The sequence below is a fragment of the Thermobia domestica genome, chromosome 5 (assembly GCF_964235325.1).
Source record: "Thermobia domestica chromosome 5, izTheDome1.hap1.1, whole genome shotgun sequence".
NCBI classification, from domain to species: domain Eukaryota; kingdom Metazoa; phylum Arthropoda; class Insecta; order Zygentoma; family Lepismatidae; genus Thermobia; species Thermobia domestica.
Window position 1 is genome coordinate 312,217,109 of NC_137458.1, and position 144,179 is coordinate 312,361,287.

Genomic DNA, 144,179 nt, shown 5'->3' on the forward strand with positions numbered 1-144,179 from the left:
TTGCATAAGGACATTAAGGCTACACAGACTTACATCTATCCGTATGTCATCTAAAAAAAATTTATTTAAACCGAAAATCCATTTTTATAAAATGTTTTTTGGGAATACTGTTCAAATCGACTTTGCATTCATCCCGGGAAAACTATTGAAATAAGTTTTCGAACATACCTAGCACTGGATCATGTTGGATTTTTGTCATTCTACTTTCATTAAAATGTGTATCCTATGGGAGAGCGTTGAGGTTTAAAATTGTCAAAAGTAGAGTATCTGATGAACTCCCCATGTTAGGAAAACGAAGCTTGGAATATAAACTCATTAAAGATAAGCGGACATATACTGCAGCCTTTTAGAAAATTTTCCATAAATTTATTCTTCCCATGTGAAAAATGGGCATTTTAGCTAGTTCTGTATAATCTCTTGGTCATTTTTTAAACATTTAACGTAAAAGCAGCAATACTTTATGTATCTAAAGGTGCTAGACGAACTAATCAATGTACGAATATTAAATGAGGTTTTTTTTTTTTTTTTTTTTATGTAAGAAGTAAGAATATTTCTTGAGTCTTGAACGTTTGTTAAGGAATGTATGATGGGTGATCAGAAAGTAAAGTTACAAAGCCCTCATTGAAACGTGTATATATTATTTCATACAACTAATACAGCCAACAGATACTACATACATTTGGTTTATTTTCGACATAGTCTTCATATTGGTTCAGGCACTTGTCACATCGTGGAATGAGTTTGAAGATTCCCTCCTGGTAAAAATTAGGGATGGCCAGAACCGGTTCCTGGTGGAACCGGTTTTCGGGTCTGAACGGATTCGGTTCTAGAAGATCTGGTTCCAGAACTGGTTTTTCGGATCCAGGTCTGGAACCGGTTTTTCGGATCCAGGTCTAGAACCGGTTCTTCGGATCCAGGTCTGGAATCGGTTCTTCGGATCCAGGTCTGGAACCGGTTCTGAAAATCGGGTCTCCAAGAACCGGTTCCTCGCGGAACCGGTTCCGCTGGAACCGGAACTTTCTGGCCATCCCTAGTAGAAATCTTGTCCTTGCGTGTTCAGTCACGCTGTCACGAAGTATTTTACCTCTGGTGCTGCAAAATATCGTTCTTAATGTGACGAACGCTTTCGAACGACATTCCCAATTCTGCCATCAGATGTCGTACCGTGATCATTCTGTTGTCCTGAATCAGTTCCTTCACGCGAACTGTGTTAAAATCTGTTGATGCCATGTTGGGTCGGCCACTGTGCTCCTCGTAGGTTATGTTTCCTCTACTAGCTGCAAACTTTCGACACCATTCTGCGACATTCCGACGAGATATTACAGGCTCTCCGTAAACCACTACTAGCTGCCGGTATATTTCATCCACATGTTTATATGTTTCGTCCATAGACATCGAATAACTGAGCGGATTTCTTCGCGAGACCAGTTTTCCAAACGAGTCGCCATTTGTGTTTACCTACAACTATAGAGATGCCACATCCAAGCGCTGCTATCGGCTGAAAGAATTTCACTCTCTTTCGTCATCCGTAGAGCAATGTTGCCGCATTTCGGAACGTGAATTTTGCGGTAAGTACAGAACGTGTGAATTCTGTACGATAGTTTCTTGATATGTGTTCTTAAGCTTACAAATTGAGCTTTTCTAGTGCGTATAAAGGAACGATGATTACAATTCTACAAATCTACATAGAATAGTTTTGAAACGTAGCTCTTAGCATTACCCAGGAAACATCACGTGGAGGTGGCTACGCGTCTTTTCCCTCGCGGATGGTATTTACATATATACATAATATTTACAAAACAAAATATCACGGGAAGTTTTATTTAGGGGCAGGCCCCCTCTCTGACTGCCATCTGAAACCACAGGTTATTTACATACATAAATACAAACACAATACAATTACCGATTGATAATATGGCTAATATTAGATTAATGATTTGGTGACGGTGGGAAAGAGATAACGCCACTTATGCCTTCTTCTTCACTGTCCGAGTTATCTCTTTCCGAAGAAGACAAACTTCAGTCACTTCGATAACTAGCCTTTCAACTTCCTGCTCCATGAGACCATCTCTTTCCCAATATTCTAGTTCATTCTTTTGTACATGTTCGCAACATTTTTTCCACTCTTGCACAGTAACGAATGAAACTACATCCCGAGTTATGCCCTATATTTTCGAAGCAGACTTCTCCAAGTTCCGTTCTTCAACTCTTTTCTTTATTATCCCCCAAATGAGTTCAATGGGTGATAAATCACAATGATATAGCGGAAGCCTCAGAACCTCATGTCCATATTCTTTCAAAATATCGTCCACAACGTATTCTGGCCCTGAATAGTTTCTTTTCATCAAACACAACAACTCACTTTTCGTTAATTCATTATCGAATGGCACATTATTAGCACGCAGCCATTCTTGAATTTCGTGCTTTCGAGAAGCTGTTGTCGGTGGTTTGTTCAAAACTATGCTGTGGTACGAGGCATTGTCCATGCATACGACACTTTGGGGGGGGGGGGGACTTGGTATGAGTTGTTCCCTTAACCACAAGAAAATTATCTCCGTTCATCTCATTGTGATAATCGCCACTTTTGGTTGTAACTTTAAATATGAAAAACGCGCCTTGAACGAAGCCTGTTTCACCTCCTGCGTGCACAATTATCCACCTTTGGCCAACACTTTCACAGGTAAACACACCATCAACCCCCCTCCTCTTGCCAACATTTGGCTACTGCACAGTTCTGATGAACAAAAGTTTCATCCAAATAAAATACTGGTATGTTCGCTTTCCTGTATGCTCTAATTTTTTCTGAGATAGTGCGCCCTTTTTGCTTGCATGTCATTCCTTTCGATTAAAAAATGTCTACGGTTTTTGAATTTCACAAATCGAAACCCTATTTCGTGAAGAATTTTTCTAAGCGTTTCGCATTCTCCATTGAATTTATTTTCACGTTTTAGTACAGCAATTTTGTTACTGTAGGAAACATTTCGTCTCATTCATCTTTATTACAACTGAGTAAAACTGAAAAGTGACTCTTTTGTTAAATCTGGCAATAGCGTAGACGGCTGCAAGGTTCTCTCGCTCAGCAACAGCTCAACCCTTCTTGGCTCAACGCGTGGATGTGAGCTTTAGTTCGCATTTTTGCCACGGCTCAAGTCATATTGGCAGCATAATAGCGCTGTAGGTGGCAGGTGGCTGAAACTCTGCACAGTTGCCAACTCCATGTATTAAAATTATCGCAAATTCCTCATTCCTGTATAACAGACGAAACTCTAGAAATGTCGGTCATGTAATCGTAGTGTCTGATCCTTCCTCATATTAAAAGAAAAAAAAAAAAACACTAGGAAAAGGTTTAATAGATTTTGTGATGTATCTTATATTATCCTGCTTATAATGACACCTACTGTTATATATACATTTTTTTTCTTTCCGTAGGTGGTGCACATCAATAGGCTACCCCTCGTAATCAGTATGATAGGAACGAGTGATTGTAATACAGGTCATATGTTATCACTGCAAGAATATATTGAGCCCTTAATACATGATCTGAATGGAGCGGTTGCCGAGGCGTGATTGTGTACATGGAATTCGTGTAAAGTTTAAAGACTGCGTATTGATTACTTTTTTATATAGTTAAACATATATAAAGATTGGCAGAATGCATGATCAAATTATAAAATAATTACGGCATACAGCTCTTCTACGAAATTTTCTCTGTATCCGTAAATATTGTGGTATATTAATATTTTACCGTATATTGTTACAATAACATACTTTGTATATATATATTTGTACTCAGTATGTCATATATTATTTGTATATTTGTATGTAAGTATATGATTTGTGTGTGTAATAAGAATGTATATATTAAATGAATTATAATGAACTTATCGTGTATTAAATGTAAAAAAGTAATTGAGTTCTTCCTTTTGATTTTTGGTGTTCTGAGTCCTTTTACAACACCGAGATTATGAAGGACATGACGTATTATGAATTTGGAATCCACACCGCAGGCGGCGTTGAATCCGTTGCAGCTGGTGGGTACGCAGAGACCATAAGATCAACTTTCACATTGGAGGCAGTTCCCCACCACAGTCTCGCCTCCAAGAGAGTTGGATTACAGGCATGTGTCATCAGTGTTGGCCGTGACCTTCCAATATAAATTCAGAAAAGTCCCAGGACAAAGGGCGTAAAACATAGAAAATTGCACTTACCAAGTAATGACCCTGGTCCCTATCAAAGTTGTCAGTCCCCTTGGCTATCTATACACAATTGCCAACGTTTCTGGAGATCTTGGAAGCAAGCAGGGAAATCTTCAACTGTGGTGCTTGTAAGCTCATTTGCCACAGCCCGTTGGATGTCTGCGATATCTTGATGAAGCTTTCCTTTCAGTCGCTTTTTCACTCGCGGAAACAAGAAAAAATTACAAGGTGAGAGATCGGGCGAATATGGCGAATGTGGGATGGCAATAACAGAATGTTTGGCTAGATATTTGTTAACAGATAAAGCATTGCCATGCAGTAAGAACCAGTCCTGACAATGCCACAAATCAGGGCGGCGACGTCGAATTGCTTGTCGCAAACGTTCCAAGACTTCGATGTAAAGAGTTTGGTTCACTTGTTGACTTGGAGGAACATACTCATGGTGAACGAATTCTTTTCTATCAAAGAATGCAATCAACATTATCTTTGTTCTCGAAGGTTGTCGTTTGACTTTTTTCGAGGCTGGTGATCCATGACTTCGCCATTCAGCACTTTGACACTTCGTGTGAGGGTCATACTGATAGCGCCAACTTTCATCCCCCGCAATATTCTTTGACACAAATGTGGGATCACGTCTGGCTCTGTCCAATAGTTCAGCAGAAATTCTTTATCTTTCCTCTTTCTGTTCATTTGTTAGTGAGTGAAGGACGATTTTTGCGTTAAGTTTCCGTTTCCCTAAATCTTCGCGTAAAATCTTATGACACACATCACGATTCAGATTTAGTTCTGATATCATACGTACAGTTACAGTTACACGACAGTCTTCTTGCAATAACTGCCTTACACGCTCGTCTTGTACAGAACGAAACCCTTTGTACCACTCGAAAACACGACTTCTTGAAAGTGCCTAGCCTGCATATGCTTGCCTAATCATGTCCCACGTTTCACTAGGGGTTTTCCCCAGCTTAACGCAGAATTTAGTGTTCACTCTTTGCTCTCGATCAGCATCCATTGTGTCAACTTAACTAATTCGACAACAACCTGAACAGTGTGTTGTTAAGCACAGCCCTGCAACCGAATGAGTTTACGCGGAAACATGGCCAAGGTCATGTCAAGAATACATATCAGGTAACATAAAAACAGCATTTGCTCCTTTTTAGTATTGCCAACTCAGAAATGATAATAAAAAGAATGTCCTGGAACTTTTCTGTCAAAGGTAGCATTTATTTTGCTTCTAATTAAAATCCAAGTGTTGTATTGTGCAGTTAAAAGTATAAACTTTGCCAGTAGTCTCCATACATGGTCATTCTTATACTACCGTGTATGTACAACATTTAATTCACAATGCAGCTTTTTCCCTGGTCTATTGGCTAGCATTCATGTCTTGTTCGATTCACGGTGGGAGATTATCAAATGCTCTGTAAAGGTTCAGATCCCACTTTAAACTGTAGATTATCTTAAGTAACCTTGTTGCTGACAATGGGTACAAATAGAAAATCAAAAAAACTGTAACAAAATATGGACATTATAACTGGAGTTATTCGAAATCGCATGTATAAAAGTGACACTTACATGGTGGTATACATGGCGGTATTTCCGAGGATTCGTTGCGTGAAATGTTTCGTGCTGGCGAGTGTTCACCCTGTATAGCTTCGTTTATGCAGAGCCTCGGTAAAAGTACAGAAGCGATAGATTCTACGATCGTGGCGCCCATTTCATACAATCCCGTCTTCCAATCATTGATTTTGGAAATTGCATATCCAATTAGTGCTGCATCGAGTGAGCGTAGTATGGACAGTTTCGACCTCACAGATATTACTTTATGAAGGACAATAGTGAGTTAGTGTTTGCAGTGTGGGCATCACAAAAGAAAGAACGAACAGAATATACGTGTATGAAGAGTTGATTTGGATAAATCTTATGTAGTTTTTTCTTCAAAATTCGTTTTACTGCATAAATGACTGGATGTAGTCACGTACAGTTAAATCTTATCAAGGCAGGCGACAAAATAAGGATATGAACCAAGCAAGAGACTAAAATCTGTAAAAACCGACACAAAAACTGAGAATAAAAATGTGAAAGTTTAAAATTTATTACCTAGGTACATGAAATCAATCCTTCATATGTACTCACCAATCTGCGTGTAGACTTTTTAGCTAATTACAGTAATTCCAGCCAATTGACTGTGGCCGTCAGTAGGTCCTCCTTAGACCGTAGCTTGTGTCCAAAATATTCAAGTAACTTAGACAAACATTGGGATTATATAATTAATATTCAATACATTAACATTGATAGCGGGGAAAAAAAAGTCTTTGAATGTATTTTTGTCCTTATGTATATGTTTTGTCCTGACATATCTGATTTTTTTTTTTTTTTTTTTTTTTTTTTTTTTTTTTTTTTTTTTAATGGTAGAATTTTCCATAATTTCAGAACGTCGCAGTAGCCACGTAATACTTTCTCAGTGACCTGCCCGGTGTCTTAGAAAGTTCTCGACAAAGTAGAACAATAAACCGATTCCTGTGACACAATGAATAATAAAGAAAAAAAGTTTCCAGATTTTGGGGACAAACTGTAAAAATACTATATATAAACTGATGCCACCAAGGTTTGCTGCTTGTGTTGTCAGTAAACTACACAAAGACAAGAGAAGGCGGCAGCGAACCAGGTGTTGATACAAGGTAATAGTAACAGGATAATAAGGCGTAAATTTAGTCTAACGTTTTGAAGATATTCTATTCTTAGATTCATGACTAATCGATCTCTGCCAACACTTGTTTTATGCCATACAACCTACCTCGTTTTTCTCTCCTTTTTTGCTCAGCCTGTTCTTTCTCTCTCTCCTGCCCTCCTTTTTTGTTCAACCTGCTCTTTCGTGCTTTTCTTTTATTTAACCTGTTCTCTCCTGCCCTCCTTTTTGCTCAACTTGCTCTCTCCCTCCTGCTCTTTTTTTTTTGTTCAACCTGTTCTCTCGTGCCCTCCTTTTTTGTTCAACCTGTTCTCTCCTGCCCTCCTCTTTTCAACCTGTTCTCTCTGTCCTGCCCTCCTTTCTTGTTCAACTTGTTGACTCTCTCGTGGCTATCGTAAAAGCCCGCTCCTACGTGATGTGTTGGCGAGTTGAAAATTTGGGCTGCTAAATGCTGTATTTCTTTATCAAATAATTGTTCAACTTCCGCTTCTGATGCTCATTCTTTGACTCAAGAACAATTTAGTGGATGTACTCAAATCAGGGTGTCTATCGGTCACGAAAGTCATGAAAACGTCACGAAATCAGAAAACGGTCATGAAAGTCAAGAAAAAGTCACAAGATTTAGCTTTTGGGTCAGGAATTTTTTATCTGTACAAATATAAGTAAAGACTGGGAAAGTTTTGCTCTGTAAAACATCAAGATTCACCGCCAAAAATTTCTATGGTCGACTTTAGACACTACCAAATCGCAAGCAAAGCATGATTCTATCGCATGCATGAAAATTCTTCCTAATTCGCACCCAAATTCACTCTTGAGATTGTCCTTCTGCTGACATCATTGAGCTGTAGCGATGCAAATCGCATCGCATTGCCGAAACCATGTACGCATCTAACTGTTTATTCAACTGTGAGGGAGCACCAAGTTTTTATCGCTCCAGGGAACAGCCTTTGAAAGTAGAGATAACATAGATAGGTGCTAAAGAATATAGGTACTGTTATTAGTTTTTGAATGTTTCAAAATTTTATGGTTTGGTAAAGAAAAGGTCACGAAAAAGTCACGAAATTTCATTTCGGAATTTTAGTAGACACCCTGTCAAATGCATTGAAATCATATTGTAGAATTATACTATTACCTATTATCTCATGTTTAGCGGAAAATAATACAGGGCAAGTCAAAATGATGGACCTGATTTCAGAAATTCATTCTGTGGAATCTAATAAACATATGTTACTGTGAGACAGGTGCTAAGAAAGACAAAACCATCGAAGTTTTCTTCAAACATATCACAAATGTTGTATGTGAACACCTGACGTAACACGGTGCGCACATCAAGCCGATAGTCAGTCTTTTGCCAAATCTTTTGTAATTTGTTGCGGTCAATAGCATCAATGGCTGTGATGCGGGTACGCAGGTCATTCAATGTTGTTGGAACTGCTTTACAATGGCCTTCCCTAAAGGTGGGTCTATCCACGGAAATGCCGGTACACACTAGTCACAGACTTGTTTACATGATAATCAAGCACACAAAATGATCTCTGCTCTCCAGTAAACACAATTTTCCTTAACTCCTTGCTGCTGACTCTTAGCGGTAGAAAGTGGAAACACTGCGTTTAAACTAAACTTTGAAAGTTAACCTTAACGATTTCACAGAATAAATTTCTGAAACTGGGTCCATCATTTTGACTTGCCCTGTATAGTTATCATAAATTTCGTAATGACCCTCGAAGCGGTGAAACATGATGATGATCAAAATGAGCAGAATAAATAGGACATACATTCACGGAGGGCATGATCAGTTAATCGTAGGCTTCTGTCCTATCTCTTTAAGACGTCGAACTTGAGGTTCTTCTCTGAAGCTTCCATAATGAGGATGTAACAACAATGAATCGCTTTCATATTTTGCAGCTTGAGACAGTATAAAATCTTGAATACTACCTAGGAACTGTTTATTTATTTATTTATTTAGTTTAGCATGCTTTTAGCTGCCAAGGCCATGTGAGATGTACACCTCCAATTTAACGTGTAATTAAATCCAAGTCTTTACTATTATACATGGTAATAAAGAGACTGTATTCTGTTACATGACCACCGGAGTGACTATATTCTGTTACATGACCACCGGAGTGACTATATTCTGTTACATGACCACCGGAGTGACTATATTATGTTACATGACCACCGGAGTGACTATATTCTGTTACATGACCACCAGAGTGACTATATTCTGTTACATGACCACCAGAGTGACTATATTCTGTTACATGACCACCAGATGGACCATATTCTGATACATAACCACCGGAGTGACTATATTCTGTTACATGACCACCAGAGTGACTATATTCTGTTACATGACCACCGGAGTGACTATATTCTGTTACATGACCACCGGAGTGATTATATTCTGTTACATGACCACCAGAGTGACTATATTCTGTTACATGACCACCAGAGTGACTATATTCTGTTACATGACCACGGGAAGAATATACGAGAAGCACTCAAAAAGTTTCCGGAATTTTGTATCTCTCTATTACCACAATATTAGTACACATTTACTTAATCGCCTTCAAAGGAGGTACCTGCGGAACACACACTTTTTCAGAGATCCTGCGATTGATGGAAACACTGACGAAAGTGCTCATTTGGTATCTTCTGAAATTAAGGTGTCGCGATCGTTTTGATTTCTTCTTTGACGAGTACCTGTAAGGCCCATTTCTAGCTTTATGAAGAATAGTAGCGTCTTCTCTGGGTGTGCAAGTCGTGTGTAAACGCCCAACGAAAAATGAAGAAAAGAGTATTTTAATTTAAACAAACGGATCGTCAGAACTTGGGATTTTTTATTTTCAACGAGACAGAATCAACTGTTGAAGTGCAAAAGAACAGAGAAGTGCTGTGCGGTCTCCGTCTTGTTTTGAGGAGACAACTCTGTAAGTCAGTCGTTGACAACACTTTGGCTAAATTTTCACTGCTTTAGAAGACTCCTATTGCGCATGCGCTTCGTGTTTCTCACCTCGTGCTTGTGTGATTCAAGGCGTTGGTTAGGAAATCAACGTCTTGAGTTTTCTGCCTCTCTCAAGCGTTGCCAAGTCTGTAGATTTATTTGTGGATATACAGATATTTTATAGCAATACAGAAAACGTTTTCTGGGGGAGAGGAGGTATGATCTACACACTTTATTTTATTACTAAACATATCATTCAATTAAAAAGTTAATGGTGCAATCGACTTCTTCCTAAAATACATGTAAGGAGTACGGTGAAAAGGAACATCATTTTTTTCTCAATCCAAGTTGTGTTCGAAGTGTCAGTTGATGAAAAAAAAAAAAAAGAAGAAAAAAAAGCCTGGACGTTAAGCTACAGAACGGTTTTCCATTCTGCCTTTTTATTTCCCTAATTTTCATTTACTTTGTCGTTAGTGGGTCATCCTCAAGATTTGCGGTTTCGGGCCCCTATTACTGTTTCTAAAGCAGTAATCCAGAGGTTTCTACGCAAAGAAAGACGACTTGAGCTGAAATTCACGTAATTGTAAGTAAGTAGTTGCTTGTTTTTGATTTTCAGTTTCATATTTTGAGGGTATATTTACTTATATCATTATTATTGTAATTAAATGTATTCCTTACGTAATAAAACCCTCCTTGATTCCTCTTTATAATTTCCAGACTAAATTGTTATTTATAGGTTGCCGTAACTAGGACATTATGTGGTGACGATCATGGTTCCTTACTTTCGAAAATTGCGAGAACTTCCAGGTACAGACTATATTCAGGAAGGGTGGGCAAAGTATAGACACTATTAAATACTCATATCCTGAATGCGAATGCGACTAAAACAGTTATGCGTAAATTGAGGTAAATTTATCACAATATTTTCGATCAGTAAAAAAAAAAAAAAAAAAAAAAAAAAAAAAAAAGCGGGTGGGCCCATCTTTGCTCCTGGGGAGCGGGGGTTTTCCCCCTAGTATCGCCTATGGTTGTGATGGTTAATATATTTTTCCTTTTTTGCTAATGCCCTAACATCCACGTCACGAGACGCTACTGATGAAGAACCAAACATCCTCGGTGCTGAACTATTTTAAAGGTTTTCAGAGTCTCTGAAGCCGATTTCCCTCCCATTTGCACATGAACTTGATGTGTGTGTGTTGCTCGATCTGTAAAATTTCGCCAACTGATCACTACACTCACTCCTCTATTCAGTTACACTACTCGTACACTGCCTGTTAAGACGTGTCGAGACTTGTTAGATTTAGGACTGTACTCTACAATGTTTCTTTGTGATTGCATCACAAATGCCAAAACTGCAACAGTCCGAGAACTTTTTGATTGCCCCTCGCATAACGAAAAATTAGTGGATTTCATTTTGCTTGTAAAAATTGATGTAACATACATAATACACGTATTTTACATTAGATAAAATGCTTTATTTGAGTATACATTTTAAAAAAAAATACGTTCATGTTTCTATTAAATTGGTGTGAGGAGATCTTTTCCTTCAAGGGCGCATACAATATTTTTAGCAGTTAATACAGCCATTTCTGCTCTCGTCTTCCCAGTTGCAGTTCCGAGATGAGGGACAAGCACTAGAAAGAGAGATTGTTTTCATTAAAAGTATGGTACTTATTTTCATTTTGCAACATATTTGATTTAGTTTACTTTTAAAGAACTTTTTAAAAAAGGTCACCTATAAGCACTTCTTTTTAAAATGCTTAATCAGATAGGAAAGAAACATGCAAAAAATAATAAAGAACAAATAAGTGAAAGAGAAACAGTTATAAAGAAATTACACCATTTTTCCACACATAACCTTATCAACCACTAATAATAATTTGAACGCTCAACGAACGTCTTTTCTTTGAGAGTCTAGATCCGAAAATAAAATTGTGTATGTTCTGTTTTTCTACATCTTAAAAGGAATTCTGATCCTTTCTTCAAGATGCTGAAAAGCACCGTTATTTTCTGAAATTTTAATCACACATCCAGAGGAAGAAGAACTGTTTGGTGTTCGAAATTATTGGCGATTGAGAAAGTATCAACAAGTTTTGTAGCATTTGAGGAGTAAGAAATTTAATTTATAAATGTGTTTTGTATTCTGTTTCCACTTTAGGACATTGTTTGAAAAGAGAACTACACTCTACGAGATGTCATAAAAGGCATGATGGAAGAAAAACGAGGGAGGAGAGCAAAGACTACAGTAGATGGACGTTATTCAATCTAAACAAAAAATAAAATTCACCAAAGCAAACACTTCCACACGATAATATCGTTAATAATCTGTATTACTGTTTCAGCAATATAGCACTGCCTTCATCGGTTAATGTATTTGGTAAAGGCATTGTCGAAATGTAACAGATTATTAATTATAAGTGATCTCTGTGGTCAGATTTTACTGTTGTTTAAGTTATATATATTGTTCCAAATCTAGAATGAGCAGTATTTACGCTATTCAAGAGATATTTCCTGCGTAAAGACAGAAAAAAAAGGTTAGCTGATAAACCATAGTCACACGTACCGTTCAATGTTTGGAGAACGTACTCTACCATGATGGCAGAATATTTGTAATGATTATGAATTATTTCCATTTCCTACATATTACGTATGAATATTTGACAGATCAACGTTATAACATGACAAATTAGAAGCTTTTAAAAATGAAATCGTTGGACAGAGAGTCATCGAAAATCATTACAAGTCTTATATAATATTTAGTTTTGTTATGTTACGTGGACTTGGTGCGTTGTTATTGGACAAGCCAAGCATCTGAATGTAGCACTACTTTATGCTAAAATTTATTTTGACAGACATTAACGTCTTTTTGGTACAGATATGATCCCGTAATTTGGAACCAAACTCACGTAACAACATATATTGAGTTTGTTTCCACTAAAGTATTTTATTATCGAATAGATCTCATAACATATTTCGATCCCTCTGTTGTAAGAAATTTTAGTGTGTATTTTTTTCTTCCTCTCCTTTGAGTATGTGAGGATACTACAATTTCTGATTTGATACTTGTTTATACTTAAGTTCAGTTAAGATATAAGCTGCATATTGAGATTTTTAGCTGAAGAAAATGAGGTATCATAGACTTAGATGCAACTGTGTACTTTGAACCTTTAGTAACTTCTTTCCCCAAAATAGAATTCGATTTACTAGATTGTGTTTTGACAGAATTAAATAACAATTGTGGATCTCAGAATCAATCTCTGATATTCAGGGGTTCACTCCCAATAGTTTGGAGCTAAGTATGGCTACACACAATAACCCGGCACAGATAGAACAGGTTATGGTAGAAAGTGTCATTAAACCTGAGCTATTTTATAGGCGTATGAGCGGCGATATTTCTCGATTATCTTAGTCAATATAAAATACTAACTGAGATTAATTGTTGGACTTAAAATAACAAGAAATTAACGGTTCTTTGATTAAAAGTATTTGGTCAAAATAGCAAAAATATAAATGAACGTTTACTTCCGTACGTTCTTATTCATTATACTCTTATGCAGTGATCGAAGTGAGACGGTATGCGGTGGTATGCCATACTGCCTCTGGTTTTTCAGTAATGAAGGCATACCATCTCTGGTTTTTCTATGATCAAGACATACCGTTACTGGAGAGTAGATACTAAATATCTTTAATAAATCCATTTTCATACACAGTAACTGACGAATAACTTTGCACATAAAAAGATTTTATTTCTTATGTAGAAATAAGTTCCAAGTTGACAACACCGATATTTTGGTTACCTTTTTCCTACCTTTTGTTTTTAAAATGAGATGTCTTCAAAGCAGTTCATCTAGTTTATATTTTGATGTGCCATATTAAATTGTTTCTGTTGTATGTATGTGTGTCTTGTTAATTCATATAAATGTCGTGTTTTGGCATGAGCGGATTTAGGGGTTGTCTGCTGTCGGGGTAATTCTTCCAGAGGTTTGGAATACCCCTCAGTCGAGTAGGGTGTCCGGGAGCTTTCCCGCAGGAAATTGCTAATATATATATATATATAACGATATGTGAACATTTTCATGTATAATTCTCTGTAATACAACAAACATAAGGGGATTTTTTTCAGAAAGTTGTTGGCAAGGGATCCATGCCCCTCCCCCCCGTATCTAAAAGGAAGCCCTCCAGTGATTTCCAGTCATTATGTAAATAGAAATGTAATCTTTTAGGCAACATACCCTCACCGTATTTCAACTTCTAGATAGCCAGTATATAGAGTTAAAATCGTAATAAAACATACCGCCTCTGCTTTTTTCCCCACTTCGAACACTGCTCTTATGATATGTCCTGTAAACAAATGTTCGACCAAGCAAGAGATGAACACAGTTTCACTGTTTTTGATTTCTTTTTCTAATAGTAAAGAATGTTCCATAAAGCAAGCAACTTTTGAAATGCCCGCCACTGTTGCTCTAGTAAGTTGGCAGCACTGAACGTTACATGATTTTCATCTTTTGTCTTCGTGGTTGGCAGTCACGAAACGCCGAATAGCACATGATCGTCATAGCCAAACATTCACCAGTCTTTGCACAATATTCACCAGTCATCACATTTGTAATAAGTTTTCACTATGACAACACACTGTTCCGTCTTGAAGCTCTCTATTCCTACCCGTACAGAGAACATATGACGATGGCAGGCACTTCAAAAATTGCGTTCTTGAATGAACACCCTATACCACGTATTTCTACTCTTGATAATAAGTAGGTATCTCTATATACCACTTAAAACAATTGTGAATAAAGGTCGATTATTATATGTTCTTAAATAAAAGAATGACAGGATTCAAGATCCTTAATCACAAGTCTAACATTGTACTCTGAAACATGATTTTACGGAGACTACAATGAGTAGTCAAATTAATGTCGTTAAAATTTGTTATTTAACTTAATTAATTTGAATTGAATACGTACCACAGTTGTCTAGTTTGAGTAGTTCGTGGTCACCGGGCAGAGGTTCAGGAGTCATCACATCCAAACCTGCCGCAAAGATCTTACCAGTCTTAAGAGCTTCCACGAGGGCAGGTTGATCAACTACACCTAAACAGATAAATAATAATAATTATAATCTTTTAAGCTGCTTGTAGTATAACAATCAAGAGAGCAGTTCCTGCCTTTAGCGTTTTAAAATTTATAAATTGACTATAAAGCTATAGCATGTAAGTATGAAAAATTACTCCTGTGTACCGAAGGAAATTACCTTGAAAAATTATTATTCATGTTCATGTTCCACTTTCTTTTAAGCTAATGAGTATTATTTCCGAAAGTGTTGTCCGAATGCTCCATGTTTCTATCTTTTATGTTAATGAACAATATTACCCAAATTTTTATTGTTATGTTCCATGTTTCTGTCCTTTCAATTAATGGGTATTATTGTCCAAAATTCTATCTTTAACGTCCCATGTTTCTGGCACACTATTCGCCAAAATGTTACTTTTAATGTTCCATATCTCTATCTTAAATCAATGGACACTATTACCGAATTAAAACAACACACTGAATCGCTCATTTTTCTTTCTTCTCTTCGTTTTTTAGTTTAACATCCTTCGACTATCTTCTGGGGCTAAGGGAAACGCTGATGATGATACTGAACGAAATGATCAAATGAAGAAAGTGGGAGAAAACGGGATGACTTCGAGAAAACCCACGCACACAGTGTTCGTTTACCTCAAATTCCACTAGGCGCGAGCTAGAATCAAACTAGGTACCCCACGCACCGAAGTTAAGTGGTCCTACAACTTAGCCACTACTGCCCCTTTGACTCTTTATATATTCGCATTAAAGATGATCCAGATCTTAATACAGACAAAGAAAATTTAAACAAGTATTGGTATTCTACTGTTAATAGCTTTGTTAACAAAAGTAAAAATTAATTTTACCATTTGAAATATTACATTATATATTTATTATTAAATAAGCTACTTATAATGTTATAGTCCGTACCATATTATTTGGTTTCACAATTTATGCCCACAAGGAAGAAATTGACCCATAATGCAAAGAAGAAAATTACCAACTTTGTTAGTTCATTTTCCAACAAGGAATTTGATGGTGTCAGTGTATATTTAGAAGATTTGAAAGAGTATAAGGTAGATGTAGAAGTATTATATCTTTAGTATGAGCACTTTCTTTTACAAATCGATATTAGTTTTAGTTCTTTTCTAAACTAATCCGTATTGCACACTTTATTGATCACTACGGAATAAGCAATCGAAATAAAGCAAAAATTTTAAATTGGACTACCGAAAAATTAATGTATTTTCATTTTAATTTATAAAAAGTTTTCGTTGTGGACGATTATTAGTTTCTATTTAATGTTTTGTGTAATCGAACGCACTAAGTTTCTGTGTTAAGCCATCATTGCGGGGCAATTATTGAGCTATTTGAGTTACCACGTAGCAACAGGATTCCCATTTAAATTAAATAATTAAAGTCACAGTCTTTTTTTAAAAAAAAAATACGGGGGAAAATTTATAAAAAATAACCTTTACTGACCACATAATGACAATAAAAACCACACGATGCAGCTTCTGATGAGTTTTTTGTGTTAATTTCAATTTTTCTTTTAATTTGCAAGATTTTATAAGGAATTGCACGATTTTATTTATTATTATTATTATTATTATTATTATTATTATTATTATTATTATTATTATTATTATTATTATTATTATTAGCTTCAATTACCCGCTTCGCTGGGTTAAATTAAGAAAAAACTAGTAATATGTTTCGTTAGTCAGTCACTTTTTACTATTACTAAAGCGCTTCTTGATATTGGTCATTTTCGATGACTTATATATCCCCTCTCCTCCCCATGTTGCAGGCCACGGCATCGGAAGTGTCATTGTTCATCTCAGCGACCCCGAAAAGTACGAATTCGATACCGGTACTTATATTGGTAATTTTGATTATATATATATATATATATATATATATATATATATATATATATATATATATATATATATACACTTCTCCCCTCCCACAATTTTTGCGGGGCTCAATTTGAATTTAAATGTATCAGAAGTGTCACTGTTCATCTCAGCGACCTCAAAACTATAGATTCGACACTAATATCGGTCATTTTCGAGCATTTCTAAATGTGTTTCCCCTCCTCTAAGTTACATCATCAAAGTGATATGACCAAAATCATTTCATGTTCGAACTTCATCTAGGTTGAAAATTTGATCGAGATCGGTCCGGTGGTTCAAGAGTTATTAAGTTTTATTTATTTTTATATATCTCCCCCTCCTACCTCCAATCCCTAAGTGCTATCGTCAAAGTGAATAGATAAATACCATCCCAGGACCGAACCTCATCTATATTGAAAATTTGATCGAGATCGGTCAGATGGTTCAAGAGTGACGTCACATAGACAGTCGCTTTCATTTTTATTTATTTTTTCATGTATATCTCCCCCTCCCTCAACCCTTGGTTCCACCGTAAAAGTGAAATAACGAAAACATCCCAGGCCCGAACCTTGTCTATGTTGAAAGTTTGATCAAGATAGGTCTGGTGGCTCAAGAGTTATTAAGTTTCATTTATTTTTATAGATTTCTCCTATCCCATCCCTCTCCCCTACGTTTACAGTTAAAGTGATATGATAAAATCCACCGCAGGTCCGAACTTCATCCGTATTGAAAATTTGATTAAGATCGGTCCTGTGGTTAAAGCGTGATGAAGTCACAAAGACGGTGACTTTTATTTTTATTCTTTTTACACATATCTCCCTCCTTCCCCTTCCCTAGGTTCCACTGTAAAAGTGAAATGAAGAAAACATCCCAGGCCCGAACCGTATCTATGTTGAAAGTTTGATCGAGAACGGTGGGGTGGTTCAGGAGTTATTAAGTTTTATTTATTTTCATATGTTTCCCCCTCCTCCCATCCCCTCCCCTAAGATCTACTGTCAAAGTAAAATGATAAACAACTTCCCAGGTTTGAACTTCATATATGTTGAAAATTTAATTGAGATCGATCTGGTGGTTCAAAAGTAATTAATTCACTAACATAGTCACTTTTATTTTTATATTTATTGATTTTTGTATATATCCCCCTCCACCCCCTTCCCTACCTTTGCCGTCAAAGTGAAATAATAAAAATCATTCCAGTCCCGAACCTCATCTACATTGAAAATCTGATCAAGATCGGTCGGGTGGTTCAAAAGTTATTAAGTTTTATTTATTTTTTATGTCCCCACTTCCCCGTCCCCTAAGTTGTACCGTCAAAGTAAATAGCTAAAAACTCTTCCAGGCCAGAACCGCATCTACGTTGAAAATTTGATCGAGATCGGTCGGTCGGTTCAAGAGATTAAGAATCACATAGTCACTTTCAATTTTATAATATACATTATTATTATTATTATTATTATTATTATTATTATTATTATTATTATTATTATTATTATTGGGTACGAAATCCACGGTTGGGTGAGCACCCTGCGCAAACTATGCTCTTCAGAGCCAGAAATAATCGTGTTGCGAGCCAATGAATGAGGTGCCCAGGGCTCTTGAAGATAGAAGCCATGTCAGGAAAACATATATCTCTACAAGCTAAGAAAAGGAAGTTTCAGGAAAGTATATACGAGAATTAGTACATTAGGTAAGCTTTCTCTCGTTATAACATATACCGATAAAACGTATTTATTTACTTATGTGACTTCCCTCATGAACCGCCACTGATGCACACACATCACCTAGTTGCATGTGTGCCATCTGGCAGGCCATATTCTTTTCGCGAAATGTAGTGCAAATAAGTGTAGTGAGTTTAGTTTTCTTTTTAGAACTTACGTACCTCCTCGACCAACATTGACGAATACTGCATTGTTTTTCATTGCCGCAAACGCTTTCCTATTGAACATTTCTTTTGTTTCTGGCGTGAGAGGACAGGCAACAATAATAAAATCACTCTGTTGGACCAGCGTATCAAATGGAACAAATTCAGCACCAATTGCATCTCCTGTAACAAAAATAATTATAGTTAATATCTCACAAGTAAACCTTACGTTTGGGTGAATTGAGTTGCTGACTGAGACACATATGAGCAAGTAGTACTAAATGTGGACAGTATTTCAGTGAAGTTGTAGGTGCGAAGCTCCAGGGGTTTAGGAGATATAGCTACTAGAACATCATATGGAAGTACAAAATAGTCTTCATACAGTTGGAGGTAAAAGCCCTGTAAGACCTCTTGTAACGACAAAAGGTGAATAACAAATATATGGGTACATATTAGGACTAGGGGAAGTCATATAGTAAGGGTATACCTGACGTCGGCCATCTTGAAATCCGCCATTTTGAATTAAGGTTAAATTTTTAAAATAGGAATAGGGTCATGTGATACATGATTTAAGGCGCAAATTTAATCAGAAGAACAATGGTCACGTTAATTTTGATTTACGCGCAATTGGTAAAAACTTACAGGGGAATTAAATATTGTTGCAGCATATGTATTAGACCATTACCCCACCTTGTAAATTTGGTGTTATTGATAATAATTAAATAAAAAGCAGGTGGATACATATTAGGTCTATGGTAAGAGTTGCCTTGATGGCGGCCATGTTCATATCCGCCATTTTGAATCAGACAAAAGTTTTAAACAAAATGTATAACAGTGACACCTTATAATAGCAAATTTTACCATAAATCCACCGGTAACCATTTCTGCTTTATCATTAACCAGCACAAAATTAAATGGGAATAGGACAATGCAATATATGACTTCGGGCTAGAAGTTAATAAGAAATACAATGGTGGCGTAACAAATGCTGGTTAATGATAAAGCAAAAATGGTTATACCGTTGGATTTATGGTAAAATTTGCTATTAATAAGGTGTCACTGTTACGCGTTTTGTTTAAAACTTTTGTCTAATTCAAAATGACGGATTTGAACATGGCCACCATCAGGGCAACTCTTACCATAGGCCTAATATTTATCCACTTGCTTTTTATTTAATTATTATCATTAACACAAAATTTACAAAGTGGGGTAAAGGACTAATACATATGCTGCAACAATATTTAATTCCCCTGTAAGTTTTTACCAATTGCGCGTAAATCAAAATTAACGTGACCATTGCTCTTCTGATTAAATTTGCGCCTTAAATCATGTATCACATGACCCTATTCCTATTTTAAAAATTTAACCTTAATTCAAAATGGCGGATTTCAAGATGGCCGACGTCAGGTATACCCTTACTATATGACTTCCCCTAGTCCTAATATGTACCCATATATTTGTTATTCACCTTTTGTCGTTACAAGAGGTCTTACAGGGTTTTTACCTCCTACTGTATGAAGACTATTCTGTACTTCAATATGATGTTCTGGTAGCTGTATCTCCTAAACCCCTGGAGCTTCGCACCTACAACTTCACTGAAATACTGCCCACATTTAGTACTACTTGCTCATATGTGTCTCAGTCAGCAACTCGATTCACCCAAACGTAAGGTTTACTTGTCAGTTAATAGTTATGGTCAGGCTTGCCAACCATATGGTAATTTACCATGATATACAATAATTTAAGCCTTATGCTATATATAATAATGCCATTGCGATAATAAGTCAATACACGATAATGTACAACGCACAATTTTTGCAATTTTTGAATGTGCAAATAAATTGTAGATGTGCCTTCAATAATTACAAAGCACACACACTGAGGCTTTTAACAATTATTCCCGCTAAAATATCTCAATATCGATTTGAGAATTGGCAAATGGCAACGCTGCATCAATTCTTTAAATTCAGTTACTTTTAGAAGGGGCTGGAAATACTGTAGTTGTTCCGAGTAGTGTTAATAAAGATGAAAATAAATGGTGAAGACAGTGACGTAAATTTGAAGTTCGAAACTGCAGGTTACTAAATAAGTTTTATTATATATTATTGCTAGTAATATCATACTTCTTTCCACAATTATCATGTGCCTAACGAATATACGATTTTTTTGGTAATATACGATAATTTTGTCCTCTGAGGTTGGCAACTCTGATTGTGGTATTTGTTTATTTTCCACTATGACTATAACTACCAGTTTTTAGTTTGTGTGTGTTCCCTTGTTTACGTGTTAACCAGAAAATGTAAATCGCCATATTTATTATTATCCTCTTATTTATTATTACACGAGAAATTGCAATCGGAAGACATATAAATAGGAACCTCATTTTTTATTTTATTTTTTTGAAGATATTAGTTTTCTTTTGTCCTAAAAACCGGTGTTATTTTCTATATATATATATATATATATATATATACACACAGGGTGTCTCAAAATTCCTCAGACATTGGATAACTTATTATCAGAGCTACAACAAATTGTAAGAGGGGAAACAGTCCCCAAATATGACGTTTTCAATCTAAAATGAAGGAATTCTTTTAATCGGGCGAGCCGTTTGGACTGTACACTCTTTATGTGCCCAATGTTAAATGAAAATGCAGCGTTGCCATTTACCTGGACTCGCAACATAAGTGAATGAAGTTACTGTCTGTTATGCTAACGTGTTTATGGCCAGTCCCCATTTCAAACATGCCGCCATTCACCATACTCTTACAAAATTTGTCTACTTCCCGTCCCGTCCTTCCCTCCCACAGCCTCAGGTAAATGACAACGTTGCATTTTCATTTAACATTAAGTGCATAAAGAGTGTACAGCCCAAACGGCTTGTCCGATTTAAAAAAAAAAAATCCTTCACTTTAAATTGAAAACATCATATTTGAAGACGGTTTCTCCTCTTACAAGTTTTGTAACTCTGATATTAACAGAGTTATCCTATGTCAGGGACTTTTGAGACACTCTGTCTCTCTCTCTATATATATAGTGATAAATGGTAACAGATGTCTTACAACCCTTTTGGAAATTTTAGGATAAACAGTCTTGGACTGGAAACAAACTTCAGTACAAAAAACACAACATTTTGAACGTCGAATCATAAGTTGTTTTCCTTTGGCCGAAGGAAGTCTATATTCCAGAATGGCAGTTTTCATCCGATCATTTTTTTTTCAGGGCAAATTGGAAAATACAGAGGTAGCTGCGTGGCCAATGACTTCAAATTTTCAATCGTATATATATAAAGGCTGACAGTATTTAATATTACAATGATAAAATTTAAAATCGAAACACAAATATCTTTTACTCTCATATGTAAATTTGCTGTTGTATCTGAACCACTCTGCAATATTCTGAAAGTAATAAGATTCTTTTATTATGTCGAAACAAAAAGCTAGCAAGAAAGTAGTCTACAGCAGCGTTTCCCAATCTGTGGTCCGCAAGAGATTTAAAGAGGGACTGCGGGACATTTTATTTTCATTAAACCTTATCTCATGTTACCCACATCTGGGATATTTTTTGTGATGTGCCATACATTACATAGGTTTCAAGCAGTTGAGAAGAATAGAATACAAAAAATATAAGACAAGAAATGGGAAAATTACCAAGAAAGACTGAAAAAAACACGAACATATGTAAAACGCATCTCAATATCGCAAGTTAAGAACTTCTTAAGTTATTAATTCGCAAGCAGTGCCTGGTCCGATTTATTGATTCGTAATAATAAAAACTAGACTACCTGCATACCGAATGTCCTCCAAAATGAAATCCATTTTTGACGAAGCAGTGAAAATTTTGAATTTTAATAGGGCCTGTCTTCTTAACAGCCTATTATTTTCTGTTCTTTGTAATACAATGGAAAAGTGGTCAGAAACACTTATTACTCCACTCAAAAATTCGCTTTCTGTCTCGGGGGTAAGGTTCTGACGCGATCGTGTTGTCCTTCGTGACAAAGTAAAATTGTTTCTCATTAATTCTAATTTGAGTTATATCAATAGTAAACGATTTCACATGGCTCTCGTTTCTTGCATATTTGGTGGGCATTTTTAATATCTTAAATGTTCTTAGCTCGAGCCTTCAAGGTACCGTATCTATGACCGTGTTTTCTGTTTAAGATGAGGTACAGGCAACAATAAAGAAGTTAAATTTGTAATGCAACCGTTTGGAGAAATAAAAATACAATTCCTTAATTGATAATTAGTGATTTCATTAATTTCAGCAACAATCTCTTTCTGGTGATGTTGCTGAGAATATGATTGAGCATTTGAGGTCATTGATCTTTCAACTACTTCCGTATTTTCCGATTTGTAATGCAAGAAGAATAAAACGATCAGATGATAATTGCCTTTCTAGACTCTGGAAATATAGACTTCCATAGGTCGAAGAAAATCACGTTACCAAGCTGTCTTGTGATTCGACATTCAAAATCCTGTTTTGTTTGTTACCATTACTGGAATTTTAGTTCCAGTCTAAGGCTTTTTATCCTGTAATTTCCAAAAAGGCTGTAAAACATCTGCTGCCATTTACCACTACATATATGCGAGACAATGCTCATCTCGTATATGTGAAAAACAAATACAAGAACATAATTAACGTGGAGCCAGATGTACGTCTGAAATTATTATTTTCATCCAATTGTATTGTATTGTATTGTATTTATTTTGTTCATTTTTCATACATTTAGCACTATATTACAAATTAGCATTACATTTTTAGCAAATTACACACACTAGCTTAATAATTATACCTTACATTTAGCATGATATCATTATTAAAATTGAAGTTAGAAATCCTCGCATATATATAATGCTAAAACAAGTAAAGACACTGGTTTGCTGTACATGTGAAATTTTTATTCAGTTAGCAATTCATGTATTCCTCTACCGAGTAAAAGTAGTGTTGTAATGAATATTACTGGAGTTCTTTTTTTTTTTTAATTTAGCAACAGAGCCCTGAGTCTTTATATCTTTGGGAAGTTTATTGTAAAGTATGATACCGGTGTATTTACATATAATACAGTTCTGTGTTCCACAATAGAAAAAAAAAAATTGTTTGTTTCTTGTATCATGATTATGTTGTTCTACTCGCATAAGGACACCCTGTAGGTGTCTCTTTACAAATATCAGTAAATTTAAAAATATACAAACAGGGTACTGGAAGTATACGAAGTTTTTCTAAATATTGGTTTGCAGTGATCTTTTGGTTCAGCAGTTGCTATCATTTTTATTATTCGTTTCTATAGTATAAAAATTACTTTGGCTTTGTCTGTATTTCTCCATAATATAATGCAATATGTTAAATTCGACTGAAATAATTCAAAGTAAATTTGTTTTTAAAGTAGAGTTACTTAAACGTTTTTAAGTACTTTAGTTGCGATAAAGATATGGGAGTTGACATTTGAAAAACATCGCATTAGGTGAGTATTAAATTCATAATATTAGACATAACTGATAGAATTGCATTTCCCCGAATATCTCAATTTATAACATTATTGCATTGTCATAAATGACGCATTTAATGTTGTAAAAATGTAATTTATCACTTCGTTTTTATGATATGTAAAATATATTTTTTATTTTATTTTATGAGGGGTCGCAGGGAATTATCAGTTGTTACGAGGGGTCTGCAGCATCAGGAAAATTGAGAAACTCTGGTCTACAGCAGCTATCGCAAACGCTTTACCTTGAGATTTCCTGGAATGTCCACAATAGAGAATTTTCTTCACTTCAAACGGTATGAGTCTTTTAGCAATAGAAATTCCAATTCGTCCGAGCCCTACGATGCCAACTGTGGAGCCCTCTAACATTTGTCCAAGTTTCCACGCTGGTCGGTTGATTTCCCATTGGTTACTGAAATTGAAACATTTCTCCTTAAAACTCTGCAACTTATTCTACTACCATTCACAACTCTCTACCAACCATGATCTGTATATTTCACTTAAGAAATTTAGGGTAAAAAACAGTATTACTATGATGAAATGTGTTGAGAGGTTCCTTAAATTAAATCTGAGAGGTATTAAAATTTTTTCTAACACATTCTCGTGTTCAAAATATGTATACACGCTATTTGTGTTTTTTGATTTGTAATATTTTGGAGTATGAAATTTGCGTACTATAAATGTGAGAATTGTGCTTTCTAATTTTGAGATTTTTCATTCTGTATCATTTATAAAATAAATTAAAGCCTTTTTTACAATTTGTTTCTAAAATCAACATTCATTTAAATTAGTTTTCTTTTTACTTTCCTTTATTTATTTTTTATTTTTATTATATTATTTTTTTATGCAAGTGTTCATTATACATTTGCTAGTGTTGTGTTCCATAAGGCATATCAATAGTACAAAATTAACACCAGTGTTTTCATAAAACTATACCTAGTAATAACTACATAGGCCTATATTAGTAAGTTAATTAATATAAACCATAAAAGCGAATTTCACATGAAGTTTTCAGTAATTCGTGTTTTTCTTCAATCCTATAAAACTCATTTATCATCTAATTGCAGTCAACTTTTTTTTTTCCTCAAAAAGTAAAGAAACAAGATGTATGTCTCGTAACCTCAATGCCTCGGATCATGGAAACAGTAGTTTACGAAATATCTGGAATGAAGACTTTTGAAATGCTTTGCAATATTCCAGCAAGTACCGAGATAAGGTTTGGAATTTAATATTACCTACATAAAAATTGTAATCACAGGCACGTTGGCTCAGTGCTAGAACGCTCACCTCTGGTGTAAATGGTCCCTGGTTCGATCTTAGGACATTTGAGGTTGTTATACACCACATCTCGTCCGTGGAGTTTCTCAGGACTCTCCGGACTCAGGACTTCTTATTTCGATCTGATTCAAACAGATTCAAACTAGATAGCTTTCCTGGCTGCTCCTGTCTATCTGTCAACCCCCTCCACTGTAGTAGCTGTCTAGTCTTTGTTTACTCTTCTTCTGCAGTGCGTGTCTTGACTCAGTGTTGTACACATGCCTCTCTCTGTTTTATGAAGTCGAAATTCTTCCTTATTTTTGTGTTGTTTATAGTAACAACGATGGCTTGTAGAGGATGTGTTACTTTGCCAGATCGCCAGAACGAACATTTGTGGTAACAAAAAGGATCCTAACTACAAGTTTATTGTAGCCGGCATGTTGGAAAACTCCAAGCAGTTGAGGTGTAACATGAGCCTCAAAATCCACCTTCTACATTCACACCTTGACTAATTTCCAACAAATCTTGGTACTGTCAGCGAGGAGCAAGGGGAGAGATTTCATCAAGGTATTAAAGAATTTAAAAAAAGATATTAAGGAAGATGGAACACAAACATGATAGCCGATTTCTGTTGGACGTTGAAGAGGAACGATCCATAAGAGCTCACAATAGAAAAAGCACTAAAAGAAGTTTTGTTGGAAAGCGTAAACGTTTCCATAAGGACATATAACCGTGATAACTATGTTGAATGTCTATGTTTACTTAATTTTTAAAGTGTTCTAGTGCAGTAAAATTGTGTTACTTAAAATATTTGTTCAATGTAACATCAACGAAATTTGTTAAAACAAGTGATTTTTGTTAATTATTCCTAAAGTACTACCACATTTTGTGAGAAAACCTTACCTGTTAGAGAAAAACGGATTTTATTTTTGAAATCAGCGCTAAAAAAATACATTCAAGTAACCTTTTTTTTCAGACCTGTATAATCATTCCTTTTTTTAAATCATTTGTGTTCTTTAGTCTTTAGACCCATACATGGCACGTAAAAGTACAGTTTTCATTCAATTATGAAATGTGGAAATTGACTATGAGATAAGAATGCAACGATTTCTTCAATTTTCCAACTCTTCCCTTGCAGCTTCTTCCTTTTACCTATTGGCTGAAGAAGAAGTTGCTAGCACATGACAAATGCATTTCCCATTATAGTATGGCTTTAAAAAACACAAATTAGTAGGTTGAATAACTCAGGTGTCCACACAATGTAACCAAAAAAAAAAAAAAAATCCCTGACTTTCCATCACCAAAGTTCCAGATTTCCTTGACCATTGAATAGTTTAAAAATAAGAAAAAAAGAAAGAAACCCCATTCTCCATGTTCCCCTTTGCTGGCCTTGTTCTTTCTCCACTTCTGTTTCTTTCTTTTTACAGTTTTCTTTAATACAAAAGAATGAAAATTTAGAAACATATGCATTAGGCCGATATTGACTTGCTATATCACAAATTCAATAAATAAACAATGGACCTGAATCGATTTTTTCCTGTCTTTCCCTGACCAATCCACCATTTCCCTGTCTTTCCCTGACCAATCCATCATTTCCCTGACTTTCCCTGATACATTTTTTGCTTTCCTGACTTTCACTGACTTTCCAGAATGTGGACACCCTGATAAATGTCAGAATAAAACAACTTTAATTATATGTGAAACAACTAACATCTTCGAGAAAATTAAAATTACGAAAATCTGTAGTCTTTCACTTTATACCTAGGTGAAAAAAAAGTCTGAAAAAATACATACTGCGAAATAATTTTCCGTCCTTCAGCAAATCTACGTCCAGCACTGAGTACTAATCCAATGGCAATTTCTGCTACAGCCACTGCTACTGTGTCGGGGGTATTGCTTAGCTTTATTCCTCTCGCTTTTGCCTCAACTCTGTCAATATGGTCGAATCCTGAAGACATAGTGGCCAGAACTTTCAGATTTGGACCTAGAAAAAGAAAGAAAAAAATACTTATTTTAATTTTAAAAGATTAGTGTTTTCTTGGAACGACTTGACTTGAGACTCATAATTAAAATTTATAGCATATGGCAGGGGCGTACGCAGAATTTCATCAAGTTGCGTCAAACACTCAATCTCGTACGTTTTCAGACAAGTTTGGTTTTTGTATATATATATATATATATATATATATATATATATATATATATATATATATATATATATATATATATATATATATGTATATGTATATACTAAAATACCCATTAGTTGCACATGGAGAATATGTTTCATTTATTTTAGACATAAAGTGCAATAGAGCCTAACTTTGAATTTAAAGACTTGGAAGTGTTACTTTTCGTCTCAGCGACCCCGAAAATTATATAATCGACACTAATATCAGTCATTTTCGATCATATATATATATATATTATTCCTCCTCTTCAAAGTTGCGGGGCTGAATTTGGATCTAAACGGGATCGGAAGTGTCACTGTTTATCTCAGCGACACCGAAAAGTATAGATTCGACACTAATATTGGTCATTTTCGATCATATATATATATCTCCACCTCCTCCCAAGTTGCGGGGAAGAATTTGGATTTAAACAGCGTCAGAAGTGTCACTATTCATCTCAGCGACCCCAAAAACTATATATTCGACACCAATATCGGTCATTTTTGATCATTTTTTAATACATCCTCTCCTCCCCCACCCCTAAGTTGCACCGTCAAAGTGATATGACAAAAACCATCATAGGTCCGAATCTCATCTATGTTGAAAATATGATCGAGGTCGGTAGGGTGATTCAAGATTTATTAAGGTTTATTTATTTTTTCTATCTCCTCCTCCTCCCTCAACCCTAAGTTCTACCGTCAAAGTGAAATGATACAAACCATCTTATTGCGGGAGCTCATGTGGTTTGGATTCCACGTTAATCAGTAGGTCCCGTCTCATATAGCCTCGCTGCTTAAACTCAAAATCAACTCAACAAACCATCCTAGGCCCGAACCTTTATCAATGATGAAAATTTGACCGAGATCGGTTGGGTGATCCATGAGGTACGAAATCACAAACATAGTGACTTAGTGTTCTAGTCAGTCTAAAAAAATTCACTGAACAATCCATATTCTTCTTCTACATCAATGTTGTAGAAAATTCTAGACGTTTAAATACGGTGTTGTCTTGGAATAAATGTTGGCATAAAAAGTTGTTTCCAATTTGGAGATTTTTAACATTTTTAAGAAGTTTTCGCTTATTGTACAAAAGATATAAATTGCCTTCTGTATAATAAAATTCCTTTTAGATATGATGATAACCAAAAATGGTAACATTAAATTGTCAAATACATAATATGTAAGAATTACGTAATATGTTTCAACCTATCATACACATTTCTGTATATAAGAAACAATTTATGAATTATTAATATTTTTTATTATCTTGTTACTTTTAATTTTAATTTTTGATAACATCCCACCTTTAATCTAAATTCCATTTTATCAGTATTGAGACCCGGATTCTTGGCTTTGATGCAGTGTCCTACAAAAACATTTCTTTCTCTTTGAGATGCAAACACGGTCGATACAACGATGTCCTTGGTCTCCTTAGATTCCCCAATGTGCTCCTTAACTCGTATTTATGCTTCTTTTTGTCATTTCAATGTAAGATTCATCACACCTACAAAATACCTGACAAATGCCGCTTTGTGAAAGTTTATTAAAAATTAGCTCTTATATTAGCTCAGTCTCCTTTTAAAGTCAATAGGTTTTTTTCAAGTTATGTTTTTAAGTACTTTGACTATTCTCGAGTTCAAAGCCCCATTTTTGAGTTCCTCTACTCTTTTCACTGGACTTAACTATTGCACCTTTAAAACCGTAATGAACCTGCTTCTGTTATCTTTCCAATGATTTTATATCATAGACACTCATTATTTCAACTTTAGTAATATTTTCTAATCCTTCTACCTAGGTAATATATCTGATGGTCACGATGCTAATCTGTATACTGTCAAGAACGTATTGATACAAACCTGCTAAAGGTGGGCCGATGTTTTACGTAGGCCAGATAGATATTGCTGGATGTAGGTCTTTTTGTACATTTTTATTCGAAATGTATTCTGATTCTTATAAAACGTTAAATCCGAAAAGTTAATAGAATGATCTTTTTCCCTTTCTACCGTAAAGTTAATTGTTTGATGAGTTACCTCCAATATGTTCAATAATGTTTTTAGTTGTTTGTCTGTTCGATAGGCTATAACTAAAATACTTTACGTATCTTAATTCCTCATTTTCTAGAAATTTAATTTCGTAATGATCCATCACAATATTGGCTAATAAAAACGATAGAGGACTCTCCATATATAACCCTTCCTGTTACTAATGAATGTTGTATTCAAATCTGAAATTTTATTGTGTACGCACACTTCTAAGATGTCAGTAAGTTCATAAATTTCAAGATTATTAAATTTATTCAATCGCAACGATTTTTGAGTACACAAGATACCTTATTTCATAGAAATAGAATTGAACATGTTAAATTATATCAACAGAAGCTAGTTTTAATTGGTTGACGTTAGCTAATGCACAAATTTCAGTTTTTTCCTCAAGAATTAAATGTTTGAACTTAGAGGTATTCTCCTTAATGCATATGGAAAGTCACTTAGATAACTTATAAGCAGGATGAAACCGTCTTGATAGTATAGGTGTAATAGGAATTTCGTCTCTGTGTAATTCGGACATCCCACAAATAACAGACAAGGCTGGGAGATCAACTTTTAGGTTCTAAGAAGTAGTTTCTTCAACAAGGGACGACCTCGATTTTTTATTTTATTTTATTTTATTTATTTATTGATCGTTTTTCATGTAACGGCTCAACTGTAATATGGTTGTAGTCCTGATACTTTAATTTTTCCAAACATTTATCACTATATTCGTTTTCCTACATTAGAGTAAAGCAGGTGGGTAAGAATGGCCTTTATTCGACTAGGATAGTCACACAAAGTAAAAATGTTCATAAAAGCCAGTATATTGTATAAAGTTCAAGTATTAAACGTTACACTTCTGTAAGATGCATATGGAAAATCTTGAAGCAAGTCTTATAACGAATCCTGCAAATAAAGCAAGTCACATAAAGAAACTTGCAACAAAGCAAGTCATATAAAGTACCCTTCAAACAAAGCGTATCACATACAGAACTCAGCATACCTTATAACGATATCGTTATATGTACTTTTTAACCAACCCTCATATTTCCAATGCCAGTTCTTGGAAATATTGTTTAGCCAGTCGGAATGCACAGAAGAGCGAAACAGTGGAATTTTTCTACCCAAAAGGTGCCTCATTCCTCAAGACATTTCAGCACCTCTCGTCGGACCATATTTAGAAAAGTATTCGTTCGTTCCCTCACCCACACCCACGCAGAGTTGATTCCAAAGCAACAGCACTGGATCATGCGTCATAATGTGAATTTTTGTGAATAATTACTAATTTTTTACACTATTATGTACATCAATATAACTAATGTACTTTCAATCAAGTGGTAGTTAATCCATTATTTCTTATTATTGGAGCAGTGATATAAAAACCTAATGTTTTATGAGAACTATTTTTTATTCCACTAGTATATTCATACGCTCTGAGAGGAACCAAGAAAAGTGACGCGCAAAAGAGGCGCGGGGAATGCTCTCCAAGACTCCAAAACAAGAACACGCACTCATCTGATTGTGCGAATACAACAACTAAAAGTGAAAAGCGCGAGAATATTAACTCCAAAAAGTTCTTAAATTTTAAAAGTTAGTGCTAATACAATATGTTTTACTAAATTACACACAAAGTAAAGAATTTATAAAAGCAACGTTATATATCTAAGGAAGATGGAAGCGACATCCAAGAATTCCTTTTGGAGAAAATAATTCATCATGCAGCCACCAAAGAAGAATAGTGGTTCTCCCTTCAAGGAAAATATTGTTTTCGGTAAACTATCGAATTTATAATATTCGTGCGTGTTTCGTAGTGCCGTAGTCGTGCGCGTCCGAACCGATTTCTAAGGGCTATTATCTTTAAATTTCATTTGATCAATATATCTTGTGTTAGTGTTGTTCGGTATGTTCTTGTTTTCTTAAAAGTCAAAATATATACAAATATTAAAATATTTGGTGCATAAGCTATTTTTATTAATCATGAAATGATATATCATAGTGTTATGGTGTATGATATTTAGTGTGTTTCTTTTAGTATGTGAAAGAGAAGTATCATACCGTACTATGTGCATAATTTAGTTCATCATCAGGTTACAGGTAAAGTACATCGAAAGTAGCGCAGTACAAAGGTATGTTTTTATCTCTCTGCAACCATCCGGTGTTACCTATGTTAGTTGTTTCCACCTCAAGTGTTGTAGTTGTCGATGCATCCGTATTATGCGGGACTCGCCAGTGATGGTGGGCACACGATTCAGCCTTTGGCGATTAATGAACACACCCGAATCTAACGACCGTGAGTGTGGATCTTTCTCCATATTAACTGGTGTTCTATTTTACTATCATTTGACCATTTATTACTGGAAGATAGGAATAAACACAGAATAACGATATATGGTTACTCCCATCCAGCGAAAACTGAATCGAACCACGCTGCTGTTATAAATTGGCTTAACCCAAACAAATACCAACCAGAATCGAACCCAGTACTGTCATAACCTCAGGGGTCTGTTTTAGGACCTTTGATTTTTATTTTAATGACAAATAATATACCATTAAGTATTGAAGCTAAGTGTATCCTGTACGCTGATGATTCAACTTTTCTGAACACAGCTAATAATTTGACTGACCTATAGGAGCAATGTAGGGTTACACTGATGCAAGCCACAGAATGGTTTGGAAATAATGGTTTTCTACTAAACAAAAATAAGACTAAACAGATAACATTTACACTTAAAGATTACCCTAACATTAGTATGAACAACATAAAATTTCTTGGCATTATATGAGATAGTAAGTTGACCTGGGAACCACATATACAACACATATGTCGTAAATTACCAAGAACAATATGTATGTTACGATCCTTAAGAACTACCGTGCCAAATAATTATCTAAAAACAGCATATTTTGCATTTCTCGTAAGTATACTTACATATAATTTAATATTTTGGGGTAACATCAGTTATATAAATGACGTGTTTTACTATTACAAAAGAAGGCTGTTAAAATAATTCGTGGTATGTCCTTCAATGAACATTGTAAGCCACTATCTGTTCAACTAAAGATAATGACTGTAATTAATCTTTACATTTATTTAGTATTGATCCACACGAAACAGATTGTTACAACTATGTTATATGACAAGATATACATACATATAATACAAGATCGAGCAAACTAATTGATGCACCTTATAGTAGATTATATAGAATTAAAGACAGTTAGTTATATTATTGCTGGTATAACATTTATGAATATGTTATCAACTTATATACATTATTTGCCTATTGAGAAATTTAAAGCTAAGGTGTATAAAGAACTAGTAACTTTGCCTTTTTATAATATTAATGAATATTTTGAAGCGCAAAAATTATTTGTCCACTGGTGATATTTTTGAATGTGAAATTTATTGTAATATATATGCATATATTATAAAGTATGAAAGTTGCTAGTGTAATATTTTAAAGCATGCATGTATAATCCTTTCACGTTGTCCATTGCCTCATCATAGGCTTAAAGACAATAAAAATATTCTGTTCTATTCTAACAAAACATGGTTGTTGATAATCTGTCAGCTTGTTGGATTCTTTATGTGACATGCTTTATTTGCAGAGTTCTTCTATGACATACTTTGTTTATAAAGTTTTTTATATGACTTGCTACAATATTTTTCATATGCCTCTTATAGACGTGTAAGGTTTAATGCTTGAACTCCAGAACTTCATAAAATATACTGGCTTTTATACACTTTTATGGCTACCGTAGGTGGATAAAAGTCTATCTTTACCCATCTGTTTTATTCCCTTTGTCCGCTTCTATGCACCAATAATTATTTTCTAGTAACCATTTTTTTTTAATTCCTTAATCTAAATGTTCAATTTGTTGTTATATTAATTTGTATTTATAATCTAGCTACTCGGATATATTGATCTTATATAAGTCTATTATATAGATTTCTTTACGTTAATTTTCTCTAACAGATTATTTAGATTTTTCGCAAGTAAGATGGAAATATATATGTTTAATTTTTTTAAATTCAATTAAAAATATAAGGAATATTTGACCATATAAAATTCGCAACTTGTTGTTGCCAAAAGAAGAAGACCGATTAGTGATTGAAATGCAGCGCTCAGGGAACACGTTATGTTTCTTAACTCTAAGGATTTACGTTAAATTGTTATTTGTTTTAGACTATCTTTATTGTATTAAAAATAGTAAGAAAGATTATTATCATTCTCTTAGATTACAAGTGTCTTAAACTGAAAAGCTTCTAGATTTATAGCGACTAAGGGCCTATCCGATTTGCCATGAGGAGCAGACGCTTTCACGTGATCAAGTCAAAAGTCACGTTGCGTGCTAAATCGAGTCTGGAGATTCCAAATCGAGATGTGACATATTTCAAGCACGTAACCTCCGAGTGGGGCTCCCTGGGTAATTCACAGAAGATACATATTCTTTATCATTATTATTCATTTTACTCAAACAACTTGACTTTTGACAATGTTCTATCCATATTTATCTTACGTGCTATACATCGTTTTGAAGTTCTTCATTAAGTCTGCAATAAGCTTTTAATTAACCATCTTATTATAGTTTCTCAGATATGTGGACGAGTTTATTTTTTCATTAGTTTTCTATTGAGGTTAATGTTCATGTTTCGTAACTTCTTACTATGCTCCATCCATTTAGGACAATTTGCTTTTGGAATATAGAATCCACGTAGTCTCTTCTACATTGGAGTTGAATTTCAGCCATCTTCCTCTTTTGGTTTTTGAGATAAGTGGAGGAATTATTTGTTTCTCATTGACTTCCCATTGACATTAATGTTAATATTTCGTGTTTTTTGACTATGTTCCATCCAGTTAGGACAATTTGCTTTTAGAATATAGAATCTATATAGTCTCTTCTGCATTTGAGCTGAATTTCAGCCATCTCCCTCTTTTGTTTTTTTGAGATAAGTGGAGGAATTATTTGTTTCTCATTGACTTCCCATTGACATTAATGTTAATATTTCGTGTTTTTTGACTATGTTCCATCCAGTTAGGACAATTTGCTTTTAGAATATAGAATCTATATAGTCTCTTCTGCATTTGAGCTGAATTTCAGCCATCTCCCTCTTTTGTTTTTTTGAGATAAGTGGAGGAATTATTTGTTTCTCATTGACTTCCCATTGACATTAATGTTAATATTTCGTGTTTTTTGACTATGTTCCATCCAGTTAGGACAATTTGCTTTTAGAATATAGAATCTATATAGTCTCTTCTGCATTTGAGCTGAATTTCAGCCATCTCCCTCTTTTGTTTTTTTGAGATAAGTGGAGGAATTATTTGTTTCTCATTGACTTCCCATTGACATTAATGTTAATATTTCGTGTTTTTTGACTATGTTCCATCCAGTTAGGACAATTTGCTTTTAGAATATAGAATCTATATAGTCTCTTCTGCATTTGAGCTGAATTTCAGCCATCTCCCTCTTTTGTTTTTTTGAGATAAGTGGAGGAATTATTTGTTTCTCATTGACTTCCCATTGACATTAATGTTAATATTTCGTGTTTTTTGACTATGTTCCATCCAGTTAGGACAATTTGCTTTTAGAATATAGAATCTATATAGTCTCTTCTGCATTTGAGCTGAATTTCAGCCATCTCCCTCTTTTGTTTTTTTGAGATAAGTGGAGGAATTATTTGTTTCTCATTGACTTCCCATTGACATTAATGTTAATATTTCGTGTTTTTTGACTATGTTCCATCCAGTTAGGACAATTTGCTTTTAGAATATAGAATCTATATAGTCTCATCTACATTTGAGCTGAATTTCAGCCATCTCCCACAAAGTCTGTTCACATCATTGCATCCGGATAGGCTTTTTGGGTAAATGAGCAGGGTTCAGTGAATGAAATAACATTTAGGCGTAAGGAGACGGATGATTAACATAAACGAATAGTTATGAAAGAACTGGTGGAATGAGGATATGAGAGGAAACGGAACAAACTCGAGAAAACTGACGAATACGTTGTTGTCCACCACAAATTCACATGATCCGGGATCGAAACAGGAACCCTTCGCATCCAGAGCTCCACTACAGAGCCACCACATGCCATATAGGAAAATTCAAGAAATGTACGCATTCACTCTTGTTTCAAGCTTCAATGTACGTTTCGCTTAGTTAAGAGTGCTACCAAATGCAATAAAAATATACAATTCTTTTAAGTTTTAGCGCCATAACAAACTGAAAGAAAGATGATAATCTGAAGAACGTAGTCTCACAGCGTCGAAACATAACAACAACAAATTCTTTGCACGTATGAGCTCAGTTAAATTTACACAGAATTCTACTTTAAATAAGAAATAAAATGAGTTATTTTGGTAATAGGCAGCTGTGTTAATACGACTGCTCCGCGGATTATTTTTAACTGTCTGTAAAACTAATATTCAAAAGAAATGTCAAATAAAGATTTACCTGCTTTATCAAAGAATTCTTTATCTATCACGTGGTAACCCCACAAGAAAACGGCGTCTACACCAACGCATTTCTCTAGTAGCTCTTCTCGAGAAGGATAAGGAAGTCCTTTGCATATAACCAGGTCGCATCTGAAATTTATGAAAAGAAAATGTTATTAATAATTTCATTAGAATAATGATTTAGAGCCAGAAACGCATAACAGAATATACTGACCTAGGTAATCTTCATATTTTTTACTTCTTTCTTTTTTTTTCATTACATAGGGCATGGGGCTTAGTGGTAGAGTGCTTACTTCTGGTATGTAGTTCCTAGTTCGATCCCTGGTCAAGTAAGTTGGTGGTGGACAACATTGTGTCTGTGCTCTTTCTCGGGGGTACTTCAGTTTCCTCCAACAATCTCATTTCACCAATTCTTCCATTATCATTCTCTTGCCTTAATCATCCGTCACTATTTATCCTAGGATCATGGTTCATACCTCATATTCTTCAGAATAGAGCTGGCTTTCAAAGGGGTACCACTTGCATGCTCATACCATATACCAGAAGCGGGAAAAATGATGTCAAAGGGAAAATTTCGGAGGGAAAATTTTTTCTCGCATTTTGGCCCCCCCTGGAACGGCCCTGTGTGAACGTAGCCATCTAAAAAAATATGATAAATAGTACTTGATATACTGAATGTGTGTGCCAAATTTCAAGTTTCTATCTTGAATACTAACGGCGGGAGAAATTTTATTAAGAATTCCCACAATGCCCCCAAATTACCACAAAACACTATGATCTCAGGGAAAAAATTTCCTAAGACATCCCTAATTACCCTAGGGTCATGTTTCGCCCATCATTCTCTTCAGAATGGAACTGCCTTTCAGGCGGTACCATTCACATGTCTCCATCATGTATCTAAGGCGAGAAAATCCCGTAGAAAGGGATTTTTTGGTAAAAATATCCCTCTTTTCAACTTTTTGCCCCTCTGGATCTCCCCCTGTTTTAACGCAGAAGTCTAAAAAAATCTGGTAAATACTACTCGGTGGACTGAATGTTTGTGCAAAATTTCAATCTTCTACGTGAAAAAATAAGCCCGCCAAAAGATATTGAACATAGGCTTAATAAATGAAAAAATAAATTTTAGACTTATGACGTCATCACCTCCTATGTCTGGACGCAGGAAGGTCTGAAACCGTACGTAATGTCTTCTACAATGCCTCTGGACTTAAAAAAAAACCCGGACGAAAAAGCTCAAATAGAAGAGAAATAACGCAATGTACCATGAAAAACGCGTATGGTACAAATTGTACCATAAAATCCCCAAAGGGTTAATCATCCGTCTCCCTTAGCCTAAAGGGCTTTTCCATTATCATTCTCTTGCCTTAATCATCCGTCTCCTTAGCCTAAAGGACATAATGGTGGAATGCTAAAATTAAAGTTTTTTTTTTCATTATGTAAAATTTTCACTTTCATTTTGAAATTTTGAACAAGACGATCAAGAGGTGAAGGAAAATGAAATCTTTCAATTTTACGTCCCACGCTTATGCCGGTTAGGCTAAAGAAGACGATAATGATGAGAAATGAATGAAATGGTGGAATGAAGAAAGTGGGAGGAAACGGGAGAACCCTGACAAAACCGACACACACGGTGTTTGTCCATCACAAAGTTCACTTGGCACGAGCTTGGATCTTACCAGGGACCCCGTGCACCAGAGGTGAACGATGTAGTACTGAGCCACCGCGGCCAAACAGGTGAAGGGTTAAAAAAAATAACAAAGGCAAAATGAAAAACATTACCATCACTGGCAGTAGAATGTAGTTGGAATCATATTACATTAGGGACAGGGGCCGCGGTGGCTCAGTGGAAGAGCGTTCACCTCTGGTGCTTGGGGTCCCGGGTTCGATCCCAGCCCCCGCCAAGTGAACTTTGTGGTGGACAAACACCGTGTGCGTGGGTTTTCTCGGGGTTCTCCCGTTTCCTCCCACTTTCTTCATTCCACCATTTCATTCATTACTCATCATCACCGTCTCCTTTAGCCTAACCGGCATAACCGTGGGACGTAAAACTTAAAGATTTCATTTCATATTACATTAGGGACAAACCAAACAGCAATCCTTATATTTGGATGATGACAAATTCCACAAAAATTGGGATTTAGTTATCAATAGCTTTGTTTATTAGTTATCAGGAATAAGAAATGTTCCTCTTTTAACTGGGCTCTTTTAAACAACATACACAAAGTTTCGCAGCTAAAAGGAACTAGAGAATATGAACTCCTCTAAATTTTATCAGCTTTGTAAAATATACAACAAACCATCACGTAAAGTATGGCTTTGGTATACACTTGGTCAAACTAATCGGCGTACCTACACTTTATCGAAACGTCTTAAGTTTGCACCATTAAGTCTGGCCTATTGCAAACATGAATCCGTATTGCATCCAGTGTTCGTGAGTTGATTTTGAGTTTTTAACGTCCGGTTCAGCAGCAAGGCTATATGAGACGTGGACCTACTGATTAACGTGGAATCCGAACCACATGAGCTCCCACCGGGAATCGAATCTGGGTCTCCCATACCAAAGATGCTTACGCTAACCGCTTAGCCATGAACGAGCTCTGGCATAAATGATTATGTGTTGTGGCACTTGAATCCTTCCTTTATTTTGATAAATATCCAACCAATTCAGTTAACGTTGGCTCTACGTTCTAATTAGCCATTTTGCGAATATGCTGTGCACTGACAGTAATTACTTTATTAACAGTCTCATTTCTTCAGGAAAAATGTTTCACATCGTATTTCACCTATAAATTTTCTATTTGAGAGAAACGTCTGCTCGAGTGAACCCCCTTATACACAGGTTTGGCATAGCAGGGCTTATCGGAATTCAGTAAATGTGCACCCAATTAACTTAACGTCGAGTCCACATCAGAAAGAGATGTCATTTTAGATTTTGCTTGGGAAGAGGGAGAAGTTTCTCTCTCTTGATTAGTATTACTTCATTCCCCAATTACCTCCTGCCCTCCCCAAATAGATGTCCCGGGTTAAGTTTAGAGTTGCCCCTCCGTTTTTTTTTTTTTTATATAAAAAATTAGGAGCATTTACAGGAGAAATGAGGTGAGAAATTATGATTTGGAGTTCTTATGTGATGTTTAGGTGGGCTTAAGTTTAGAGTTGCCCCTCCAGTTTCAAACCTACAAAAAAGCAGTAAAAACATTAAAACGTGCATTTCTACTATACAAATCCATAGTATAAGTAGTAGTAAGAGGAGTAGGAGTAGGGGTAGTAGTAGTAGTAGTGCATTTTTTTATTGCTTTTTTGTAGGTTTGAAACTGGAGGAGCAACTCTAAACTAAAGCCCCAAACTTACACACCTAAACATCACATGAGAACTCCAAATCATAATTTCTTACCTCATTTCTCCTGTAAATGTTCCTAATTTTTATTAAAAAAAAAAAAAAAAAAAAAAAAAAACGGAGGGGCAACTCTAAACTTAACCCGTACAAATGCACGTTTTAATGTTTTTACTGCTTTTTTGTAAGTTTGAAACTGGAGGGGTAACTCTAAACTTAAGCCGATGCCCCTGATCAGAAAATGTCTGAAAACAGAAAAATTAATTTTAAAAATATTATAATGCTAAATGAGATCCAAATAGCTGACAACCTAAACAAGTCTGCACAAAACCTGAATGTTTAATCACACAATACTTACTTCTCTTTCAATACATCAAGCCCTTCTTGAGGAACTTCACAATGAGACACCAAAACTCGTGGTTTGCCCATTCTACAAACTGTAGCCGCACTACGAATCACAAATGTAATTTCACGTTATGCAACCTCCACTGTTATTCTGACAACCTAATGCTTTTCTCTTTATAAATGCGATAACTTTCAGATAAAAAAAAAAGAAAAAAAGTGAAACGAAAGAACAATTATGTAACAGATTAAGTTCTTATCAATGTGAAACCCCCGATGAAAATATTACCAAACACATGTTGCTCCATCTGTTAGCTAATGTTAAAGAAAACATGAATGAAGTTATTATTTCAAACGAACATTTGAAGTTCAAATACTTGTTAAGCGTAAAAGTTTGTTTTCCTTATTGATTGAAGATTATGGAGAGATATTTCTGCGAAATAATTTTTTAAAAAATATTATATTCTTTTAACGTACCTTGAACTATGAAGTGTTTGTCTACGTTGAAATATCTAGTTTTAAAGACGGAAAATAAAGAGGTATTGTAAATTCTAATGCTGGTTTTCATTTAAAATGATGTGAACGATATACAGGGTGTTTCGACAGCAGTAGTGTATAGGTCTACTTCCTCCTACATACTCTTCCAGTGGCGGCTTCTGAGTTGTTTTGATTTAACGTCCCACGTTTATACACCGAGGCTAAGGGAAACAGTGATTATAAGATAAAATGGGAAGAAACAGGGGAACCCCGAGTAAAACGAACACAATGTGGTGGAAGCTAGAATCGAACTAGGAACTCCACGTGCCACAGATGAGTGCCCTGCAGCCACTGGTAAGATAAGTAATTGTAAAAAGCTAATTAGCTGGATTCATTGCGAACATGACAACTATTTCACGATGGATTGAAATTCAATTATCCATTCGATTTCGGTCCTTTCTAATGCAAATGAGCGATTCATTCGATGTGCTTCGACTTCTCAGTTTCTCCCAAATAGTGATAAATTATAATATCTTAGATCTAAATTTGGTGTAATTTATATGCGCCTAGTATCTGGCATTTTGGCTTTTACATCTTGGCCAAATCCGGAACAGGAACAGGATAAAAAAATGAAAATTCTAATGGTTCAGCTATTTTCGACTATGATCCTGATAGTAATGGTTCAAGTAATAAAACCAATTTATACCATTATGTTGTTGAATGTCTTAGTAATGATCAAAAGTAAATCCCAGGAATAAAACGTGATCCCTTAAGGAACTGTTAACTTAAGTTAATTATTAATTGACACTTGACTTCGTGGCTATATCCTGTTTCTGTTCTTCTTAATTTTAGAATTGAGGATAGTAGGTTAATATATCGTTAAAAGGAATTCTTCAGCGCATTGTCAGAAGCGGCATACTTTTCTTTATTTGTTGCTTACAATGTTCATAAAACGTAAATTCGTACTTCTTTTGTACATGAATACATTCAGAATACTTCACTAAAATAATGTTAAAAACAGGAGAGGATTTAGTGCAGAAAGATAATTTGGAAATCTGGTACCGGTATAAGTTAAGAAAATCTAATATAATTTAGAACCGTTTCTGATATAAGAGCGGGTCTCGAGTGGCAACTCTGCTCTTGCGTTTACTAAACAAAAGAAGTTCACCTAATAGAACCAAAGATGTTATAAAATAGAGTATCTGCCTATACAACAAACTCGTGAATCCATTCATCACAGTTTCGCCACACTCACTCCGCCCACTAAGATCGCAATGTTTTGAGCCAGCATTCATGGCGGAAACGAGAGTAGCCAATCAGACGTGCCAATATTCCGTTGTTTTTTGGCTTCATTGAGTTAATATAATGAAGATATCCTACATGGGCAGATCTATTTTATAACATCCTTGAATTGAACAGATGATTTGCTTATTACTTCATTTATATCACTCTTGAGAAATGAATTTGTCAGCGGCAACCTTTGAGTGTATATCGTATTTGCATAGAGAAAGAAGATCAAATTAAGTTTAAGTGTAGTCTCTTCTATGGTTAAATACACTTTATCTGTTACACTTCATTTATTTACTTATTTCATTTTCCACCGTAAGAACCAAGGACGTTATAAATAGAGGATCTGCCCATATGTATCTTCATCCTATTAAATCGGTGAAGCCAAAAAGCAACCGAGCATCGCGACGTCTGATTGGCTACTCTCGTTTCTGCCATCGTCTAATTGGCTACTTTCGTTTCCGCCATGATTGTTGGCTCAAAATATTGTGATCCTATTGGGCGCAGTGGGCAGGGTAGGGGTGGCGAAACTGTGATGTGTGGCTTCAAGATTTTGTTGTAAGGGCAGATCCTCTATTTTATAAGAATCTTGGTAAGAACTGTGCGTTCATGACTTCGTCAAGAGATACATTATTACAATTAATAATACAAATATACATTCAAAATATGTAACAATAAAACTGTATTTTTTTAAAGTGTATTTTTTAAAAAGTAAAAAAAAGTATAAATTCTACATTGTTTACATATTTCAACATTCAAGTAAATCTTAATATATAATAGAGAGAGATCAAACGTGGAAGGTATTCATCTAAACTGTAGAAAAGATGCTTATGTAACAACAACTTGAGGTGTCGTTTAAACTGCAAGTTTGGCATTTGTTTGATACAATCTGGCAATTTATTATAAAGTTTTATTCCTGTCTGATGTAATAAATTTTGAGTTTTTGTTAAACGAAAATTTTGTATATGAATATGATTGGTTGTTCTAGTGTTGTATTGGTGTAGGTACGAATTGAGTTGGAAATTTCTTTTATTCATATATATGAATGTATATACAGGGCAATGGTAATATTTTAAGTTTCTGAAACAGTGGTCTACTTGATGTACGAAACGGAACTGATAACATCAGTATTTGAAATAGAAAAAAAGCAGAGGCGGTATGTTTTATTTCGATTTTAACTTAACATACCGGCTATCCAAATGTTGAAATACAATGAGGTTATGTTGCCTAAAAGATTGTATTTCTATTTATATAATGACTGAAAACCATGGAAGAGTTTCTATGTAGTTACGGGAAAGAGGGACATGGAGAGACTTTCATCCCCCGGCAACAACTCTGAAAATATATATATTTTTAAATCCCCTTATATCGTATTATAGAGAATTATACAAGAAAATGTTCAAAATCCTAGGTTTTTAAATATTAATTTCCTGCGAGAAAACTACCGGACCCTCCCCATCGACTGAGGGTATTCCAAACCTCGGAAAATCCGTCCCCAACCGCAGACAACTTCTAACTCTGTCCATGCTCAAAACACAACATTTGTATCCCCATGCTCAACGACAAAGAAACAATTCAATATGATACACCAAAATATAAACTAGATAAACTTCTTTAAAGGTACCTCATTTTAAATACAAAAAAAAAAAAAAAAAAAAGAAAAAAAGGAAAAGATAAAAATGTCGGTGTTGTCAAGGTAGAAATTATTTCTAAATAAGAAATAAAATATTTTTGCGAGCAAAGTTGTTCATCAATTGTGTATAAAATTGGGTTTATTAAAGGTATTTAGCATCTAGTCTCCAGTGACGGTTTGTCTTGATCACTGGAATAGCAGAGGCGGTATGCCTTCATCACGGAAAGACCAGAGATGGTATGGCATACCGTCTCACTTCGACCACTGAATAGCATTATTCGTAGCCCTTTTTTCTGCATTGTAAATACTTTTTTCGCATGGCAGGCATTACCCCCCAAAATGATTCTGTACGAAGTTTAATTTTCTCTCACTAAAATTCATTATTGTTGTTTTCGCTGTATTTAAGTTTAAGTTGGTTTGCTTTTAGCTATTCTGTCAGTTTATCTGTCGTGTTCTTAAATATGTACCGGTACTCCTCGGAGCAAGGCTTGTTTGGGATTTCAACTAAAATGTTTGTATTATCAGCAAAGAGAACGTTTTTGTTAGGAACTATATAATCGGGAAGATCATTAATATATATAAGGAAAAGTATAGGATCTAATATTGATCCTTGTGGAACCCCGTGCTTAATGTACCTTACCTCTGACTTGGTTGGTAAAATTTCGACATATTGTGGTTAGTTAAATAGGATTAGAACAATAAATTAGCATGACATCTAATACCATAACTATGTAATTTATTCAATAGAATTTTATGATAAACAAGGTCAAAGGCTTTTGAGAGATCCAGAAAAATTCCATACATTTTATTTCTGCTCTCTCTTGCTTTATATATACCACTTAGAAAAGCAAATACAGCATTGTTAATGGATCTGCACTGCCTGAAACCGAATTGGCTATTTGTAAAGATATTATTCTTTTCCAGAAAGGGTACCAATCAGTTATACATTACTTTTTCCTAAATTTTGGAGAAAACAGATAGAATAGAGATAGGACGATAATTTCCTGGGTCAGTAGCTAATCCTTTTTTGTGTATAGGTTTTATTTTTACAAGCTTAAGATCTTCTGGAAATGTTCCCGTTTCAAGAGAGGAATTGCATATATTAGTCATCACGTATGCGCATCACTAACTCATCACATACATTTCCTACATTTACACTATTTCTCTTAAACTGTTTTTCATTATATATTTACGTTTCTTCCCCAACTTTTAACTTTGTCGTCTTTTATAAATGAACTTCTTTCCTAATTTTGACGTTTCCTTTTCTCGGATTGTAACATTTACTTTTCACACTGTCTAACCTTATTATATTTATTACTCTGTGCATTACATTGTACCTTTCTTGCTACTTATTTCCTACTTTGTACGCTTTTCCTTAGGCCTTGTTTTCATTAAAGTATAAGAATGGACGCGGTGCACGTACTAGAATGGACACGTGCTTTTCGTTTTCACAGAAGTGGACTTCTTTTTGCGCCAGACTACTTAGAACTGAGCGATACGCATACATGAAAAATAGAGGCTATTTCATGTTTTTCTCTAGATAAACAATACAGAGCCTTATTCCGTACTAGTCTTCGCAAACATTGCAGAGCGTAACACAGCACCAAACATGTACAAATCAATTATATCTGCTATACCGACTACCCCAAATTAAAATGCAAATGTTGCTTTCTGTTGATACAAATGGGTACAAATTGAATCAAAAGAACGCTCTCAGTCATTCTGTGCATTCCATTAGTTCCATAACAGTAACACTCTTACCCAGTAAAAGTCAACTCAGTCCAGTCTTTAGCAGTGGCGGATCTGGCCCGGGGCCGGGGAACTTAGGACCCCCATATTTTTAGTGACAAAAGTAATTTAACTATTATTTATACATTTTTGGAACTTTATAGTAATCTCATGATATACCTACCATAGTCTAGATTCTGGCTGCCACCCCAGTTTTCATCTTCTAGACCCGCCTCTGACTGTTACACTATTATAATGCGTCAAAGTGAACATGTTATGGATCGATTACTTAAGTTTAGTGAGTGTGATAATTTTATCACAGAATATAAACGTAAACTCGTGATACATAATAGCATGATTGTCTTTGGTTTCTATATACTTTCCTCTAACAGCAGGTACTAACATTTAACTGATTGTATTGATCAACGGATTACTTGTGGAGCATCAAAACGATGGAGAGAGAAGCACAAGTTGCATCTGATTTGAACATTTTTCTACTCTGACGCGGATGTGCGATTTCATTAATTACTTAGCAAAATTTCTCGCAGTTTCAGAGGTAAAGAACACATGGAAACGCTATTTGTGTAATTTACAGGTAAGTCTTATACAAGAAGTTTGGCAACGCTTTTAGTCTACGTCGCGTTTTTGTTTATCACAAAAAGTAGAAAAAAAAGAGCAAAAGTGAGATGTATGATGTACGCCAGGAGAGGCGGGCACAGACAAAATTTTCGAAGGACACTTTTATTAAAGCTTCGTTCCTAATACGTACAAACTATTAAAGTACGTGCTTAATGCAGTTTACGATATTGGAATAATAAGATAATGTGTAGACAGTGATAATTTCAGAGATGACCCGTGGGCAGTGGCGTAACAATGGCCTTTGGTGCCCCTAGGCAAAATCCCTAATGGCGCTCCGTCACCCATCGAATAGGGCCCATACATGAACATCTGTAAGTTATGCGCACGCGCAGAAACGGCCACAAACCAAAAAATATTAGTGGGAGGTATTGACCATTTTTCTTTTTATATCGTTGTGGTATGTCTTATAAAAGTAAACTGGATATAGTGTCCTGTTCATTAACAATATACTCATGTAAATTTGCAGTGGTAGTGTAAATAAACAATAGTAATAATTCAATACGCAAATGTAATAAAATGACAGCTAAGTGAGCAGGAATTTTCATTCTTGCCATGTTCGGAAATGTAGACCGTGAAAACTTGGGCATCCATTTATATAATTTGCATCTGCTTTATTAAAAACCTGGAGCATCCCCTAATATACCGAAATGTCCTGCACCTATCGCTACGCCACTGTCCGTAGGAAATTTTCCCTCCGAAGTCATGTATCCATTCATATTCAATGTGAGTTACTAGTGTATTAACAATACTGCTTTTCACTCCTCATGTATGAGAAGCTTCCCAGGGTAAATTTTCTGAACTCACTACTGTATACGTAGGCTATGGCTATGTTTATATAACACTTTTCGTACAAATATTCTTGAGTAGCCCCACGGAGCGTAGTCGCTACGCTCTCGTCTTTGGTGTGAGTAGGTCCAGGTTCAATCCCAGATGGGGACACGGTCGAAAAGTGTAAAAGTCTTTCCAGATTAGCCATCCTGAGCGAAGTTTTCCTCATTCGCATTATGCAAATAGCGGGATGGTATCTAACATACAGATCCCAGATCCTTCCTCGAGTAGTGTGATCGCCGAGGGTGTCATCCCTCATGCGCGGCGGGCTCAAATTGCCGTAGAGGATGGAATCCCAGAAATATAATTCCTTATTTCAAGTATTCTTGGAATGAATGAATGACTTAAAATAAATTTTACATTGATTTATTTCTAAAATGCTATTGTGAATGCAAGTCTGCGAAGACACAGAGAAATAAGTAAACATTGTACAGATCTGTATAGACTAATTCAAATAAATGGTTATGAAATATCAATAAGTAGCATAAAGAAAAGCGAGATATTGAAAAATAAAAATTCAACTTGTGCATTTCATGTGCATATATAAAGAAATATATAAACATGGATATGAGAGACACTTTTGCCTTACTTGGATCTAGAATCTAATAAGGAGATAGCAGACTTTGATAAATGAACTTCGGGGTCATCTTTCGCGAGGTAGTAGTGCACGTTTAAAGTGTTAATATTACGAACTGGGAGAGCGCAATAGCCAAAAACAGCGGAGGAAAATCGTCTTACAGTGTCCGACTCGCCCAACGCGTAAAGTTATCAAGTGACGGCGTGGCAGAGTTAGAAGCATCTACGATTCACGTACAAAGAGTCCCGGCTTCTATTCCCGCCCGAGTCAATTCTTTTGTTTTTGCTTTAACGAATAAAGTATCCATTTGTAACTAGAAGTAAAATATTAATTCTTCATATATTTATAATGCACAAAACAATAGAAATGTTCAAATCAGTTGTAAAAACCTTTCAATGTTCCATGTTAACTAGCAATAAAATATAACCTATTCCATGTTGTATATTGATATCAAGAGTTGTATTATGGTTAGCACAGTCATTGTGTAAAGTATATTATTGACGCTTCGTGTCTATATCTGTGGACAGTGTGCGAATTACAAGGAGAATTAGGAGAAATCCTTTTTGGTTATATAGTATTCATCCAGTATTACAAAAGGGGATTTCCCGAATTTTGCGCCCCCTTACTTCGGCGCCCGGAGCCCTCGCCCCGCTCACCCCCACAGCACGGCGGCCCAGAATCACAAAGACTGTATGAAAATTTTTATTTAAATTGTGATTAGCATCGTAGTTAATAAGTAATATATATGGTATGTTACTCACATGTATTTCTTACTTTCTTTTTTCTACACATTCATGTTCAATAAACCTGAGCGTGGACCCATGTATAATCCACACTTAATAATCTGCTGCATTTATATTATTGCTTACCTTTACTCGAACTGGATTTTAGACCTTGTTATATTACATCTTTACATTCAGAATTAGAACTATAGATATTTAAAGCCCTTTTACATTTTACCACTGGTTGCACAACCAGTGGACGGAGGACGTAGCGAGGCATTGAAGTATACAAAGCCTATTATACCAGGGCAGCTGGTGGCACCATCAAGAAATCGGTGGACGAGCTTAGCAACTGCCCGGGCAAGCATTGATAGCGCGGGACTCATTTGAATCATTGTTCTTAACATAGCGTACTACATTAGGTCACTGGTGGCGCCACCAGTAGCAAAAAATGAAATGAAATCTTTGAGTTTTACGTCCCACGATTATGCCGGTTAGGCTAAAGGAGACGGTGAGGATGAGTAATGAATGAAAACCCACGCCACCAGTAGCAGGTTCAAGAGTTGTTTGATCGTCGGCACTCGCTCTGTGACTCATCAGACCGGAATGTTTGTCACTCTGTGTAGTGTTGATAGATATCGTTTCTTTTGATTTGCGCAAGGATGTTATAAAATAGAGGATCTGCCCATACGTATCTTCATCATATGAACTCAGTGAAGCCAAAAAGACAACCGAGCATCGTCTGAGTCGGCACGTCTGATTGGCTACTCTCCTTTCCGCCATGATTGTTGGCTCGGAACATTGCAATCTTAATGGCGCGGAGTAGGCAGAGTAGGTGTCGCGAAGTTGTGACGTATGTCTTCACGATTTTGTTGTATGGGCAGATCCTCTATTTTATAACATCCTTGGATTTGCGGGAGAATGGCAAGTGACAATGAAGGTGGTGATGGAAATGGAGTGATGTTACAAACTCATTCTCAAGGACAAGGGATTGGATATTACTAAGCCGAATAGTTCAAAAAACGATGACTTTGACATTTAAAAGTATTTTAGAAACTTAGTGTCGTCCGCACAAAAATAATCAAATAGTGTTTAAAATAGTCCTTTATCTTCCCTTGACATCCATATTCGGTGTATATACACTTTCTTCGCCTCTTCTTTTTCATCCATCAAGAGAGCAAGAAGAATGCTTCCACTCACTGAAAATATTCGTGCTGTTTTGATTGCGCCGCTGGTGGACAACACGGCGAGAGTGTGGTGTCGCCAATAGTTGCGCCACTGGTCGCGCAACCAGTCGCCTAATGTGATAGAGTCCTTACTGATATTCCATCACGAATTGAGATGCCTTTGCGTCTCAAATATCTATTAAATTCTCATATTTTTATGATCTAGTGGAGACTATCATTTAGTATTGCATAACATATTAGTATCTCATTTAATTCAAAATTTTTTGCATGTAAAAATGATAAAATTCCTAGTTATTTATTCACGTTGATTACAGCATGACATGTAAACAAATTATTAAAAGAAGTAAAACCAAGCTAATTTATCTAGAATTGGGCAGATCGCCAGATTTTGCATCCTATGATCAATCATTGGTTTTGTCTCGTAGTAAAAGCCTTGATACTGGATAATGTTTTACTGTGAAAACTTTAATTATGTTGATAACGGATCAAGCCAGGAAGTGAAATAAAAATAGAAAACTGATAAGGCAATGATTTACACTGAGTTGACCTTGAGAGATTTTTTAGAGGGAAAAGAATCAACAATACCATCTGGAATAGCCGTATGTTTCGCTTGGAAAATCATAAAAATTCTATATTCAATTTCGTTTCATTATCTATGGATAGATAAGTAATTAAATGCTTAGCCTGTTTCCCATATTATTTTTTAACTACAATCATGGCGAACCGCGAACCTTTATTAAATTTGCAATAAGACTGCTCCCAGGTTCAATTGTAAGTAAATATTCGACAATTTCACTTTTTGTTTTCCTCGACATAAAATGAGTAAAGCTCGAGTTTTTGTCACTCAAAGTGAAATGCCTAAACAAGCTCTGAAAATACTTGAGGAAGTGTAAGTAATAACAAAGAATTTTGAAATATTGTATTTACAGTATCTATCAACACGCTGCAATCTTTATCTTACTGAAGTACTCTTTATATATTTATAAGTATCAGGAGGAAGTCAAACAGATTTTAATATTTCCTTTTATTCTCAGAAAGGTTAGGAAATACTTTGTTTTTCCTATTGCTGATATTTGGTGTTAAGTGTTTATTGAATTATCGAAATTATATTTAAAGAAAAAATACATACAATAGAACAACGTGTATGATTGCCAAATCAAATGTTAACAGTGAGTTGTGTGAACATTTTCCTTGTGTTATTTCAAGCGATTTACTTCAGTTACACCATATAGAAGCGGTGATAATTTCATGGAGTGTCTCAGGGGGAAAGTTTCCCTCCGAAACAACGAAAGTCCCGCAAGCGCCATATCTTCATTCAACTTACCCCTTGTCCCCTCCCTTTCAAGAGAAAATCTTAACCCTAGAATGGACGGACTGGACTTGTCAGACCCACCGACATAGGAAAAACTGATATCATTTCATAGCTTTCATCAGTGTCGCGTCTTGGAAAATCAACGCCCGGGGCGAGATTATGCGACGCCGCCCTTGTGCATATGAGTAAGGTCGACGGACCAGCCGTGAAACGCCACATGGTTGGAACGAAGCGTAAAAAAATTCAAAAATAAACCCAGCTTTTCCTTGATTTTGAGCACTTTTTTATTACTTTTTCCCCGTCTATTTTATATATGTGCATACATGCATTTTCGTATCATGAGTAACATTATAGGACCACTTCCTAAAGCAGGAAGACGATTTAAGTACACACAAGAACATTTCAAATAATTTTTCCTCTTTTTTTCTTCTTTTCTTTTTCCTCCCAAATTATACACCTTTACTTCGGAGCCTAGGGCCATTGCCCCGACCCACTGGCGACTGGCAATTGATATTTGAGCAAAGTGTAATGAAAATTTTAACTAATTTAACTCCAGCTTAACGAACTTGAACTTTATAGTAACTTATGTGGGAAAAGAAAGTGAACTATTCGTAACGAAGCCAGAAAACAACGTGTCCTGCGGGGCTCTAACCCACCTTCACTCGTTAACTCTCGCTCGGCAATACTATGTGAATCAAATATCCTAATCTAACCTAATTTAACGTATGGAACCATAAAACGATCGAATATGTGTAGAATATAGCAAAAAAGTAGGTGAAAAAGCCGGCCCTCCATCGCTAAACACAGGCCGGATTAATTCACTCAATATTGAGGAACTTATGTGGCAAACAGTAGTTTCGGTTTTCATATTTTAAATTTTAAAAATTCTGTAATTAGTATAGCGCGTGGGAAATTTAAGAGTAAAATTAGAATCTCTGCCTTTCTAGATGTGATTTTATAATGTTCCATGTTGACATCACTGTTTCAGTTGCTGTTCGTCTGTGCACAAGGAAGCATGTAATTTTCTTTTGGTTTGTGAAATTCAGCTCGGAGGAAGAAAATGGCGCCCTAGTAAATAATTAAGTAAATAATAATAAATAATAATAAATAATAATATTATAATTTCAGTTTTTTTATTACTTTTTACATTTTTTTTTTACTTGGAACAATTTTATGTTTAATACAATCTTCAGTATATTTATTACAAATTAAATGTGCTTGGAGCCCACTTCTCTTACCTTATTACATTAAAATGTGTGGAAAACAAATATACTTATAACAGGCTAATCGTCCATCTTGGACGGGCCATTTTGTATAACAAATTCTAAACTGATAACAATTTTAGTGTTATAGCCGACTTGGCTGTATGAGCTGCGGCATATAATAATTATTCCTTGCAAGAGGATTCAAGATATGAGATCCATCTCGTCCGCTTGTGTTCGCATCTTCTGTACAATGTTGCCAGATCTACTGATTTTGCAGGAGATCTCCTGCTTTTTCTCCGTTCTACTGATCTACTGCGAAAGAAAATGAAAAGTGAACAATCTCCTGCTTTTTCCTTACTTCGAGAAGTTAAAGAAATATATTATTATTAATATTGAATTTTCAATTTTTCCTCACATAAAAAGATTAAATTTCTTTGTTATAATACACAAAGCTCTGTAGAGCAGATAGTTATAGAGCTTTACTGTATATAATATGAATCCAAAGAATACAACTGTACGTCATCTTCTATATGCATTATGGTTAGCGTTTTTATGACTTTCTATTTACAAGTAAGTTTAGATTGGGACTTGGGTTGGAAGAGTGGCTTAGATCATTTCTCGACGATCGTCAGCAAGAAATCGTCCTACGCCACGATCACGTGTGACTGTACCAGATAGCTACGTTATCGCTACGTGCATGAAAAGACATTTTCCCACTCCACTTTGCTCTTTCACTACGTTTTACTTCACACACGTGTGTATCAAATAATATTAATATAAATCGGAACTTTTCCCTTTCATTTGCTCAACGTAGTTAATCGGAAATGAATGTTGGACTGCTTGTTTTGACTACTGCGCCCTTAATAATGGCAAATTTTATTGCCCCCCTCCGGATTTGCATTCAACGCCACCACTGCATGTATCTACTGTTTTCTCCTGTTTTTTTTTATCTTCGAATCTCCTGCTTTTTCAACTGACTGGTCTGGCAACATTGCTTCTGTATCTATTTGCCTATTCGTATGAGTATAAACTCGTTTGCTTTTCTCTTAGAAGATTTATATACGTTTCTCATGTATAACCATAAACTAGCAGAAAAAGTATCATTTTAATATTTTCCTTAGTGTATGTGGCATCATGTATATGGAGATGATGATGAAATCAACGTGAGTGGTCACGAAAAACGTAGAATATGTTATTTTATAGCCGTCTGAAAATTTAAATTGTCAAGGTAAAGCTTATCGTTGTTTTTTTAAGCACAGTAGGCCAACAGTGGGAAGCGTTAAGCTCTGCAATTGTCAACGTAAAATCAAAAGTATTGAGGAAACAATAACTTTTTAGACGACCCGCTCGAAAGATACGTATTTTTCGCGCACTACCCTAGTCAGCTGTTTAACACGCTACTCTAGCCAGCTGTTTTAAGTAGTCAAAATTTATATCATGGGGGTCAAGGTAGAACAAAACGAGCCCTGCGGGGCTTTTAACCTGTTCCTACTACTACTATTACTTATCTGCACAAAAGTAAGTAAATCACTTTTTCAGTATTGTTTTCATCTTATATTAATGAAAAAAGTGTTATAAAAATTAAAAAAAGAAAAACTTTCCTTAAGCCGGGTTTGAACCCATGCCAAAAGCCGTTACTAGCCTGTAGCGCTAGCACAAACGGCAACAAGAACCAACAGCAGCAATCGTTTGATTTCTGCTATATGTTGGCTACGTGGCGAGACACGGATAGCGCCAACCAATCAGAACCGTGTACTTAGTTCCTACTTCCTGGAGTATTACTCTCCCGAACTAGTCCTCTTCTTAGTTGCTCAACATTCACTTCCAGCTACATTGAGCAAACAAACTAATGGCTATCCTTTAGCCTACATAGGGACTACTAACTGTGCTGGTAGGAAAATTGCATTTCCTCTAAAAAAGAACAGTCCTGCCAATAATCGATCTTCATGTGCTTGATCAATGAAGATGATTATCGAATACAGTTATCGAACTTATTTTCCTCTGCAGGGAAGTGAGTAATTCGAAGTGATTATTATCTAACCAAGGATGATATCGAAACTGCACCTTGAATTGGGAAACATTCTATTTGTTTCCTGATAGGACTTCTCGAGCAAGTTCCAAAACAGTGTTCGTTTCGTGCCCGGAAGTGACCCCGCCTTTGCAGGGGCTAAAATATATAGAACATGTTGACCTATTTTCTATAGCAGGTTTACATAAAGTACGTTGTTACCCCTAAAAGTTGAAACCTATGCTAAAAAGCCAAAACACCTGTTTCATCATTGTAAAAGCATAATTTAACGAAGTGAAAATATTTGCCCCATGGTCCCGCAGGGTCCCAGGTGGGGTCCAACTCAAAATTTGCAACTGAAAAGAGGGGCAAGTAGCATATCGTTTGAAAGCTAGTGTTAAAAGAAAAACGATAACAGAAGTCTCACAGCTCTAATCAAACTCTATGCGAAATGGTGGAAGATTCAAAATTTGAAAGCAGTGCATGGCCACCACTAGAATTTCAAAACGGTGAAACAAGTGCCAAAATTCTAAAACACGTGTTTAATTATTTGAAACGTGCTATTTATCGAAATGATCATGTTTATCCCAGGGTCCCCGCAGGGTCCCAGGTGGGGTCCAACTCAAAATTGGCAATTGAAAAGAGGGCCAAGCAGCATATGGTTTGAAAGCTAGTGTTAAAAGGAAAACGATAACAGAAGTCTCACAGCTCTAATCAAACTCTGTGCGAAATGGCGGGAGATTCAAAATTTGAAAACAGTCTGCAGCTAACAGTGCATGCACTAGCATTCCAAAACGGTGATACAGGTGTCAAAATTCTAAAACATGTGTTACAGTATTTAATACGAGCAATTTATCTAAATGAAAATGTTTGCCCCAGGGCCCTCGTAGGTCCCACGCGAAGTCTACCTCAAAGTTTTCATTTGGAAAGGCTTCAAAAAGTATATCGTTTATAAGATATCGTTCTTCAACTTTCCGACGAGCCGTCTGGTAGAAGCAGACTAGAAGACACGGCTCCGTCGAATGTTGTTTGTTGAAGCTTGGCTCTTGTTCTGGTCTATGTTTCAGAGCCACGTAAGTCACATGCCACGGTCGTAGCAAAGTGGTAGCTGCCAGGACTGTATCTTTGTTAGGCAGGTATGAGGGCCATATGCATGATGATCCCTCTACGGCGTGATAGTGAGGCTTAAGTGTCTCGTGGAGGGGTGCGGCCATGCTATTCTTCATGAAGAAGTGATAAAAGCACAGTGGTTGGAGACACCAACTGCACTGAATAAAGCTCTTCTCCATGCAGTGTTCGTCGTCCGGAATCGAACATGTCGAGAAAGCTGGATCTTTTGTGTGGAAACTGAAAGACAAGTCTCTCACTGACTGGTAGCTAAAATCGTCAGGAAGGTCGATGTATCCACATTTGCCGAAAGCGTACTTGATCATATCTTGGAATCTGGGTGATTCCAACTGATTTCGTGTTACCCCAATCAAGTGAGCACTGGAATACCGATTTGTCATGTCTAGCTTGATTCCAAGTCCTTCATTCCGAACATGCTTGTGGGCACGCTTCACCATCATTTTTCTGTAAAGAATATATCCCTCATCGAATGGCTGTCCATAGGAAGTACAGCCTGGAGTGATTGTTCGTGGATGTAAGTCAGGACACTCTTTATACAAGTCCGGATCTCATGATGGCTGCGTTGTCCTTCAACAAAAGACACAGAGTTCCAACGTCTCCAACAAGATATGGCAGGTATTCCTTGAATATTGTCTTTTTCATCATTCCTTACTTGTTGGCTCTGATTATGACGCCAGGGATCTGAGGGATTTTACATTGGACCCTTGACCCAAATTTCCCGGATGGTTCGCGGAACACAATGAGAGTCGGGCCCACGAGCATTCCTGATGCCGAAATGGCTTCCTGGACTGTGTAAGAATGTGTCATTTTTGATTCGGATCTTACTTGAGTTTCGACATTTTTTACTCCACGTTGAGTTAGAGTTCGTGGTGTTAGTAATTCATAATTGAATCCAATTTGATCAAGATTCACGATTTGATCAAGGTCGTAGTTACCCTCTTCAATCTCCTGTCGAATGAATGTAGCTGTCGAATTCGTTTGAACGTTCCAGTGCTTTTGTTCTGGCTGCCATTGTCATGACTTTTGTGATTTTCCTGGAACCCCAGTTTATTTCTCTCAATAGTCGGCGGATCCAGAATCGGGATGCCTTGAAACCAGTAACCCCTAGCTTCCGCGATTGTTCCAAGGCTTCCACGGCAATGCCGTCTTCAGTGATCCTGACAAAATTCGGAGCAGCACGTTGATTTTTGCACCATGCTTTGACAGATTCTTGGAGTTCTGCTAGCTTGGTCCACCTGGATGCCTTGTCCAGGAATAGTTTCATCCGAATGTTGTCACTTGTACAGATGCCAACTTTTGCTACACGTTTGACATCCTTGAGTTTGCGACCACTGGATGCGTTGTTATAAGCTGCTACAGTATCCCTCAATTTTGTTTCACTTCATGATCTCTCAAAATGCGGTTTTCTGAAAAGAATTTGGGTCCAGGTAGTCGTAATCAGGATCGTCTTCGGTACCTGAAGCAGTTCCTTGTTGACTTGATGTTGTGTCCAAGGGTTGGAATTGAGTATTGTCTTCGAACGTAACATAATCGTCTACGGTCATTGTAATGTCCTGGAGATCAGAGTTTGTCACCATCAACTTGATGAGCTTGTGAACCTTCTTTGCAATCTAGAGAATCAATTTTCTAGATGTAAGTCAACCTTATTGCAAATTGACTAATACAACTTTTCATTCAAGCTAATCACAGGCTGTAAGTCAGGGTTGCTGGTTTTCTAAATCCATCATTGCAAACGTTCAATGTATAGAAATGAGAACGCATGTCCTGGAGTCCCTATATGCGGGCAGCGGTCGACTACACATTTTCAAATGGGTTAAGTAGTATTTTCTTTCAAAGTTTTTCAAAACAGACAGTGTATGGAACCAATCTTTCGTCTGTACGCCAATCCTGCGCAAAATGGTGGGGGTTTTTACACTACGTCTACATGCTGAATTTTAAAGTTCATGACCACCTCTTACACCTAAAGCTTTGAAATAAATGTCGAACTATGTGGTTCTTCACATCAAAACGACACTTGTAAATGCAAAACAGCCACATGGTCTAGAGGTTTCTACATCGCTTCTACCAGACGGGCTGTCGGTAAGTTGTAGCGGGATAGCTTTCAAACGATATGCTACGTGCCCCTCTTTTCAATTACCAATTTTGAGTTGGACCCCACCTGAGACCCTGCGGGGACCCTGGGGTAACCATTATCATTTCGATAAATAGTACTTTTCAAATAATTAAACACGTGTTTCAAAATTTTGGCATATGTTTCACTGTTTTGGAATTCTAGTGGTAGCCATGCACTGTTTTCTAATTTTGTATCTTCCGCCATTTCGCACAGAGTTTGATTAGAGCTGTGAGACTTCTGTTATCGTTTTTCTTTTAACACTAGCTTTCAAACGATATGCTACTTGCCCCTCTTTTCAGTTGCAAATTTTGAGTTGGACCCCACCTGGGACCCTGCGGGACCATGGGGCAAATATTTTCACTTCGTTAAATTACGCTTTTACAATGATGAAACAGGTGTTTTGGCTTTTTAGCATAGGTTTCAACTTTTAGGGGTAGCAACGTACTTTATGTAAACCTGCTATAAAAAATAGGTCAAAATGTTTTATATATTTTAGCCCCTGCAAAGGCGGGATCACTTCCGGGCACGAAACGAACACTTGTTTTGGAACTTGCTCGAGAAGTCCTATCAGGAAATATATAGAATGTCTCCCAATTCAAGGTGCAGATTCGATATCATCCCTGGTAAGTAACGTTAACAATACAAAACCAATATAATTCTTTGTTTTCCTTTTCTTTTTGTTAAGATGTGAGATAGATCAATGGGACGGAGGCAGTGTAATACCAAGGAAGGAACTCCTTCGGAGAGTGGAAGGAATCGATGCGTTGCTTTGGTGCTCTCTGGGTAAAGTTGATAAAGAGTTACTTGACAGAGCAGGTAAGTCAAACAGATGTATTTTATTTTTATTTTACAGCAACAACCGCACAAAATGATACGAATGGGAATGTAGATACTTACACATAGTTTTCCACAAAATGATTTTTTGGGGGGAAGTATATCTAGGAACTGATTCTGCAAAATAGCCAGACTTTAAGAGCAACTGGTACTGAACTATGTTTTCATCAAAGTTCCTATTATAACATGAGCAAGATGACAATACATAGTGTGATCAGTGGCGTAGAGGAAGTGCGGGTAATTTGGATCCCCCATTTTTAGTTTTAAACAGAACTTTGTCAATATACACATGTATTGAATACTATTAGAAGAAAAAAATCTTTGTTTATTTGAACAATGTTTGAGCGCAACAATTTCACTTACGTTGTATAAGGTTTTCAGTTATTCCGTTTACCATCATGGTGATCGCCATTCCTAACAAACATTTGGAATACTTCTCCAGCCAAAAATTATAAAAGAGGCTAGACCTAAGATTGGTAATACGCCTACTTGAGTCAAACACTGAAACTTTGGTATTGGTGTAACCTTTGTGGATCGTGGGTGCATGCTAACTGTACTGTTGTGGACTCACCACATGGATATATCTGTGACGTGTCTTTGAAAAAACGTCAATAAAATATTCAGTTGACGTTTCTTAGTCTCTCGAAGGCGCAGTGTAGAAAAAAAACTTGAACTGCCTATGATACTATGTGTGTTTATTAAGCTTGTACTGTGATCGCCATTACCAACATGTGATGGGAATTGCGACCAAAGTAGCAATTTGAGTTTTTTCCATCGTGTTCCCAAACTGAAAGACTGATCCTCTTTTTATTTTACACACTTATTGTAGAAGGATTGGACTACGTATTTACAAATTTGTTACAATATTTTTGCAAATGAAACTACGTGATAACCCATTTTTGTTAGGTGATCGCCATTGCCCACCTCTCCCCTACTACGCGCTCTTCATTCACTTTTATGTTAGAACAATTAACAATTTAGAATTATTTGAGCACTACTTATCCATTCCTAGCTGAGCAATATGTTATCTATTATTTACACAAATAACAAACATAACGCTCAACAACATCTAATGCAGTGCATGTTTCATGCCACCACTAAAAACACTGTACGCACTGGACCCACTTTTCACCAACACAATCTACAATAAATTTTATACCACAAAGAACGCAAGAGGCATCATTACTCTCAAGTTGATCATCATTCGCATGAGTGGAACGAGTGTTTGCGTCTTTCGTCGTGTCTGAACCATGCCCAAAATTTAAACAACGAGATGATTTAAAATGTTTAGTTGATGCTGCTAAAACTTGTTGTCTGAAAGGGTTGGACGTAATAACACATGCAGACCTCTTAGCTCTGACACGTCCACCACGTGTTGCAGATGGAATACATGGTGGTGGTGGTAGCAAGACTTGGGAAGGAGGATTTCGAAATCCGGAGTTGGATAACGTGGAAGGTTGACATATGGCATCAGAATTCATAGGCATCACTGATATTAACTTCATAAATGTTACGTTATTCGTGTAATAAATAGTAACACAAACAATGAAACACTCTACTGTAAATATCGAGCAAAGTGGACTCTACTCCAGTTTAGCCGCCATATTGGGGTCCACTTTAGCCGCCAACAGGGATGTTGTATGTTTCTTGAATAAATTACATGGTATTTATTTTAAGGTCACACCAAGCTAATGTAACATACAGTGGTATTTCATTCGTGATACAACATTGTTTATATAATTCTGTATGTACAGATTATAAGAAGAAAACCGTAAACAAACATACCTTTGAAAAATGTTAAAATATTCTTCACACATATAATAATATCTCCTGACTCGACTTCAATGCCCTCCTTACTGAAAGTTTACGTAGATGACTGGGGACGAGACTGACACCTTCTGATAGTATTACCAATTCGTTATCCTTATTTATTCCGGAGAAAAACAGGGGGTCTATTTTACCCGCCCGGGTCCACTATACCCGCACTTCCTCTATTTAGGATTTTGTTTCAGGGAGGTTATGCGCATTCTCCTGAGTGGGTATATATACTGGCTCTATGTAGGTATACAGTTATTATATATACTATATACAAATTTATTTATTTCGGGGATGCTTAAGCCCGATAGCCATTCCCTAAATGCGCCACTGAATGTGATTAATGACATATTACTCATACATTTAAAAAAAAAATCTATAATACTGTGTAAGAATGAGACATACATTCATCGTCAACAGTCTAAGTAAAGTACACTACTGATTTTTCAGAATTTTCCACACAAAATGCACTGTATCCATCCACATAAACTCACGTTTGTAAAACTTGTTTTGCAAATTAAACTCATTGTGCACACCTTCGTGAAGTTGCCCCTTCCATAGGAGCACTATAATGATCTCTTCTAGTGTAATCGTTAGTGTTTCTTAGAGCACCAACTGCCAACATTAGTGCTTAACGGGGATTTTTTCATTGGGTCAAATTCTCGTGAAATTCAAAAGTAATGACCACTTATAGTGTAATTGTTAGTGTTTCTTAGTGTACTAACTTTCAACAATAATGCTTCAATAATATGAACGTTAAAAGCGAAAAACTTTTTGGGACGCCAACTTTATGTTAGCCCTCCCGAAAAGCTCTAATGATGAAATCTAGTGTAATCGATAGTGTATCGTTAGTGCTTCTGAAAAACACTAATGTTGAGAGTTGATGCAGTAATAAGCACTAACGATTACATTATAAGTGGTCATTATTACTTTTGAATTTTACGGGAACTTGACCCAATGAAAAATTCCCCATGAAGCACTAATGTTTGGAGATGGTACGAACTCTAAGAAACACTAACGATTGTACTAGAAGAGATCATTAGTGCTTTTGAATTTGGCGGGAATTTGACCCAATGAAAAATCCTCCATGAATTTCTTATTGGACTTTCGCGACATATATCTACACCCCTAATATTAAAGCACTAATGTTGGGAGGTGGTGCTCTAAGAAATCTAACGATTGCACTAGAAGAGATCATTAGTGCTCCTATGGAATGAGGTAACTTCACGGAGGTATTATTCAAACTAGGGAAATGAAAATTCACTGCTCTGTTTCCATTGAGAAAAAAAAATATTTAGGGAGTTCTCATTCATCGAAGTACGGAACGTTAGGATTCATAAGAGCGTCACAAATTCAAAGCATTTGTTTGACCAATTTATCCAATTTTTGTAAAACTAGTCTATGTGGCTCCAACAGCTTTGAAGAGCCTTCCACAGATCTTCAGTATTCGTTGGTATGTGCTTACGAACTGTCACGTGAAGTTTATACCAAGCGAGCTCGATGGGTAACAAACCCGGAGGCTGTGGCTGCTGTTCCATTTTCGCAGTGATGTAAGTCTCTTCTTCGCTTTGCAGATAATTACTGCATAACTTGGAAGAATATTTGGAACCATCATGTTGTAGTACAAAGTTTCGTCTCAAATTCCGCGTTCCTAATGGAATTGCATGCCTCACTTAAATGTTGTGATACAAGTTTTTGTTCATTATTCCGCTAATTTGAACTGAATCACCAAATAAATCGCCTGTAAAACACTCCCATACAGTCATGGGCGGAGTTATGGGGACTCATGGGGGGCATTGCCCCTCAACTTTTTGACAAAAATAAAAATGCCACTTATAAGATGTCCATCTACCAAGACATCCGAGACCGACCAAAAGGTCTGCCCCCACTGCCCCCCCCAACAGTTCCTAGCTGCGCCTATGTATACACTGGCACTGCCTTTTCCGTCTTTTTCTCTAGGCATTACACAATCGGGATTAAAGCGCTTTTCAGGAGGGCGACGCACAAGTACCTAGTTGTGAACCAAAAAGTTGAAATTTAGATTCCTTGGTCGAGAAACCCTCTACAGTTGTTCATAGGTCCAGTCTATGTTTTTGCCCAAAAGCACAATTTTGTAATATTTCCCGCTCGAAGAAGAGGTTTCATTACTGTAAGTGCAGTCCAAGACCAAAAATATCAATACTTCGGACTACCTTCCTATCTGATACCTATTGGGAACGGTTCTTTCGTAGTTCTGTTGCTCTTCCGAAGCAGTGGCGTAACTAAAGGCTTAGGGGCCCTCCCGCAGACAGCGTGGAGTGGGGCCCCTACCCTACTTTCCACTTCACGATTTGGGGGCCCCTGATGGCTTGAGGGATCTGCGGGGCCCTTAATGTCTATTCCGTTTGCTTGTAGTCCTAATGAATTTACACTGGTTTTTGGTTATCTTTCAACAGTCCGACGTACTAAATCGCCTGAACTATTCTATCTCAAAATAAACACTTGAGCACGTGACTCGATACTTAATTAATCGTATTTCTTCCGTATTTCACAATGGTTGCACGTTATTTACACAATTTTACTACTTCATACGAGTGAAAACAGCACGATCGAATACCAGAGATTTGCAGCGATTATCCATATACGAACGATTCAATAGCGCACATAGCTTGTGGAGTGAAAGTGCAAGTCCTGATAAGAGTTCGTACAAACATCACTAGATGTCGTTGAAAGGATGCATCAAAGCATGACGTTAGTTATTTGTTCGTTAGTTATCTGTTTACTACAATGCAATTTTCCTCTATAAATCTCAATGTAAATAGAATTATGCATTTTTGTATTCTTATATGAACAATGTTGCTTATTTTATAAAACAAGAATAATTAAGAGTTTTGTATAGACAGTATGTCTTTATTGGAAAAATTCTGAAAAATCAATAGAAGAAGAAGAAAAGAAGGAGGAGGAAGCTTCAAGAACATTACAAAGTTGTCCAAGACATGTATTCTTACAACAAACTACAAAATGCCACTGAAATCAAAAAGAAACCTGAGATATGACAGACGTCTGCTTATACCAATATCAAATGCCTATGAGGTCCTTTCAAAATATATGGATGATACAAAGAAAAAAAAAAGAGCTTCCACTCCAAACACTGAATTTGGCAAGGATGAGAAAATAGACCATATGAAGATTACCTCAGACGTGACTAAAATTTGGATATACATATATGATTACCCTCCAACACAGGACTATAGATTGCAACAAGGGGGCGCGGTGCCTTAGTGGTAGAGCGTTCACCTCCGGTGGGGGTCCCTGGTTCGATCCCAGCTCGCACCGTGTGGACTTTGTGGTGGACAAACACCGTGCTCGTGGATTTTCTCGGGGTTCTCCCGTTTCCTCCCACTTTCTTCATTCCACCATTTCACTCATCTCTCATTATCACCGTCTCCTTTAGCCTAGCCGGCATAACCGTGGGACGTTAAACTTAAAGATTTCATTTCATTTTTCATTCAAAGATTGGAACAATCAGTAAGTATAGATTGCAGCAAAGAAGTCACTTTTCAATTCATGAAAAGATACACAAAAGTTAAGTGCCAGCTTCAGGAACATTATGAAGTCCTGCAAAACCACATTTGTTCCTACAACAAACTACAATATCCCACCGAAACTAAGACAAAAACTCAGACCTTCAAAACAGTTATTCGCCACCTTCCAATCGATACCAGCATTGAAGACATTACAACACCACTGAAGAGAAGGATGACCCAATAATCTCCGTGTCACAAATGCGAACCCAGAATCGTGAAGGCGGAAAAGGGAAAGTCCCCATTCCACTATTCTTGTTTGCATTGAAGAAGACTCTACAAGCTAACAGAATCTTCAAAGAAGACATTGCTACACATGAAAGTTCGCATAGAACCACTACAAAACAAACATTACTTGTAATGCTTCAAATGCCAAAGATTTGGGCATTCGTAAGCAACTTGCTAAGTTCTGCCTCAAGCGAACCGGCTCTCATTGGACGCACACATGCATCTACCCAGAGTTCCGTGCGTCTTGTAGTGCTTTCGCAGTATGCTGATAACAATTACTGCTTCTTCTTTTTTATGTTCTTGTGACTTTTTAACTCTCATAGTGTTTTGTTTTAGAAAGGATAATATTATTTTCATATCACAGAAAACACTTAAAAATGAAAAGAAAGAAGTACGTACAGTACCATGATTCTGTACCTAGAATCAATTTATTATATTACATTAATTTCAATGGGAAAAATTATTTCGGTTTTTGAACTGAAAATGAAATGAAATGAAATCTTTAAGTTCTACATCCCACGATTATGCCGACTAGATTAGAGGAGGTGGTGATGATAAGAAATGAATGCAGTGGGAGGAAACAGGAGAACCCCGAGAAAACCTACTCACTGTGTTTGTCCACCACTTCACGCGAGCTGGGATCGACCCAAGGACCCCACGCAACAGAGGTGAACGCTGAACCACTGAACCACCACGGTCCCTGCTTCTTGAATAGCATTACGCAAGAAATATACAGGGTGTTTCAAAACAACTGACAACATTTGAAGGTGATTCCTGACACCAAGATAAGACATAAAGTATAGATCAACCTGGGTACACAAATGCTTCCTTTCGGAGTTGTAGGCCGCCGAAAATATGGAACAAATGAACTTTAAACGTCCATAGCTCCAAAACTATGAGACCTACTGTAGTCGGGGGCTCCTCCGTGGCTAAGCGGTTAGCGTACGCGCCTTCGGCGTGGGAGACGCGGGTTCGATTCCCGGCGGGAGCTCATGTGGTTCGGATTCCACGTTAATCAGTAGGTCCACGTCTCATATAGCCTCGCTGCTGAAAAGGGACGTTAAACTCAAAATCAACTCAACTCAACTACTGTAGTCGGGTCAAGACTTGACTTGGGAACTACGAGGGTCATTCTGAAAGTACTAGCATGTTTTCACACCCGTAAACTTCTGTTGTAAGTGAAACTAAGTATATCATCTCAATCTACAGACCTTTCTTTCTTTCTTTCCAGACGTTGACGCTGTTTCTTGCTAGCACGTGACAACAGGTAGGATTTCCAAAATGGCGGGCAGCGATGTTTTTGTTTCAACAGGGTGCTGTGATTGAATCGTGGTTAAAGAGGACCAATCTGCTTCTGAAATTCAGCGCATACTGGAGCGTGCCTATGGAGATGTGTGCATGGGTGGCAGTAGTGTTAGGAGGTGGGTGAAACATTTTAAGAATGAAAAAACGAGTCTCGAAGATGAGCCTCGAAGCGGGCGCCCTCGAACTGCATCCACGGAACGCAACAAGGTAAGGGTTGATGAGCTGATTAGGGGAGACAGATGTATCACTGGGAATGAAATCGCTGCTTTGTGTTGGACATAGTGCGGTGCAAGAAATGATTCACACCTTAGGTTATCGGAATGTTTGTACGCGTTGGGTCCCATGTTTACGAGGACCACAAACGTCAGAGACTAACCATTACCCAAACCTCTCTTAGAGATTTCGACATGAAGGTGATGACTTTTGGACGAGTATTGTGACTGGAGATAAAAGCTGGTTCCATCATTATGAACCTGAAACAAAACGACTGAGTGTGAAATGGCACCACTTGAATTTGCCACCGAAGAAGAAAGCGAAGACAGCACAATCGGTAGGGGAAGTTATGGGGAGCGTCTTCTGGGATACACAGGGTTGCATTCTGGTTGATTTTCTTAAGCCAGGACAAACCATAAATTCTGCCCGCCACATCCAGACACTTTTGAATCTCTGTCGTGTCTTGTGTGATAAACGACCTGGAAAGAAGATCAACTTTGAGCAGGATAATGCGCGTTCGCATACTGCACGTGCCAGTATGGGGCAGATCGGGAGGTTTGGGTGGGAAACATTCACATCCTCCCTACAGCCACGACATGGCACCCTCCGACTACCATCTTTTCGGTTTTGTAAAGGAATAGATTCGAAAGGAAGCATTTGTGCACTTAGGTTGATCTGTGCTTTTTGTATTACCTTGGTGTCAGTAATCACCTCCAAACGTTGTCGATGTTGTTTTGAAAAACCCTGTATTTCACAATTCGTGAGCCCACACTGATAATAATAACAACAATAAAAGTATTGGTTTGTTCTTTGCAGATAAATGTTTACACTGTAGATTGAAAGTACATTAGCATCGGTAATGACCATCAAATGTAACGTATGATCTTTTATAACCAGGTTTCCGTTCAATTATTCTGATTTTCGCTCTTTATGCATTTAGATCAAGATAAAGAATGTACCGATAAATGAAAAAAAATGCAACCAAAGCAGTAAACAAGCGATAAAGGTTTGGTATTAATGGAAAAGACATGAGTTCACGTTACAAACAGAAAGAGTTTTCTTTTGTTAACAGATAGATTTTTACTTATTTTTTCCCCAAATGCTTTTATCCTTTCATGATACAGAAATAGTTGTTAAAATGGATTTACTAATTTGACGTGCTACAGCTCCAGAAAGATCAATTATGAGTTGAAAAAAAAATGTACGTACGGAATGAATAGAAGCACTTTCTCTAAATATGCAGTCTGGGAAAATTAATAATCGCTAAATACGTTTGAATGCTTTTCGTTTTCTTCTTTCGACATAGTCAGAATTTCACCAAGAGAGTACAAATAACCAAGTTGATATCACTCATATTTATATTATTATTAATAATAATAGGTCTAATCAGTGGCGTATTTACGATTTTGTTTCGGGGGCTTTGCTAACTTTATTCCTGGGGATGTGAAAATTCTGCAAGATATTTCATTTACTTTAAAATAATAAAATTTCGGGTTGGATTAAGCCCGGAAGATCACCCTTAAATTAGCCACTGGGTCTAACAATAGTTTAAATGTTGAGTGATTTGAAGTTTAGCGTATTTTTTTTTTTATCGAAGTTACGTGAGATGAACCTGAGATTAACGTGGGATTCGAAAATCATGGGGGCCGCGGTGGCTCAGTGGTAGAGCGTTCACCCCTGGTGCTTGGGTTCCCGGGTTCGATCCCAGCCCCCGCCAAGTGAACTTTGTGGTGGACAAACACCGCGTGCGTGGGTTTTCTCTGGGTTTTCTCGTTTCCTCCCACTTTCTTCATTCCACCATTTCATTCGTTACTCATCATCACCGTCCCCTTAGCCTAACCGGCATAAACGTGGGACGTAAAACTCAAAGGTTTCATTTTTCGAAAAACATGAGCTCCCAGCGTGAAACAATTCTGGGTCTTTTGTGACGAACACTTAAATGTGTATTGTAATGCAGACACCTTTATAATATATTTTAAGTGTATGTCACTTCTTAAATACGCCTTACATAATTTTACGAGTAAAATACTGAAAATGCTGAAGCACACACAACTTGCAATAAAAATTAGACAAGCATTGATTTAATTCAACTATTAACACATTGACCGCCATGTGAGTCATATGTGACTCACACTAAAGTGCTGTGTGACGCTCCGTGAGTCATATATGACTCACACTAAAACTGACCGTGGGGCCTCGTGAACCTTATATGGCTTACTCGTAGACTGTTGTTTGACACTTATCTGAGGCCCTACGAAATGGATTATGTTTTCTTTTTCATTACGATGTTTTGGTTCAAGTGTGTGAATATATTGAAGCCCTTCGCAGCAATAGTATTTTCGGAGCTGGCCTTGATGTAACAACTCCGGAACCTTTACCTGTGGATAGTCCCCTTCTTCAGTTAGAGAATTGTGGAAAGGTTTATTCTTTTGCTTTATGATAACAACGTTACGTTTAATGTATATATATGGCATGGTAGATTGAGAGTATTTCAAATTATATGCCTGTAGAAAAACTCCCTTTATAAAAATTGCTTCGTGAGTGCCTTAGGATTCTGAAACATGTATTTTTGGATAGGACACATACTAGTTTCTAAGTGAAGTCTTGTCCCGACTATGGTAGGTCTCATAGTTTTGGAGCTATGGGCCTTCAAAGTTTATTTTTTCATATTTTCGGCAGCCTATAACTCCGAAAGGAAGCATTTGTGCACCCAGGATGGTCTATACTTTTTGTCTTATCTTGGTGTCAGGAATCACTTCCCAAACGTTGTCGGTATTCTTTTGAAACACCTGTATATATATATATACAAGGCGCGTCCAGATAGAAAGTTTCGATGGACTGTAAAATGAGAGATGGATAGTAGAAACATTTTTTTTATTTAGTGATACCTAACTTACTTTTCAACATATCCACTATCACTGTTAAGCAACTTTTTGTAACGTGGCACCAGTTTTTGCATGCCTACGTAAAAGAATTATTCTGCCAAGGACTGGAACCAGGATACCACAACCGTCTACAAGTCAGCTGCCGCCCAGAAATCGTTTCAGGTGGAAGAACAGGTGAATTTCATGGAGTGCAAGGTCCGAAATGTAGGGCGAGGTTACATTGCACACTGATGTTTCGTCCCTGGTGACGCTGCGATTGAATAGTTGGTCACTTATCTGATAGTAACGCAGCAGAAAGGTCAAAGCGGAGCTACACGCTTCTCGTGCTCCGCTGCCAATTGCTTTGGAATCCATCGTGCACAACAACTTACCAAACTACATTCGCTGGACGACGATCTCTGTCAGCAAGGAATGGGGGATTTGCGGAATCTGAAAAGGAGAGTTCGGACATTGTGAACCACCGGTTTTGCAGGATTGGTTCCTGCGCACTTTCTATCAATTCAGACATAACCATGGATAGTCGACCACTAGGGTGTTTCCATGCACATTGGTACAACCTGTTGTTTCTCTGCAGGATCTTCTGATCATCGCTCATGACATTTGGTTCATACACGTAACACAACTGCCGATGGATCTGTGATCCCGACAGCGTCTTACTGTGCGGAAACCTGATTACCATGGGTACATCGTGCTCAGCGCGATACCGTATGAAAACAACAACTTTTACATACCACAGCTCTTTCATCACTGACTCCAGGGGTAAAAGTGGACCCGAAAAGGTAGGGGAACGCATGACGTCACGCCGTCTCCCGTGCCTATCTTTCGCCATGGTAAATTTTTAGAAAGTTGGGAACGCCACCGATATTTTCTGGAGGTGGGGAAACGACGTCTCCCCGCGTTCCCCCTCACTTTTACCCCCTGACTGACTCCACCAAAAGTACACAACATTGCTGTCACCGTTCTGGAATACATGATGCAGTCGAGTTGTGAAGAGGAAATGGAATGAAAAGACTTATTTTCATTACCGAATTCTTCCTTAAACAACTTTATTGAAACTGTAGTACCACGTTTTTTCTTCCTAATTAAGTGTTTGCACTAAAGTAGGTTTATTTCTCGTCAAGATCATATCTCCCAATACACTAAGCGCTCTATGTGTCTTTCTTTGTTGTTTTTATCTGTAGACCTTTTGTATATTGGCTCACTATAATCTTCGTTTCAACAGTTTTCTTTCGTACGCTTATACATTATAATCGAAGCAATTCTGTCTTGACAAGCCATCTTGGAAATGAAAGATTTATTAAGTCTACGATAAGATGTATATCGTAAAGACTGCTATCTAAACATCTAAACTATACTTCCCTTACTACACATTATGATAAAGAACACTCCTATGTTCTATTAGAGTTTGATAGGTTATCACAGAATTTAAGACATTTACCTTCAAGACTTGACGAATCCTACTTTTGGCTTTAAAATACATGCGATAAGCTCACCAACACTGAAGTGGAGCACTATGGGTACATTCAGAATTATTTTCCCTGCTTTCCGCTTGGAGGCAGCACTATATAGATAGAATATGCAAGTATGTCATATTACCCGGCTATTCCATAATACCCGAAGTTTCAATTACTGCATCGCCTGAAGAAAGGACATGCTTTATTTTACAGACTATAAGACGCTACGGACTATAAGACGACCTTAGTTTTTAAGCTTTTTTTAAAAAAAAATACCGTAACATTTTTATTATTCGAGCGTGATGTCATGGGTTGTCGAGTAACAGATTGACTGGTTAGTTTTGTCGTCGCATGTTAGAGGTTCTACGGTTCACCTTGTTGCCAGTTTTTCTCAGAGTTTACGGTCTGTATAATCTAATCTGTGGTTCTGGGTTTGTGATGGCGGGGTCGGGAGGGAGGCAATGTTAGTAAGCTTGTGAATCCCCACAGCTCATGTTCGTCGCATCGGTGCACTGCTGCTACCAGTTGAATCCAATGTTCCCAGATAGAGATGCGTTTCCCGCGGCATCGAATAGCCTATATGGCCATTTTTAAGACTGGCGGGAATGTTAAATTATAATTTTAGACTGGACATTTTTATATTAATTTCGAGTATAAAACACACCTTAATTTTGAAGGCAATTCCGTAAAATACGTCATATAGCCCGAAAAAGACAGTAACAGCAAAGATGAATTTTATGCAGATATGTTATATGAAAATGTTTTTTTTTATGCAGATAGGTTATACATATATAAATATAATCACTTCCACTGTGAAATGGCTGTTAAATTTCTTGATATCGTCTGAGATTTTTTTAAAAAAAATTTCTGTAGCTAATTATGTACTACTTTCAAACGTCTGCACTTCTGTACATAGTAATGTTGTAGTCACATTTCCTATGCAGTAGTCTCTTGAATGTTATCATGTTTCAATAAGCTCTGCAAATGCGAGGACATAATTTCTTGTGGTTATTAGTAAGATGTTTCAGGAATAGACATTCACCTGATGATGATGCAGTAGTTTTTATTTGATTTGATTTGAGATCTACGACCCCTTTCAGCAGTGAGGCTATATGAGAAGTGAATCTATAGCTCAACGTGGGATCCGAACTACATGAGTTCCTGCCGGGAATCAAACCCGGAACTCTCATGCTAAAGGAACTTACGCTAACCGCTTAGCCACGAGGGAGCCCTTGACGATAAATTACCCTGCTGTGATTTATTGTGTGAACTTATTCTGTGTACGCAGAGAATTGTGTTAAATAAAAGCTTTATATGCAGCGCCGTAACTTAGATTTTTTTTCTGGAGGGGTAAGCATTAATATTTGGGTCCTTTAGGAAAAGTTATTTTGGGCCTCTCGCAAAATTCGAAAATAGGCCCCTTCTTTCCATCTTTTATTCTTTGTGGGCCCCCGGAGCCAATGGCCCTTCCCACAGGCCCCTGGGCCCGTTCCATACATGACAAATTAATTAAGGGGACACATTTCAGAGCTATACGAATAAATATTATTTCTGGAGTTCCTAATAGTAGACAGTTTTTTACTGAAATGGACCCATGACTCATTTTTGTTTTATTTACCTTTTGTGTGCTGTTTTGTTTATGTAATGTAGTGAACCTGTTTGATGCTGCATTTATAATTTCATGTTCGTATTGTATATGGAGTAAGAAAATTTTGTCTTTAAGTGGGCCCCCTTCGGAAGGCGTTGAGCTTCCCTGGGGGGCAGTTGCCCCTCCTGCCCCCACAAGTTACTTCCCTGTTTATATGCCTGCATGCTTCACTAGGAACTACCATGATTTCTTGTAACAATAAAATAGTAACTTTCTTTTTCTTTTCAGTGATCACGCCTCACATTGGTTGTTCAAGTGTACCTACTCGAGTGAATATGATGTGCCTTGGAGCTCAGAACGTAGTAGCAGGTCTTCAAGGAAAACCCATGCCTGGAGAATTAGATTGAATACTAACAATCGTGTTTTAATTGTTTTTAATTATATTTCACGAAAAATCGTATGTCGCAAAGTAATTATTTTTCGTAAATATAGAACGTATCCATAGTCATGGACGTTTATCATAGGAGAGTATATTTTGATTCCCACGAAGAAGATGTAAACTTGTATAAATTTTGACAAACCGAAGCTTAACGTCACTTATTGCTGATTAGTTTAAGAGCTTGCCTCACTAAAAATAATACAAAATTTACCATTTTTCTTTTGCTTGTTTTTCATAAGTGAAAGGAGATAATGAAATATAACTTACCACAATCATAGATAATGTTATTCTACAACAGAAAATATGAACCTGAAGAATTTTCAGTGTTGCTATCCATAGAAATTACAGTGTTGCTAGAATAACATTTCCCCAAAAGTCTAAGTTAAGGCAGCGACTAGAGGAACAAACTCAACTGCATTTGATTACGTACCATGTTGTGGAATCCTGTGAATTACTTTCTAAATAACATTATTATTTAATTTTAATAACTGTATGTTAAAATTATTTTGTTTATTACAAACTAAATACAACTATTATTTCTTTTTAAATAAGTAGTTTACAGGATTATAGAGCAACATGATACGTAATCAAATGTAGTTGAGTTCGTTCCTCTACTCGCTGCTTTAACTTAGATTTTGAGAGAATTGTTATTCTGACAACACTGAAAATTCATCAGATCAATATTTTCTATTGTAGAATAACATTATCTATGATCGTAATAAATTGCATTTCATTATCTCCTTACACTTATAAATAAACAAGCAAAACAAAAGTGGTAAATTTTGTATTACTTTTAGTATGGAAGGCTCTTAAGTCCCAGTTTTAAGGATCTATTAGAATATAGAATATTGCCTTTGTATTAGAAGAATGTAAGTTGAATAAGTAAGTTGTATACAAGTGAATATTTGAATAATGTCAGTATCATTCTTTCTTGAACACGTAGTATCCCTAATCGTAAATCTCATTATATCTATTTTTTCTCTCTAGCTCCCTATCCTTAGTTCTGCATATGTTCTTTAGAAAGGAACTGTAAACTAGTGTTCTAACATTGCTCTACTGGCTCCGTGTTCCCCGTCCCCACCATATCTATTCCCTGTTCAGCGTAAGCTCTAAACTCCGATAAACAAAATATTTGTATCCTTCCGCTTGTCAGAATTACGATTGGCTAGTAATGTATCACTCCCACTCCCTACGGGGAGGAGCAAATTATACACGTGCATTTTGACAATACTGTCTCGTGTTGTCCAGATACTTACAGCAGCAGCACAAAAGAAAGAAAAAAACTGGATAGATTAAAAAAAAAATGAATTTCGCTCGTAAACAATTGTTGCTTAGTGAGTAAAGGTTTACCTTGTTGGTGTTTCACCACAACACTCTCGAAACCGGAATTCATGCCAGCCGTCTTTCAGACTTGAAAGCAGAACACGCGTCTACAGTTGAATTAGCGCCATAATTACTGCGTACGCTTAGTGCTTATTTCTATTGTTCCATTAACCACACTTGATTGCAATATTATTAGATAAGCCGTATTATATTTTTGTCATTTATAATAATATAACAGTTTTATATGGAGCTTCATAGTGAAAGTAATAATCAAATCATATGAACTATTTTGCGGAGGAGTACAAGCGTCGGTAGGCCAACAGCAAATCAGCTAGATTTAGTTTCACGTGGCTTTGTTTGTTTTTAGAGCTTAGGCCGAACAGGGAATAGCTATATTAGATAAAAACTATAAAAAGTGTTGCCAAATATATGAAATTTACTTGCTTTATTCTTCGCTGAAGGAAGCTCAAATACAGTGTCCGGCAAAAAAAGTACCTGCTGTATTTGGAGAGGGCGCTGTGTGAGTTGTGTTGGGAATATGGCAGCGGAGGGAATATCGATCGGATTCCGTGTCAGAAGGGCCTGGATCCGAGGACAGAAAGGCCCGAGTCAAAACGGCCCCGCGTCAAAAGTGACCCTGCTCAAAACGGCCCCGCGACAAAATTGCTTGAGTGAAAAGGGCCTGGGTAGAAATGGTCCCACGGCCAGAAAGCCTAAAATCAAAACAAGAGTGAAAAATCAAAGATGCACAAGGGGATAATGTCCCCTTAGTAAGTAGAAGAGTTTGTCCAACAGAAGGAATAATGTCAGTGGTTATTAGAAACCAAAATGAAATTTGAATGGTGATATTAATTTTGTTTGGTTGCTGTTTGTTCTGCAACAATCGCTATCGCTTAGTCGGTTCTCGATGAAAGTTTGCTTTCAACCGTGTCTCTCTGAGTTTGTATTCTCGAGACATAGTCCAATCAGACTTTATCTATTAATGACTGTTCCCTTAGTTCTAAAATTCCATTTCTGCGCCTGAATCAACATATAAAAACACATGTTATATGAATAATATTCTCTTGAAAACGTTTCTTTAATTTTGTAGTAAGAACATACATGTGGATCTCCGTACAGGGTTAGTCAAAAGTATTGGAACAGAACAATAATAATGACACGAGAGGACGGAGAAAATCAAATGTTGCAATTGGTATTATTGCAAAAACTGCATTGATTTGGAGTGTGGTCACCGTGGAAGCCATCTTGAATTCCGCCATATTACAGACCGCACATTTTTTAAAATGAAAAAAGCTATGATTTTACACTTCAACTTGGGCTTTGTATTCCCACAAATGAGAATGTGACCTCAATTTTGACACACAACCATGTGTTTATGAGACAGTGTTTGACATATGTATCTAATAGCAAAAAGTATCATGACAGGGCAGTAATAAAAAGACAAGTGGACAATGGAAAAGCAACCGGTTGGTATTGGTGTTAAAACTGCGCTAAATGATCATCGCAGTCAACTGGAATTCCGCATATTATATTCCATACAATATTTTCAAATAGAAAGGGGTATTTGTGTCATATAAATTTAGGCTAAAATCTTGCTACAAACGATAATCTGAATCGAGTCTTGACCGACCGCTATTCATTTACGAAGTAGTGTGTGCTACGTTTGACATTTGTTTTTAGTAGAAGAAAGTATTTGGATAGGCAACTAATAAAGAGGACTTCATTGTGTTCTGTTCGTTTGCTTGCGTTTGTAAAATATTGTGAAGTTACCACATATGTTAATAGTAAGTATAACATATTTTAATAGTAAGTATATTTGTGATTAATTGTTACTTTACGACTATAAAGCAATAGAATGCTTTTAATGTCGGATATTCGGTAGAGTTCAACGATTTCGTTCCAATAGTAATGGGTTGTAACAATGTTTTGTTTGGTCAGTGTATTGTACCATGTAGAGTTAATACGGGAAGGATATAATGGTAGAATTGCTAGAAAGAAACCATGTATTATCCAAATTAAGAAATAAAAGATATTTAAATTTTCTGGAACTTTCGAAGATAAACCCAAAAATTGGTGGGAATGTGTTGTTTATCGACGAATTTAAGTTAAACCTGCACGAACGTCATGGTAGAATAATAGTTTTTTTGACAAGTAAATACAAAGATAAATGTCAAGAACTTCCAGCCTACTGTAAAATACGGAGGAAGAAAAATGAAAATGAAATGAAATCGATCTGACACATCTTTTATCTTCCAATATCTTCTCCAGTTTTTTTTTCAAATGACCGATGGACACACTAACTAAACTATTTAAATAACATCAGGATCTCTATTACGAAAATAAACACGTTTTTTGTTTAGAAAATATATTAATGGCGGAACATCAATTATTAATAATTAATTTCCTATTTTGAGGATCTAAAGTTTACAACAATTTTATTACACATATTTATTTTTAACATTGCCTTAAAAAAAATTGAATATTGCAGATGAAAAACAATTTTATATCATTAAAAATAACTGGGATTTCAAATACAGCTGGTTACTTTCTTCAAGCAAAAAATGTTATTTTTACTATTTTAACAATAGGCAATGAGATGTACTGAATTGTCAATTATGCAAAGAATTGAACCAATAAGTGTCTTATGTTTTACTCCTGGTTAACTGAACTAATAAATTCAATCTGTTTAAGAAATTACAGTGTAACAACTAAGTTGTTGATATAGTTAAGTCAAAGTAAAGAAACTCGAATTTAGTAAGTAATAACTTAGAAAATACTTAGAAACTAAACAAATTAAACATTTACCGAATTTGCCATTCTGTAGAAGTAATTGTATGATTACGAAAGTTGCAGAATAATGAAAGTAAATAAATTTAATAAGTTGGTTGATCAAATTATTTACTAAATTTGCCGTTGAAAGAAAGTTATCCCTAAAATAAGGAATAACACTTCGTAAAACACTGAAATAACTAATTCCTGATTTAAATAACTAATTCCTGATTTTTAGAGTGTTCACCAAATGGAGTTTAACACTAACATTAAGGCTTTGTGAAAGTATTTATTGGAGTAGCATATTTAAAATATTAATATGATAAACAACGTTAAGCTGTATAGAAACTCAGTGAAGGTAATATTTATACTTTAAATTATAATCGTGAACAATGACGTAAAATCGGAAAAGTAGTGGAATTATTTCTCAAAATTGGCTTGATCGATGTTGTTTAAACTTAGATGTATGTGTAGGTGTACATGAGGGCTTCTTCTGAAAAATGAAACAGCTAACCGCCACAATTTGCCTCTTTCAAAAAAATCAATTCAATATCTTGATCTCTTTACCTAAGAAGTTCTTCGAGAAAAATATGAAAAAATAGGTTTTAGATGTCACTTTAACCCCAGAATAACATAATATCCATAATTGTACCGCGGGTGCGTCATGGTCAAAAGTGCCTGCAAACCTACACCGCACCTGAACAGGGTCAATTGGTTATTATTAAGCATGTTTAAAAATGAATGAATAAGAAATTACGCTCGAAAGACCCCAAAATCACTAAGGCTCCATTTGGTGACCTATGGCACCCCATCCCCATTTTGGGTCAAAGTGAAACTGTTGAAATTGGTGTCTATTTCGTACGAATCTAACATCCTGAGCATGAATATGGGGTTCAAGTTGCCATTTGTTCCCCGTAAGTACCCCATGTGATGGTACCTGAAGCTTCAATGTAAGCTGTCTATAATAAAATGAATGTTATCTATAGAGCGTCCCACCCTTAGATTGCAGTACAGGAGTAAATGGCAATGCTTTTCCTTATGCCCATTGTTGCCAAACTTAGCCTGAATTTTAGAAATAGTTTCTTTTACTAGGTATGAATAAATTATTGTAGAACATTGTATTATCTATCAAATAATCTGTTTTTCTCACATCGAGAAGAACTTTCAAGTATTGAAATACATTGAAAGAGTGAAATCTTGCTAATGGCAAATTCTAACGTCGCGTTAAATATATCACGTCATAAGTTCGGAACTATAAGAGATACAACGTTGAAACTTATACAGCTATTAACACCATATTTGGTGCCAATGTTGGTAAAGTTTGCATTCAAAAAAACTTTTTGAATTTTAAAATAAAAAAATAAAATGTAAGAGAAAGTGCGTATACTATTGCAATGCAATATCTAAAAAGTTGACTAGTGAGAAACTTTTTTATTTTTCAGGTTAGATGGGGGTGCAAAGCGAGAAAAATATTGAGAAAGGATTGAAGTTATTTTTAAAACAAATTGCAGGTCGATATCTTTCTTTATTTAGGTTTTATGACTTTTAGTGTTAAGAGTCAACTTTCCAAAGCGCGCGCATCTGACCAGAATAAAGGCAGTGACAAATCTTGCCAATGCTATTTTCCTTATAATGTTTGTTTTAAAGTTACTAATGTAGAGAATTGTGCTATACCGATCAGTATTTACTGTTGATGCTATGCGAGCACGAATCTACTGCTTAACGGAAGCATATTCGCAAAATCGAATCCTGGACCTCACCTACGATAAACATTGCGTCAACTCCACTCAATCTTACGTTCCACTACTTACTTCGCTTGTTTTCCTTGAGTTGCACGCACGCAAGCACGTACACACACACATACACACACACACACACACACACACACACACACACATATATATATATATATATATATATATATATATATATATATATATATATATATATATATATATATATATATATATATATATTAATAATAAATCTCCTCATTCCTGGTGATAAAAAGCTATTAGTTTTGTAATTGATTCATTATGGTTCGCTGTTTCAGATGCTGACAATTTTGACAATAAAAGTTGGTTTCGTTTGCAATTCCACTTCTCTTATTTACTTTGAATACACAGATGAAAATGACAAAAGCGTTCATAACAAATAACTTTATGAGCTCAGAAAGCAGAATGAAAGGCCTCTTTTTTCTTTCCCCCCTCCCCCCCATGCTTCTTTAGGAAGCAGGGTTTGATAATTCTGTTTGGTTTTGTTTCCTCGTCCAATGATTTGTATCTTGTTGGCTGTCACTATACGTGATTTAAAGTCACAACTTGCGCGTTTGTTTAGAACGGATATAATGGGGTTTATTTTCATTCTTCTTCTGTTTCCAGACTGATATTGTGTGTCTGAGGTGTCAGAAGTGAGTATAGAAACTAGGAGGTTCAGTTCCTATTCACCATTGCATATGTCATCATCATCATCATCATATTTAGACCACTTGCTGCAACTCAGAAGCTTCCATGATCCACGGTCTTCGGTTAACTTCGTCTTCACGCATGATTTTTCTATTTTGATATCGTCCAGTAATTGTAGTCTCTTTTCGTCCCCTCCCTCTTTTTCCTGCCACCATACCCTCTAACACGTCCTTCATGATACAGTCTTAAACATCGGAAGTGGGGAGAAACCGCCTTCACAATATACTTTATTATGTAACTTGTTTGACAAACGGAAGTGGATTAGCGGATATTTTGCGTACACAGACGAATGAGCGTTCTCGTACATCACATTTTCTCGTCACTTATCACTATCACCCTACTCGTTTTCACTCTTATCCAACTTCAGTAGCAGTATCTTACCCATTGCTAATCCTTAGTTTTCCGCACAATCGGTGCAGGAAATTTCTGTTTAGAGTTGTTCAGCCTGCCATTTATTTCAATCATATGTTTTCTATTCGTTTCATATGTTCTCTCGATTTCGTATTGCTTCCATCAAAATTTTATTGCAACAATTTATAAACCATCATTTAAAAAAAAAAACTTCTAACACACAATTGTTAGACTGTTATTTCGTACCCTCCAAATCGCCGTTCTAAATGAATTTGCGCGATTGGAATGACAAAAGAGTTGAAAATATATGAATTTAAGAAGGATTTATTTACACTCATCACTCTTTTTTTCTTGTTCTTTCTTCGAAAGAAAACATACGGCGGAAGAAATGTGGCAACAGCGCGCTCCATTTACTCTGTACTGCAATCTAAGAGTGGGACGCTCTATACCAGGTATATTTATAGTGCCCAATCGAGGTAAAAGCACCTCAGCTGGGAAGAGAATAAACATCAACATTGCTCAGTGTAATGTAATGTAATCTTTGTTGTGATATCCGTGGCGGTATAGAACCGTTTGCATTACATTTTCTTATATTTCTTGGATGATTTTTTTTTTCATTCAAGTCTCAATTTCATTCAAAGACTTTATTAAATAACATTCTTGTTGATGGTTGTTCTTTTTCCAGGTGTTATCACATCGATTGGACACTGCCCTGTAGGCATATGTAACATTATTTTTTTTATATGACAGCTCACATTGAAGCTTCAGGCACTCTCAAATGCATGCCTTACCAACGGGGAGAGAGGTTCGTGAACCCAACCCTATTTGTAGGGTTCTGAAAGGTAAACCAATAGCCACTGAGAAAGAAATGCAATTGAAGTCTGTTCTTAACATTCCTTCTGACAATGCTGAATTTATTTGTTCGGGCAGGAAAGCAATTGGTTGTGGGTTCCACGAACACCTTCTTGGTACCGTAAGGGTTAATATCCACCTTACTAAATTAAGATATACTAAACTGTTTGCAGTTTACGTTTGTGATTGCATCCATACGGTTCACAAATGGTGACAAAAAAAAAAAAAAACCAATGATTTACTTAAATGAGAACTAGTAGTTGTATTACACATGAACCAGTGTTGGGTAAGTTACTTGTAAAAATGTAACGCGTTATAACTTTACTTTCTCTTAAAATGTAACGCGTTAGTAGCGCGTTACTTGCCCCAAAAAGGTAACTGTTACTTTTAGGTCCGAAACTTTAAAAATGTGAAAAAAATTATGACTTCAATTTTCCGTACTACTATTACTACTACTACTACTACTACTATTATTATTATTATTATTATTATTATTATTATTATTATTATTATTATTATTATTATTATTATTATTATTATTATTGCACGTTCTGAATCGCTTTATATAAATGCAAGGACAAATTCTTACTTTATATTTGAACATTTTCATATAATGTAACATTGATAAAAAGCCATACTGCGTTACTCGTAGGGATGGACGCGAGGGAGTTCGAGCGAGTTTTCTTTGAAACTCGTTTCGACTAGAAATAGACATCTTTGAGCTCAACCCGAAAACTTGACTCGAAAAATTTCCTCCAGCTCGACTCGAATTGGGGCCGAGTTTCGAGTCGAATCGAGCCAAATCCGGTGTGTAGTTTCGAGTACATTCTTCAATATATTACATATATTACGTATACACTACTACTACTACAACTTTTTTTTTTATTATTATTATTATTAATTATAACAACACTGTATATAAAATGAAAGATAGGCGATTTGTATTTGAATACTAAACAACTAGTTGATTGCCAACCTCGGTAGTCGTGAATTCTAGGAGTCAAGGACATTGTTCACGAGCTTCTGAATTTGGGTTGAGGGTCTACGTTGAATATTCGAGCTCGAGCCAAACGCTGTTAAAAGTTATAGGGCACTGGCCAAATATTTTCAAAACTGCTCGGCCTGGGTTTAGAATTGTCAACGACTCGAGCAGTTCGGTTCACAGCTCATTCACTATCAACCCGAACCGAGAAGTGAGCCGAGCCAACAGCTCACTCAACCGACTCGGCTAGAGCCCTCGGCTCAGTTGAGCCGAACCGAGCAGATGGCTCATCCCTACCAAGCCAGCTTGAGCCGATGGTTCACCCCAAGTGAGCCGGCTCGAGCCATCTTCTCCGTTGAGCCGATCCTAACTGAACTTGTTATAAAACATCGCTTGTGGTCTCGCTATCGAGACGAGACGAGATGTAAGCAGTGTCCCCTCTCGTGAGCAACACTAAAAGTATTCCATATTACTGTTTAGCTTACATTTCTCATGGATTTCGTTTTCCAGTGTAATCAGGCCACGATTTCAAGACAAGTTAAAACGAAGTGCCATTTATCAAACTCGACTGGACTCGAAACTCGACGCGAAAATCTGAATCGGCTCGGAACTCAACTCGAGAATGTTACCTTTCACTTGACTCGAAACTCAACTTGAATTCGAGTCGAGTCGAGTTTTACCTTGACTCGTGCTCATTCCTATGCGTTAGAAAAAATGGTTGCTTATTATTATTCTGCTAAACCTATTATATAATAATAACAATGTTTTTATGTAAAATTAAAAATACCTAATATAGAGAAACATTACACTACAACTAATGAAATGAGAACACATGAACTGGGAGTGAATCAAAACTTGCCAGTAACTCTAAAATCAATACATGCTTTTTAAAGCTAGTTTCAAACTCTATAATCAACGGGACTCTAGGATAAGCAAACTGATCTGAAAGTTCTCCAATATTACATACCATCAGCAAACTATTTTCTAGTAATAAAGTAGGCCTGCTCATCAGAACACAGTTTATTCATATTAACCCCTTACTGTAAATCGTTAATTATGGCACCCTAGTTCTTGATAAATATTTTCCGCCGAGGCACTTCAGACACTTTACTTTTAAATTCTGTCCACCATCATCCTCATCTCTAAAGAAAAATGTATTCTTTCAAATGTTCGAACGGTAAAATATTTTCGTTCTCCATCTTTATAAAAACAACACCAATCAAAGTAAAATAGACTACCGGTATCATCGCACTGCTAGTTCACTCACTGAATGTATTGATATGGAGCTGTCAAAATCTATGACAAAATCTTCCAGGTGTTTGCAATCAGTACACGTGATTTCCCTAAGGTTGTCCTCATCTCCAAAAAACAGCAAGTAGCACTACGAACCTATCTGTTTCTCTGTGTGTCTGTGACTGTCGGTCACTGACATGGTCGATTATTTCATTCTGAAAAATTCACTTACAGGAAAGAAATATTTGTTTCCGAAAAAAATATACATATATTGTAGTTACTCATCCGAAATGTAACGCGAAAAAGGTAACGCAAACTAGGTACGTTACTTAAAATTTGTAACGCGTTACCGTTACAGTTACTTTGGAAAAAATGTAACGTGTTACTAGGAAACGTTACTTGCGTTACGTTACTTCCCAAGACTGACATGAACCCAGCGATAGAGATGCAGGGCTTTCTTTTGACACTGAAACATCAGGAATGTTTATTTCTAATAATTCAGCTGTTTCTTTCGCAGATAATGTACTTGCAACGGTATTCGAAAAAAATACTTCAAGGCGTTTCACATGAGCTGGGCACTTAACACTTTTTCAAATAATTTGTTATTTTATTGACATTCGCATGTTTATATTCTTTATTACAGACCTTGCAAACACCACCTTTATTTTTGGCTCTAAAGAATGCCATGCATGACCCATCCTCCCCATGTTACATTTCTAGTCTTTCAAAACACTGTTGAAATAACAGTGAAAGAATATAGTTTAGACAGAAACGGATGCAATCCCATCTTGCAGAACAGTTAGAGCACCGCACAAGACTAGTATTGAAGGCAGAGACCAACTGCAACGATTATCTTTTCTTTTTGATATTCAAACCAATGCTGTGATGTTGCCAGGTCTTGTACTTCTGCAACAGAACAAAGTACTGCAAAAATCTCTATAAAACTAAGGGATGTTATGCATTTTGGTGTAAAATATCCGTAGTGTAATACTTGTAACAATTTCAGTAATTAATAAAATACAGAAAAGTCACCGTATGGTTAATTATTCTTAAAATTTCATAATAATTGAATTTTAGTAAAATACCAATTTTTTGGGTAGGTAAATACAAAAAGGATAAATACCAATTTTTTAATTTACCTACCCACTGGGTATTTACCCGACCCACATCTCTATGTCTGTGTGTCTGTTATTCATGATTTTTTAAATTTTGATCCCTCCATTCGATAGATCATCAAAAACTATCTGAGAAAGTGTTGGAATTTTTCCCGTCACTCTTACCTTTCCTGAGATATCGGCCAAAAAATGGCTGATTTCCGAAGAGGGAACCATAATTTATAGAGAGATGATATTGGCGTTGATCAATACCTAAGAGGATGCTGAATATTTTAGTGCCAAATAGTAACCGGTGGCCACTGGTTTGACCACTTAATATTGGTACCAAAATGTTGACCATCCTCTTAGGTATAGATAAACACCAATATGATCTCTCTATGACTTACTGTTTCCGAAATATAACTCCTTAAATCTCCCAAAATCGGAATTACTTTTTGGTCAATATCTCGGAAACGGTAAGTCACAGAGAGATTATATTGGTGTTTATCTATACCTAAGAGGATGGTCAACATTTTGGTAGCAAATAGTAGCCGGTGGCCACTGTTACCCAGATATTGGCCAAAAAAGTTTGAATTTCGGGAGATTTAATGAGCCTTATCTCGGGAACCGTAAGTCATAGAGACGATACTTTGCTAATTTTTGCGAGAAACAACAGGGTGCGGATAGAAAGCTTTACTTTTACATGTAGGAACAATGACAGTTATCCTTCCCGCTCCATTTCTCCATTCTTTTTAAGTTCATTCAGGCAATGCTCTTGGAGCATTCTCAACTGAAGGGTAAGGAGAAAAAAGAAGGAATGTCACAAAACTGTATTTTCGAGAAAATGGCGTTTTTATATTGAAAACCGCGTAAAAAAGAATAGAGTTATTCAAATCTTTTGCCCTTTTTTTACATGGATATTTTTACATATACGCATGCAGACTTATACAGTCAAATTGTACCAAGAGTCACCAACAGATAGGGCAAAGAACCCGATAAAGCACACACATGGACATTCCTTGTTTTTTCCCCTTACCCTTCAACTGGTTTTCTACTGTATAGGAGCAGTGTCTTTTCTTGTGTTCTTTCGTCTTTCAAAAATTTTCGTGAAGTGGTTGAGATGACAAGAATAGCGAGTTGTTTGTACCATCTAATTTATGTAATTTCTTTTCATTGTCCTTGTTACAAATCTTGCTTGAATCAGGGAAGGAAGAGTCATGAATCTGTTGTTAATCAGTTCGCTTTTACATTTTAGTGTGACATTTTCCACGTTATGTATCAATGTTAAGCACTAGTATGGATAAAACAGGATTCAGTTGTGCGAAAATAAAAGTATACAGCCTAATTAGTACGAGAAACTGAAAGAAAATTAAAAATGATCAACTCTTTTTAAAATGACCACAATCATATCGTCGTACTGTTAACAAATAAATAAGTTTATGGTAACAGTAAACAGTTCTAGTAACCTAAAGATTGTAAAGCGCTCTGAGGTTAAAATTTACACAATAAAAGCTTCATTTAAAAATTTAATTTGATCTATAGAATACATAATAAATTGGAAGCTAAGGTATGCAACAGACCCTTAAACTACAAAAAACAAAGATGCACCTAAAATATGAATCTTACATTGAATTACTGTAAAACTATAATATATTCACTTCGAAGTTCGAAACAAGGAAGGGAATGTTATGATCTTGCATTCTTATACACATTAACACTTTTAGAAACATAGACTTCTCTGAAATATTGTAGCCTTTTATATTCAAGCTCTATCAAATGCAAAACAATACCACCTTTTACAATAAAAAAATTGAGAATGACTACATTTTACAAGTCTCCAAATACGTTGTATCGTATTCATGTATCCAACACTAAGGTAGTTTGAATGTACATTACCCTGTCTGTTTCAGTTATGCTGTTAGTGTAGTTAGGGGTTTAAAATTTAGGATATTTTGATACTGTAATCTCCTTAGTTTGCAACACTCACACATACATCTAGCATTGAAAGTTTTCTTTCATTATATAGATTTGAAATACGTAATAATCTGACGTAGTGTCATTTTAAGAAATATAACTTTGTTTTGGGTTGGCAACACTCTTCATCTGGTGGTACTATGACATGTCATAGTATTTCCCCTATTAGTATATGATGCGTACAAAATTTCAGCTTTTTTATCTATTGGTTTAAAAGTTTCATGTTTGTCTGAAGTTAAAAAAAACACCCTATATATTGTATAAACACCACTGTGATTGCTATGATGTTACATGATAAATAAATGAATACCGAGTTCTTTAAATATTTCTAAAATTACTCCCCCAAAAATCAGAACACATATTTATCTCCAAAGGTAATGTGGACATGCAAGAATATTTTGATTACTGTTCCTATTAATTCGAACTTTCCAGATCTTCTATGCAAGAAATAACCTGTACTATCCATTACATGATGGCTTAATGATGTAGGCTGATTTTTCTAATCCTTTGAAAGTGATCTGTCAATTTGATGAGTTCTGCACTAAACACTATCCCTGCTATAAACAAGCCACAAGGAAGCAACAGAAATGGTCCCTCCAAATGATCAAGAGATAGCGATATAGGGTCATTGTCACTTTCTGCATCATCTATAGCGTCTCCTTCGATATTTGCACGATGAAGAATATCTTTATACCAGAAATCAATAATACCAGATTCTGATAACGCCAGAATAACTTTATCCATGCTGGGTTTCAACGCTGAATTTACTCTGACAGTAATTCCTATTGGGTTTGTAACGAAGCATTCATCAATAACAGCTATGGTGGGTCTCTTGTATTGATCCAGGAACTTTGTTTGGACTAAGTACTCCAGATATCTGCGTTTATCGTGGTAGATTAACTTCCCTTTCGCCACGCCTACTTCAATGGCTTCTCTAGGAAGAACTATGGCCCTATCTTGTGGTATGCTAGTAAATGAATTTCTAATGCTCTCTACTTGTCCAACTTTAAGATTAGTTTTAAGTAGATCATCAAAGGTATTTATAGGACTACCTACTGGAGGAAAATACAGTAGAGTGTGAAGTTTGGTTGAGTAGAAAGTAGTTATTAGGATACTCTCGATCCACCACGCAGCAACCATAATTCTTCTGCGAGTTTCTTCTGGTAAATGTGGCAGTGACACTTGAGAACATATACTTATGACATAACAGTAATAATCTAGCAAAGATGGGCGTCTCTTTACTGTAGAAGGTGGTAGTAACGTTAGTGCAGCAATGTGTATTAAATACTCAAGTAAAGTTCCAAGTATGATAATGCCTAACAAGTATATCCACACTTCTAAAGTGAATGGATAGGTGATGATCATCCAGTATGGAAGGAGCTTTGGCTTAGCAACGATTGCAGACATACAATCGAAGTAATATGGAACAAGGAATTCCCAAGGTTTTTGTCTATGGCTTAAGAACAACACACCACCTAGAGCTAGGTCTGCATTATCCAGAAGGACTTCTCTCTTCATTCCCGTCCAGCTGTCATTAGGTAGCATACTTCCCCATCGAGCTCGCTCCTGCGTTGGAGTAAGTGATACAGTGAAATTAAGGACTCTTATGAGTTCCCTGAGGATACGTATGTCTAGTCCATCTGCAGTATCCACTGAAGGGATTTCTTTGTATATTAAATAAGGAGGGTAATGAAAAGTGGTAGCACGTAAGGGATATCCACCTAATGTTGTGCATCTGATTGGGAAAAGCTCCTCGTTTTGAACAAAGTATGAATAATTCCACTTATCAAGTACCGTCTTCGTTGAAGGTATCTGGTATGGACAAGGATAACTGACCAAATCGAACACTGAATGTTTTTCTGTGATCTCTGTCGATATGAGATAAGGAACATGAGAAACAATTCTGAATAGTTCTTCCTCTGTCCGAGTGATGCTTTCGAAAAGTATCAGCAATATCTTCTGAGAAAGCAAGGCATACTCTTTTACTTGCAAATACAATAAATAACTTTTTAGCTTTTCTTTGTCGTTGAACATCAGGATTTGACTATAACATGACTTCGGTACTGGAATACTGGCGTTACTCCTAAAACTTATTTCAACAATAATTTTCTTCATAAAGTATAGTACTACGGGATGAACAACACTTTGCATTAGCTTGGGAAATACATATTTTATCACATCTTCTTTATCAGTTACCAATGATATACAATTTTGAGTCTTAAAATATCGTGCAATTATATTAGAAATCATATTTTCAACCGAGAGATATGTTGGTGTTTCATAGTTATTCTGTGTTACGAGCACCGGAGCTTCTGTTGGATTGAAGAAAATTGAGATAAACAATATAATATTCCATCGTATCATCATTTCGTGCCTGAAGAAACAAGAAAAAGAGCAACTAATTACTTAAATATATTCATAAGTTATATAAAATATGTATACATTACAACCATAATATATATGTATTATAAGGACAATGGTCCGGTACATAAGATACTATTTTTATTGATAGACAGACCTGTACATTTACGGTGTCAAATGTTATTGTGAACATGCTTGTACATTTAGAATTTTAAGATATAATAAGTGTGGACGCCACCAATGATAAATGTGTTTTGTACATTTATATTGTTAAAATGAAATATAAGTATGAAAAGCCATCTTACAAGGATATGTTTTTGGAATTACGGCATTTATTCCGAAGTTGGGCGTCCGCTTTCTCCACGTTTTTTCGCCGTTATCTCCTTTGCACACTTTCTGCAATTTGTTATTAGGTTCATTTATGCGTGCTCTTCACAAACTTTTAAAACATTTTGCCCGTTATCAACGTATTGCTTCACAAATGTTAAAACTGTTAGTTCATTGCCCTTGTACATTCGCCATGTTAATAACATAAATGCTTGTTTCTTTCCCACAATGCAACTGTTCGGTTACCTTGCGCAAAGTAGTTCTCTCCGTTCGCCGTATAGTCCCAGGTTTATAACCGCTTATATATAAAACATAAACAGATTTTTCGAGACTCTTATATATTATCAAGCACACAAACGATCAAATTATCCATATCTTTCCTGTAAATTTTAAAAATTTTGCTGGAAAGGGACGCCCAACTTTGGAACCTAACCCGGAATTACAGTTAATAGATGATAACTACTAAATAAATTCAGTGCTTTAACAGAATAAAGAAATAATTTAATTTTTTGGACTAATTATCGTAGAAAGGACATTTATTCCGAAGTTAGTCGTCCGGAAATTTAAAAATTATCAATTTTTGGACCACTTTAAAAGGATATAATAGATTAGGATTGAGTAGAGTAGAGTAAGGTAGGGAAAAGTAGGGTAGGGTAGGGTAGGGTTAGCTTAGGGTTAGAGAAGTTGGGACCCATTTTGTTAAAATTAATAGAGTGTAATTTCTCGTCTCTGCGTAAGGATATCAACTGGAGGGTTTCTGTACACTTGTAGCCATATTCAGAATACTAAAGCTCGTTATTTTCCCATAGTCGAATCATGCGGTAAACTTGAGCGAAGTAATTCCCTCCGCTTGCCAAATAGTTCCATCTTTATAAACACTTATAAAGAAAAATAAACACAGCTTCCGCTCTCGTTACATATTATCAAGCACACAAACGATAAAATTATCCATTTCTTTCCGGTAATTTTCAAACTTTAGCTAGAAACGGATGACCAACTTTGGAACTTAACCCGTAGAGAGTTTTGGTGTTAAATAAAGTAAGTTTAATCGAACTGGGGCAGCATAAAAATATTATAATGTTTGTTGTAACATATGCATCCTTACCTATAAAAGATAAACCGTTTTGCATAAAGAGAGAGAAAGAGGTTGTATGAACACATAACGTTTCTATTTTCTTTTTGTCTTCCTAGACTAAAGTTAAATATATGTATAATTTCAAGTAACTTCTCAATTCGATCATGATGTTAGTCAGGGGTAAAAGTGAGGGGAAATGCGGAGGGACACAGTTCTCCTACCTCCAAAACATATGTACGTCGTTCCCCTAGTTCCTAAATGGGCAAAGATAGGCAGGGGGACGGCGTGACGTCATGCAGCTACCTACTGTCCCCCTACCTTTTCAGGCCCACTTTTACCCCTGATGTTAGTTCAATTCTGGAAAAGATTTACCATACCAAGAATCGAACCCAGAATCCCACACAAAAAGATATGAAAGCTAATTAATAGTTATGGATAGTATTTTTCTTTTTTTACATTTTCTGACTCTACCTGCGGGAGCTCATATGGTTCGGATTCCACGTTAATCAATAGGTCCCGTCTGATATAGCCTCGCTGCTGAAAGGCACGTTAAACTCTAAACCAACTCAACTCTATCCGTAGTAATGATTGGAAATCTAACTTAGAAACTTATACGAAAGATAATACTATGAACGCAGTCTTTTTATTATTATTACTATTTTAATATTGGTAATTGTGGCCATTTCTCAACTTTTTTTTTTCCTTTGGGGCACACCAAAGTACGTTTCAAACTTTCGCGACAACCCTGCGTGTGATTGTTTTTTCTAGATGCAAAAAAAAAAAAAAAAAAAAACATAAAAGTACATACAGTACATTTTCAAAATTATGGAACGACCAGTGGCGTAAAGAAGGGGGGACCCAGAGGGGCCGGCCCCCCAAAGAGGTCCGGCAATGTACTTTGGTACTTTGATGTTTGTAATTTTTTATATATTTTTATTTTTATATATTTTTATGTGTAATTTTTCTATATGTGCTTATAACAGCACTTGCCCCCCCACCAAACACACATCCTGGCTACGCTACTGGGAACGACTACGAGATACAAATCTCACAAGCAAATTACATAAGACTCTTTGAATAGAAACATATTAACATAAAACAAACTTATGACTCTTGAGCAGAAATATGAGAAAGAAATATTACCATCAGACATCAAACTGAAGAAAACATTAAACTTAAAACTAGTGAAATATTTGTTCGTGGCGATTTTTGCGAAGTATATTTATGCGTGGACGAACTATTAACAGACACATCCTCATCGCGACGTCCATATGAAGAAGGCGAGACCTATAGTCACATTTTATGTTCTTTAATTTTTATTTTCTTCTAAAGATAATTTCTTTGCGAAAGATCTTAGAAGACTAAAAATATCGCGACAAACCTGATATATATTCACGACACACCAATGTGTCGCAACATAGCTGTTGAGAAACGCAGCACTATAGATCAGCCAGATGTGATCAGCTTGTGAAAGACAAAGTTGAATTTAATATGGATTTAATGCGAATTAAACGTTAGATTGTGTATGTGTACGTGAGTTATCACACTGAGAAAAACGATTGTAGATGGCGTATTTAAAAAGGTAGGTTCCATGCGTAATTCCTGTAGCTTTTGGACTTAACGTACAGCAGACGTATAACTGAAAACGCATGTTTTATAATACTTTCTGTATAAGTGTTCCATCTATACCTACTTTCCGTATGAAACAATATAGACGGTCAGGATCTCTCATATAAATGGACGTATGTAACATATAGCTGACGAAGGTAACATATACATATGTATGCAATATAAGGAAGACTATTAGATATCAGACATCACGCAACAGCATGATGTAACATGTAAGGGCACTGTATGTAGCATATGGATAACGTGTGCTCCATACTGATTTCTATATTAAGCAAGAGTATTCCGTATATTTGTACAATATACCGCTGTCCGGAGAACGGATTTGTCTCATGATGGACTATGCATGTTTCCAGGTAGGATAATACAAACGTGTCAATCATTTTACTTAAAGTAGGTTCGACAGTTTTTTCCTACTCTATGGTTGAATGTTCATACTGAAACTATTGGGTTAGATGGATTCCACATTTATAAACTTAGCTACTGGCTTTTGGTTTCGAAGTAACAACCTAAAATGTTTTGCAGATTTATTTGAAAGTTTTAGAATTAGACTTTAGTCATTCTTGACTGAAAGAAACTACAGATGTCAACTTGAATCAGACGTAAGTCTAGAGTGAACCGACATATTGAAACTTCCTATGTTTCCTAACGTTGTAATTCTAAACTTACGACCAGTGGCGTATTTACGATTTTGTTTCGGGGGGGGGGGCTTTGCTAACTTTCGGGGTGACTTTGCCAGAAATTTTAAAAAATTCTGCAAGATATTTCATATACTTTACTATAGTAAGTAAGATTTCGGGGGAGGTTTAAGCCCGGAAGCCTCCCCCCTAAATATGCCACTGCTTCCCACACAGCAATGAAATATTTCCAAAACGTTTCTAAAACGTGCCATCATTTTCCTTCAGAAAATGTATCCTACTTCCCTTAAGGAAATATATTCCATATGTTGTTGAAAACATTTTCCACATAATACTGAAAATATTCTCTGAATACACTCAAAAACGTTGTAGAAATATTTTATACGCCGTTAGAAAAGTTTTCCTAAAAATGTTTCCTGTATGATTTCCAAACATTACTGAAAAAGTATTTGAAACGTTTTATACAATGTTAACGGAATGGTTTTTAAAATGTTTCTCATGGAATATTTTAAAATCATTTACCAATAACGCAGACAATATTTTCCTGCATATGCCAAAATATTTTCTTTACATGACAAAATATATTTAGTGAATATTTTTTGTACATCACAGAAAATATTTAAAGAATAGTTTCTGTGCATGACAAAATATTTAGGGAATATTTTCTGTACATGATAGAACCCAAAGCCCATAGACCAACTCGGTTACTACTACAGATACGAAAACAAGGTAAGATACAGAAGGAAATTTTTAAAATGCAGCAAGTTTTGTTTTTATATTAGTATACCGCCCAATAGTAACGAAAAGTACAACGCTGCCACTGTTGAACAACACCGAATGAAAGAAAGTGTGGTTTGAAATTATTTGGACCAAAGGGAACGGAAAGACACAATGAAAAATATCTGCTCCCCCCCCCCCCCAACACCGTGGTTGCTACGCCTCTGGCGTGGATGTTGCATTTGCATGTTTATCCTTCACTGTGTCTCCTTTCAATTCTTCTCGGTGTAGCTAATTGCAAACCACACATTCTTTCATTCGTGTAGCCCGACATGATGTATGGTAACGCATTTTCTTTATTGAGCAGTACACTAGTACAAAAACAAAAGTGTTGCAGGAATTTAAAAGAGTCCTTACATATCTTACCGTGTTTCCATACCTGCAATAGTAACCGAGTTGGCCTATGGGCTCCGGACTTTTGCGTCACTCTGCATATACGGTATAACGGCTTCTTGCTGGGAACAAATAGTGGGTTGAAAACAAGGCGGCCAGGCTGTGACATAGCAGCTGGAAGAAAACATAAGATTCCTCTGTACAATTTTACCTGCTTAGACGTCTTTGCCTCACTCTGTCTTCATGACGAGGAACCATTGCGGCCCACAGACTCAGACCCCCCCCCAAAAAAAAAAAATAAAATAAAATAAAAAAAATAAAAACAAAATAAAAATAAAATACTACTACTACTACTACTACTACTAATAATAATAATAATAATAATAAATAATAATACACAGTGTAAATTATAACTACATAATGTTAACTTGCTCTCATAATTTTAAGCATTTTTTTTAACTCAAAATCTTATTTACACACAAAATGTTTCTGGGTGTTTCACTGGTACTACTGGTATGTGGACACGCCGTGCATATATGTTGGGGTATCTTATGTGACTTACGACATTCAAACTGCACATCAGTGTGTTCACAATCGTCGCCTGCCAGTTTTGAAAGCGGCTGTATTGGATTTTTTTTTTTTTTTTTTTAATACGAAAAGGATTGAAGTTTAGACATCCATTTCAAGAAACAATTGTTGGCAATCCTTTTCCTATCTTAAAAATAATAAATCCAATATAGCCGCTTTGTAAACTGGCACGCGATGATTGTGAAGGCTCTAATTTGCAGTCTCAACCTCGCAACATCACATAAGACACCCCAACATACATAGACGGCGTGGCCACATACCAGTAGTAGCAGTGGAACACCCAGAAGGATTCTGTGTGTAAATAAGATTTTGAGTTAATAATAATAATAATAATAATAATAATAATAATAATAATAATAATAATAATAATAATAAAAGCAGCTTAAAATTATGAGAGCAAGCTAACATTATGTAGTTATAACTTACACTGTACACTATAATAAATATACATCTATATAAGTTTATATCGGTTAGTAGTTAAATAAAAATATAAATGTACACTTTTCTGGCATTATTTATTTAAATACTCTTCAGCAGCATCTTCATGCTGCTCGTATTATTTGTTTCTATACATTAAGAACAATCTTCTCAAATATCAGAAATTCACATTTTAACTTGTAAACACTTGTTCTAGAAAATTGTCACTGACACTAATTAAAAAAAAAATCAACAACAATATTTACGTATAATGCTGAAAATATGTTCTACAAATCTACGGCGCATGGGGAATAGATCTTTTCACGAAATGTCACTTGTTTCCTACTTTCAAGAAATACCACATTGCTGAATAACCAGAAATTAGTATTTGCTTCTTTATAATGTCACTTTTGATTACCACAACTAACTATAATTTCGACGCTGCGAATTGTTAGTTAAAGTTCTGTGGAACTGCAGCTGAATTCTTAACTGATTTTCTTGTTCGTCTCTGTATGGCATGTTGAAGCCAAATCCCAATAATCTACGCGATCTCATCGTTAGTTGCGTTTCTCTTGTGTTACAGTTACTGAAAATAAAAATAATAGGCAGCGTTTAATAACATAATAACAGCAGGGAATGATTAAAGATCAATTATTACATCTTAAACTTACAAAAATATTTAAAATGTTTGTGTAGGACCTACAGCAGCTTGTGAAGACAATATTGTGTTACAAAAGTAACATCCTGAAGAAAATGTAAATGGCAAGGAAGACAACAGCTACAGCTGAAAGTGACATACCTTAGACTATAGCTTAATTACGGACGTTGTAACATGTTGAAGCGGTCACACATTTATTTTTAAAAAGTATAGCATCTTATAAATATTAAACCTAATATTAAAAAAAAATTGAAAACATGTGGCAGCATTTGAGTTGATGAAGAACTAGCGTCTCATTCCGAATGCTCTGATCTCAAATCTGGGCCCGATCATCCTTTTTCCCTCAGTCGTACCAGGTGAATGCCGAGGTGGTTACTAAGGCCTTGATGACCACTACCTTGCTTGATTTCTTTCCCCACGGAGCAGGCCATACATATTACTTTGCCTTATACAAATGAATAATTTTGATAACGTTGCATTGCAAAGAATACAAAAAATCGCGAATATAGGAATGAATCATGAAATGCTCAAGAAAACTACCAACATGACAGAACAATTCAGTAAAAGGATGAAATGAAAGGTAAGGGGAAAAGACAAGGAATGTCCATGTGTGTGCTTTATTGGGTACTTTGTCCTATGTGATGGTGACTTTTGGTACTATTTGCCTGTATATATATGCATCCGTAGATGTAAAAATATCTATGTAAGAACAGGCAAAAGATTTGATTAAGCCTATGCCTTTTTACGAGGTTTTCGATATTAAAACACCTTTTCTCAAAAATACAATTTTGTGACATTCCTTCTATTTTCCCCTTACCCTTCAAATATACTCTATACATGTTCAACTCTCTCTTCCACGGACACTTAAATGGAACATGTCACTTGAAGATGGGAAAATTGCGCATTTTGCTAAAATAAGGATTTTCAAAGTGATTTAAATGTTATAACAGCGCTTGTAGTACATGCTTTTGGAAAATAAAATTTACAGGAAGATGATTCTGAGAAGTATTCATGGCACAATAGTATGTATTTAAAGCGAAGAAAAAATAAAAAGTGCGCCAGTTTTTTTTTTTTTTTTTTTTTTTTTTTTTTTTTTTTTTTACAAGAATTTAAACATAGTGTATCCCTCTTCAAATGATTCTTTCCACTTCTATGATTCTTTTCACTCTGAATCTAAGGTACGGCTTTTTTAATGCATTCAGTGCATCCAGAACTTTATAAAGGTCTTACGTGGAAAAAAATGGAATCTTTAAGTTTAACGTCCCACGGTTATGCGGTTAGGCTAAAGGAGATGGTGATAATGAGAAATGAGTGAAATGGTGGAATGAAGAAAGTGGGAGGAAACGGGAGAACCCCGAGAAAACCAACGAGCACGGTGTTTGCCACCACAAAGTCCACACGGCACGAGCTGGGATCGAACCAGGGATCCCAAGCACTGGAGGTGAACGCTCTACCACTGAGCCACCGCGCCCCCGGGTCTTACGTTGAATGTTGTATATCTTAGCGCGAAAGCAAGTGATTCGCCCAAGGAAAGTCCAAAATCTAATAAGAACCACTTCCAATCACTTGATCACCTTAATTGCACCAATAATATACCAACGAAAAGCTCAAAAACCCAGGTGGGTTTTTCCGGGCTGAGCCCAATTGGGCAAACCCTGAATACAATACAATATACACACACACACACACACACACATCGCAAAAGAATAATTATAATCTTTCGGCAAATCTAGTCTGATGGCCCCCTTTAATTTTATATATGCCAGGTGAAATATTTACATGTCGCCTGCCACAAACCATTTAAGAGACAATAAGAAATTTAGCGAAAGAATTATTATTTTTCAACAATTATTTCGAGCGGCACGCCAATAGTAAACCTGCACGCAGAAGTAGGTAATACTCAAGCAGACTCTTTTACCAAATTTTGACGCACTTCTTGCATCTTCCGGTTTCTTTTTTCAGAACATGCACTAAACGAAAAGAAATACTTAAGTTTAATATCCCACGGTTATGCCGGTTAGGCTAAAGGAGACGGTGATAATGAGAAATGAAGAAAGTGGGAGGAAACGGGAGAACCTCGAGAAAACCCACGAGTAAGTCCACACGGCGCGAGCTGGGATCGAACCAGGGACCCCAAGCACCGGACGTGAACGCTCTATCACTGAGCAACCGCGCCCCCCTATGTACTAAATGAGGAGCTCTAAAAGCAAAAGCGAAACAACTTCTGTTAGGTGACCAGTAAAAAAGCACGCATGCTATCTGAGTCAGGGGGGCCCGAGCGACAGCGTAGCGAGCAGGCACGTCAGCGAGAAGGCAGGGGGTACGCATAAACGAGGATGGCGCAAAAACATTTACAATATTTGTAAATATTCTTATCTTCAAAAACACTTAATTTCTATCCTTAAAAAGAAAATACCTTTCACAGCTAATACACGAGTGTCACACCGCTTTTCTTCTTACCATTACGATAGAAAATAGCGTATGTAGGGCTATTGCCTCTGTTCTGAATTTTTCTTCTTGAATAAATCTTTTCCACACTTTGCGCAGTTGATTTTACGCGCTTCACCATACCATGCCTCTGTAGAAACTTTATAATCCTTCTCTCTTTATTACACAATTCTTAAAAAAAAAAAAAAAAAAAGTTTACATTACGGCCATCGCAGATGTTCACAACTGACGTATGAACCGGAAATTCCCGCCGCTTACTTCTACCATATTTGCATTCAAAATCCATTTCAATAAGCTGTGCAATGACAGAAATAACTTACATTAACACTCTCATTCCTTCACGAAAAATATTTCACATCATATTTTATCTATAGATTTTGTTCTCGGCGTAAACGTCTGCTCGAGAGAACCCAAGAATTATTATAACGAAGTGGTGTATTTAAGGGGGGCTTCCGGGCTTAAGCCCCTTGAAATTGTACTTACTATATTAAAGTAAATGGATTATCTTGGAGAACGTTAGCCAAGCCCTTCTCCCCTGAAAAAAAATCGTAAATACGTCATTAAAATGGTAATATACGCGCAATTATCCCGTCACCAAAATAGAAATGTACGTGCCTACTCCCTTCAGGAGCATCTCCTCGGCCCCCCTGCCTTCACCCTCCCTGACTCGGTTAGATGGCATTCGTGCTTTTTAGTAGCCCCGTAACACAGATTGGTTTGTATTTTTTAGACTTCTTATCCACACATCAGGAATCAGTATAAATACGCAAATCGTAAAAGAATTGTAATTTTTCGGCAATTAATTCTGACGGTCCCCTTGAATTTATAAGTGAAAAATTTATACGTCGCCTGGCGAAAATCATTAAATAGACAACAAGAAGGAAAGTAGCGAAAGAATTATATTTCACTAAGTATTTCGAGCAGTGCTTCTTCCAGACTTGTCTTTGGGAGGGCAGTGGCTCCCCGGAGCAGACCAAAATAATACGTTTATAATAATAACTAGAATAGCACGAGCAATGCCCCCGGAACATTACTTTTGAAAGAAACACTGCTTTCGAGTGGCACACCAGAAGTAAAACTGCACGCAGAATTATTATAACCTGTCCTAAAAATGGTAATATACGCATCTTTTTAAACTCTTTACTTTGAGCAAGGCAGTGATATTATGTCAGTACATAGTATTGCCGAATGAGCATTAGCGAGTGAAGGCGGGTTAGAGCCCCGCAGGGCACGTTGTTTTCTCTTTCCTTCTTGGGAACTGTAACTGCAGAAACCGGTTCAGATCAATTGGTCATTGTCACTGCCTTGCCTAAAGTAAAGACTTGCCCGCATATTTTCCCTTTGGAAGCATCCCCTCGCTCCTGCTGACCTCCAACTTCGCAATGCTCTGAGACAGTATTGGTGCGGGAAGCTTCTAGAACACAGGTCCCCCATATAGGTTAATAGATGTTTCTTTTCTGTACCAAAGTAAAATATTTAATTCACTTAGTATTGCCGAGCGAGCGTTAGCAAGTGAAGGCGGGTTAGAGCCCCGCAGGGCACGTTGATTTCTGTCTTTATTACAGATAAATTGGAAGAGGAACCTGTGTTCTACAACCCTGTCTGTTGGTGCTTTTTAGTGGCCACGTAGTACAGGCTGATTTATATTTTTTGCACTGTATTTTTTACGTCATACATCCGGCAACGTATATATATACGCAAATCATAAAAGAATAACTATACTTTTTCGACAATTACTTCTGACGCTCCTTTTGAATTTTATCTATTCCATGTGACGTATTTCAAATCGCCTAGCGCAAATCATTTAGGAGACAATAAGGTTTGTGTATAGCCCGCTCCCCCCAGTTCTTTGTCACCGGAACTGGAAGAGTCAGTACTACTACTACTTATATCGAGAACAGAACCCAACCAACCCCTGCGTGGCTTCTAACCCGTTCCTACTACTATTGCTACTAACTACCACTACTACTACTACTATTGCTACTAACTACTACTACTACTGCTACTATTACTACTACCGCTACTAAAGCTACTACTACTACTTATACTAAAGCTTCCTTACCGCAAGATTTACATCTTAAATCTTTATAACATGCGATTCCGGCTCATTATGAACTAGTATGAATCGTTAGAATCACTATGATTCGTTAAAAATCACTAGGGGGAGCGGGCTATATACTCAATCCGACAATAAAAAGAAAATTATTAAAAGATTCTATTTTTCAGCAATTATTTCGACTGGTGAGCCAAAAGTAAACCTTCACGGTATTTTACGTATAGAGATGAAAAATAGAAATCTAGCATCCCATACCTTTATTAATTTGTAAACATAAATTTCTCGATAATACATAGTATACATGAGAACCTCCTGATCTGCGTTTCTTCTGTGTTCTATTACCATTTCTACATGAAATACCATAAATTTTCTACGTAGTGCAATATAAGAAGTACCCATGTGCACAAGACATGCGATATGCGTTAAATCCCCCCCTCCACACACACATAGTCATAGATAAAGTACAAGGGCACTACACATGCAGATATAAAGTACAGGTACGTTCTTTTTTTTATTTTCGTATCAGTCGATAAGTACATAAAAGTCACTTTGTTACCCCCTTTGTAAGTTCGTACATACTCAATGAATAATCCAAGGGGGGCGCGGTGGCTCAGTGGTAGAGCGTTCACCTCTGGTGCTTGGGGTCCCGGGTTCGATCCCAGCCCCCGCCAAGTGAACTTTGTGGTGGACAAACACCGTGCTCGTGGGTTTTCTCGGGGTACTCCCGTTTCCTCCCACTTTCTTCATTCCACCATTTCACTCATTTCTCATTATCACCGTCTCCTTTAGCCTAACCGGCATAACCGTGGGACGTAAAACTCAAAGATTTCATTTCATTTTCAATGAATAATCCCTAAAAGTATGAGCGTCCTGCTTATTCGGGAACTGATGCAGCTTCATGTATACTATACATACACTCAATCACTTATACAGACAATAAAACTAAATTATTTTATGTAATCGTTATACTTACCGACTTTTCTTGTCTTTCTTTCTTTTTTCTTCACTATTAACAGTGTTTAGGTGTGCCTCCTATTTCGGAAAAGTCTTCTTTTAGGCTATGTGTTGTATTTGGTAGTTAAACTCAGCTGATTATTTCCGTAATTACCATATATCTTCTTCAGTTAAAGGAATATTGCGAGCAATATACATAATCATCGTCTTAAATAATAGTCTACTTTTTCTATATAAAGATATCTTCTTGAATATACTGAGATTTATTTTATTTTATTTATTTATTTTTTAAATATTCCTTCTTGTCTTGACTTGTGAATTCAACATAGCGAGCAAGGAATGCTGGTACCTTTGATAAACAAATGACGGTTGATGTAGCGATGCTAATAAGCAATCTCACACACTGGATATCATAAATTTCAAATTTTTAACAAATATATTTCTTTGCTGCTGCTATAATTAGTATAATGATTGGTAATAATGCTACTACGATACTCTCGTGAGAGAATTTATTCAACATTCGATAAAATATTCTGGAAATAATTCTAAAATATTGCATGAAAACATTTCATTTAAGTTACAGGACAAGATAACAAACACATTTCCATACAAAATTAATAAGAGTTTTAAAAATATTTCTTATATTACGAACGAATTTATTTTTAAAATATTAGAAATATTTTAAAAATTATATTTCATATGTTTTCTTGTAACAATAGAAAAGAATGTAAATGACATGTTGGAAAACATTTTATTCTGTTTATAGACCTATTCTGTTTCCTTTATCATGTATGTAAAACATTTTTTGTGTTACTTCGAAAACATTTTCTCTCTCAACTAGGGGTAAAATTACGGGGGGACGCCGCCCCCACCTCGAGAAAATATATACGGCGTCTACCCAGTTCCTAAAAAAATTGCAATGGGCAAAGATAGGCAGGGGGAACGGCGTGACGTCATCCGCTACCTACCGTCCCCCAACCTTTTCAGATCCACTTTTACCCCTGCTCTCAACATTGAAAACATATTACATTACATTCAACACAATATTTCTATTACAATTTGTGAAAATTTTCCATACATTATTTTCCTACTAACGTTCTAAAAATGCACATCCTGTTCAGTGGCATATTTACGATTTTGTTTCGTGGAGGGAATCTTTGCTAACTTTATTCCTGAAAATGTGAAAATTGTGCAGGATGTTTCATTTAGTTTAATATAGTAAAACAATTTCGGGGGGAGGCTTAAGCCGGGAAAGCTTATTTAACGCCACGGCTTCCCGTAGTTCATTAAATGTTCTCGAAACACATTTTAAAAAATAGTTCCGATATATATTTGGGATACTTCTCAGATATCACAAGGAATATGTTTTCTCCAGTAACGGAAGAGTATATTCTGAATTCATGTAAAAATGTTTCTATAATAGACCTATATCAGAAAATGTTGTTCACTAAAGACACAAAATATCTTCCAAAACACAATGGAAAACATTTTCTATTCATTTTTAATGTTTTCTGTTACCTGTTTTAAAGTTTTATATTCAAAATTCCATAAAATATTCTGGAAATAATACTAAAATATCATACGAAAATATTTAGTTTAAGTTATAGGAGAGGATTACCAAAATACTTTTGTAAAAATTAAGTAAACCTTTTTAAAACATTTCTGAAAAATATTTCTTATATTACGAAATAATTTATTTTTAAAATATTCCAAATGTTTTTAAAAATATATATTTAATACGTTTTCTCGTAAAAATAGAAAATATTACAAATAACGTATTAGAAAACATTTTTTAAATATGTGGAATATATTTCGTTTGATTATTTTCCGTATCATATATGGAAAACATTTTTAGTATCATTTCGAAAATATTTCCCTTCTCAATAGTGAAAACATATTAAATTAGATCCAAAACAATATTTCTAATATATTTTGTGAATATTTTCCTGGTTTTACTTTCCGGCAAACATTCTCAAAATGTACTCCAGGTAATTTCTAAAATGTTTTACAAACGTTTTTCGGAAAATATTTTCGGGAAATATTCGGAATACATTGGGGAAACCAGCATGGAAATCTTTAGAGAAGGAAAACCTTTTGGAAACCAAGGAAAATATTTTCTTTTGATTGAGGAAATATTCCTTGCTGTGTGGGTTACGACCATAGAATTTCTAAAATACAGGATTGAATGTTCAGCTTTTCAAGTCTTGTCACAACAATAGTCTTAATTTGGCTAATCTCACGTAATATGTGTTCAGATGGTTTGATTACGGAATCTGATTTGTGGAAAGATGAATAGGTCTACATTTATTTTAATATATTGAATTTATCATACCTTTTCAGCTGCAAGGCTATATCAGAAGTAGATCTAAAGTTTAAGTTGGGATCGGGAATACTGCAACGCGTGCAAATTTCAAGGCTCCTCTACCGAGTATCTTACCAGAGACTCCGTGCACCTAAAGCACGAACGCTGTCCACAAAACCAGAGGGGAGGGCTTCTATAGTTATGCAAAGCATTGAAACTGATGATCATGGGCGCCCGAAGAAAATTTTCTAGTGGGGCTCAAATCCCTGGTGGCTATATTATGGTTGGTATATTTGAATTAAGAACATCTTGAGAAATTTAATACAATTTCGTGAGCTAGGGAGCTCGGGCCCCAACCTGCCCTCACCTTCGGGTGCCCATAGTGATGACACTCTCAGACAAGGACTCGCAAAACACATTCTACCATTTCACATGAAGTGCATCTTTTAGTTTACTATCATCACTCATTCGCACGGATCATTGTTGTTTTCTTCGTCACCAGAGACTCTGTAAAGGAATTCTTGTCATTTATTTAAATCATCGGACATTTCAGCTTGATTTTGCCTCTAAAAATCGACTACGACAGTTGCTAAAAAGTTTAGTATAAATGCCTTTGAGTATTAGTGGCTGATTCAAGTGGAGTTATAGAGGGCAATCCTCTCAAAGGAGGTATCTTTTGCTAGTTATCTCAGTTGGTTTTGCAATACCTACAAAGAGAAACATATAGACTTTCCAACTAATACTACGAGGAGAATGTTACAAAAAGTCGATAAATTGTAACGCGAATTGGTAACATTGATGAAGTTGAGCATGCGCAGAAGCACGTCGTAATTTTCTGTGGTCGTAACAGGGATAGAATCGTCTGAGTGAAGTAACAGGGATAAAATCGTCCGTGCGAGTAGCAGTAAGGTGAAATGGCTGTCGTGATACAAAATCCCACCAAATATGAAGTGAGATCTGTCATACGATTTCTGAACGCAAAAAGAACAAAATACAGTTGACATCTATCGAGAATTGTGTGCCATTTACGGACCGATAGTAATGAGTGAAAGGAAAGTCAGGTAATAATGCAGACAGTTTGAAGAAGAGCGTTCAATTGATCATGACCATGAGTTTAACGGAAGAACTTGGGTTCAAACGAATGACCCGGTGGAACGCGCTAACAAGTTTCTTCAGTCTTTGAACGTTAAAAAAAAAATTCTTCTATTATTAAATTTAAGAGATTTTTAATTATTATAATCTTTAAAACGTAAATATAATTGTGTAGATTTCAAGATTGGAGGGCAGATCAGATCATTAACAAGATCAGGTATGCAGATGACACGGTTATAGTAGCTAAAACCGAAGGAGTACAGGAGATGATTGACAAAGTAGTTGACACTGAAAAACTGTACGGAATGGAAATTAACATCGAAAAGTCGAAAGTCATGAGAATATCCCGTGGAAACACGCCCTTACGGATCAGAGAACTTGAAGAGGTCGATAATTTCAAGTGTCTGGGAAGTATTTTGACGAGAGACACTTATTGCACCAAAGAGATCAAGTCAAGAATTGCCATAACTAAAGAAGCATTCAACAAGAAAAAAGGTCACTCTTAACTAGTAAACCTTAATATTGGACTTAAGAAGAAGTTGGTCAAGTAATATATTTGGAGCATTGGACTGTATGGTTCAGAGATTACGGAAGTTATGGGAGAAGTATTTAGATAGTTCGAAATGTGGTGTTGGAGGAAGATGGAGAAGATAAAATGGACAGAGAGAGCAACAAACAAAGATGTTTTAAAACGGATAGGAGAGAAGAGGACACTTCTAGCCACCATCCTTCGTAGAAAGTCCAATTGGATTGGACATATCTTGCGAAGAAATTGTCTTCTTCACACCGCCATAGAAGGAAAAGTGGAAGGGAAGCGAGGAATAGGAAGAAGAAGAACACAACTGATCGATGATTTGAAAGATAGGAGAAAATAGTGGGAGTTAAAAGAGGAAGGTGGAAATCGAGAAACGTGGAAGAAACATTTCCAGGACCAAATCTAAAATTGAAAAAAAAAATCATCATTAATCCCAGGACCTGCCCAAAAAGAAGAATACTTAATAATAATAATAATAATAATAATAATAATAATAATAATAATAATAATAATAATAATAATAATAATAATAATAATAATAATAATAATAATAATAATGCTTAGAAAATGATAAATTTACTTGTGAAGGGAAAAATAATCCATAAAGCATTTTTCCTAATAAAAGTGATATCTATTTCAAAAAAGTTCGAAGTACGCTGCACTAATGCTTTGTATATCAGGTCATGGATCTTTCACACATGAAATGGCGTTAACGTCCAAAATCTCAGAGTACATGAGTCGCAGCGGATCAGCTCCCACGTCATTTAACAACTGACAGTTCAAGCTAAGTAGAGATGTGCAAAATATGTTGGAATTCTTAGAATCATGCGTAAGGTATTACACCGTGAAGTGCGCTGCATTTTACAATTTTATATTTAGATAAATACGCAAAGACTGCAGAAGCCCGTGGAAAAAAAAAATGTGCTGTGTATGGGCAAGATATATTATCAACGATAATTTTAGGATTGATAAAAAATGAATCAAAAGATTGCGATCTTGGTCAATAGTTAGTTTTTGGATCAGAGGCCACAAAATTTTTGAACGGACCCTAAATCGAGTTTCCGTATTTTGTACGGAATAAGCACATCATACTGAGTTAAGTGATAGTTTGGGTTTGGTTACACTATATGTGGTTCTCCAGATATAAAATGTACAAGAAAATTTGTTTTTGATTGAAATACATTGGATCTTGGGTCAGGGGCCACCTAAGTTTTGAACGGTGGGTCTTTTGATTCAAAAATAACAGCCAAAATATGCTTCAGTCGTTTTCGTTGTGGAATCGGTTGGCAACACTGTTAACCTGGTGGTATCACATGGTATGTCGAAGAATGTCCTCCTTTCGATATTTGCATGGTACAAAATTTCAGCGTTTCGTTGCCATTAGAATAAAAGTTACAAGAGCGCTATTAAGAATAATGTTCCACCTTGTATAAAAGAAGTTTTGATGAATCAAACTCTTTAGAAAGTAAAAAATCTTGATTGATTCATTAACAGGAGGAAATACTGCGGACAAAAACATTATTTCCTCCCTATTAATCAATTAATTAATCAAAATTTGGTTGTTTTCAAGAGTTTGGCTTACCAAAAATCCTTTCATATATTCATTTACTTTTTCTCTCCGTGTGTTCTGCATTTCCTGCTGGTCATTTGAAAACAGGAGACTAAATTTCAGATAGACTTCAATTTCTTACCTTTATTTGTTTTGGCTTCATCGGGTTAAAAAGTTAACAGGTTTGAGAGTCACGGAGCACAAACAGTTTTCTTCAATTTTATATCTAACGATTTCTTTTTGAAAGTTCTTGAAAGAAATTAGATTCAAAGATAAATTTTATTATTATGAAGTTGTGATTTAAATTAAACGAGCCTTTATAATATTCTTAATCATTTCATGATAATGATTTTTTTTTCACTGATGTATTATTGGAAATTATTAGCACAATTGCATAATAAATTATTTCTGCTTTTGCAGTCGTAATGAGGCTGTCAATCAACTATTTTCTCAGAGAACAATTACTGGGTACATTTTATATTGAAATTTTAATTTCAAATATAGGTAGGAGAAGTCGGTTATTTAAAAGAAAAGTATTGAAGCTGGAATTCAATTTTATACTTAAATATTTTATCATGTGTTTCTAAGAATCAATGTAGTTATTAAAGAGTCTGGTTTATGAACCAAAATTTGTTTTTATATACTATCATAATTATCATGTTTGTTCATGTGTCAGTCCGTCCGGAAGATGAACCACCATCATTTTTGGCGAAATTGTAGATGATGAGAACGTAAGAATAAAGGTTATTGATCTCGGTAATCCATCCACTAGATTCCAAGATATGGACGATCAAAAATTGGTACCCATATCTCAGGTTGGTTCGAACCAAATTTCTTCACGTGGCGTACGCGCGACACCGCTATTTATATGAGGGGCCGTCAAAAAGTTTCCGGAATATTTTTGTAGTTTTTGGCATTTGTGATGCAATCACAATGAATTTTGTACAGCACAGTCCTTACGTTCTCTAGTTATGAACTGTGAACAGGTCATAACAGTCAGTTTACGAGTAGTGTACCTAAACGGAGAGATATATGTGGTGGGTGATCAGTTGGTGCTTTGTCGCAGTTCGAGCAACGCGCAAACATCTAGTTTTTGTGCAAATTGGGGAAATCTGCTTCAGAGACCTACTTTGACAGGCTTAAAGACAGTTTCCGGTAACAATGCTTTAAGGAAAACAGCATCGATGCCTCTTTCGTAGCCTTAGAAGTCATTGAAACCAACTTTGGAAGATACCAAAAGATGCCTTTTGCCGGTGTTCCCAGCAATCGTAGGAGTGGTGGAGCAAGTGTGTGAGTTCCGATAAAATTCTGGGAACTTTTTGACTCATATATATCCAAGGGGAGGGCTATAGGGGCTATAGCCCAACCCTTGACGCTCAGGTATACACTGGATAAAATGGAATTCAATCCTACTTTCTTTACAGTGGACAAAGTGGCAAACTATGATTTAGCCTCCTTCTTGATCATATCCAGGATCAACGGTTATATATATCAAAACACTATAAGGGACCAATTCGCACTTTGCACAAGCAAACGACAAGTATGAAACCAAACGCTAATGACACTGTATAGGGAAGGGAGATTTCATAATATAATAAACGAATATGCAATATATAATGCGGTATGTGGTCATAAAATCTCTTATATCCAGTTCCCTGAAATTCGTCTGTGGAATTGTGTTTTGGAATGTAAGTTAACAAGTCCGCCACTAATTTGCCCAGGCAGGTACGAAGAACATAGAATCAAAAAGAAAACAAAAGAAGTTTTGGCATCAGATTTATTTTTGGTCTCTTTACATTTCTCAGGTGACAGAAAGGGGTTTTTCCTTTCCTGCTCTTTAAAATTAAGAACGAAAACTAAACTCCTGGTACAAGAAGCACGTAGTGGCGTCTTTAGCGAGTAGGCCCGGTAGGCACGGGTGTACACAAAAATTTTGAAAAATATATAAACCTAAAAGATACAATAAAGAGTAAATATGCAACAAATAACACCAACCACTATTAAAAGTAATTTCCTACTGTCATTAATCAATCAAATGTATATATGTATCCATAAGCGAAGGAGCAGGCCTACCCAAAATTTAAATCCTAAAACCGCCCCTGGAAGCACGTAGAGGACAAAGACCAAATAGCTGCATAATGACCAGTGATGATTTCAGATGGAAGCCAAGGGGGAAATCCCCCCATGCATATCTCCGATCGTCGTCAATGGGCGGCTTGTCACTATTTTAGCAATTCTACTTTCACACACACACACACACACACACACACACACACACACACTCACACACACACACACACACACACACACACACACACACACACGCCTCCTGTTAATGCAAAGTCCCGCTGGAAAAATCTTATGAAATCACTGAAGTGATGTGCTTTGCACAACGGGAATTTAAAATTAGAGGAGATACACAGTAAAAAATGAGGTGTTAAAATAACACAAAATGACTACCACTTTAGCGTGTTACTTGTGTGTCAATTCAACACCAGCCACATTGCCTTCAGAGCATATCAGAAACACCTCCTTACTGGCTGTAAGTATTTGTTTTTTATTGTTTGGTATGAGCAAAGCTTTGCGAGACATTCGCATTCATGGCAAGTAGCTAATAACTCTATGTTTTCTGTAATCGGTCACAATAATATTGTTGTAAACCTGTGAATCATCTGACAATAGTTACACAGATAGCTATGCTTCCATCTATTTTCTTTATCTGTTATTTTTGTGTCTTAGCATATATGAACATAAGATGGCAGGGCTGTTGTCAGATGATTCACAGCTTTACAACAATATTATTGTGACCGATTACAGAAAACATAGAACATTATTTGTTACTTGGCATAAGTGCCAAAGATATTTCGCAAAACTTTGCTCATATTAAACGATAAATACAAATGCAAATTATATCAGATAGTAACTAGTTATTTCTGATATGCTCGGACCCGCATAGCAACATACATTCCCAACACACCTTCGCCATCTTCAGGTGGTCCAAAACAAAGCAGCACGTGCCATCACTGGACACTCAAGGAATACACGTATCCTGCAAACCACTAAGACCTCGAACTACCGCTACTCCAAGAACTACGAACTCAACATTCAGCAAAATTCTGGAGGAATGTCCGCCAATCAACCAATCCAACAATCAACACAATAGGAGCAAGAAATCAACCGCGACAGATGTACCGAATGCCCAAGGACCCACAGTAGTGGAGCACCTCCGAATACGATAACTCCAAGCATCGGCGACAGTTGCGATCCCAAATGTTACATACACAGGTGAAAAGAAAAAAACAACAGTCAAGTAAAAACCACACAGATAGAAGGCATGGGCACTAGCCCGAAACTTCTCAAATCAAACACCCGTCAAAAAATGCCTAGTGCTAACCCGAAGAAAGGGCGTTACCCTTTAAACGGGATGACGAACAAAAAAAAAAAAAAATCTTGGTGCTGAATTAACACACAAGTAACACGCTAAAGTGGTAGACATTTTGAGTTGTTTCAACACCTCATTTTTTACAGTGTACAGTATATAAAATTAATCTTTTCAAAGTTAATTGACATTGCTAAAATGAACTTTCTTCATGAAACAATAATCACAATAAGAAATCACAGAAAAATGAAAACAGCTGTAAAATACGAAACAATTAAGCTAGAAACGTGGTTGTTTCACCAATATTCTTAGAGAAATATGTTCTACAAATCTCAGCTACTGTTTTAGATTAAAAAGGTCAAATTTTAATTTTAGTTCCGGCCGAAACAGTCTTCCACTTTATTGCCCTGGCAACTTCGCTGCAACCGTGTTGTTGGTCGACGTGAGAGCAGCGCTGAAGTTCATACGCCAGTTCAAATGACGCGTACTATAAGAGACTAACTCTATGGCCTATGGAACCTGGAAGCTCAATGCTGCGTTCACAAAAGCTCCCCGTTGATTTATATTCTTAAATAATTGGATACCGATTCTACTTTGTATTCCTATTTCTGCGAAGCCACCTTAACACTGTTCTCCGATCTGCGCCTAGGTCTTCCTAATGGCCATTTTCCGATTGGATTTCCAATTAAAACTTTGAAGGTCTTCCGTCTTTTTTTCATTCTGTGTACATGACCTGCCCACCTGAACCTCTAGACTTAAAGACCCTAACAATGTTTGGTAAACGGTATAAATTATGCTATTATGGTACTTAAATTATTATTATGAAATTCGATTCTTCTTAACGGACATGTTTGAAATACATGGAAAAAAACTAGCACAGAATGACATAATTCTAATAACTTCTGAAAATTGTTTACAAAATATTATATAGTTCTATGATGTGGAACTTTCATGAAAAGAAAAGAAAAAAGAAATACCAGAGCAGGCCAGATTATCACAACAAATGAAATGGAGCTTCCGACAAAACACTTGAATTTCTGAACCCAAGAAATCGCTATATCCATTCCTCTTTCAGTGAACAAGAAACCATTGTAATTTCTCAAATCAATAAGGGCAGGAACTTTCACGAGTATAGAATAGTGGAGTTTATTTATTTAACGATGACCAGATACAGCTCAGAGGCCATTACACTCTGGGTATTTAAAATCAACAATCACAATGGAAAGGATTTGGGAAGGTATCGGCCAGGCCCTATTTAGTATGTACCATCCCGGCGTTTGTCTGGTAGGACTGACCATAGTCAGGTCCCTGGAAAACCCCAGTCAGGATGGTCGGCAGCGGGAATCGAACCCACGACCTCCCGAATGCGAAGCCAACGCTGTACTACTTAAGCTACTTCGCTCGGTTAAAATAAGGAAAATAAATAAGCAGTTCTGCCGCCTTCTCTTGGAAAAATGATGCTTCGAAAATCCTGAAATTTTAAATTAGGTTCTCTATTGCGTCTGAGAACGAAACCGTATTTTATTTTTGTTACCAACCAAATAAGCTATAACAATTTCTTAATTATTTTATTAATTTTGAATATACATTTTTCTAAAGAAACAACTGACATTTTCAGACGGGAGGAGGTTAAGTGTGGTCGCAGAGGATGGGTTCGTCCCACTGGGCACTCCCAATCATACGCGCCGACTTTTAAGTTTCTCAATGGGTGCTCAGGCGTCGTCATTAACGTCAAATATTCTTTTTGTTATCTCTTTTTTTTTTAGTAGATTAAATAGACCAGTGGTTCTTAAATTCTTCTTGAGAGGCGAAAAAGACTATCAAAAGCTGCTGAAATAAAATGAACCGTGAAATTATTTTTAAATTGCAATGGCTTAAAAACAAAAGCATGATTTCCAAAACTTTATATTGAAATAAATTTCTAAACATTAAGATTTTGTTCGTAAATTTGAAACGTGTTTAGCAATATTGGCCAAAATAAAGAGAGAGAAAAATATTAAGATAATAATGATTACAGTCAAACATTTTAGAATAATTTGAATGCAAATCGAAAATGATTCAACTGGATTGTAATTTACGTAAAGCATTTTTTTTTTAAAAAAAATAAATTAGCAACATCAAATACCCAAGGTGACCAGAACTTTTACTTTCAAAAACGGGACGCATACGAATCGGCGACGGAAGGGGGGTGACTTCCACATTGCATTTTGAGACTCAGCAGTATTTTCAATTTACAAAATACACAAGTAAGAATGATAACACAGCGTTTCTAACTTAAGTACTACCCAAAAATACTTTTAAGTACTTCAATACTCAGAATTCCCACTCAATTCCCACTTGAACCACAGAACACTCAATTTTCATTTGAATATTCAGAAGTTCTAGGCCAATGAGTGTTGGTACGGAAGAGTGTAGAATTAGCATTGACCATTTATATTTTGAATAATAATTACGGGACACCTGGGTCATGTTTGCTTAAAAACGGGACATTTAGGCGTCCCGTTTGAGAATCAGAAAAAACGGGACAACGGTTAAAAATAAGGGCCTGTCCCGGCTAAAACGGGACGTCTGGTCACCTTGCAAATACCAAGTTCTTTAAAGAAATACTTATTCAAAATTACATCCACGGATTATTATTATTATCGTTGTAATGTCATATTGCTCGATCAACGATATGACGTAAACTTGAGAAGTCTAAAATAGGTATTGATAAATAATTATTCAACACATATACATCCCTATCTAAAATTTAACCTGAGATCACATGCACTATGGTTTCTTTTTATTATTCACCGCATGAAGGTGTGATTTCGAGGTTAATTCCCACACAAAAATTCAATGAGTGCTCAACACGCATTTTCGCCGATCCCAAGAGGTTCAGCCAAAATATGGCTGAAGTAGCATTCTTATTGGCCACGTACCGATGACGTCACCTACTACTACTACTACTACTACTACTGCTTTTGTTATGGATCTCTATAGTACAAGGGCAAACTTATTTTAATGAAAGAAGTTTAATGAAAATTTTTAAAAAAATAATCGTTAAATCACTTTCTGAATATTATTTTTAATATTATTTTAACAAAAGAAGTGTTATATTAAATAAAAATAATTTAAAAAAACATTCCTTAGGCAGGAGGCAGGGTTTTAACCCACGCCAAAAAAGGTTTTCCTTACTAGCATGTTGCGCTAGCTTACTCGGCCAGCTCCGGAGTAGCCACATAGTAGGTGCCTATGGTCCCACCTGCGTCACCAAAACCACAATATGTGTTGTATTACAGATGAAATGGAATAGCTGTTGAAAATGACAGTTCGTGTGAGAAATTAAAATATTAGAAAGAAAGAGTTATATAGTTTTGAAAACTTACGACAATAGAAATACTTGTAAATGAGATTGTAAGAATAGTGCTGCAGGCAGTGCTAATTTTCTTTACACAGAAATGACTGTATTCTCTGACTAGGCATACGCTATATTTTGTTTGTAAACTATCAATCATTTATTCCATCTAAATGTGTTTATCCTTCTCCTCTGACATTTCTTAACAATACTTATGTCAATATCATATTTAGACGAAGAATCTAATATATCTTAAAGCACTCTGATTTTACACGTGTACGAGCTATTTCTTTTCTTACTCATAAGTTGTCTGCAGTCTTTTGTTATGTGTTTGATGGATGTTCCGTAACCAAATAAATTCAGTTAATTGTTCTTATAACATAGTGATTCATTCAATGTATAGTGGATGCTGTTGATTATTCGTATTGTAAACCTATAATGTAAATTACAAGAATGATCGGACATTAAGTAAGGCAGCGTGCAATAAACTAATTTACATACAGTCAGAGACAAAAATTCTTTCCATTTGATGAAATTACTTGCGTAAATAATTTCAGAATGGAAGGACAATTTCAGTACAGTTTTCAGTAAGTTGAAAAGAATATAATTTTATGTACGTTCCAGCTATACTAGCGCTATTTCCAAAAATAAATCTTACTAAAGTGAAAGAACTTTTGTTACTGACTGCACAACCCAAGAATAAACAAGAATCAAGAATAGAACATGTGAACATGCACACAAAAACACGTGAACACGTACACGGCAAACATTTCCACTCTGCACTAACTTTTTTCAATGACTCAATACTGAAGATCGTAATGGGAAACAGAAACATTCTCTTTAACGGAATATTCCGGATTCGAATCCCATATCCGGTTACCTTAATTGGATTTTTTTCTTCAGAATTCTCTTTAACTCTAGAAACAAACCACTTGGCGTAGCCCAACCCTTTTTTGTGGTCTTGAACCTTATTTAGGTAGTTTATTTTCTGAAATGTACACTCATGGCCAAAATTATTGTCGCATATCTATACATATGTCGTTGTAGGAATATAATTTGATAACGAATTCGCCCTGAATTTCATATAATGTTAATATGTGTATATTCGGCAAAGACAAGTATGTGCCATATTTCATGTCAAAAGATCAGTAAATAAGAACATAAAACGAAAATAAAAGTTTCTTGTTCATTTAGCTACATTCTCTTTTACTCATTCTAATTTTCGTATTTATAATTCTTTTCCTATGAAATTTACCACAAATATACATTTCCGATTACACACTTAGTATCAGTTTTAAAAGTATCCTGCAAAACAATTATCAAATTATATTCTTACAAGAAGACTGTTATAGATATGCGACAATCATTTTGGACATGAGTGTACCTAGAAATATCAGGGAAAGCTTGTTTCATATGTATCATTGCAGAAAAGTCCGTGAGAATGTTGAATCTTTATTTTAGTTTATTCGAAAGTTAGAAAGTGTGTTATACCATTATGTTTCGCTAGAACGCTCACGTACACTCAACCACAAAAGTATCTGCCCTCTAAGTGCTTTAATTCCATTACTTGGGGTCCAGGTAATTTGCAGTTGTGAGAACGCGTAGACAGATGCAACCCAACTTACACGTTACTTTTCTCGGCACTGACAGCAGTTGGTAGCCCTGATCCAGGTGTTTATCCAGGTAAAATTGTAAAGCAGGTGACTAACGAAACAGTTCTCCATTCTAAGATGAATCTCTATGGTTCGGATTGTGTTTTCCAAAGAACACCAAATATTTATCTTAATACTGCTCTGTATGTAATGTATTATTTCTTTATATACTGTATGTTTAGAGAAATAAAAATACTGACCACGCATGAATCAAAACGTTGTTGAAAGTAGCTGAAAATATCAAATCTAGAACAACTGCTTGAAATAAGTTAATAAATGATTGCCTTCATTGAGAGACCTTCTCCAATTCTCCTCATTTCAACATGTTTTTCTTTCTGGAAGAGAGAAGATCTTTCTTGTCACACTGAGTATGTATTGAAATTGAAACAGGAACATTTGAAAAAAGTTTCAAAATGGCCGGGATTCGAACCCTAGCCCGTCGATCAGAAGTTCATTACGCTAACCACTTACCTACCGCGTCATTTGGCCTTTTATATAAACTTTTAGCTAGTTTATATCGTTGCATGTAAGACTATACAAACTACTAATGCTCGTATGAGAAGACGTTCCTTATGAGTGTCACAATGACTTACTCGAGATTTCATTCTTTAACTCAAAAGCAAGTTATATAGATGTTCGTCAATGAGGAAAATATTACAAAAAGTTCTTCAAGTTGAGGCTACCTCATCGTTTTTAACTGCTCCCAATTTACATTACTACTATTCTTCCTCATCGTAACTTCTAATTTCCAAAGAAGAGCCGGCAGCATTTACGCCGAACCCAAGAGTTTCAGTATTCGCGCGCTACCCTAGCCAGCTGTTTGAAGTTGGTCATGTAAAATGGACAGAAAAATTTGAGCAAGAGAACATAACCTAACCAACATCTGCGGGGCTTCTAACCCTTTCCTACTACTATTAATACTAATACTACTGATATTATTATTATTATTATTATTATTATTATTATTATTATTATTATTATTATTATTATTATTATTATTATTATTATTATTATTATTATTATTATTATTATTATTATTATTACTTTTACCATGGATCCGTATAATAAAACTAGAAGCTTATTTTAATGAAAAAAGTTTCATGAAAATTTAAGAAATCCTTGGGCAAGGTTTGAACATACGCCAAAAACTACTTTCATTAGTAGTATGTTGCCCTAGAATACTCGACCACGAGCGCCGACAGCAGCTGACCTTAATTTCCGCTATATGTAGGTCATAACTCTTGATGTCCTATCTGTATCGGCCAATAAGATCAGAGGATATCTGAAATTCTTGAAATCTTCCGGACACCAAGGTCTGCGGGGTCGTTAGTTACGCCTCTGGACCCGTTTCATATACGACAAATTAATTAAGGGGACAATATTGACAAATCTGACAATAATATACGAATATATATTATTTCTAGTGCCCCTAATAGTAGACTTTTTTTTTTACTGAAATGGGACCACGACTCGCTATTATTTTATTTCCCTTTAGTGCGCTGTTCTGTTTATGTAATGTAGTGAACCTGTTTGATGCTTAACTTATAATTTCCTTTTCGTATCGTATAAGGGGTAAAACAATTTTGCCTTAAAATGGGAACCCTTCGAACGGCGGGGAGCTTCCCTGGGGCAGTGGCCCCCCAAGCTTCCACAAGCTATGGCCCTTCGTCGTGGCAATCATTTTTTCTTAATTGGAAGGTATTGTTTACGTAATTGATATTGTAATTCTGTAATTCCTTTACTACTACTACTACTACTACTACTACTACTACTACTACTACTACTACTACTACTACTACTACTACTACTATTATTATTATTATTATTATTATTATTATTATTATTATTATTATTATTATTATTATCATAATTATTATTGAAAAATCGAGACTTGGCTACATATTTTATATTTAATGAATTTTTTGATTGGATTTCAAGTCTTTGTTGAATAATCAACAAACTCCACTTTAGGAGGTTTGGAGGAGGGAAACACTCTGTTGCTTTTCATTTGTTTACTTGCACGCTACACCAAGCCTGGATACTACATTTCATCTTTCTATATCTACGGGAAGTGCCCTAAATTGTGATGATCATAAGAGAACAAGTGAATAAGTGATTAGATCAACGAACTTGGCGTATTAACAACATTTCAAATATCAGGTTGTCAGCAAAGTTATGATGTATTTCGGTAAAATATGACAAATAATCTTTTGTGGATATACTAGAGTTATTCGGAACATGCAATAGTTTGTCATGAACAACTAACATGTTGAGCGTTTTGTGTAGTAATATTGCTCTGTTTGGTTTAGTTTTACAGATTTGATCAGAGATGGCGTGGATTAATGAAAACTTGACCCACCACCCACCGCGACCCACTCTGACCCATGATACACCACCCAACTTGGCCCTCTCTGACCCACTACACACCATGACCCACTCCGACATACCACCCACCATGAACCACTGACCCACCAAAACACATCCTCAACTATGACACATGTTCCACGTCCTCTTTTCTACCGACTAAAGAGTTTATACTTGTAATAAAACCATGTTGTCAAATTCTAAGTAATCGGAGTTTGAATTTCTACGTTCCCTCAAGCACCGCTCTGTTACAATAATGATGAATCTGACCTTTGCGACATCAAATGGTAAAGTGTTTGTCATGGAAAAAACTACGATGAATTTCAATTAACTTATGATGGTCTAATTATTTCCTTGTTGAATTATCGATACTTTTCAGTGGAATAACAGATGAAATTTGAAAGTCCCAAATCAAGGTACGTAGACCAACATACAGAAGCTTACATTGCAATTTTTATGTCTATTTTTCTCACAACTTTATGGGTTGATTGCCCTGTGCTCTAAGTGCTCTATATAATAAACAAGCTTCAGCAATTATTATAAAGCGCATGGTAAGCATATATGGCTATACGATGCGAAGCACTGTATTTTTTGTTGAGTTGAGTTAAGTTGATTTTGAGTTTAACGTCCGTTTCAGTAGCGAGGCTATATGACACATGGACCTACCTCATGCCGTAAACGTCGCCAAAACCTAGTGGCCCACTTGCGGATAAACGTCGATCGTCAATATAGAGACGAGTCGAAGGATTGCCGCTAGTATCCCATTGCCGGCAGAGTTTCGTCGAGTCGAAACAGATATCTCGTGTCGGGGTGTTGAAGTTGTCACCGCGTAGCAGCGAAGACTTCGTTTCGGTCCGCGTTCCTTCGATTCGTCGCGGAGAATCGCGAATTGACCACCACGAACGATCGCCAGTCATGTGCATGCGGTTATTATTATATATTATATTTTTGCTGATGAATTGTTCCTAAAGTGAGCTCCGGGAGTCAAGAATAACCACTGCCTCAACATCATAAAGTGAAAAATCTTGAGTGTGATAATTGTATGAATTTAGATAGCAATTGTCGTCGATCATTAGAAAGTGAGTATGGGAGAATATGAAATAAAGTAAATAGACATGCGTCATTTTGTTATAAAATTAAATGGCGAAGGCATTTTATCTTATCCCAAACAGGTATCGTCTCATATATACGGTTAAAAGAGAACTCTGACTGACCAAATTAAAAAGATCATAACGATTTATCCCTTCACAAGCGATGTTTCCTTCAACGACTCCGTTGCGAAGTCGGAAGAACACCCAACTAGTGATCATAAGGTTGGTAGTTCGAGTCTCCTCCGCGGTACTTTTTTGGTACTTTTTAGTGCTTTTTAGACACACCTTAATGTAAACAAATCACACATATAGGCGATTTAACATATTTTGGGGGAATAATTTTGTGGTTCATTGGCGTTTTGTCGCGTCAGAAGATGCTGTCTACAATGCAGTGAGCAGAGATTGTCGATGGGTCAGAGTGGGCCATATTTAGTAGTGGTTCACGGTGGGTGGTGCGTCGCAGTGGGTCACAGTGGATGATGGTTCGCAGTGGTTCACATGCTGTTGACCCATTCAAACACTCAGAAAACTCGATCAATTTGACCCACAGAACCACTCCAACTCTGGATATGACACCACATAGAAAATGGAAGACCAAAAGTTGCATGTTCATCATATTTTATTGTTTTACTTCAGGTAAGGAAAGAACGCGCGAATAGTGTTTGTTATTTTTACTGCTCCCCATGTTTCTGTGTTTTTGTCCCTCTTTTTAAAGAGATAGTGTTAAAACTGTAAAAGTGAGTAAAACGCGTCAAAATAGGAAAGAAGGTACTGGGGAACATTCGTTAAATTAATTAACTTTAAGGAAATAACCCACTGCCCTGAAACAAGAGATTCCAATCAATATAAATATCTGTCCGATGCCGTGCCTTGAAAAATCAGGGCCCGAGGCGAGAGCATACTGCAGCGTCTCCGTACATATGAGTTGTCAATTTAAAGTTGACTTCTCTGGACTATTCTTTCTGCATAATACTTTACTATTTTATCATGACTGAAATCAGAAAATTTCAGCATTATTACACTGGAATCGTAAAAGTGTGTAATTGCTGAATTCATTGCAGCTCCATTTTCCTTTTCCCAGAACAGTGATGTCTTAGAGTAGTGACTTAAGCGTTAGTTTCATAATGTCGGGGACGCGAGTTTGATTCCGGCTGTGGTAATTCAGGAATTTTTTATAATCTACAAAACTGATGCTTCTGATGTATACTAACATGAAAATATTCAATTTCTCTGGGTCTAAGAGTTGAGACAACTTTCTTTACAGGTGAAATGCCAACAACACAAAATTACGTCACCCGTATCAGCCTTCGTAACTGTCTGGCAAGTAACGTGTTTGGACAAGAATTGATGAACACATAAGGGCTAAACACGTCCTTACTGCTGTAGTATGGGCTAAAATGAGTTCCAAGGAATTGTTCGTAGCTGTGCACAAAATGCAAATAGTGATCCAATTTACAATAGGGATCGCTAGTCACGAGAATGATCCTATTTAAGATGTCACCTCACCTTTCTAATTAGAAGAAGGGCGAAACAAAATGCATTACTGTTATCAGCTAACACATCTTTATATTCCATTTCTTGTTGCCATAAAACGATAATTCTATCTGTAAATCCATAAACGTAATAATATTACTGCGTTCATGTGTAAACCTAAAAAACATCTGACATACTCTATATCTTTTCTGTTCCTATGAATACCTTCGACTATGTTACGTTTTCTTTCCATTGTCGTAATAATAATAATAATAATAATAATAATAATAATAATAATAATAATAATAATAATAATAATAATAATAATAATAATAAAGGAATAAAATAATTAAAATACCAATTACGTAAACATTATTTTTCCATTCAGAAAAAATACTAATTACCACGATGGGATTTGAATCCAAGTAGCTGCAATGGGAGTTTCTTGCTTTCACATTTTTTTTTAAACAAATCGCCAAAACCGGAGTATTCTTCGCCACTCGCACCTCATGTGCTTTCGACGTATTTCAAACACTACAGGAACACGAACACATAAATACTGAAGATAATTAAAATTCCGACTTTGCTCTTCAGAGGAATTCGAACCCCTAGTGGATTGCGCCTCAGAAGCCGAACGCCCGGGATCTCTCGGCTAATGCCACCGGTTCAATTTGCTACAAACACCTCATATGAATATAAGAAAATAAACTAGTAGTTATGGAACATAAACATAGAACTGTCTATTTCTACACATGTTGATACAATTCAAAGAATGTGAAAATAATTTTTGTCGTCTTTTCTTCTTTTCGGAAATTAGAAAGACGAAATATAATGTAAATCGGGACCTTGCCTGCAACCGATGACCAGCGCCGTAACTTAGATTCTTTTCTGGGGGCAAGCATTATTTGGGCCCCCTAGAAAAAGTTGATTTTCTAATTATTGGGCCCTCTCTCCAACTGTCTCTTAATTTAGGCCCCCGGAGCCTGTGGACCCTCCCGCACGGCAAGATCTGTGGTTCAGTTAGTTACTCCCTAGGCCCATTCCATATATGACAAAATTATTAAGGGGACAATATTGGTAATTCTCAAAGCCATACGAATAAATATTACTCAAATGGGTCCACGACTCATTTTTGTTCTATTTACCTTTTGTGTGTTGTTTTATTTTGTAATGTAGCCACTGTATTTGATGCATCATTTCTAATTTCGTGTTCGTATTGTGTATGGCGTAAGAAAATTTTGTCTCAAAATGGGTAGTCTCGAACAGCGGAGAGCTTCTCTGGGGGGCAGTTGCTTCACCACAAGTTACGGCTTTGCCGATGATGTAGGATCAACTTGAAGAATAATTCGTGATATTTTCTTCTTGGAGCAACGTCTATATAACTTGTTTTTGAGTTAAATAAGAAAATGTAGAGTAAATCATTAGGACACTCACACAAGTTGCTTATATTTTCTTATTTATATTCCGTCTTATGCAGAGTCGTTTCGACGTATGATTAGCGCCATACCAAACTACTGACTACTGCAGGAGACTTATGTTAGTTGAACTCTTTAGTATAGTACTAATCTTATTTCAAAACGACTCTACATAAGGTCCATTTTGTTTATATTTGTTTGTTTGTGTTATATTTGAGTATCTTGTTTATATTTTTCCATGAAACGATTTTAACTAGGTATTAGTTGAGGTGGAAAGTTAAGTGGCGCGGTAGGTGAGTGGACAGTCGTGTTGTAGCAGCGGTGGCGAGCAGACCTGCGGAATGCGCTGTTGCTTGTTTATACGGCATACCTTCATACTTCAAGTTAGAATTCTTCTGATCGTCTAAATGGTAGTGAAACGAGTTAATACTTTGCGTGTAAACTTTAGTAATGTGCCTACTCGCCCAATTACTTATAGAATACATGAATTCATATTTGACAATTTCAAGTTAAGCAATGACCAAGTTGTGAGTATTGAATTAGACAATTACCGACGTTGTGTGTTCGTTAAGTTAATATCCCAGCTTTTGTGTGAACAGATAATTCGAGATAATAGTACTGGATTACGATACACTGATGAAAATGGAGTGTATGAAGTGAGTGTGGAAGTTGCAGATAAGCCTGTTACTTTAGTTAAATTATCTTTATTGCCAAGTGAATTGGACGATGAAGAAATACTAAAAGTGTTGACACCATACGGTAGTGTCAAAAATATCAAGGACGAGTTTTATGATAGTAGTCATCGATACCGAGTGCGTACTGGGCGGAAACTGGTGTACATACAGTTAGATAAGGCAATTCCATCGTCTATTGAAATCCAAGGTCAACGATACTTAGTATCTTATTTTGGTCAGGAACGTACCTGTTTTGCTTGTAATAGCCCTCAACATCGATAGGACCAATGTGATAGACGTAATGTAAACTCTAAACCTATAGTGCAATCTTCAACCGAAGTTAACCTAGTCCGGACACTTAATTCAGTTACGAGTGTACAACCTGTTGTTTCATTACCTTCGTCTTTTAGTGACAAGGATTTTCTCCCATTAACTAGTGACAGTGATAAAGTTGTGTCACCTTCTTGTGCGGAGATAGTGAATGCTGACACTGCTAATGTTCCATCGGTAGCTTCGGCTACTTCTGAATGCAGATCTAATCCAGTTCTTGAGTATACTTCGGATAATCAGCCACCTGTCGAGGTTTTTTTGCCTCCCGCAATAGGTTCTGTTTCATCTCCAGTTATAATTAGTGTATCCGACTTGATACCTCCAGCGGTTTCTATTGCTGACGCTGATGACTGTGTTTCTGACGATATAAGTGATGTGGCAGATGTTCCTATTACTATTGACAGTGGTCCATCTGAGAGTGAGAAATCCATTTCATCTTATAATCATACCTTCGTTTTAGCCTCAGTTCCCTCGCAAAGTAGTTCTAAAGAGCGGTCCTCTCAAGATAAGAAGAGACGGAAAACAGTGAAAGACGGTAAAGTTTCTTCATCTACTAGAAAACCTGATAAACCAGCTAGTGATGCTTTGTACAGGATAACTAGTGCTAATGTTTCCAAACAATTGCAGCTTGTTGCAACAACTTCAGTAGAAGACAGTGCTTCTGGATCTGTAGAGTCTCCACTTTCTGGTGTCACTGTCACCTAGTGATTCTTGTGTGTGTGACATGATATGTTCCTAGTGTGTTTCCGAGTCAGTCCTCCCACTTCGTGTCTACGTCATCTCATCATGTACTACCAAGTCTGTCTCCTTCCCTACCATTTCATGGCAATTGTTCTTACCATTGCTAGTATTAATCTAAATGGAATATCTTTACCCACACAGTATCAGGCTCTGTCTGATTTTTTGTTGAAATCTGAAATTGAGGTGGCTTTTCTGCAAGAGGTAGGTCCGGAAGTGGTGAATGTACATGATTCATACCACGTTTATAACAATTCAACGTATAATCGTCTTGGTACTGCGATTTTGGTTAAAGATGGGTTACCGTTTACGAATGTACAATGTCACCCCAGTGGTAGAATTATACGAGGTGATTTGTTTGGTATGACTATGATCAATGTGTATTCCCCATCTGGAAGTCATAATCGTGGTGCGCGCAACACATTTTTTGCGACTGATGTTGCGACATCGTTTAGTTGTGCCTCAGACAATGTCATTTTGGGGGGTGATATGAATTGCGTATTGAATAGAGCAGATATGGACCCAGGGTTTAATTATTGTGCTTCTCTTGATGAACTCATCTCTCATTATCCCTTGTATGATGCGTGGCAACTAAGGAACAGTGATCTGTTGGGGTACACCCTGATTCGCCAGAATAGTGCCTCGAGAATCGATAGATTCTATTTGACGGAATCTCTTAAATCTCAGCTTTTTGATATATACCGTTATCCTGTTTGTTTTAGTAATCATCTGTCTTTAGTGATGAAAGTTAAGATTCCATGTGATAAAATTGTGCGTGGACGTGGTTACTATCATATGAATGAAACACTATTAACAGATGAGGGATTTCTTACATTGTTTCAGAGTAAATGGGACTATTGGAGACAGCAAGCAAAACGGTATCCAAATATCCTCGTATGGTGGACTACCTATTTTAAACCTAACCTAATACGCTTCTGTAAATGGTACTCTGGTGAACGCTCTCGTGATCGCCTGAAATTGTATAATTTTTATTACGGATGTTTATTAGAGGCTCAACGAGATGCTCTTTCCGACAGAACATTGTTGCCCCTTGTTAAAAAATATAAAGCAAAACTCTTAGATTTTCATAGGATTCAAGTTCAAGGTGTAAAAATTAGGAGTAAGGCTCTTATGTTTGATGTTACTGAACAGTGTTCTCTTACTCACGTTTTGCAAGAAAACCGGCGTGGCAAGCGCCGCCTGATCAAGACGGTTCTTACTCCGGATGGAGATCCCTGCAAGAATGTTTTTGCAATTCAAAAGGTATTTTATGATCATTATTTAAAACTTTTTGGTGAATCACGAGGACTGGATGTTGACAATTTTATTTTTGAAGTTATTCCTAACGTCATAACAGATGATGATAATATGTCTTTTACGGCGCCCTTTACACTTGAAGAAGTAAAGTTGGCAACATTTGCTGCAAAGCCAGGAAAATCGCCCGGACAAGATGGAATATCGGGTATATTGTATCAAAAACTTTGGCCCGTCATAGGTCAGACACTTACTGATGTGGTCAATGCTTGGTTTTTTGCTTCCGAACATATCTATCGACCCAATCCTGCTGTCACTATTTTTATACCAAAAGTGCCTCAACCAACAATGGTTGAACATTTCAGACCTATTTCCCTTTTAAATACTGATGTTAAAATTATTAGTCGTTGTTTGGCTTCTAGATTAGCTCCATATATGAATAAGTTGCTGGGTGATTTGCAATATGCTGCAGTTAAGGATAAGACTATATATCAGATTTTAATGAATGTTAGAGATTGTATTACAATATGTCAAGATTGTGAGATTACCGCAGCTATTGTTAATTTAGATTTTCAGAATGCATTTGATAACATTGAGCATTCCTATTTGTGGAGAGTTTTGACTGGTTTTGGTTTTAATGCTCGCATTATACAATGGTTTAAATTCTTCTATAAAGACGCTGCGACTAAATTAAATATTAATGGTCATCTTACCCTTCCCATCAAAGTAGTTCGTAGTATTCGACAAGGAGATCCTATAAGCTTACAATTATTTACCTTGGCTATTGCACCCTTCTTGTATGATGTAAACCGCAAGATTCAGGGTTTTGATGTTATTGCACGTCGTCTACGTGTGTGTGGATATGCTGATGATGTCAATGTTTTCCTGCATTCTGTTCATGACTATAACCTTTCAATGCAAAGTGTTGCTAATTATCAACAAGTGTCTGGAGCTCTCTTGAATAGAAAAAAAATCAACCGGTCTTATAATATATAATTCTGAGGAGTTTAGTAAAATTCAGGACATTGCATTTCAATCGAGGATTAAAATACTAGGAATATCATTTATGAGTAATCTTGTTGAAACAGTAAAATATAATTATGACCTTGTCATTAATAAAATCAGGCATTTAAGTCTCTTGCATAAATGTAGGTCACTATGTTTATTGTCTCGTGCTCGACTTCTCAACGTTTATATTTTGAGTAAACTGTGGTATGTTGCTAACGTCTTTGCCCTGCCTTCTACAGCAGGCAAAAAACTACAAAGTGTTTGTGGTTGGTTTTTGTGGAACAATTGTGTGTTTCGTGTTCGCTATAATGACATCTGTTTATCGGTAGCGAACGGAGGCATTAACATGACTTACGTGCAGTTCAAGGCTGAGAGTTTGTTTATAAGACGTAACTTGACTGCCTTAGTTGAAGATGAACCCTCTTCCACTAGACACTTGCTACGATATTTATTGGATACGATCGACCCAACACTGCCGTTGGCGATCGCTTCCCTCCCCTCCAGTTGCTCTTACTTAACTAATGTCTTGTGTGCCTATATCTATCAATGTCAGCGAACTCCCGATGTTTTGACTTTAACAAGTAAACAATGGTACATACACCACCTAGAACAGTTATCACCATGCAAATTAATAGAAAGAGAACCAGAATACAATTGGCATATAATATTTCGTAATATACACTCAAAATATTTAACAGCAGAAAATAAATCCTTTTGGTACATAGTAGTGAATGATATTGTAGATACGAAAGTAAAACGAAATAAATGTGGGTTTAGTGCTGATATAATATGTTCTTTCTGCGGTGCTGCTGATTCCTTGAGTCATAGATTAACAACTTGTGTGAACAGCAAACAAATCTGGTACCAATTGCAGCGATTTTTGGGTCTTATTATGCGCCAACCTCGTCGCTCAATAGAGGTCAATCTCCTGTTACGACCGGAATATTCTCTGTATCCCAAAACGAAACACAATGCTGCTACCTGGCTTATAGCGCAAACAATTACGTATGTACTCTCAGTGGAAACTACAGGTAATTCTTCGTTTTATATTGAATATCTTCAAACTAATTATGACAAAATGAGCTCCATTATGAAAACTTGTACTTTTGCTCGTTTTCTCGACAATACCATATATGCGTAATTAATTTGTACTCCTTTGTTATTCCAATGAGTTTTTAGTCATTTGTAAAACTTGTGTATATGCTACATACGTTCTTTAAAAAAACGCACAAAATGTACAACTTGTATCTATGCTCCATAAGCAGTTTTTTTCTCTTCCCTTGAGTTACATTGTGCATTATTAGCTGTATATATTTATATTGTTCTGCAGTTGTGTTAATGATCGTATGCATTCAACTCTATTAGTTAATAAAAAAGTTGTTTAAAAAAAGTGGTTAGTGCGTTCAACTTCTATTCGGTAGACCCAGGTTCGCATCCCGGCCAGGCTGAAACTTTTTTAAGTTTTCCTGTTTCAATTTCAATTTCAATGCATACTCAGTGTGATAAGCAAAATCTTCTCTTCCCTGGAAAGAAAAAGATGTTGGAATAAGGAGAATTGGAGAAGGTCTGTCAATGGAGACAGTGATTTACAAAGTTATTTCCAGCAGTTGTTCTAGATTTGATATTTTCAGCTACTTTCAAGCATTTTCTGATTCATATGTGATCAGTGTTTTTATTTCTTTGATTATACAGTATATAATAAAAGAATACATTACATACACAGCAATATTGAGATTAACATATGATGTTCATTGGACAACACGCTCTGAACCAGAGAGATTGATCTTAGAATGGAGTACTGTTTCGTTAGTCACCTACTTTACAATTTTACCTGGATAAACACCTGGATCAGGGCTACCAACTGCTGTCAGTGCCCAGAAAAATTACGTGTAAGTTGGATTGCATCTGTCTAGGTGTTCTCACAACTGCAAATTACCTGGACCCCAAGTAATGGAATTAAAGCGCTTAGGGGGGAGATACTTTTGTGAGCGGCTGTACAGGGTTGTTATAAAGTCCTTGCTATAAAACAAATGCTTATAACTTTCTTTTTAAAAAATGTGATATTGCAGTAAAATAATGTTAAGATCTTTATTGAAGCTTAGTTTTTTTCCATTATCCATAGATACACCACCGCCATCATCGCTACACCTTCATCTGGGATCAGTTGACATCCATAAATTCCTGCAGTCTCCGGCGAAATCCGTGAATGCTATTCCGTCTGATATCGTCAGAAATGTCATGGACCACTTCAGTAATCTTGACTTTCAGGTCCTGCAAGTCCTTTGGTTTTTCTCATACACCTGTGTCTTAACGTGACCTTCATAACCAAAAATCACAGAGTGCTAAGTCAGGGGACCTGGGGGCCAAGGGGTTGAATCCCTCCGCCCAATCCACCTGCCAGGTAGCTCATGGTCAAGGTAGTCGCTGAGGACTTGTGCAAAATGTGGGGAGGGATCCGTCTTGTTGGTAGTGAATGCGATCCTTGATTCGCAACCTAGCTAATTCGAGCATCAGGAAATTTTTAAGCATTTGAAGGTATGTCTCCACTGTCAGTGTTTTCGTCGAAGTAAAACGGGCTTATGAAGTGGTCCATTGATACGGCACATCAGACATTCACTTTCGGGCCAACCAAAAATTTACAGATCATCGCACAATTTAAAATGTATTTCACTGCAATCTCATTATTTTTGAAAAAGATTATAAGCATGTTTTATTTTATAGCAGGGCTTTCTAACAGCTTTGTATCATTTATAGATAACGAAAACATTTCTCTAATTACGATGAAGCTAACATCATTTCCAAAGGTATTTCCAAAAGTTTCTAGTCTGTACTGAAATATTACGTCACTGGAAATAAGTCGTTCATGACATAGAGTGCCATCTGTGAGAGAAGCAGTACGGTATAAGTTCGAACTGTCTGCTTGCGTTAGTTTGGTGGATGTAGGTAATCATTTGAATCAGTCTCTGTGTACTGAGCTCGCATACTGCTTCAGTCTACGCAGCTGATGTTGCCAAAGATGCAGTGATCAATCTAGGCTATAAGGGTGACTCCTGAATCTGCTTGAAGTTAATCTTTCAATGTAATCTTCACAATAACAGCCGTGTGTACTGAAGGATTGTCATGCAGACGAGCTCAACGCGCATATATTTTAATCATTCTCCACCCTAGCCATAGGAGCTAAATACACGGTTGTGTTTCGTTGAAGTTATCCGTTTCTCGCCAAATAGCATACATATAACACAAACCAAACTTCAGCTGTTGTCGGTCCTCGTGGCCGAACATGGTAGCGCAGGGGCTACTAATGAAAATAGCTTTTGACGTGGGTTCAAACCCGACCCAAAGAAAGTTTTTTTTTTACATTTAAAAAAAAATTCATAACACTTTTATTAGTAACATAAGATAAAAAAATACTCATTTGCCCTTGTACGTAATATATAGGGTCTAATGCATAAAAAGTTATTTGCTGACGTTACGAAACAGCTGAGCGACCACCAGCGAGCGAAGGAGGATTAGAAGCGCAGCAGGGGCTCGCTTTGTTTCAGCGTGATGCCCCATGATAACACCACGTGACATTACGTCACACTCGAGTGGTGCAACTTCGATGTAAATCTAACCTCACCCGCTTCTTTGTGACCAACTTAAAACAGTTGACTAGGATCGAGCATGATTTAATGATTTAATTTAATTTAATTTAATTTTGTACAGTGGAAATATACAGAAAAGTGAGGCTTCTATTATTTAAATGTACTCTAAAATACAATTGTGAAGAAAAAGTAGATACCATGTTTTCATATCACTGTGTTAATTTTAATCTCATAACATCGGTGCGCCTCGAAGAACCGCTATGTGACATTTTTGTCGAAAATGAGTTATGGCGTGCAAATAAACCAGAAAGCTGTCAGACAGCGTCCCTTATAATGTGATAAGTGAACATTCAAGTTAAGTTGTTTCCCCACAACAATGAAAAAATAATAGATAAGCTTCAAGTTTTAATCACATAGTATTGATTCTCTATGTGCTTATAAAGGCGCAAAAGATAAACCAACATGTGTTACGTAAACACAAAAATAGTTATATAATATTGTTGTAGCAAGCTACAACAATGTCCAGTGTATAATACACTCAGAATCAACTTTATTATATTTTCAAGTGTTTCCGTGTATATTTGGCAAAATTTTGAGTGTGGAATATTTTTTGCTTCTCCTGAAAAGTTGTGGTTTTAACACATAGCGGTTCTTCGAGGCGCAGCGACGATATAATCTGTGTTTTAAAATTAGGAACATAAAACTATAAACACCATAAAAGTAAATTCTGAAGAGAACTTCCCAGAAAGGTGAAGTACATTTCCTATGTTATAAATCACTTACAAAACTTTGTTACAACTTTGCTGCATGTTTAAAAACGTTCTCTTGTATTGCATTGTTAGTGAATATTAGCCTCATATTTTGTCACATTTAACAGCATAGTTGCTTGCATATTGCATGAATTTTAAGTGCATAAAAATCCGATGTCCATTTATTATTTATTAGAAGTGTTCCTATTATACTTTCGAGCTTGAAATATCTGAAAATTTTATTTTCATTATTGTGACTTGTTTGTTTTCGCGGAAGGAGCAATAGGGATTCTATCCAGAGTGTCATTTCTGGATTTTTTCAATATACGTATAAGCTATATTATGCTGAACTATAATTACAGTTGAATTACCTACACCTTTTCAAAACTCTTGTACAAATTCATAGGAACTTTGTTCCTCGATACATTTAATGACAAATTAATTTTCCTGTGTCTTTGGCGTGGGAGGCCCGGGTTCGATTCCCGGCGGGAGCTCATATGATTCGGATTCCACATTAATCGAGGCCCACGTCTCAAAAAGCCTCGCTGCTGAACGGGGCGTTAAACTCAAAATCAAATCAAATCAAGTCAAATTTTCCTGGCGGGAGCTTTCATCATTCACTTCGATAGCTTTCATCATTCACTTTTTTGAGGGGAGAAGGGGTTTAAATATTTCACAAATAACATTTTCATAAACTTATTCTTATCGTGCGAAGAAGGGGAATTTTAACTAGTTTGTTGATAATTTTTAAAATGACGTGAACAGTGAAAAGGTGCTTTGAAAATCCAGACTAATGTAACTATTAGTCGAAATCGGTTTTTGAAAAAACCGAAAACCGGTTTTTCAAAAAAGTGAAATTTCTTAAAACCGAAATGTCGGTTTTGAAAACCGCATTTGCGGTTTCGGTTTTCAAAACCGCATTTGCGGTTTCGGTTTTCAAAACCGCTTTTGCGGTTTCGGTTTTGAAAACCGCATTTGCGGTTTCGGTTTTGAAAACCGATTTTCTCAAAAAACGAAAACTGCAGAAGTCACAAAAAATCGACAGCACTAATATCAAGTAACTACGAGGAAACAGCAAAGAATCTTTCCCATCTTCGGCTCACAGTTGCCAGATGGAGGGAAATTTCCCCCGGAGTAGGGAAAAATGCTCAAAATTTGTAGAGGTGAAAGAAGATATTTTTTCTTAAAATGTCTTAACGTGTAGGGAAATTCTTGTTTAGTATTCTTTTACAATTGGCAAAATAAAAAAAATAAGTTGCAGTTTCTCACAAAGAGGCACGGCTATCGTTATTGGGAAGTAAAAAGATATAGAATAAAAAATATGATCGGTGTTCCCTTCACGTATGAACTATTGCAGGTGTCTGGGACTTGCGATAAGAAACCAGTCAACACATGCAAAACCACAACATTCACATTTATCGGAGTGGCAAATCAACGATAAAATTGTGTATTGCAATCTATTTTTTAAGAAAGGGAGGTGGTGTTTTTTTTTTTGTTTGTTTGTTTGTTAACAAAAGAAAGAGTGTCAGTACTATTTAGAAACAAGGTGAAAGAGTAATGATAATATAAAAGATCTCAGTCTAAGTGGATGAGATTTCAAATTGGATTTCATGGGTTGCAGGTGTAGTGATCTTAAATAGGGATATATCTTATTTTCTATTTAGCTTAGTGTTGTCATATTACCCGATTTTTGCGGGTACCACCCGATTGTCAGGTTCTATATTCGTCCCTCGCTATCTTAATCACGAAAAACCACCCGCTTTTTGGGATTGGAGAAAAATCTTAGTGAATGAAGTGTTGATATATTCAACGTAAACCGCTACACCTTTGACAATCTTAATCGCGATTGAGTTAAATTTGGACTCGCGCTCAGGCTCAGGCTGTGAGCTATCTGAGCAGTGCATGGGTGTAGGGCCATTTGCTAATAAGAGATCTGCTCTAATGCACAATAGTTTTCTTTGTGTAGCTCCTGTGTTTTTAATGTAATGTATTGGAGGTTCTATACGAATGAATTTTCTTTTGTAGATGTTGTGAGAAACATACTTGAATTATTCATGCCTTCATAAGCTACAAGAATGCCGAACGACAATTTCAAGTGTAACTTTAACGACACTTATAGAAGCGAATTTACGTATGTTAGCCAGGGCAGAACTCAGTTTGAAGCAAAATGTACACTCTGGAAAACTCAGTTTCGTTTGAAAAGTAGGCTGCAGGGAAGCAAAGTGGACCCCACCTGATTTTTATATATTTTGTAAACTAGATCACGAGGAATACGAATCTGCAGTTTTGATCCGACTTCCGGAGCTCGAGATATTAAAACTAAGTTTAATATAGATATATTCTCTATACGAAACATATTATGTCCTGTGAGATATATAAAGGTAACCAAGAAAGTTCTGACGCTTTTTGTGGAGGTGTGTGTTCAATTGATCCTCACACCGTGAGTTGAATGCGAATGGATAAAAGGCGAAGGTCAGATGTTGGTGTGGGTATATCCAACATTCTACCTGCTTGTGGCAGTTCAGTTACAACATGAACTTGTGTAACGACATAGTGATTATGGAACCTCCACAGAGCGTCATAAGGGCGTGTATGTTGTACGAGTTCAAACTTGGATCAAACGCCACTGCAGTGGGGAGGAAGATATCTCAGGCCTTTCGTGAGGGTGTCGTGATTACGCAGACAGTGCAAGGGTGGTTTAGAAAGTTTAAGGACGGTGACAAAACACTCACGAAAGATGCACCACGTGCCGGAAGACCAACACATGTACAAAATGAAGATCTTCAGATAGCAATTGAGGCGAACAGTAGAGAGACCTATGAGGAACTGGGGCTAACATTCAATCTGAGTGGAGAAACCATCCGGCAGCACCTCCATCAACTTGGGAAGCACTACAATTTGAGTCTATTGGTCCCACATGAATTAACTCCGGGCCAGAAGACTACGCGTGCAGACACCTGTGTTTCTTTGCTGTCTCGTCTGAGGAAGGAGCCATTTCTGGACAGGATGTTGGCATGTGATGAGAAGCTCCATGGCGTCGTCATCATTGGTTAAATTCCATGAACTGGTTCCAAAACAGCTGAAACCAGTAATACAGCAGAAAGTCCTGCTGTGTGTTTGGTGGACTGCTCGCGACATCGTGCATCGGGAACTGCTACCGGCTGGTCAGAGCAGAACATTAATGCAACTGTCTACTGTCAGCAGTTGAGCCGTGTTCAAGAAAAACTCAAAACCCTGGAGCCAGCACTTCTCAATCGCTAAGGGGTTCTCCCGTTACGGGACAACGCTAAGCCCCACATGACTAGAGTGACCCGGGACACCATCCTACGCCTTGAATGGGAAACACTATTGCAACCTCCATACTCCCTGGACAATGCACCGTCCGATTATCCCTGAATCATTTCTTGGACACTCACCTTAGAGAACTAAAGTTCAACTCCGTAGTAAAGGTGCAAAATGCACTTGATACCTTCTTTGCTTCACGGCAAACCAAGTTCTACCGCGAAGGAATCCATGCCCATCCCGAACGTTTTCAGAAGGTCGTTGATACTGATGGGTACTATTTTTTATCTTCCAGGTACGTCTTAGGCAGGGGTTTAGCCACGGGGGGCCCATCGGGGCCAGGCTCCCCAAATGACTTCCTGGCCCCCCTAATGACCAGATGTTAAAACATCATCGTGAGATTACTTCGCTTCAGTCATTTAAAAATAACAAAGTTTACATATAATTAATAATTTACGGTAAAATAGAATGGAAAAATAGTATTTTACCATACCGATCAAAAAATAGTATGGTATTTTTTCCTTATAGCGATCCGAAAATAGTATGGTACACTTTTTGTGACAGTAGTTTACACAATTTACGGCGATTTGTATTTGACAGTTTGAAGACAAACGTTTTGACAAGGTACTATAAATTCTATGAAATGAAATGAAATCTTTGAGTTTAACGTCCCACGCCTATGCTGGTTAGGCCAAAGGAGACGGTGATTATGAGAAATGAATGAAATGGTGGAATGAAGAAAGTGGGAGGAAACGGGAAAACCCCGAGAAAACCCACGAGCACGGTGTTTGTCCACCACAAAGTCCACACGGCGCGAGCTGGGATCGAACCAGGGACCCCAAGCACCGGAGGTGAACGCTCTACCACTGTGCCACCGCGCCCCCCACTATAAATTCTATCATAAAACAATGGTACTATACTAAATCGTAAGTACATTATATTATTTATATGCTGTAATTAGTGTTTCCAGAAAACTTTTTATCAGATGGAAAATTTGGTGAAAAGCAACGTTTTTATTCAGTTTTTCAGTTTGGATTTCATTCGCTTTTTAAAATGCTATTTCGTGTAAAACAGGAAGTAAGATATAGCTGTTAATAAAATAATTATGTCTTTTTAGTCACGAATAATAAATAAACATTTTTTTCAGAAAATCTTAAAATAAATTATAGGTGGTGATCAGAAAAATGGAAACACCTGTAATTGGCAACACGTCAGATGTATGGACGCTGGTGGTGGTGTGTTAGGTCGGTCTCCATACTACGTCAGGTGCAGTGGAACAACAGTGTCCAGTGGCTGCAGCAGACGGAGGTAGTGTAAAATGGGAGACCTCTCAGATTTTCAAAGAGGGCAAATTGTTGGTGCGCGGTTATGTGGAGTGAGTGTGACGGCAGTAGCTACTGTGTTAGGTGTGTCGCGTGGGACAGTGTCGAAGGTGATGACGGCCTACATAACACACGGGAAAACCACATCTGGGAAGCGGAACAGTGGGTGGAAAAAATCATGAGTGACAGGTCACGCCGGGTATGAAAGCGCATTGTCACGCAGAACCGTCGTGCCACTGCGGAGCAAGTGACGGAGGAACTCAATCAGCACCTCCCGCACCATGTTTCGACAATCACAGTCCACCGCGAATTACATGACATGAACTTACGGGGTCGTGTTGCACGGGCCAAACAGCTCATCAGGGACCATAACGCTTTCGCACGCCGCAAATGGTGCCGCGACCATGCAACTTGGACCGTTGAGGACTGGAAACGTGTGATATGGTCGGATTAGTCATCCTTCACCCTATTCCCAACCACGGGCCGTGTTTATGTGTGGAGAACGCCCAAAGAAGCTTATGATCTGCAGTGTCTCCGCCCAACTGTGAAACATGGCGGCGGCTCGGTGATGCTGTAGGCCGCAATATCATGGTTTTCATTGGGTCTTGTGGTCACACTTAGCGGACGAATCACTGCAAACGATTATGTCGCAATTTTAGGAGACCACTTGCATCCTATGGTCCGGATGTTGTTCGAGGACAATGACGCCATCTTCCAGGATGATAATGCACCCATTCACACAGCTGGCGTTGTTGCAGCGTGGTTTGAGGAACATCGGGATGAAGTTCAACACCTCCCCTGGCCCGCCCAATCCCCAGATCTCAACATAATTGAACATCTGTGGTCCGTCTTGGAAACACTACTCCGGCGACGATTTCCACCTCCATCCTCTCTCACAGAACTGGCCGATGCCCTGCACGATGAATGGTGTAAGATTCCACTTGCTACCATTCACGACCTCTATACCTCCATCCCACGTCGCATCAAGGCTGTTCTGAAGGCGAAAGGTGGCCCGACACGATAGTAATCTGGTAAGTTGCAATTTCGTTCAGGTGTTTCCATTTTTCTGATCACCATCTGTAAGTGCAATTTCAAAGAAAATCAGTCTTATGTATAAAAGTAATCAAGAAAGTTCTGTCGCTTTTTGCGTAGGTCTGCGATAGTTGGTCCTCACTGGCGGCCGGGTTTCGTCGAGTCAAACATATATCTCGCGTCGGGGTGTTGAAGTTACCACTGCATAGCAGCGACCAGCGAGAACTTCGTCTTGGTCCGCACTTCTTAGATTCTTCGCGGAGAATCGTGAAGGGACCACGAACTATCGCCAGTCATGTGCATGCGGTTATTATTATATATTATTTTTTTGCTGACGAATTGTTCCTAAAGTGAGCTCCGAGGGTCAAGAATAACCTCTGCCTCAACATCATGACGTGAAAAATCTTGAGATAAGTGCGATAATTGTATGAATTTAGATGACAACTGTCGTCGATCATTAGAAAGTGAGTATGCGAGAACTATGAAATAAAGTAAATATGCACGCGTCATTTTGTTACAAAATTACATGGCGAACACATTTTATCTAATTCCAAACAGTTATCGTCGAATATACACGATTAAAGGAGCAGTGTGATTGACCAAATTAAAAAGATCTTAACGATTTATCCCTTTACAAGCGACGTTTCCTTCATCGCCATCGTAGCGAAGTAGGAAGAACACTTGCCTAGTAATCATAAGGTTGGTGGTTTGAGTCCGCTTCGGGGTAATTTTTTGGTACTTTTTTAAAGTGTTTTTTAGACTCACCTTAATGTAACTAAATCACACATATAGCCGATTTAACATTTTGGGGGAGTAATTTTGTGGTTCATTGGCGTTTTGTCGCATCTCTGCCGCTGGTGGCATAATTTTCAAAACGGTAGAGGGGCCACCGGGGATCGTCGCTGCGGCGCCGCCAATGTTTGGCGTGATGTCGCTAATTGCCCATTTGTGGTCCACCGACGCTTACGGCATGGGGACAATTCAGTGTGAGTGGCGAAACCATTCAGTAGCACCTTCATCAACTGAGGAAACACTAGAAGTTGGGTCGATGGGTCCCACATAACTTGATTCCGGGTCAAAAGGCAACGCAAGCAGACACCTGTGTTTCTTTGCTGTCTCGTCTGAGGAAGGAGCCATTTCTGGACAAGGCGTTGCCATGTGATGAGAAATGGGTCCTGTACGAAGTTCCACGGCGCCATCATAATTGGTTAGCATCCCATGAACGGTTCCAAGACAGCCGAAACCAGTACTACACCAGAAGAAAGTCCTCCTGTGTGTTGATGAACTGCTCGTGGCATCGTGCATCGGGAACTGCTACCAGCTGGTCATCGCATCAATCCAACTGTGTACTGTCAGCAGTTGAGCGTGTTCAGGAGAAACTCAAAACTCTGGAGCCAGCACTTCTGAATCCCAAAGGGGTCCTTATGTTACAGGACAACGCTAAGCCCCTAGTGGCTAGGATGACCCGGGACACCATTTTACGCCTTGGATAGGAAACACTATTGCATCCGCCATACTCCCTGGACATTGCACCATCCGATTATCATCTGTTCCCTTCCTTGGACAATCACTTTAAACGATGCCAGCTCAAATCCCAAGTAGAGGGGCAAAATGCACTTGATACCTTCTTCGCTTCATAGAACACCAACCTCTACCGCGATGGAATAAATGGCCTTCCAGAACGTTTGCAAAAGGTTGTTGATCTATTCTTGATCTTCCAGATACGTGTTAGGTGACATATGAATATTCGGAGGTGGTGGGTGAGAAAGCGATAAAACTTTCTTGTTTACCTTTATAGATCGGTTCTGTGTATTGAAATAGTTATGCACAAAGGTATAATGTTTGGTCGGGGGCAGTAGATCTTGGTTAAACATAATACAAACTATCTGTAATATAATTTATGAAATTATTAAGAAGAAGAAGCTAAAACAGTGTTTTTAGTTTTCCGGAAGGAAACCAACATTTTCCAGTTTTTTCAGGCTTCAAAAACACTAGCTGTAACACATTTTTTTTAGATTGTAGCTGTCCCCCTTCAAAAACGACGGGCCCCTCCTACAGAAATCTGCTGGCTACACCACTGGTCTTAGGTGATATATCGATGCTCTAAGGTGGTAGGTCAAAAAGCGACAGAAATTTCTTCGTTAATTTTATTCATACTATGTAAAACTACTGTATAAGTTCTAGTATCTCGAGTTCGGGAAGTCGGAATGTCAAAATTCCTTAAGATGCGTGTTCCTCGTGCTCTACTTTACAAAATATATAAAAATCAGGTGGGGTTCGGTTTGCTTTCCTGCAACCGAAAAGTACATTGGAAGTGTCATCAAAGAAGTAACTAAAAAAAAGTGCAAATGATCCCAGGTCAGTATTTGTAACACACAAGTTCACATCAGTACTTACGGAGTTCTAAACCGTAAGAAAGTGGGAGGAAACGGGAGCAAATAAAAAAAGTTGAAACACAGACATAAATCAATACAATTGTCTCGATCGATAGATGCTTTCACAATTGTTAAAAGGTGTAATTAAAAACATTGGTTTCGGTTTTGAAAACCGCATTTGCGGTTTCGGTTTTGAAAACCGCATATGCGGTTTCGGTTTTGAAAACCGCATTTGTGGTTTCGGTTTTCAGAAAACCGGTTTTCTCAAAAACCGAAAACCGCAAATGTCACAAAAATTCAACAGCACTAGTAACTATGTGTTTAATTATTTTTACATAAATCTTTTTAAACCCTGGATTTAAAGTATTACCTAGTCAATATTTTTAAAGGAATTGTTGATTCTATTTCATGAGTTTTAGAATATATGTAACTACTTTTCCAAGCTTATATTAGAAACCTATAAGCACAATTTTAGGAAGCTAGAAATCTGAAATTTAATTATGTCACGATGCTTCAGCAAGAGAATCGATTTTTATACCCAGCGTTCTGATTCTTCTTTTGGCTCTTTAGATTAACTGCAACCCATCACGGATCACAAATTAATCACCTTGTCACAATCGTATGAGCTCTGAGACTGATGAGTTGGATGGTTAGGGGTTTAGTGTAACGTAACCAAGACTATATGAGAGGTGTGCCTACAGCTTAGTGTGGGATATCGAACCAGGTAAACTACACTGGGAATCGAGCCCAGGTCTTCCGCACCGAACACTAAGACTGTACTTCCATTTTTCCCATTTATCGTCGCAACAATTGTATGCAAGTTCATGATCAATTTGTCATTGTCTTCTTTAGCCTAAATGTCATAATCATAAAATGTTACATTAAAATTTACATTTCTTCTGGATGTGACACGAACTCTTCCAGATATAATATAAAGTTCCAGGACACATACTGTCTTTCCACTCAATAATAACGCTAGCTTATTGCCCAAATTTTTGTTAAATACTGGACATGGTTTATTTTTACAACATGCTTAGAGATCTAATAGAGTGACGCGGATATTTCATATTTTTTCTTTCCTCTCTCCTCTTTATTTTCACAGACAGACCAATATTCCATTGACGTAATGTGCATCAGAAATTCGTTTTAGAAGCAAAGTGCCTTTACTTTACAGGTAAAACAGAGACGACAGTCATTTCAAAGAACGCTTCAGGCAATATTGCTTTGCTTTCTTTGCCTATAGCGTTTAGTGATGAGTCACTGAATACATAGTTGCTTACTACTGAAGAAAATTTCATTGGGTCAAGAGTTTCACACCCAAAAACGAACAAAAAGATCCACACGCGTTATATTATTTTGTTCAAAAATAAAAAAAGAATATAGTTAAAATTATATTAATATTTGTGGGTCTGGATAGTAACGTGCTTCTTTACAAAAATAAAATTAGTAATACCTACAATATATATGATTCAATAAATAAATCAACACATAATGTTACTCTGGTAATTAGCGCACGACTTCACATTCATTCATTCTGTGGAGTATTTCGTTTGCTAGAACTACTTTCGTCGGTTTCAACTACAACCATTGGGGATGAGTGGGATACCCTAAAGAGAGCATGTGCTATGTTTTATCGAATTCAAATCATATTTACATAGTTTCTACCAGAAAATGATTTTCTGTATGTGGAAACCTGCAGCACGGAGATTTTATTTCCTTTTACTTCCTTATTTTGATAGATTATTGCAACATCAAACAATAAAGTTATTTTCAAAGATTGGAGGAAGGCATATACCAAGTTTAATTAAAATGAAGTAAGTTTTACGAGAGTTGTGGTGAAACAATCAGATAGACGGGCAGAAACACAAATTCTGGTTGAGTCAGCTGGCATACAAATGCTATTTCATTTCAGTTTCTTGTAATTTAATTCCGGATGAAAGTTTCTTTTTATATTTTATAAATGGAAAGAAATCTAGAACGTTCTTACTTTTGATCTGCCTGGGTAGAATCATACCTTCAGCCTTATATTATTACCTTAGAAAAGAATAAGAAAAAATCTAACAAAATGACACCATATATAAAACTCTAATACTACAAGTAATGGCTGTTCCTTCGACGAAAAGAAAAAAAGGTGCACTAGACGAAGATTCAAACATGGGTCAACTTATGTTTGTAGGTTAGAACGTTATCCACTACGCCACATACTCAGATGGTCATTTTTTCCTATACACTTTAAGTATTCAGCTTGTGACTTTTGTTTCTGTCGTCTTACCATATAACAGTTTCTGCTTTCTATGCTTGTCACACTGTTCATATTATTGTGTAAATTGCATTTGAGAACGTAATATATTTTGCTGTTTTACCAGAATTTGTCATTTAGGGAAGGCAGTAGGGGCAATTTGCCCCCTAAGAGTTTGAGGTTTACGTATACTTTAATCAATTGTCTACTAATATATTAGTACAAAACGTGAAAGTCTTACGTCAGTGGTGCTCTTGTCCCCCTCAAGCGAAGTTTGAAATGACGCCCCTGTGTGACAGATAATACGTCTATGAGTTTGCGGTGAATATTTGGGCGTTACAGGTCTTGCAATGTATAAAACTATTTTCCGAATAAAGCACATTCGATTTTACGTCCTAATAACTTAGCCTATATAAAACAGTTTGAATCCTTGAAATGGTTGCCGTTGGAGTGGTCATAAATGTTTTCACAGTTATGAGTCTGGATACACAAATTAACCTGGGGATTTATTTCTATTTATGTGAAATATGGTACTATATAGATCCTTCAACTCATAGGCCCTAGTGCCTTCAAAAGGTTAAATAAATACGTAATTCGAGGTGCTTCCTGTAAAACATATCTCATCGAAAAGAGTGAGCCTGTCAAAGTAAGCCAAGTACCCTAAAGGATAGTCTATAAGGGTGAAATTACGTTATTTGGAAAGTACAGTTTTCTACTACCCCATCTGCGGTTTGCCAAGTGTTTCTGGTCTCACTTCACAAAAGAACAAAAGCATTTGGCCGACTTATTTGATTTCAGTACTTTTCGAGGCCGTCGCTTGGCTAGCGTTTTGACAGGTCCACTGTTTTTAATGTGATATCACTCCTTTTTTGTAAGCTTGCATCGGCATTTTGTTGATTTTCATGTTCATTTAAAGCCCCTTTCCAAACCGAAAGACAATGATGTTTAGATCGCTTCTAGAGAAACAAGATGATTTACAGTGTGTAACGTTTTTGAATACTTAGTACTTCAGTTAAAAGTTAGCTCAGTGGTAGAGTGTTCGGCTGTCGTTCCAGGAGTCTCTGGTTCGATCCCGGTCAGATTCCTTACTTTTTTCTGTACGAATATAATAAACGCGCCGTATTTTATTCACAATAAAGGAGTTCTATACTTTGTTTTTTAAAAATCTGTAATGTTGATAATTTAGTGAATACCCTCCGAGTCCTCAATTACATATTCCTGTTGTTTGCAAATCAATGTGACTATTAACAAGCAACTGTTTTCAACGAATTGAAAAGGCTCTTTATATAGGCAAGCCAGAATAAGTAACGCTTTAGATGAGTGGTTTGAGTTGTGCTTTTCTAATCCCGCAGTTCGGGTTCGATTCTTGTCCTCCCCCTTTACACAATTTTTAAAATGTTTCATTCCAAAGGCTGAGCTTCAGTTGGATGCTGCTAAATGAAAGATATCTCCAGTGGAGAAATTTAGTGATGATGTAGTCTTGAAAATAAAGGAAGAAAAATGAATGAAGAAAACCAAGAGTTAATTCTGTTAATCGTTCTATAGTTGATATTATCCGTTAATTTCGTGCATTTTACGTTGCTTTTATTGACACTATATTCTCCCTCTTTCTCTGTGTGTCTCAATGTGTAAATTTTCACAAACATTAAACAAATCATGAACCTTCAGTTATATTTGCAACCTAACGGGAAATACGTTAATACGGATAAGTTCTCCAACTCGTCTGAGTGTTATCGAAGTTTGCATTTTTAATATTTACAAATAAATTACCAATACTTAGCATTTTCAAAAATTATTTAACCAATAATGAAATCAACAATTTCTTTTTTCGAAGTAGTATTACGTATCAATCAATGGCACCGGAACCTAGGAGCTCACACCCTGTTAGACCCCCAAAATTTTCATTGGGGGTTGGATTCTCTCCCCTGAATGATCCATTCATACTTTTGATTGATTCGCAGGTAAGATTACTGTTAATAATTTCAAAACTTAGCGCAAAGCTTTGAGTTAGTTAAAGAATAACCTAATACTTATACCACATACTCCATCCGTATATTATTTGATACGCACATATGTATAATCATTTGAACTAAGTAAACTTGTTTATGTAATCCCTCATTTGAGTTAATTACAGTATAAGATTAACTAAATCCCCCGACTGTTATCTACTCATCGGCGCCTCTGGTGTCTGTATATTTTTTCAAGTGACTGTGTATAATTTTACCTGTGTATCAAACAAACAAGAAGTACTGTGAGTACAAGTATGCAAAGACTCCCTTTTGTCATTTCGACAGCCAGCATTTCGCCCCACTTCTACACAACAACCAGCTTTCCAATTTGTGCTTTCAACAGTTGGGGGCAACTTCATGCTGGTGTTCTAGCTACTATCAGGCGTAATTAATCTTGGAGCGGGCATAGTTGGGTTTAATTGGGTTGCCTATCTCACGGATTTTGTACATCAAGAATTTCTGTGGCCCGCTGTACATCATAGTTCAGTTTTATTTTATGCATTTAACATGAGCAGTATAATTCAATGCACGCGACACTGCAATAGTCGATTAATTCCTTGCATACTGCATCACACAAAACGACTTCTCTTGAGTCTCATCATTTTGTCGTAAACAAAGCACAGCGCTGCTGTAGGCAATGAACGGAATTGATAAGAAGGGATTTGGCGCTCTGACCTTTCCCTTATCCACTGATGTATTCTATGCGTCTCTATCTATTCTCCTTTCATTAGAAATAGGGCAAAGTATTTTAAATGTATTCCTTGTTTTTGAATAATCATATAAACGTGAGAGTCATGTAGGCTGTAGTAAGTAATTGTTGTTTCTATAATTGCTTTAAGCTTTCGACCAGCCCTATCACAGTGATAACGATCGAAGCATTTTTGTTTATCACGAACACGATATAGTTGGTAGTGAGCCAGAAATATGTGGGTTAGGAATACGATACGTTGGCGGCAAGGGAACAAAAGTTTTAGAAATGTTGTTTATATTGCATTAAGATAATAAAATGAACAGCTTGTATATTAATCTCAAATACTGCACTTTAATACAGTGTTGCCAGACCGATTAGTTGGAAAAGCAGAAGATTCGAACATAAAAAAACAGGAGAAAGCAGTAGACACATGAAGTGGCGGCATTTGAGTATAAATCCAGTGAGACCAAAAAAATTGTCATTATTAAGGGGACAGCGGTCAAAACAAGAGGCCCAGAATTCATTATTACTTTAATTTCAAAATAAAACAATACATACAAAACATAAATTTGAATTTTAATTACTTCAAAATAAGAGCTGATGATCGTGGAGAAGTGATCTAAGCTACTCTTTCAACCATGGGTAAAGGTGGTTTTGAAATAGTAGGGTGACGCATGATAGGCCGTAGGCCGTCCTCCTTGCCTTTGTTTATTTACTGTATTTTTTTAGGAAGTGGGGGACGCCATAGATATTTTTGGAAGTGGGGTAACAACGTCCCCCCAGCATACCCCTCACTTTTACCCTGCTTCAAACGCAAGTCCCAATCTAAACAACACTTACTCGTAAATCTTACAGTAAGTCATAAAGATAGCCAACCATCATCCATATAGAAGATGACGTACAGTTGTATCCTTTTATTCATATTATATACATCAAAACTCTATAACTATTTGCGCTGCAGAGCTTTGTGTACGGATACAGAGAAATTTCCTCTTTTTATGTAAAAAAAAATGAAAATTCACTAATAATAATATATTTCTTTAATTTCTCAAAGTTAGAAAAAAGCAGGAGATTGTTCACTTTTCATTTTCTTTCACAGTAGATCAGTAGAACGTAGAAAAAGCAGATCTCCTGCAAAATCAATAGCTCTGGCAACACTGCTTTAATACCTTTTTCGTTTAGTATGTCTATGTTCTGTAGCGTGTTTTGCTAGCTCTATCAAAAATGATATAACCGAAGTCATCACTCCACAAAACATAAGGATAAAAGCTCCTTGTAAATGTCGAAGAGAAAGGACTATCAATTCCTTGTCTTCATCATCATCCCCTTCATGATCCTCTCGTTTATTTAAACTCCTAAGAATTTCTCTATACCATAACTCAATGAGCCCAGACTCTGACAACCTTCTTATAACGCGATCCATGTTTGGTTTTAATGCTGAGTTTAATCTTACAGTTAGAGATATAGGGTTTGTAGTGGCACATTCACTCAATATTGACATTGTAGGTTGTCCAAAGATATCTAGAAATCTAGTGTTCACAAGGTACTCCAAGTGACGTTTTTTATTAAAATAAGCTAGGTTACCTTTGGCAACGCCTTTAATGATTTCTTTATACGGAAGTAGCTTAAAAGCTTCTGGAGGGAAAGGAATAATCGATAACTTTGCAAAACGCAATGTAGTCGTACCAATTTTCAAGTCACTTTCATTCAAATCTTTTAACGTTTTAAGAGCTCTAGTTTCAGGGGGGAAATAGAAGAGGACGTGTAGTTTCGTTGAGTAAAAAGTTGAAATCAAAATGCTCATAATCCACCATGAAGCTACGATGATTCTCATGGCAATGCCTTTTGGGAGAGTAGCTAATGGAACTTGGCAGCAAATACTAATCACACGCAAGAGTCGCACATATAAAGGCCGATGTGGATCAATAATGGATTCATCAAGAAACCTATTTGAAGCAACGTCCACTATGTACTGCAACACTGATCCCAAAATGACGGTAATTATGAAACAGACCCAAACTGAAGTAGTTAATGGCAAGATTATTACCATCCAGTACGGTAGTGCTTTTGGGTTGGGAACGATCGCGGAATAACAATCCAAGTAATATGGCATGAGTAAAGACCAAGGCATCGGCTCATGGAATACAATCATGATTCCTCCCATCGCGATATCTGCTTTGTCGTAGTAAAGATCTCCCTTCATACCATAGAACGTTCCATTAGGATACATTGACCCATACTTTACTTTCAGCTGAACCGAAGTAAATGATGGAGTAAATTCATAAATCTGTGCCAATTGACGGAGAATTCTTACGTCCATTCCGTCAGCAGTCTCAATACTCGGAGCGCCATTGTATATTGTATAAGGTGGAAAATTGTATGTGGTAATTTTCAACGTTGCTCCATTTAGCTTCTTACATTTTAGTGGAAAGAGATATTTATTTTCAACAAATTTAACACCATTCCAAATATCCAGGAGCTTCTTTTCTCTTTGTACGTCATAAGCACAAGGATACTGGGTTATAGTAAACTCTGCACTGTCGATACTTGCTTCTTTTGATTCTGCTGCAACCAAAAATGGAACGTGTGCTATAACTTGGAACAGTTCTTCAGCATTGTTGATATTAATAACAGTTACCACAAGATATTTCTGTGACAAAAACGGATATGCGTTGTAATGTAAATATTTAATATATTCGAGTAGTCTTGTGTTGTCCTCAAATAAAAGGACATGTGCTGAACATGATTTGGGGATGGGTATTTCTATATTGAGTATCCAGTTCTGGAATTGACCCATTTACTAAGTAATAAATATTCGGATGAAGCACATCAATCTGCAATTTTTCTGCAACATGTCTGAGGAATTTTCGGTCGTCAGTCACCACAGATATGCAATTTTCATCAGTAAAATACTTGAGACACACTTCAGCAATCATATTTGTTAGACTCGTAAATTCAAGATGGCTTCGAGCATTTCTTATGTTCATTGAATTTGGAGTACCACACATCACCATACAGACAAGGAAAGTGATGATGAGTCCATGCATTCTTGACATTCTGGAAACAGAATAAAAATATGCTGTATATTTTAAGGTTAAATTACACTATTAGGTTAGCTTTACATAGCCTAAAGCGAGATTCAATTACACTTTAGATTTTTCATTCAATACTACCATATATTAATTGATCATGAATAGATGCACCCTAGAGACATAAACAGTAACGTACTAACATAACATAAACAGTAACATAATGTGACAACGCAACTTTTGAGATAATACTTTATTGCTTATTCCAATAACGATGTATCACATTGAGCCGAAAAAAATATGCTTTTTGCAAATAATTATTGATAAAAATAATTTCCTGGAAGAAATTATCTATTTATTTATGAACTGTATATGTAGCAAAATACAGGGTGGCTCATAATTATATACAGGTTGTTTCAAAACAATACCGACAACGTTTGGGAGGCGATTCCTGACACCAAGATAAGACAAAAAGTATAGACCAACCTGGGTGCACAAATCCTTTCTTTCGGAGTTATATGCTGCTGAAAACATGAAGAAAAAAAATGAAATTTAAAGGTTCATAGCTCCAAAACTATCGGACCTGACGTAGTCGGATCAAGACTTCATTTAGGAACTAGTATGTAATCTATCCAAATATCCATGTTTCAGAATCCTGCGTTACTTCCGCAACAATTTTTATAGATGTAGTTGGAGAGTATTTCAATTTATATATCTGTAGCCAAACTCCCTCCATAAAAATTGTTGCTTGAGTACCTAAGGATTCTGAAACATGGATTTTTGGATAAGCCACATATTAGTACCGAAGTGAAGTCTTGACCAGACTAAGGTAGGTCCCATACTTTTGGAACTATGGAACTTTAAAGTTCAATTTTTTGAAAATGTTTTTGGCAGCCTATAACTCCGGAAGGAAGCATTTGTTCACCTAGGTTTGTCTATACTTTTTGGCTTATCCTGGTGTCAGAAATCACCTCTCAAACGTTGTCGATGTTGTTTTGAAACATCCTGATGTTGTTTCAAAGACTGCGGTAAAGAAACTAGCAACATAACTTGAACATAAACACATTATCCTCATACATTTCCTTACAAGAATTTTAATCTATGTTCATGGTGTGGTCCATCAATTCACCATACAAACGATCACATGCATGGAGGCGAAGAGTAACGTTGTCAGAAGCAACTTGACTGACCCGTACTCGTATCTTGTGGAACTCTTTCTGTGTGATAGCTTCCCGTAGTACGGCCAACTTGCGTATGTGATGTTGAAGCACTTTGTGCTTTAAATCATCCCTTAAGAAAAACTCAGATGGTGCCCAATCGGAAAACCAATCTTCGTGTCACCTCCGCGTCATTACTTGTTGCAAAATGCAAACGCTCACGCTGTTCCAAAGAAAACCGTTCCGCCATCCTGTCTGACATACACTAACGATTCTAAGTCCAGTAACCGTTATCCCTATTCTCAGGCTGCACAGTGTTGCCATATCGAAATTA

General features: G+C 36.6%; 3 protein-coding genes and 2 long non-coding RNA genes across 5 annotated transcripts in view; 2 read left to right on the top strand and 3 right to left on the bottom strand.

Moving 5' to 3' along the window:
* Positions 1-3,880, top strand: part of LOC145686788 (ragulator complex protein LAMTOR3-B-like) — a 25,796-nt gene extending 21,916 nt beyond the window's left edge. The window contains exon 5 of the mRNA XM_081760446.1: positions 3,430-3,880. Within this exon, the coding sequence (XP_081616572.1) occupies positions 3,430-3,567 (138 nt within the window). The 3' untranslated portion in view covers positions 3,568-3,880. The remainder of the gene's footprint in view (positions 1-3,429) is intronic.
* A 7,399-nt stretch (positions 3,881-11,279) lies between these two features.
* LOC145686789 (glyoxylate reductase/hydroxypyruvate reductase-like) lies at positions 11,280-39,991 on the bottom strand. The gene is made up of 7 exons (XM_081760447.1): positions 39,731-39,991; positions 36,040-36,170; positions 27,182-27,371; positions 24,376-24,542; positions 18,667-18,831; positions 14,791-14,916; positions 11,280-11,460 (listed from the first exon to the last, which is right to left on the bottom strand). The coding sequence occupies exons 1-7, from the start codon at positions 39,799-39,801 to the stop codon at positions 11,345-11,347; spliced, it is 966 nt and encodes a 321-aa protein (XP_081616573.1). The 5' UTR covers positions 39,802-39,991; the 3' UTR covers positions 11,280-11,344.
* Positions 39,992-40,128: 137 nt separating this feature from the next.
* LOC145686790 (uncharacterized) lies at positions 40,129-71,825 on the top strand. Its single transcript, XR_014131650.1, has 3 exons — positions 40,129-40,545; positions 57,244-57,374; positions 70,732-71,825. It is a non-coding gene; the product is annotated as an uncharacterized LOC145686790 (long non-coding RNA).
* A 20,321-nt stretch (positions 71,826-92,146) lies between these two features.
* LOC145684963 (uncharacterized) lies at positions 92,147-98,528 on the bottom strand. Its single transcript, XR_014131438.1, has 2 exons — positions 98,203-98,528; positions 92,147-92,653 (listed from the first exon to the last, which is right to left on the bottom strand). It is a non-coding gene; the product is annotated as an uncharacterized LOC145684963 (long non-coding RNA).
* A 42,293-nt stretch (positions 98,529-140,821) lies between these two features.
* On the bottom strand, positions 140,822-142,456 carry LOC145685648 (putative glutamate receptor). The gene has a single exon (XM_081758039.1). The coding sequence runs from the start codon at positions 142,454-142,456 to the stop codon at positions 140,822-140,824; it is 1,635 nt and encodes a 544-aa protein (XP_081614165.1).
* Between the last annotated feature and the right edge of the window lie 1,723 nt (positions 142,457-144,179).

What these genes read in the sequence shown, in the direction of transcription:
- LOC145685648 (XM_081758039.1), bottom strand. Translation starts at nt 142,456, where the DNA reads ATGGGTCAATTCCAGAACTGGATACTCAATATAGAAATACCCATCCCC.
- LOC145686789 (XM_081760447.1), bottom strand. Translation starts at nt 39,801, where the DNA reads ATGGGCAAACCACGAGTTTTGGTGTCTCATTGTGAAGTTCCTCAAGAA. An exon ending in CTTGATGTATTGAAAGAGAA is followed by an intron (nt 36,171 to 39,730) that starts GTAAGTATTGTG and finishes CATAAATTTCAG; the next exon opens with ATGCGACCTGGTTATATGCA. An exon ending in AGAATTCTTTGATAAAGCAG is followed by an intron (nt 27,372 to 36,039) that starts GTAAATCTTTAT and finishes TTCTTTTTCTAG; the next exon opens with GTCCAAATCTGAAAGTTCTG.